The sequence below is a fragment of the Myodes glareolus genome, chromosome 12 (assembly GCF_982192425.1).
Source record: "Myodes glareolus chromosome 12, mMyoGla1.1, whole genome shotgun sequence".
NCBI lineage: Eukaryota > Metazoa > Chordata > Mammalia > Rodentia > Cricetidae > Myodes > Myodes glareolus.
Genome location: NC_142037.1, coordinates 26,566,971 through 26,711,149, shown reverse-complemented (window position 1 = coordinate 26,711,149; position 144,179 = coordinate 26,566,971). Strand labels below are relative to the sequence as shown.

Here is a 144,179-nt window from a genome sequence, read left to right as displayed (position 1 = left end):
GACCCCCAGACCCTGAAATTCCTGTAAACAACTTGGTTTCCTGTGCTTGCAGCTGCTCTGAGCACAAGCCAGGGAAGTGGTTTCTGGTGGGCTTGCAGTTGAGGGTTAGGGCGTGGCCATTAGTCAAGGAGACCCTATATAAGCTGCCCTGGAACACAACAAAGTTGGCATTCTTGGCATTCTTGTTTCAAGGATGACCTGTGTCTCTGTATCTGTATCTGTGTCTGTGTTTCAAATCTCCAGCCCCTTGCCTGGCTCATGAACCTGTACTGTAGCATGCAGAGCAGGTATTGCATCACAATTGCATTTATCTTTTGCCTCTGGGCTTTTATCTTTCTCTATTTCTGTATACTTTTCTTTTCTTCTTTCTCCATGGCTTGATGTGTAGCTGGGTGGGTGGCCCCTAAGACCCTCCTCCCTCTTTTCCAGATTTCTCCATTTATTCTCTCTACCGGCCAGTCCCACCTATCCGTTCTCCTGCCTCGCTATTGGCTGCCCAGCTCTTTATTAGACCATCAGGTGTTTTAGACAGGCAAAGAATCACAGTGCCACAGAGTTAAACAAATGCAACATTGTCAGAGCCTACGCTGAGGAATCAGCTGTGGGTAACTGGGAGGGGGCGCAAGGTTATAGGAAATGGCAGATTAAGAGAAAGGAAGGCAGAAACATAGGATGGACCAGGGGAACTGGCTTCTGTGGGCACCTACACTCTCATGGTGCACATAAAAACTCACATAAGCACCCCCACACATGTAACAATAAAATAAATCTCAAAAAAAGAAAAACAAATTCACAACAGTGTAGTCATGAGAAATCATCATCAGATGAACCCAAATTGAGGGACTTTCTACAAAATACCTAACAGCACTTTTCTGCTCGTTCGTTTGTTTTGGATTGGGGTGGGGTGGGATGGGTAGGGTGAGGAACAGGGTCTTACTATGTAGCCCTGGCTGACCTGTGCTGTGGAATATTATTTTAAGGTGCATTACATTTGTTTGTGCTGTGGAACATTTGTTTAATGATGCAAAGATGTATTGCATTCTTCTAGGTTGTGTGGGAGCCCACGTGTGACTCAGTTTCCATCTGGAGTCATTTCTGACTTAAAGAAGGCATTTGAGTTCAAGCTTGCCTGCTCTGCTTTTTCCAGTAACCTTGAGGGCTGGGAGTAACATCTGTGTTAGCCCATAGAAAGAACATTTTGCCCAGATGAAAGAGCACATTTTCTACTAAGATTTGGACTAGAGTATGCCAGCCGGAGGCACTCCTCATTAGAGATTAGAAACTGCTTAGCTGAATGAGATAAGTGTACTTGCTTGAGCTTCCTCCCAAAGACAGTGCAGAGGGGGTAACTGACTGTACTGCTCTTTGCTCTGCCTTTTGACTGTATTTAGTACATATGCTGTCTGCGAAATAAACTCATGGCTGTTTGGGTTTTCAAGAGAAGATTTTTCTTTGCTGCCCTGGCTATCCTGGAACTCACAGAGATCCACCTGCCCCTGCCTCCAGAGTGCTGGGATTAAAGGTGTGCGCCATCACTACCCAACTGCACATGGTCATTTTATCAGTCAAGTCCACATTAAATATTAAAACCGAAAATTTGATTTTGCAAAAGAAGGGTTTAACATAGGTATTAGGGAATTTTAACCAAAGAGCACTGAGTATCACAGAGAAAATCCCTGTTGGAAGCAGCTATCATGTTCTGGGTCTGGACACAAAGGGAAGAAGCAGGAGTTTACTGCAATCTAGAAGCTTGAAGGAACAGTCCTGCATGCTCTGGGAAGTGGGGTGGGGGGAAGAGGGAGAGAATGCCTGGGGCGAGGCTGGAGCCTCTGGGGGTGGGGAGTGGCCACACAATGAAGCTGGTTTCAGGCATGCCAAAACAAAACAAAAAGCGCCCAGAGACTGGTACCAAAGGCTGCAGGGATGAAAGCCGAGATAGATAGATAGATAGATAGATAGATAGATAGATAGATAGATAGATAGATAGATAGATAGATAGATAGATGGGGGCAGAGTCAAGGAGATACCATGTAGCTGCCAAAGAAGAAAGATGCCAGAACACTGGAACCTTACAGGTAGGCCACAGCCTTGTGGTGATACACAGATGAATAGAAATGGGTTAATTTAAGATATGAATTAGTCAGGAATATGCCTAAGGTATTGGCCAGGCAGTGTTGTAATCAATATAGGTTCTGTGTGATTATTCAGGTCTGGGCAGCCAGTAACGAAAGAGCAGTCTCTGTTTATACGCCACCACTGCCTGGCTAGAATATGCATTCTTTCTTACGATGATCCTTAATGTGTCTAAATTTAAAAAATTTAATTAAAAATGTTTTATTTTGTGTGTGTGGGTGGGAGAGCCATCTGGAGGTTACAAGGTAACTTTTGGGAGTCAAGTTCTTTCTTTCCACTGAGGATTGAACTCAGGACATCAGCCTTGGCAGCAAGTGCCTTTAGCCACTGAGCCATCTCATAGGACCCTGAATATGCATTTATTTTTGAGAAAGGGTCTCTTTATGTAGTCCTGGCTGTCCTGGAGCTCTCTATGTAGACAAGAACTCACAGGGATCATCCTGCCTCTGCCTCCTCAATACTGGGAATAAAGGCATGTGCCACCAAACCTGACACTCCTGAATTTTTAAAGTTATGATTTATTTTCTTTTGCAGCTCTGGGAGCTCCTGAAGTCAGTGCTTCATCTGTCCTGTGCTGCCCTCTCTGCCCAGCTGTGTGTTAGTTGCACTTTACGGAGCCCTCACTATGTGCCAGCTGTTGGATGTTTTAGAAACACAGTGAGCGTAAACATGAGCCTGCTGTTGTGTTGTGGAATTACGTTCTGATTGGACAAACAGTATCATCACATTTTCACACTTCCAGGTGATGAAGCAGGGCCGGAGACTGAGCTGAGCAATTTTTGTCTCCCCCACATTCATCCACTCTTTTGCATGTCTATATGTGTGGCACCCACATGTCATAGTGAGCATGTATGTGGAGGTTAGAGGACAATTTATGGCATCTGTTCTGTCCTCCAGCTAGGTGGGTCCCAGGGATCAAACTCAGATTGCCAGGCTTGGTGATAAGCCCCTTTACTTATTGAATCATCCCAATGGCTCTATTTCTAACTTATAAATTGTGGTTGCTACATATAGGTCTCGCTTCCCATGACTTAAGCTTATTATATTGGACACATATCCCTGCTGTTTCAGGCCACAGTTCTAACCATGCTCGTTTTCCGTGGCTTATTTGATTTCTGCATTTCCTTAGTGGTGGACACTGGCGTAGGCAGTCTTGGCAGGAAGGCCCTTGGAGCCACCCTCCTGCACATACATTAGCATGCGTCTCTTGGAGCATCTGTCCAGGAGGTAGGCTCCTTCTAGGTTTCCTTAAGACTGCCTATAGCCAGCAGACACAGGGATCTTGTTTCCTGAGTTCACGATAACCTTTGCAGGGTCACATTTCTGTATTTTGCCAATCTGATAAGTATGGATTAGTATCTTGTCTTAATTTGTGCTCTGCTAACTAATGAGCACAGAGTTCTCTTAGGGACTCAGATCAATCTGTGTGCTCTCACCTTTCTCAGTGAACAGAGGTATTGGCTGCTGTTAACTTTCTTCTCCTCTCTTTTCTCCGTCCCCTCCTTTATCCTCTCCCCCATTTCTATCCCCTTTATTCCTGCTCCTCCTTCTGTTCTCTCCTGCTCTATAGAAGGAAGTTTCTGTCCCTCCAGGTTTCATAGACATCCAGTCCCAATCCCTCCAGGTTTCATAGACATCCAGTCCCAAATAAACACACACAGGCTTATATTAATTATAAACTGATTGGCCTATTGCTCAGGCTTATTACTAACTAGCTCTTACAACTTAAATTAGCCCATAACTTTTGATCTTTGTTTAGCCATGTGGCTTGGTACCTTTTCTCAGTAAGGCATTGTCATTTTGTTTCCTCTGTATCTGGGTAGCGACCGACTCTCTGCCTTTCCTCTTCCCAGAATTCTCCCAGTCTGGTTGCCCTACCTATACTTCCTGCCTGGCTACTGGCCAATCAGCATTTTATTAAATCAATATGAGTGACAAATCTTATAGTGTATAAGAGCATTCATTATCCCACAGCACCCCTCCCTCTCTCTCCTTTCTGATATAATATCTCACTCTTGCCCAGGTTTGCCTCAAAACCTGAACTCAGGTGATCCTATCCTTGGACTCCCAGATAGTTGGGATTACAGCACAACCAACCATGCCCAGTTTCTTCCCTTGTTTCTCTGCTGAGTTGTTAGGTATTCTAGAGGGCATTGACTCAATGGTGTTCCAGAAATCTGAATTTATTTGGGGGCACTCTTCCAAGATAGCTGTGCATGAATTCCTGGTTACGTGTTACTTTATTTTTACAATTCATGTGTGTTAGAGCTTTATCTTGAAAGATTAATTTGTGGTGCAAGCTTTAATTCCACAGATCCACATTTTCAAAGGTTTGCTCATCATCTTGGTGCTGTGGGATGCAGTGAAGCCTTTAGAAGGGCCTAGAGAGGGAGGCTTTGGGTCATCGGGAATATGTCCTTTAGGGGAATGAGACCTTTGTTGCTTGCTTCCTCTTTCTGGCCAAGAGTGTCTTTCTCCTACCATGTACTTCCCATCACTGCCACCTTGGACCCCAACAGAAGCCTGTAAGCATTGGGTCCATACCTGATCATGGACTGGAAATTCTAAACCCATGAGCCAAAAGACCTTTCTCTTTTTACAAATTGATTACTTCAGGTATTTATTACTGGGGTAAGTATCTGAGTAATAAGTTGACATTATAAATATCTATTAAAGATGGCAGTGGGAGCCAGCAAAATGGCTCAGGATGAAAGGCAATTGCTGATAAGACTGAAGATGTGAGTTTGATCCCTAGGACCCACATGGTGGAAGACAGTCTTCAAGTTATCTTCTGACCTCCACATGCATCCCACGTCACATGTGTGTGTGCCACCTCTCCCAATAAATGTATTTTTTTGAAAATTACTGGTGGTTGTGGGAAAAATTAGGAAGATAAAGATGAGAATTCCAATTCCAATCCTTTGTTTTTCCTTGCTATTTCCAAATACTGAATCTATTAATTAATCTTGTTTATATAAAAAAGAACAGCTGTATTAAGATATAATGCACATGCTTGATTGTTCACTCATTTCAAGTACACATTTAGTGGATTTTGCTATATTACACTGCAAATCTAAAAATTGTGATAAAATATATAACACACAAAAATGGAAACTTTCATCATTTACAAATGTGTGACTCAGCGATATCAGTCTTACTGTTGTGCACCCATTACTAATAGGTGTTCACAAAATTTTTCATAAACTCTAACATTCTTTAACTACAAGTGACCACCAACTGCCCACTTCACTCCTAGTTCTGGATACACGACCACTGTACATGAATCCTTTCTGCTGGCTTTCATTTTGTGTAAATAATCTTTTCAGGATCCATCCATGGTGTACCATGTATCAGAACCTATATATGGTGGAGTGCAGTGATATGGGATTCCTCTCTGTATGCTGTGAATACCATTGGTGAATAAAGAAACTGCGTTGGCCTGTTGATAGGGCAGAACTTAGGTAGGCAGGGAAAACTAAACTGAATGCTGGGAGAGGGAAGGCAGAGTAGGGAGAAGTCAGGTAGCCCTGCCAAAGACAGATGCCAGAACTTTACCTGGTGAGCGACAGCCTTGTGGCTATACACAGATAAATGGAAATGGGTTAAATTAATATGGAAGAGCTAGCCAATAAGAAGCTAGAGCCAAACAGTGTTTTAATTAATATAGTTTCTGTGTGATTATTTCTGGGCTGAGTAGCTGGGACCCAACAAGCGGCCTCCTGACTACAGTGGAACAATGTTGTACTCTATGCATACCATACACTTGTGTTTCTACTTATCTTTTGATGGACACTAGAGTGTTTACATATATTGCCTAAATGTTTAATGATACAATGATTATTTGTAGATGTTTATTTGAATTCCTAGGAGTGCTTTTTTTTTTTAAGTTGAGAAAATGCTATCATAAGATTGGTCAATAGGCAATTCTGTAGGGGCATTTTCTGATTATCAATGTGGGAAGGCCCAGTCCTTTGGGAGTAGTGCCACCCTTGGGCAGGTGGGATAAGAAAGCAGACTGAGGAAGTCAGGAGGGGCAGTCGAGTAGGCAGCACTCCTCCATGGCCACTGGATCAGTTCCTGCCTCCAGGTCCCTGCCCTGATCTCCCTCATGATGGACTGTAGGAGAGGTGAGCTAAAAGAAATGCTTTCCTCCCCAAGTTGATCTCAGTCATGCTGTTTGTCAAAGCAACAGAAAACAAACTAGAACAAAAATTGGGACCAGGATCATGGTGGGTTGCTCTGTAGACCTGACCATGTTGTTTTCAGGAGGACTGTGAAAGGGATTTGGCATTTTGGGCTGGAAAACAATTCAGCGCTCACAGCTCACTGAGCTGCCATGAGCTTGGAAGATGACAGGTGTGTGTGGACATGGGATTCTCCTAGCGCACTGTTGAAAAACAGCCCTTCTTTAACTTAATGTTCTGGGTGCCTTGCTGAAAAGCACCTCATCATGTCTGTGGGCCGTGTCTACTGTATCATGTCTGTGGGACGTGTCTACTGTATGTCTGTGGGCCGTGTCTACTGTATCATGTCTGTGAGACGTGTCTACTGTATGTCTGTGGGACGTGTCTACTGTATCATGTCTGTGGGACGTGTCTACTGTATCATGTCTATGGGACGTATCTACTGTATCATGTCTGTGAGACGTGTCTACTGTATGTCTGTGGGCCGTGTCTACTGTATCATGTCTGTGGGCCGTGTCTACTGTATCATGTCTGTGAGACGTGTCTACTGTATCATGTCTGTGAGACGTGTCTACTGTATCATGTCTGTGGGACGTGTCTACTGTATCATGTCTGTGAGACGTGTCTACTGTATCATGTCTGTGGGACGTGTCTACTGTATCATGTCTGGGAGACGTCTCTACTGTATCATGTCTGTGAGACGTGTCTACTGTATCATGTCTGTGGGACGTGTCTACTGTATCATGTCTGTGGGACGTCTCTACTGTATCATGTCTGTGAGACGTGTCTACTGTATGTCTGTGAGACGCGTCTACTGTATCATGTCTGTGAGACGTGTCTACTGTATCATGTCTGTGAGACATGTCTACTGTAGTCCATTGGTCTTGCAAGTGTGTACAATCTTCTGTACTGCGACACATCATTGTCATCATGTCCTTTAGTCCCACAATGCAGGAGGCAGAGGCAGGTGAGTCTCTGAATTTAGGAACATCCTGGACTGCATATCAAGATCTAAGACAGGGGCTGGAGAGGTGGCTCAGAGGTTAAGAGCACCGGCTGCTCTGCCAGAGGTCCTGAGTTCAATTCCCAGCAATCACATGGTGGCTCACAACCTCTCTAACGAGATCTGGTGCTCTTTTCTGGCCAGCAGGCAGAACACTGTATACATAATAAATAAATAAATCTTAAAAAAAAAGATCTAAGACAGGCAGGGTAACATAGCAAGACTCTGTCTCAAAACAATCCAAGTGCCAACTACAACAAGCCCACACAAACCTCCTAACATTTTATGATTTTCGTGTTGCGGTAACACCGGATAAAGGACAGGGGCTGGAGGGATGGCCAAAGGGTTAAAGCACTTGTGCTCTTGCAAAGGACCTGGGTTTTGGTTCCCAGCACCCACATTGTGGCTTACAACATCCATAGGTACATACAAGGTACACACAGTGTAAGTACAATGCTTATACACACAGAATAAGGAAATCTTAAGAAAAAAACAACAGACCAAAGTAATAGTATCATTCAAGTCTAGCTTGGTGAACTAATGAGTTTATTGGGGTTACTTCAGGAACATGGGTGAGGGGCTACTTATAGGAGTAGGGGCTTCCACATACATATACATGCCCACCTGTATACACATACATAAACATGTACATACATCTCCCCATAACATTATTTCATATTTATTTTATTGCCAATTATTTTATAGTGCTATCTTGCATGTTTCCCACAGCCCAATATATCTTCCCTTATGAGACCTTGATCTTATGATCATTGTGTGTGTGTTGTTAGGAAAGTGTGGTATTCAGCTGTGTCCTGTGCAGACTGAGCCCCCAAACCTATGTGTTAGGGAGAGGGTACTGTATTTCTATCTCAAAAGTATGGAAAATTTAGAAGAAGAAAGCCTATTTTTCCTGTATCAATGTCAATACTTTATCCTGCTTCCAGACAGGCCACTGTCACTCTCAGGTTATTTTCAAGGCAGAGAACACACAGTGAGGGAACAGTCACACAGGACAGGACACAGCGAGGGGAACAGTCACACGGGACAGGACACAGCGAGGGAACAGCCACACAGGACAGGACACAGCGAGGAAACAGTCACACAGGACAGGACACAGAGAGGGAACAGCCACACAGGACAGGACACAGCGAGGGAACAGTCACACAGGACAGGACACAGAGAGGGAACAGTCACACAGGACAGGACACAGAGAGGGAACAGTCACACAGGACAGGATACGGTGAGGGAACAGTCACACAGGACAGGATACAGCGAGGGGAACAGTCACATGGGACAGGATACGGCGAGGGAAGCCTGGAGTGAGACTTTAACTGCATTTCTTCGATAGCAAACCAGACAGCTTCTGGCATCGATACCTGTCTTGCGAATTAAGCCCCTGTCCCTGGTGGCGCTTGCTTAGTCTTTTAGAAAGCACTTCGCGTTCTCATGTCCAAGGGCTCAGCGACAGCCTCGGCCTCCAGCTTACCAAAGCATCACTCTGCATACAGGCCTCTGACAATGTAGTGTGTGTTTTTGTCAAGGAACACTTTCTCTTCATTTTATTATATTCTTTAATGAAAATTTACCAAGAAATTACTGAGTCAGAGCTGGGTAGATGGCTTATTAGGTAAAGGCACTTGATGCCAAAGCTCATGACCCAAGTTCAATCTCTGGGACTCCCACGGTAGGAGAGAGCTGGCTCCCACAGGCTGGACTCTGACTTCCACATGCGCACTGTGGCACACATTTTACCACCCCCCCCCCCCAATCCCTGAACCAGAAAATGAGTACATGGCATTTTACATTACAAAGCAACTCAATGACGATTTAGAGAAAGTTAATTCTTTGAAAAAAATGTCACAAATTCTGGCACTTCAAACAATGTAATTGCTATGCATCTTTTCCTTAAAAAGCTTGTTTCCAGGCTTCCTTGACTCCCTTAATGCTCTCCTTCTTGACGCACTTCCAGTACTCCTGCACACTCTGCTGCTGCGACACCTGTCACCGAGAGAGAGGTCAGGCACTGGAATCATGTCTCGTGGCCCTGCTCATTGCCTTCCCATACTCTCTAAAGAAAGCTGAGGGTGGGTTATGTTGCCAAATGCATGTAATGAAACCCATATTTGTTAATTTTCCCCAGATAATATGTGCTGTGGGAATCGGGATCTCTTTTCTAATTGTAAATGAATAATCTTATGTTAGGAACACAAGCATCAGTTCTCGAGCATCCCTTTTATCTGGCTCTCTTCCTAACTATCTACTTACTGTCTGTGCAGACGCTTAAAGTCAAGTTATTCTGATGCGAATTTATTTCATGAGAGTACTTCTAGTAGATCCTAATGCAAACAAAATTCTGGGCTTTCTCTGTCCCCTAGTCAGAGTGCATGTGACTAACTAGCTGCAGCCACGACATGTACTGAGGGTTCTGTGTGCTTCAAAGTTAGCTCCCTATATAGGTATTGTTGATAAATTGATCATTTTCTTCATTATACAGATGAGGTATCTGAGGAACAAACTAAGTGGTTCTTCAAGATTCATCAGTTAGCTGGGTGGCTGTGGTGCACGCCTTTAATCCCAGCACTCAGGAGGCAGAGGCAGGTGGATCTCTGTGAGGTCGAGGGCAGCCTGGTCTACAAGAGCGAGTTCCAGGTCAGTCTTCAAGCTACACAGAGAAACCCTGTCTTAAAAAAACAAAAACGAAAAAGATTCATCAGTTAATACATGACAGGGCAGAATTCGAATCTAATGAGTCCAAGGTCAGTTCCAAGGTCAGATCTAAAGTCAGACTCAAGGTTAGATACTAGGCTATGATTTCTGAAATTAGATTCAGATGTATGTGCACATTCAATATACAAGTGTGCATGTATGTCCAAGTATGTGTGCATGTGTGTTTATAAGTATGTACAATGACAGAGGTCTGAGGACAGCCTTGGGTGTCAATCACTGGCCTGAAGCTCAGAAAGGAGGGTAGTCTGGCTAGCTGGCAAAACCCACAGACCCACCTATCTCTGCTCTCCAGAAGTGAGATTCTAAGCACATGTCACTGTGCCTGGCATTTACCTGGTTCTGGGGACCAAACTCAGGGTCTTACTAATGGAACCATTTCCCCAGACTCAGATTATTCTTAAAGCAAGGAAAATGGTAAATATCATTCTTGTAAAAGACAGTTCAGGGTTTGGTTGTAGTTTAGTTTCTGTGTAAATGATAAAGATTCCATTTAACATATTTCAATTGCTCCAAATTTTAGGTTTAAAACCATTGTTACTAACATGTAAAAACACAGATTAAAAAAAATAATAAACAAACTAAAAATCTGTTACCCATAAACCTCGATGCATCCTGTTTTTCAGTACTCCAAGAAACTCCCCATGGCTGAGGCACTCATCGCCGTCCAGGTCGAAGATCTTGAAGACGGTGTCCAGGACATTGTTTGAGAGCTCCTGTCCAGTTGCCACCTTCACAGCTCTCTTAAACTCCACTACAAGGCAAAGCAAGAAACCGCGATCAACCAGGTAAATTAGTCTAAGTGGATTTAATCCATAACTTCCCATTATTTGAGAAGAGTATTCAAATCACGAGTGTGCTCAAATCACGAGAGTATTCAAATCATGCATTTGGTTGAGAAATGTCATGAGGGTAAAGCAGGGTATTTCAAGTTAATCAAGGTTCCCAGTAACATATTCAATTCCATGTCCTTCCCTTTCTTGAGAATAAGAAAGTAAAAGCAGATAAAGTGACTCTTGAGTAAGCCTGCAGGGCTATGCAGGGAGAATAACAAGATCATTATCTTACTGCTAGTCACCCCCTTATGGGTATCATCCACTCGACAGTGAGACTACGTACAGACAATGAAAATGAAATGATCCGTATCTTACCCAGCCTCACGGGGCGATGAGCTAAGCTAAACATTTGCAGGGCGATAGCAAAGTCTTCCAAATGCGTTGTAAAATGGCAAAATGACTTGAACTCATCCAAAGTAATGCTCTAATAAAATAAAAGGTTTTTTAATTATAATTTTACATATACATTGAAATATTTTTTTCTTTCTTTTTTAGTTTTTCGAGACAGGGTTTCTGTGTAACAGCCCTAGCTGTCCTGGAACTAGATCTTGTAGACCTCAAACTCACAGAGATCTGCCTTTAAAGGCGTGCGCCACCACCGCCACGCTATACATTGAAATCTTATTCATGTTAAGTCTTCTATCCTAAAGCTTATGAACATAGATCTTTCTAAGCAAGTTGATAAAATGTTAAAGACAGAACAGAGTGAAATATGGAGGTAGAGGCAGGTGAATCTCTGTGAGGTTGAGGCCAGCCAAGGTCTATGGAGTAGAACCGAGATTTGAACCTTGATCTATCTGATTTCAATATCTACGTACTTAAGAACAAACAAAACCTAAGTTTAAAAGCTACCTTTACCAGTAAAAAGAACTTGGAAAGGGGGCTGGAGATGGCTCAGCAGTTAAGAGCACTGGCTGCTCTTCTAGAGGTCCTGAGTTCAATTCCCAGCAACCACATGGTGACTCACAGTCTTCTATAGTGGGATCTGATGCCCTCTTCTGGCATAAAGTCATATATACAGGTAGAGTACTCATAAAATTAATAAGTCTTAAATTTAAAAAAAAAGAAATTAGAAAATTCTCTTCCTTCAACTGATGCTGCCTGAATTGATCTGAAACTTAGTATACCTATTGCCTTGATCTCCAGAGTAGCTGGGTTACAGGTACATGCCAGCTGAAGCAGTGGAAGTTCTGACAGAAAATTCTTATTTCTGCAGGGCCTCTCAGGACCTGCCCTCTGTCCAGATGTGGTCTGCTCAGGTCCCACTACTTTCAGCCTTTGTGGGGCAATCAAAGTTGTAAAATTGCAACAAATTAAAAAAAATATATTATTTTTCTTATGTGTATGGGTGTTGTCTGTGGACCACTTGCATGCCTGTGCCCATGGCAGGCAGAACAGGCGTTAGATGCCCTGGATGAAGTTCCAGACAGTTGTGAGCCGCCATGTGGGTGCTGCAATCAAACTGGGTCTTCTGCAAGAGCAGCAGTGTTCTTAACGTGGGCCATCCCTCCAGTCCCAACAAAAGAACTATAAAGAATATATGACCAAGGTGAAAAAATGTCAGCAGTGTGAAGGGTAACAAGCCTTCCTTCCTCCTCCCATCCCTCTTCTGACCTCACTGCAAAGGCATGGACAGCACCTGTATGCTTCCAGAAATACACAGCTCATATAAAAGCTGCAGGGGAGGACATTTCTTTTAGCTTAATAATTAATGGACACCAACATAGAAACAACGACTTAGGTCTACATGAAATTATCTGCAGCTTTTGCGGCAACAGTGTGAATCTATGTGACACAACACACTTTTTTTTAAAAAAAAAAAGATAAAACCAGCATCTTACTTTGAGCAAAGTCACATTGATAGCTGTCAGATTAAACTTTTACTTTCTTGAACAAGAATCTAGAAAAATTGCACTAGGGTTTATTACTTGAGTAATGTCAAAGCCATTATGAGCATCCTATGCGTTCATGTGTTGCAATCTCCTTTAAATAAATTTTACCTTTTGTGTGCCATAATACAGTTTAAAACGGGTAGAATATATACATTGGATGAAAAAGATATATACAAGGGATAAAGAAATATACAATCAGGCTAGTGGGAGAAAACCACCATTGTTAATAGCTTGCTTTAGGGTCTGCATTTCTCCCATAAACTCCCAAGTGTAGAGGGGAGAATGGGCATAGATGTCTATCTCTGCGATGAGCGCCTGTCACCCTCAACATTTGCTGAATGTACCGGATGCACAGATTTTTGATGCTGTTTCTTTCTGGGTCAAAGCAGAATTTTGTCTAAAACTGAATGCATTTTGGGTTGTGGGTTGAACTAATCAACAGAGATATTTTACTGATATATTTTGCATTTTATTTTACTCAATTTTATTGTATTGTGTACTATGATAATATTCAATGATTTTTTGTGTTAGCGTGTTCATGTGTTTTAGTGTGTGTGTTAGTGCATGTATATGGATGTATGCATGGCTATGTGTGTATGGGTGCATATGTAGGTGTGTGCAGGTGTTAGTGTGTGTGTATGGGTGCATGTGTGTATGCTGGTGTATGTGTGTTTCAATGCTTGCGAAGGCTACAGATTAAAGTCTGTTGTCTTCCTCTATCACTTTTCCACCTTATTTTTTGAGACAGGGTCTGCCATTGCCGATCCAGTGGATCTGTCTGACCAGTGAGCTCCAGGGATCCTTCTGCTTCCGCCTCCATAGCACTGGTGTTCCAGGCATGTGCCGCCATGTCTGTTTTTCATAGATTTGCTGGCAAACAAACTCAGGTCCTCGTGTTTATAGAACAAGCACTTAACTGGCTGAGTGCTCACCGCCCCTTGACTGATTTGCAACAGGGTTATTAGAGAATGCTTTACTTGTAGATGAGTCTGTAGGGAGCGAAGAGGCGAGCACAACAGCTGTGCTGTTCTTTTCCACCTTCTGAGACAGGTGGGAAGAGGGTAGGAGACTGGGGGGCTGACCAGGGAGACGGAGCAAGGGGCAAAGAAGTGTGCTGGGCTGCCGCAGCACTGGAGAACCGGAGACCAAGAGGGCACGAGAAGGGGATTCACAGAAGTGAGAGAAAAGCCGAGGTGACGCCTCATTCTGAACAGCGCTGGCTACAGTATGTGTCTGTTCACTGCTACCAGCCATGAAAGGGAAGAACACACCTCTCTTTTCACACCGCAGCTTCTTTGCAATGCAAACCCATCTATCTTCATGGGCTACACGCCTTTCCCCGGGTCTCTCTTTTATCTACTCCTAACTTCCCACGTGGGGTAAAATCTCTTCATGGACAGAAGCATTCAGTGCAATGCATCTGAATGGCGTTCATGTTTCCCACATAGCTTGTAAAAAGGATTACGCTTAGTGTTTGAGACACAACAGCATATGGTGTATATGTGTATACAGACTTAGCAAATCTTAGCAGAAATGCAGGGAGCTGAGGATGTTGCAGGCCCCCTGCTTTCCATATCAGGATTTTTTTTTTCTGGTGTTCTGATCTGCTGCTTTCTAGTACCTGTTTAGAAACCGTGTTCCAGAGAGTTCTCCAGGGAGGCCCAGGGAGGAGGTAAGCAAGGACTACAGTAACCAGATACTCTAATTTTACGAAGAAACAAGTTCAGGGAAGTATGTTCATGACGCTTTATCTGAGACACGGAACTGTCTGCTTCCTACCGCACTGCTGTCACAATACAGCCGTCGGTCGTGCAGATTTATGCTGGACCTCTGCAGAAGAGGCCTGTATAGACCAGAGCTGAGTCTCCACATCTCAGGACAGGATCAGTGCACAGTAAGTCTGGCTGAGATGAGTCAGTGCTGGTCCCAGCAGAGCTGCACTCAGGGACACAGTGTATGACCTTGTTTTGTGTTAAACTGGGCTGCTTGTTTAGTGTTAAGAACAAAATTGCTGGGTGGTGGTGGCGCACACCTTTAATCCCAGCGCCCAGGAGGCAGAGTCAGGTGATCTCTGTGAATTCGAGGCCATCCTGGTCTACAGAGTGACAGCCAGAAGCACACAAAGAAACCTTGTCTCAAAAAACCAAAACAAAAAGCTCAAAGTGATGCTTGGGGCATTTTTCTTATTTGCCAGTATCAAGTAACCAAAAATAACTATTACATTTTATAGCCAGACATTATTTTTTAAAAACAGGCTAGAATATTTAAGAATAGTAACTTTATGTTTTATAGGTTAAATTTTCAGTGATAAATACCTTAAAGAACCATAGAGAGTATTAGGTCTAGAGCAGTGGTTCTCAGCTTTCCTAACGCTGTGACCCTTAATACCTTCATGTTGTGGTGACCCCAACCATAACATTATTTCATTGCTACTTCATAACTGTGATTTTGTTACTGCTATGAATCACAATGTAAGTATTCTGGAGACAGAGGTTTGCCAAAGGGGTCAGAAGCTGACAACTGCCGCCGTACAGTTCTAGGAAATGAGGATATTCAGTTTCTTCCCTTCTTCCCCTCTCTCTTTTCTTTTCTCGGCTTTTTGAGACACGGTTTCTCTGTGTAGCCCTGACTATCCTGGAATTCATTTTGTAGATGAGGCTGGTCTCGAACTCACAGAGATCTGCCTGCCTATGCCTCCTGAGTCCTGGGATTAAAGGTGTGTCTCATCACTGCCTGGACAGTTTCTTCATTTCTTACATATAACATTTCCCCCAAATTTTATGTTTACCTTCGAAATTCTTTATAATGAAGCTTTTTTTCTCCCTTTTTCCCAAAGAAACGCACTTGAAGGGTTGTGTTAATCCCAGGCTCTTTCACTGCTGGTTCCTATAAAGAAGCACAGAAAGAAACCTGTGAGTGGGAGCTTGGGGAAATGTCCGCGAGTGTGTCCTGTAGGTCGTGAAGGCAATGAGGGCAGTCACTCCTGCCTACGACCTTGGCTAACAGGACTCCCCCCAACTTTCACTAACCTCCTCTGTGATGAAACTCTACAGAAACTAAGAACAGAAGGGACACGCCCTAAGAGGACAAACCTACAGTTGAAACTGGGGAAGTTGAAAGTCTAGAGGGTCCAGGGTGGGACTCCTCACTCACATTCAGTACAGCTGGGTTACAGGTGCGTGCTGCCACGCTGCACTAGTGGGCCGAGTTCCTCCTAGCGCTCCTTGAAGCGCTCTGACACTGCCACCCAGAGGCTCTCTGGAGCCCACACCAAACTGGCCTGGAGTCCAGTGCCCACTGATCCTTCCAGCTCCACCCTACTCTGCTGTCCTCACTGCCAACTTCTCCCTGCACAGAGTGGCAGTCCAGACCGGGCCACTGCTGAACTACAGCCAGCAGCACAGACTTACTTTTCTCCAGAACCTTCTGTCTAAAACAGGGGCTGTGTAACTCAAACAACTAGAGGCCTGCAGCTCCTGGGCACTCTTGGCAAAGGCCTCATCTGCCCCGGGCCCACAGACACCATTATCTGTGTCTATTCCACTCAGTTGGCTATGACTAGAAGTTTTTAATTTTAGATTCAGATTTCCACAGTCCTAAGGTTCTACATATCTAGTGAAGCATAGGGTGTCTGCCTCAGGATTACAGAACGAGGGGACAAATCAGCTGAATAGCCAAATGACCCAAAATTTAAGCTCAGAAGAGGGATAGCTTCTATGTTTGACATTTACCAAACATCAGACCAAATGTCAAAGCTTTAGTAAAATTCATGGTAGCTAAAACATTTTTACTAATTCTTTAAGAATTTCATACAATGTATTTTGATTATATTTACCAACTTTTCCCCTTAATTTTGATTTGGTAATTTTGTTTTTCTAATTAGATTTAGATTTAAGTCTTGCTCTGAGCATAGAATTAAATGAAGTTAGGTTTCACACCACATCTGCTTTAAAGTCCCTGGTTAGGAGACTCTGGTTTCCCTTTACAAGTCCACTGTAACGTTTATTCTTTTGAGACAGGTTTGCAGTAGCAAGGAGGACCGTGCTCTCCTGGATGGGGCTGCATATCTGCCTGACAGAACCCAGGACGCTGAGGATGCCCTGTAAACACCACCACTGAGAGCACTGTCAGTCTCCCTGCCCGGTTCCCCTCTTGAAAGATCTATTTATGTATGTGGTTGTTCTGTCTACATGGATGTCTGTGCACCAGAAGAGGCACTGGATCCCGTAGGCCTAGATTTATAGATAGCTGTGAGCTGCCATGTGGGTGCTAGAAATTGAACTCAGGATCTCTGGAAGCTCAGTCAATACTTTTTTAAAAAATAATTTATTTATTCTCATTTTATGTACATTGCTGTTTTGCCTACATGTATCTCTGTGTGAGGGTATCAGATCTTGGAGTTACAGACAGTTATTAGCTATCATGAGGATACTGGGAATTGAATCTGGATCCTCTGGAAGAACAGTCAGTTCTCTTAACCACTGAGCCATCTCTCCAGCCCCCTCAGTCAATACTCTTAACTACTGAGCCCTCCTCTTGCTTTTTCTTGAGGTAAAGATCTTGCCATAGCCCAACTTGGCCTTGAAGCTGTAATTCTACCTCAGAGCCCCAGATTCTGAGGTTTAAGGAGTACAGCACTGTTTTAACAATTTAAACATACTTTGCTCTAAGCAAACAAATATTTCTAAGTTTTCATTTTTGTTTCAGGGAATGTCTCATTCATGTATTAATACACACCTGCCATTGTGTATGTGTGGTGTGCATGTGTATCGTTCATTCACATGTGTGGGCACAGGTGTCTTTGCTGGTGCACACATGTGAAGGCTCAAGGCTGATGCAGTTCCTTTGGATTGCTCGCCCTTGCAGTGAGGCAGGGTCTCTAACTGGCCCTACCCTGCCCTGCCAGAGCCCTGTATCTGCAAGGTTGCCGTCACTGTGGCCCTTCCACCCACACAGAGTGTATGTGAGTTGAGCTCTCCTGCTTCCACGCAATGCTTTAGACACTGAGCCATTTCTCCAGCTCTTAATTACTGTTGTTTTTAACAGTGTTTGTGTGTGTGTAGGCCAGAAGACAACCCTAGGTGTCACCCTCTTTGTTGTTTTTAACAGTGTTTGTATGTGTGTAGGCCAGAAGACAACCCTAGGTGTCACCCTCATTGTTGTTTTTAACAGTGTTTGTATGTGTGTAGGCCAGAAGACAACCCTAGGTGTCACCCTCAGGAATATGAACACTTTTTTGGGAATCAGGTCTCTCACTGGCCCAGAGCTTACCGACTAGGTTAGGTTAGGTTAGGTAGCTTGTCAAGGAACCCCAAGGATACTCTTGCCCACTTTCCCAGCATTGGAATTACAAACATACACTACCAAATCTAGCTTTTACGTGGGCTCTGGGGATTGAGTTTATGTCCTTGGGCTTTCAATGCAAATGCTTTACCAACTGGGCAGTTCTCTAGCCTGGACTAAATAAAAATAATTTTCTTCCTAAAATGACAACTGGGCATCAGGTATCCTCCCCTGCTGTGATGTCAGTGGAGGGAAGGTTGTATTTGGTTTTTGAGAGGGTATCTTTGTGTAGCTCGGGCTGCCCTTGAACTCACAGAGATCTGTCTGCCTCTGCCTTCCGAGTGCTGGGATACAGATGTGCTCTGGCAGAGGCTGTGATTTTTAAAAACTTACACATTTTGAAATAGATATGTTCTAAAGTAGAGTGATTCAAGTTTAAGAAAATCTTGCAAGATGGACTTAGAATCACCAGATGACAGTCAGCTGAAATGTACTGCTGCACACCACCGCTGGTACACACCACCGCTGGTACACACCACCGCTTGTACACACCACTGTTGGTACACACCACTGTTGGTATATACCACTGTTGGTACACACCACCGCTGGTACACACCACCGCTGGTACACACCACTGTTGGTACACACCACTGTTGGTACACACCACCGTTGGTACACACCACTGTTGGTACACACCACTGTTGGTATACACCATTGGTGGGAATGGAAATAGTGACCCACACGAATACTGGTTAATACTGGTCAGCCTGTTAACCTACTCAACAGTCACACGCTCTGATCCAGCAACTCAATTTGTGGTCAGTCATCCCTAAGATATAGTCACATGATTATAAAATACCATAATCCTAGGATTGTTCCTTGCAGCCTTATGAACTATGAAAGACAGATATGTTAAATACTTCCCAAGAAGGGGAACGACAGCATAAATATTGTAGCCATACAACAATGTACCCTGAAGCCACAATGAGATGAGATAATGAGCTATGGAGACAGCTTAGTGTGTAGAGCACTTACCACACAGTGTGAGGACCAAAGTTCAGGTTTTACCAACACCATGTGTTTGGAAGCATTTCCTTACATACCTGGGATTCGGTCTCATTCGTCTTCACTGTCTTGAAGTCATCTTGCTTACTTATGATCTTCTGCAACTGAAAAGATTACAGACACACACTTACAAGGCTGAAGTAACCTGAAGACAGATGCTTAGCTGTTACAGGGCATCTGGCTGTCTGCGGCTGGCTGTAGGCCATGCAAGACTGCAGGATTAAGCAGGCAGAAAGGCCGCCAGGGCCACAGTTCTCTGCTTAGCAGCAGCTCCTCCAGCAGACGAGCTACGGTCTGCCTTTCACTCCTTTCGGATGGTTTACACTTGGGCGTGCTTCTGACACCGCTGACACTTTACAGCCACATTTCAGATGCACATCACAAACAAGGCCACTCTTCTACAAATGCTGGCCCTTTTATTTATTTGTAACATGTTGAAATACTTAAATTTTTGTTAACCATAAAACTGTTAACAGTTTCTTAAAACTGAGTATGTGAAGTAACCTACCTATCTTCCAGAGTCATTTGTACCAGTCTTCATATGGGAAGCAAATTAAAAGAAAGGATTAAAAAGAAGTGAGATGTACACACAATCTCAAACTATGGTTTAAATCAATCAGGAAACAAATCATCAGGACTTTCTTTTAAAGAATGACTTGTTAGTAACTTATAAACTGCTAACATTAAGTCACAGATTATCAATCCACACTTGGCGCCCTTCTATGTTTAGTTAGACAAATGGTTTATGCTGGGTGCTCTAGAGTCCTCCCTCCCGTGCTCCATGCACTCCTGGCTTCAGGGAAGAAACTGAAAGCTTGACATCAGTTTCACCTTTCATGTCTGCCATTGAAAACCCCACGGTACAGCGCCAGGGCCAATCCTCACACTCTGTATCCCTCCTTTGACCAACACCTGCACTTCTTTCATTCAGAAATGAATATAATCCAATAAAGATAAGAGCAACAGACTACCATGTAAGGAGCACTCAGCCTCTGGGAGGAGCAACACTCTTTAGTGCTCCCTGTTTGGTTACTCTGGACAGTGCTTCAGAAAAAAATTACATACATTTAAATCCAGATCCTGGCCAGGCAGTGGTGGTACACGTCTTTAATCCCAGCACTTGGGAGGCAGAGGCAGGTGGATCTCTGTGAGTTTGAGGCCAGCTTGGTCTATAAGAACTACTTCCAGGACAGGCTCCAAAGCTACAGAGAAACCCTGTCTTGAAAGACAAACAAACCAACGAAAACAAAATAAGAAAAACAACAACAAAAAAGAAATTCTGAATGACTGAGGACATACTGTTGAATGGGTTTCTGAATCTCTGTTGACCAACACCTTCAGTTTCAGACTGAAAATGAATTAGGCAGAGTCAATTTTATTTCTCTTTGCTTCCAAGACAGTTTACATTCAGGAATGAGAGAATCATTACAAAACCAAGGAGGATAAACTCTATCAAAGGCTTTTCTATGTATTTAGCAGCAACTCTAGCAGGTGTATTTAGTTTGATCAACTCCTAACACTCTTAGACTAAGAGCACAGTCCTTTCCATCAGTATGAGAGTAGCTCGGAATGAAAGGACCACCTAAGGAGCCGTTTCCCCGGTGAACAGACTGGTCATTAATCTACTGTCTGGAGAAGCTGCTTAAAACCCTGGCACTCGGCCCACAAGCAGACATACCATCTATCAAGGTGAAGATTACACAGATCAGCTATTACTGGCTTTGGTCACTGTGCATACTGTTTGTCACACCTGACAGAGAGCAGCTCACGTAGATGGCGACTTTCACCAGTTTTCAGGCTGAAGAAGTAGGCACCGTGTTATCTCACAGCTTTTTCATCTACGTGTTAACAAAGCACAAAGGCTCACTAGTACAGAACTTACAAATTGAGGCAATCTGCACGTTAGGACACTTTCACAAGACATTACAGACGTGTATCTTATACTGCACCACCACACCTGGCTCTTTCAAGAACGTGAATATGTATATATGTATATGTGTGTGTGTGTGTGTTTATTAAACTAAGGACCATGGACGTTAAACAATTAAAATAATTAATAGAAATGTAGTTCTCTTCCTTGAAATACTTTCTTCAAAAATTGACAAATGTATCAATCCCCTGGCTATCAAGTTCTATTTCTACAGCCAGCACAAAGAGCCCTCTATAGTCATACAAGGTTGGCTTTAAAGTCTTAACCTTCCAACAATCAGTGATGTGTCCCAATGGTTACTTTCTTTTTCCTTTCTATGTGTGGTGCGTGTGCATGTGGAGGTCAGAGAGCAGCCTGGGGTTTTCTGCCATCAGTTGACACTGTCCTGAAGCCATCTTGAGTACTTACCATCTTCTGTAGCTGACAAGACTTCAGACGAGCTTCTATGCCACCACAGCTTTGTGATTTTTGCCTCGGGTCACCCCCAAACATTACTGAAGTGCAACTCTGAGCTTTGGAATTGTGATGGTGATACCTGCAGGGGTCTTGTTCAGTATATCCGAGAAGATTACATCTAGCTGAGTGGTGGTGGCGCACACCTTTAATCCCAGCATTTAGGAGGAAGAGGCAGGTGGATCTCTGTGAGTTCAAGCTCAGCCTGATCTACAGAGCGAGTTCCAGAACAGGCAGGGTTACACAGAGAAACCCCATCTCAACCATCCCCTCCCCAAAAAGAAAATCGCCTCTAACTCCACTACTATAAAGACATACACCTCATGACTAACAGGAATAACACCACAAAGTTTATCCAGGTCTTGGAGAATTACACATGTGCAAATTCTACATGTTGGTTAATCTGAGAGAATCAATTCTCTACCTCGAGGCCTTTTCACATAAATGCCTCTCTAAGGTAGATGAAGTAGCTGGATAGCAATGGTGTCTTCTAAGCCACTGCACAGATATTTCAGGTTCTATGTGTGCAATCTTTAACTTAAGTTGCTTTAACTTAAGTTCTTTTAAAAATGATCATATATCTCAAAAGGGGGTGCTGGTGAGGTGGCTCGGAGTATCAAAGGCAATCTTGATGACCTAATTTGAACTACAGGATCCACAGTGGAAGGAGAGAACTGACTCCTGTTAGCTGTCCTATGACACTGTCCCATGGCATGTGTGTGCTCCATGTATACACATCCATGTACACACACACACACACAATCTCAAAATAATTTCCCAAATTTACTGATAGAAAATTTTCATTTCCTATTTATTCTCCAGTCTCTATGTCTCTTTAAAAATTTTATGTGTATGAATGTTTTGTGTGCATGTTCGTATGTGTAGCATGTGTGTGCCTAGCGCCTGTGAATGTCAGAAGAGGGCACAGGATTCTTGGAACCAGAGTTACAGGTGGTTTTGAGCTGCCATTAGGTTCTGGGTCCTACACAAAAGCAAAAATAATGTTCTCAACTGCTGAGCTATCTAGCCAACCCACTTAACCTTTCTTTTGAGATGTTTCTGTAATAATTCCTGCTGATGAACAAAACTTCAGATGTCTCTACTCAGTACCTATCTATTCAACCATTTAGAAAGTTTGGTATTAAACATTTCCCCTTTCTTTCTATACCTTTCTTTCCAAGATTTGCTAGCCTTTCTCTTGGTCTTTCTGGAATCTCTAGGACTCTGCTTCTTGCTCTTGGAAATCCGACTATTGCCATCACTGGGAATGAGACTGAGGACTCTTTCTGCAAGGCTTCTGCACTCTAATAAATGCACACTGCTGATAAATCTGCTTCTCGTTACTACGGGTAAAATTGTAACAGCTGGAAAAAAGTCATAAAAACCTATGAGGAGTCTTTATTTAGACTGCTTTGCCAAGTACCTTTACATATTTGCGGCACATCGCTGTAGAGCATTTTTCTGGACAGGGACTTGCCATACAACCTGTGCTGGTGTGAACTCCGTGACCCTTCTGCCTCACCTTCTTGGGTGCTCTTTGCTGCACTAGGAATCACAGAGACTACACACGCTACATCTATAGCTAGGTAAGAAAAGTAACAAGGAATTTAAATTAGTCTATTCAACTAAAATGCCTTCATTCTAGAGCAGACATTTAACTTAACCATGTTTGTTATACAGGTATTTTTGTGTATTTACACTGCAGCAGCTGTATATGTTAAATGCTGTATATTTGCAGGCATGTGTGCATGCCTGTGTTTGAGCAGAGACCAGAGCACCATGACGGATGCCCTCTTCTATTGCTCTCTGTCATATTCCCTCAAGACAGAGTCTCTTACTCAGTCTGGAACTCGCTGGTTTTTGTTAGCCTGATTGACCAGCATGTTCCCAAGATTCACCCACCTTCATCCCCACACTGGGGTTATAGATGTGCATGGCCACATGTGGGTGCTGGTGCTCTGAATCCAGGCCCTCCTGCTGTGCAGAAAGTACTCCGAGCCACCGAACCATCTCCCTGGCCTACTGCCTTCATTTCTAAAAATTGACTCTTAAACAGAGCTACCACTCCTGGTCACTTTAGGTAAGACAGTCTCTGCACTTTAGCCCCGAGGGTCTGCCTGCCACGCGACAGTCTACTCAGATTTCATATCATCCACCCTCACTTCCTCACGTGGCTAGATGGACACATCTACTCTGGATCATTCCTGATAACGTTAAGCATTGGGGAGTCTAGTTTTTGTGGGGCTGCACTGTTTTACACTTCATTCTCTACTGAGGTCTTTTTCTGCTCTTCCTCTGTTCTAAGGCTTTGCAAGAGTTTCTTGTACAAAAAAAATTCAAAGCTACGGTATGGAGCTGGGTCAAAAATTTTACTAAGTATAATTTATGTAGAACAAAATACACCTTACATGGCCATGTAACCACCAGTGATCAAGATTTGAAGAAGTATTCAGCATTTCAGACCTCTTCTCTCTTCCTTTACCCCTTCCTGGTTACAGACAAGCGAGAGTCTGCTGTCCTTGAGTATGGACATGAAGAACTGTACATACACAGGATCCTACAGTCCATACTTGAGTACGGACATGAAGAACTGTACATACACAGGATCCTACAGTCCATACTTTTCCCTTCATTTCAACTCATCCCTCCCGCTGCTTACTTAACACTTTGTTCCTTTTGTTGCGCAGCAGAAGTCTACTGCATAGATAACACTTATGTATCTAGTCACTTTTCACAAGCATTTTGGTTGCTCCCAGAGACTGGGGTTGAGTAAAGCTGCTATGCATATTTATATTCAGTTCCTGGGTGAACATATGTTTTCTATCTTTATTTATTTATTTATTGAGACAGGGTCTCACTATGTAGCCTCCTGGCCTGGAACTTCGTACATAGACAAGACTGGCCTTCAACTTACAGAGATTCACTTGCCAGCTATTCTGTGTTTTTGAGACAGAGTCTCTCTCTGTAGCCCAGGCTGGCTTAGAATTCACTCCCTGGCCTTGGTTGGCCTAGAACTCATGGCAAGCCTTCTAAATTTTGCAAATATTGGGATTACAAGGTTGAGCCACCTCACCCACTTATATTTCTTTTCTTTGACTGTAAATCTAGGAATAAAATTCTCAAGTCATACACTAAGCATGTATTTAACTTTGAAAGCAGATGGCAGTTTTGCTTTTCAACCCAAGCATCATCTTATTTCTATGAGCAATATACACATATAATAAAGAGACTGCTATTGTTTCACACCTCCATAGCCAGGCATAGCGGCCCACACCTTTAATAGCAGTAGAGTTCAGGACAGCTAGAGTCACATAGAGACACCCTGTTTTGGGAAAACAAAACCCAAACCCCCAAAACCCAACCAACCAACCAACCAACCAAAATGCCACAAATCAGTCATTTATGCACACACACAATTTGTCATTCACATACCCTCACTGGTTGACAATGATGTGCACAATTTACTAAGTTTGTAACCATTTCCTCCTCTGCATAAACTACAGAGTGCAACCAACAGTTTGCTCTGAGGTGTTTATTTCATATCAGCACCAGCTTTTAGAAATCAGAGTGGAATTCACTGTTTGGAAGGTTAGAACTATGTCCTCAAAAAAACAATATTATTAAATACTCAGCTGTATTTACAGTTTTCCAAATATTAGCTGTACCTAGTTCCTAAAACATTTGCACTAATTTACATTTTTTGGCATATTATTCTTCACAAAGGCTTACCTTTCTATTACTTGCTTTTGATATGAGAATGATTTAAAACACATCTTTAACATGCATTCTTTAAAGCATATATGATCTATACGGTCCTTTTTACTGTATGATGCAGATGTTAAAAGCGCATCTCTTCTAGAATCTTATGCTCTAAGCACTTGTCATTTTCTCCAAGATTGTATTTCAGAAAGTTTTCAAGTTTGTTTTTAATTGATATATATGAGTGCTTTGCTTGCATGTAAGTTTGTGCTCTATGTGTGTGTCTGGTGACTGCAGAGGTCAGAAGAGGGAACTGGAACCCAGGTTCTCTGCCATTAGGAGCTAGGTCTGAACGTGCAAATGCTGTGACCCTTCAAAGGCTAACAAGGAGCACCGCTTTGATGTTTAAGGAAGTGTCAATCACCTGATAACCCCGATCCAAGCATGCACTCACCTTAACGAACTCCTTCCTTTCGATCATCTCATTGCCATCTGCATCTAGCATTTTAAAAGCGACATGGAATCCAGTGTGAGGTTCTGCAAGGACGTGAACAATGAACAATTATTTAGTTGTTGGCAAAATGCTAAGTATTTGTAGCTACAAAAACCTTCCAATTTGAAATAAATGACCAAAAAGTATGTAAGCAAAAGCCAGAGGAAAGGATCTTGTTCATATTTTCTTTCTTTCTCATTACTTTTTCTTTTTTATTCCTTACTTTCTCTTTCTTTTTTGACACAAGGTTTGTCTGTGTAGCCTTGGCTGTGCTGGAACTCACTCTGTAGACCAGGCTTGTCTTGAACTCAGAGATCCACCTGCCTCTGCCTTCAAGTGCTGGGATTAAAGCGTGCCCTACCACTACCCAGCTAGGAAAGTTCTCTTTCAAACAGTACTTGATGTTGAAGCTCTGGCCTCTCAACATCGCCCATGGAGCTGGGCTGCACACCCTGCACAACAAATTACTGTGAGAACTTAACCCTACCCCTGGCCTTCTGGTATTCTCACAGCACTCCTGCTATTTGCATATTATTGCTATTCTTTTTTACTTTTTTAGTTTTTAAAAACCTTTTACTTTGCCATTCTTGACAACTATAAAACGTATGCCCGCATACCCTTCCTCTAGTGTTAACATTTTCCAATTCCAATGCACACTTATCAAGACTAAGATATTAACATTGCTACAGCATATGAACCACGAAAAGCAGAGTTTGTAATTTTCATTCATGCTGTGTTTGCTTTAGAATCAATGTAAGGTATTTTGCATTTAGTTGCCATGTCTGCTTAGTCTCATCCACATATGAGAATTCCTTAATCTTTTCTGTTTCCACTACTGGAATACTTTGAAAGGCAAGAATCTTGTTCAGTTTTTTTAAAAAAAATATCCCTAAGAGGCCAAACATGGTGGCCCATGCCTTTAATCTTGGAGGCAGAGGCAGAAGGGTCTCTGTGAATTTAAGAGAGTTTCAGGTCAGTCTGGGTCACATTGTGAGACTCTCCACAGAACTATAGAACTAACTCCTTCCCCTCCCTCCCTCCCTCCCTCCCTCCCTCCCTCCCTCCCTCCCTTCCTCCCTCCCTCCTTCCCTCCCTCTCTCAGAAGGCTAACCATGATTTTGCTCTTTCTTTCTCAGAGAATACTTAATCATGATTTTTTTCCTTCTCTTGAACAACACTATGATTTTTCTTCTCCCTCAGAAAATACTAACCACAATTTTCCTGTTTTTCTGTTCAGCAAATACTCTGTCTCAGAAACAAAGGTGCCATAGTGTGTGGGTAGAAGAGCCCACTCTAAGTTAACATTATTTTGCAGATGGAGAGATTAAGATTTGTGTGTGTGTGCGTGCGCGCGCGCGTGCTTGTGTGAGTCCACCTGTGCACATACCTGTGGAAGCCAGAGGCTGATGGAGATTTGGGTTATTGCTCTCCACCTTATAGCTCTCACGGAATCTGGAACTTTTGCTGCTATTCTACTAGACTGGGGAGCCAGTGAGCCCTACCCCCAGCACTGGAACTACAAGTGCATTCCCTCATGCCTGTTTTTCTGAATGCTGGGGTCCGAACTCAGGTTGTCATGTCTGTACAGTAAGCACTTTAACCCACGGAGACATCTCAAGAGCTCTATTCCCAATGCTTTTAGTGATAAACACACACACACCAAATTTCAAGTCCTGCTTGTTAAGAATGAGAACTCCACATAACTGTTGTACAGAGAAGCAGTATACTTACTCGTGAGGATTGTAAGTAAGAAAAGATACTCGGTATACGAAATTAGCCCTGAAAGAGAAAACGTAAGTATAAATCAGGAGATAAATTTTAGATGAGAACCATGGAAATAACTAATATTGAAACTTCACCTCTGTAAAATTTGACATTTTATCCTACATTTTTGGTATAGTGGAAACCACTGTATAATAAAAGTTGAAATACAGCCACATTTTAAAAAAGAAAGACACCATTCTTCATCAAGTTTTACTTCCATCAAGGAGGTCATGATAGCGAACCTTATGTGCCAGTTAGATTGGGCAAGGAGTGGCCATTTTTCTGGGTGTATCTATGAGGGTTCTCCAGCTGAAATCAGTCTATGGACTAGTAGACTCAGTAGAGGAGACTGACCTCTCAACATGTGGGCATCATCTAGTCTGTCAGCAAGATGCCGAGGAAAGAATTCAGGCCTGCCTTCCCCTTCCTTACCTGCTAGCACATCTTACTGCATCCTCTACCCCTCTTCTTCCACTCCTGGCTCTCCTGGTTTTCAAGACTTAGGGCTGAGACTGAATCCCACTCCTGGCTCTTGGGTCTCTGGCTTACAGAGGTCACACAAACCTGCAAGTCTCCTTATGAGTTTGGCTTCACCGAACAATACTGACAGCTGCTGCTTAGCAAGTAACAGGAATTCACTAGCATCTCATCTGTAGGTTATGTAATTTAGACTTAGTTTTTCCTATTTGTAATACTTTACTTGATTGATGGAAATTTACAACTATAGTAGCTCAGTTTTGGTTATAGAGAAAGCCAAACTGTATTACTTAAAATGTTAACAATCCAATCTTTGTTGCAGCAACTTCATTTCCCTTTGAAAAACCATTCTTTTTCATTCTTAAACATGCAGTTTGGGTGGGACGCCTTGCTTTTCCTCCCATTTCCATGATACTGAAGGAGGCATTGTATCTGTTGCTGTGATAAAACACCATGACCAAAAGCAACTTGGGGAGGAAAGGGCTGACTTCTGTCTATAGTTCTATTAAACAGTGCACATACAAGGAAGTCAATGCAGGAAGTAGAGACAGGAACCCGGAGGCAGGAACCGAAGGAGAAGCCATGAACAAGTGCTGCTTGCTGGTTTGCTCCCTATGGTTTGCTCAGCCTGTTTTCTTACACCACTCAGGGTGGTACCACCCACAGTGATCTGGGTCTTCCCATATAAATCACCAATAAAGAAAACACCCTACAGACTTGCCTAGAGAGGCATTTTCTCAATAAAGATCACCTCTTCCTGAATGACACTACCCTGGGTCAAGCTGACGAAACAGTGGCCAGCCAAGATGGCAGGTGGCTTTGGGCCCAAGCTGGGGAACAGGCTGCTCTAGGGACTTGTTCAGGGTAATTCATGACGGAAGCTAGGCCACTATGAGCGGCTCTACGAAGAATGATGGATCACTGACTTCTTTTGTGTGGACTCGATGATGGGAGGGTTCTAATTAGGACTATGAGGACATGGGCAAAGGGAATGAAATTGAGACAAGACAGCGTCCAGAGCCTGAGAGCCTATATTTAACTGGAAGGCTTGAAAAATGGGTACTGGTCTGAGCTCCAAATCCAGGTAGCTTTAGGGCTAGTTCCGTATCTGGTCATTAAATAAACTTTCTTGTTAGCGTAGTGACGGGTTTTAGGTTGGTGCAATGAGGAGCAACAGTAAATGAAGGTCTGACTTTAACAAGAATGGCTGTTGGAGGAGTTAACCATTTGTCTTTTGGTCAGAAGCTTGGTATACTAGCAAAATGCACAACTTACAACTGAACACACTTTATCATGAAGAACTCAACAACAGATAAAATCACACAGACTCTTAGTTATATATTATTATAAATTTTATCTATAATCACAGATACAAATCTTACATATCATATCACTTCAAAGCCTCCCAGGTAAAAATATTCAAAGGCTGGGTGCTGGCTTCCTGTCCTCACCAGCTCTCTATTTCCTTGATTTTGGAGTAGCTGTGTTTTCTCAGAGTGTGGACATGTAGTCCGTCTATGGATACCTCTTTCTGAAGACTCTTCAGTGTTTACATGAAGGGAAAATAAATTCTGTGTTTGTCATGTTCTGTTCTTGGCAGAAGTGCTCTAACGTTAGTCTGAGGATCAAAGCATTTCATCCCTTGGCGGCCTTAAAAAAAGGGGAAAAATAGTGTTTTTCTGTATTTCAAAGGAATAGAGTGGGGGCTGGAGTAGCAACTTCTAGACTGTCCTGGGCTCGGTGCCAATGGAGACCTTTCTTGTCTTTAAACACAGGTAAATGTCCTTTAAGCATAGACAGTTTTTGAAAAGGAAAATTCCAGCGTCTTCTCTGAAACACTGACTTAAGTAAACACAGTAGAGAAGTGTAAAAACTGCTGCTTGTGCTCCAGACGCATTACAGACAACAGAGAGCCCTGCAGCGCCTCCTAGCGGCCTCAGAAAGTGCTTCAAGAGAGCCCCACATCTAAGGGCACCCACGGGAGAACAGCTTAGCGCCTGTTACTTTGATGGGAAACTGAATGCTGCTAAGTGGCAGTTTCAAAGCTGCATGATACACAGAGAAAAGTATTAATTAATTTATTTTTATGTGTATTGGTGTTCTGCCTGCATATGTCTGCGCACCATAAAGATGAGTTCAGACAGTTGTGAGCCGCCGCATGGTGCTGGCAATTGAACTTGAGTCCTCTGCAAGAGTAGTCGGTGTTCTCAATCACTAAGCTATGCCCAGCACAAACAGGGGAATGTTTTTAAAAATTTACCTTTAAAGGCTGGGTAGTGGTGGCACATACCTTTAATCCCAGCACTCGGGAAGTAGAAGCAGGTGGATCTCATGAGTTCGAGGCCAGCCTGGTCTACAAAGTGAGTTCCAAGACTGTTACACAGAGAAACTCTGTCTCGAAAAACAAAACAAAGCAAAAAAAGAGACAGAAACAGAGAAGGAGAGAGAGAGAGAGAGCGATTCATAAAAACTTACCTTTAAAGTTTGATAAAGGATCTTTAGGGGCCACTAGGAGCAATGAGTGAACAGTTTCTACACTTCCAGAAATATTTTAAAGTTGGAACCACACTCAAACACAGTATGTTCAGTAACAGCATTCTGAGAACTGTATTTCCCAAGGAGCCTGGGCTATCGCTCTTCCATGGGGATATTTATATCTTTCAACAATGTGTCTTGTAGTTTATAGTCAGAACATCCTTGAGGCAAGTGTGATATTGATAATCTAGCTCAGTTTAAAAATTCAGAATAAGCATAACTTATAATTTACTTTTCTTTCTAAAGCATAGTAAATTTTATCTCAAGAATATTCTACCTTTTGTTGGCTATGTTATAAATTCTGATAGATCTTATATGGAGTATGTTAAATTGTTCTTTACACAGTTTTATTAACATTGGCAGTGAAGTACAGGTGAATCTTTCCTTCTTTCTCTGAAATACAGATTTCAACAGAAAATAAAAACAAGCAAGCAAAATCCCTGCTAAATTCTTCCTCAATTTTTTTTTGTCTGCGATGACTAGACTTTGTTATTAGTTAAGGCACCTGACTCTGGGATCCCTGTGGAGATAACTGAAAATGAAGATAGCATGAGTGCCAGAGTTTATCTTGCCCTGCATCCTCTGGTCACAAGCACAGGAAAACCAAGTCTGCTGACTCAGAACACACACATTCCTACAAACTCCCAATATGAAAACTGTAGGAGACTGTTACCTCTAAAGCACATGGGTTTATTCTGGTGCATGGTTGGAGAGGGATACAATAGGGAAGAGGTTCTCAACCTTCCTCATGCTGTGGTGACCCCAACCATAAAGTTATTCTGTTTCTACTTCCTAACTGTAATTTTTCTATTTATGAATCATAATGTAAATATCTGATATGCGACCTTTGCACAACCTACGGATTGAGAACTGCTGCAATAGGGACACTACAGGGTAAAGATCACTGGGTAATTCAGTATTAGCAACGTAATGGAATCTCTGCTGCCTACTATACACTGACACTCTGAGGGATGAACAGAACTTGACACAAGCAGCTACTGATTAATATTTACTAGAGTAAATAATGTGTATACATGTATTTATTTTGTGGACCTGGGAATCAAACACAGTGCCTCACACATTAGCCAGGAGCTCTACCAGTAAACCATACCCCTAGAGCTAATTTGAAGATTCCTAAATGTTTATTTTTCAAACCACCCATTCTTTCCCCACCATGTATGCTTTCTAACTTCATTGACAGCTTTCTCTTGACTTTTAAACGTTCTTCTCTTCACCTCCCTTCCTACTTGACTTCCTTTTTTACCATCCTACTTAGGGTCCATGTACAATTAGTCAAACTTCTTCAGTAGTCAATATTAATGGCTTCCTCCAGGACTATCCTCTACTTGCCCAACATAGCCCTAACTTAATTCAACTGTAGCATTCTGATGCTCCATGAAAATGCAGGGTGAGCACACAGCTGACCAGTGGCTCTATTCTTCATGAACCACATCTCTGCTTGAAGCTCCTCACAGTTATTTTGCTTCTCGATCAGTTCATTCCATTTTCTTACCATGGACTCTTCCCCCCTACTCCTTTCTCCACTATTCTGCTTTGTCCAGGCTGCTCCTCAAGCCCTGCTACCCACACAGTACATAGATGGGAGCCACCTGTCACGCTTCCCTCCCGGCGCAACAGAAAAGCCAGCAGCCAGTGGCAAGATGGCCTTTCCCTCTGGCTTTCAAACAATCCCTCTTCTTCTATGTTCTAGGATTTGCTGTGCTTAAACTCTGCTCCCTTTTCTCTCACCAATAAGAAATATGCTCACATCTCTCCATCATAACTAACATGCCCTCAACTATCTGTCCCCCCCCCCCAGCTTCCTCCTCCTAACTCCTCTGCTCATGCCCAGGCCTATCAACTAGGTTTCATTTAATTTTCACAATGACAACCATTTCTCAAAAATGGCTTCATATCGCACCCTTCACTGACCTATGTCACTCTAAGCATCAAGTACTCAGGACAAAAATGGTGGGCTAGCAGCTGGTTTATGTGAACGGTAGAGAAGAGCCAGGATCAAACAGAGCAGACTGGATTCCAGAGGGAGAGGGACCAGCACTAGAAACCACAAAGGAGTGGGAGGATGACTTGGGGAAACCACAGGCGACTCAGCCGCAAGCTCAGGCAGTCTAGCCCCAGGGCGCGGGGTGGGGAGCAGGAGCCCATCCAGAAGGAAATGCTGGTGGTTGTGGTGAAGGGACTGCAATACTGCTCACAGCATAAGCCCACAGTTCTCAGAAACTTCAACCCAGTTCAGGCTCCGGTGAGAAGGCGTGCTCCACAGTGGGAGCAGTTCCATGGTGGCACTCCTCACCACCATTTTGACCAGGAACCTTGGGGCCTGAACACAAGGATAATTACAAACCAAGGACTCTGTAGCTGTAGGCTGGGGCTGGCCAGTGAAGTATAAAGGAGGAAGTTCTGCTCTTGGTGGCTAGGGGCAGATCTCATTAACTGAGAATAACGCTGGAGTCTGACAGCCCTAAGCTTGACATCAGTGGGTAGGTCAACCTCAAGGATTCTGTTGTAAAGACTATGGATTCTGAACCTCTAGGGAACTACCTGTCCACAGCTGTAGCCCTCCAGCAGGGTGTTCAATATGTAGTGGGTTTGAAGGTGAAGAAAATAGGTCTGTCTGTAAAGATCTCAGGCCGTGTTTTCTTTCCTTATGCTCAACACACTTGGGAGGTGCCCTCCAGTATGAGGCTCTTCAGAATAACAACGAAATCTCAGGAGGATGGGAAAATCTCTGCAGAGCTAACTGTGGCCAGCAGAGGGCCCCTATACTTCAAAGGAAGCGACCCAAGTGAAGACTGCCCTGGCTGACTTCTAACCCTTGTCTAGATCAGGCTCATACCAGCATGAATCATAGCTAGACACAAATCTACAAGATCACATGACAGTGCCCCTGACACACCCACTGCAGACACCAGTCCTATAGTACTCAGAAAGAGCGTCTCTGACGCTTTATCTTTTGTTATTGCCATTTTCCTTTCCTTTATATTTTTCTTTTTATTACTATTTTGTCTTTTTCCAGTATTTTAAAAATTTTATGTGTATGAGTGTTTTGTCTATGTGTATTTATGTGTATGAATGTATGTGTACAACTTGCATTCCTGAGGCCCTCAGAAGTCAGCAAAGGGTACTGGATCCCCTGGAACTGGAGCTATGGATGGGTGCTGGGAACTGAACCCTGGTTATCTGCAAGAACAAATTAACTACGAAGATTCTTTATTGAATTTCAAGCATCATAGGTCAAATAAGACAGTTACACAGTACTCTAGCCAACATTCTTCTAAGTACTTCTCTGAAGTAGGTCACATCAGAGGCCATAAAGCAAGTCTGAACAAATAAGAAAGAAGTGAAAGAATTCATTGTATCTCTTCAGATCAAAGTGCAATAAGAGTAGAAATCAACAGCACAAGAACCTATAGAAACTATACAAGCATTTCTGTACTGTACGATGTACTCTTAGGTAACAAGTCACTGGGGTCACTGAAGAAACAAGGGAAGAAAATGACGACTTTCTTAAAAGTGGAAGCACAACTCATCAGAACCTTTGGGGCACAGGTAAGACATCTGTAGAGTTTCTAACTATGACTGCTATGTTAGGAAACCACAGTAGGGCTGGGAATGGCTCAAGTCAATAATGCACCTCCTTTGCAAGTATGAGGACCTGGGTTTGATCACCAGCAACCACATAAAATCCCAAGATTTGTCACTTGTATTGGTTTAGTAAATCACTGATTGGTCAGTAGCCAGGCAGGAAGCATAGGTGGGGTGACCAGAATAGAAGAATTCTGAGAAGAGGAAAGGCTCAGTCTGCAGTTGTCACCCAGATGCAGGGGAAGCAAGATGAAAATGCCTCAATAATGACAGGTACCAAGCCACGTGGCTACCAAAGACAAGAATTATAGGTTAATTAGCCTGAGCTAATTGGCCAAGCAGTGTTGTAATTAATACAGTTTCTGTGTGATTATTTCCAGGCTGGGTGACCAGTAACGAACGAATGCCCTCCTTCCACCCCCAACAATGCTGTAAACACAGCACTGAGGAGGTGGTAACAAGAGGCCTCCTGGGTTGGCTGGCTGTCTAGACTAATTGGTGAGCTCCAGGCCAATGAGAAATCCTGTCTCACAGAGGTGGACAGTATTCTTGAGGAGGGCACCAGAGGTTACCTTCAGGTCTCCATGTGCAACTTCACTGAAAAATTTGAGTTACTTAAAGGTGCATCTAAAAGTGTTAGAAAAACAAGAACAAGACAAAGCCCAAAGCAGTAGATAGTAAGAAATATGAGGATAGAAATGAGCTGGACACTAAAAGAACAATACAAAAACTTAATGAAATGAAGTAGGTTTTTAGAAAATAAACAAGATAGAAAAACTATTGGTCAAAAAATTAAAAGAGAGGGAGGAGAGGATCAATCAAATTAAATATGAAACTAGCACATTACAACAGATACCAACAAAATCCAAAGGATCATTTGAAGGACTACCTTGAAAAATCTACATTCCAAAAACACTAGAAGACATGAATTCACAGAAACAGGTTCCCTACCAAAGTTAAATCAAGAAGATAGAATTAATTTAGACAGATCTATAGCAAGCAATGAGACAGAGGCAGTAAGGGCCTCACAACAGCACACCAAGACCAGATTCTTTCCCTTATTCTACCAAACATACCAGGAATAGGCAACACCAACACTCTTCAAACTACTCCATGAAGCAGAAAGATAGGAAAACTGCAAAACTCATTGTGAGAAGCTGGTATTAGCCCTGATATCAAAACCACATAAGTGCACAGCAGCAACAGAAGACAAAAAGTCACAATAATTTGCATATTAAATTTAAGAATGCAATAAGGAGCATAAACATTATGGCCATGTTGGTTGTATCCAGGAAGGCAAGGATGTTCAATGTGTGTAAATTAAGAGATGTGCTGCAGACTCAGGGACTGAAGTTACAACATTTCAGTCAGTGTGGGAAAATCTTTTGACAAACTCTGGCATCAAGATATAGCCTTCCAAGGCTAGGACTTCAGTGTGCATCTGCATGCCTGGCCTACCTCTCCTCTTTACCATGTTCTCTCAGCCCCTGGAAGCATTCTCATGGTTTTCCTCTGCTCATTTTGTCTGGCCTTTTTATTTCTTTGTACAGGACTCCTTAATGTCCACACAGGCCTCATCTCCTTTCTCTCCACTTTCCCTCAATCCTTCTCTAGGACTTACTCACCGATGTGAAATAATGTATTTTTATTGCTTAAAAAAACTTGAGAAAGTTATCTCTCAACCATTTATTATGCCATGAAACACTGGTTAAATCACATGGCACGCTCTGCTCCTGCCGTCCCCGCTGCAGTGCAAAGGGCAGTGCAAAGGGCTCGAAGATGGCTGTCTGGCAGAGCTATGTGGATAACCTGATGGGCGATGGCTGCTTCCAGGAGGCCGCCATTGTCGGCTACTGCGACGCCAAATACGTCTGGACAGCCACGGCTGGGGGCGTCTTCCAGAGTATCACACCAGCAGAAATAGATATGACTGTAGGAAAAGGCCGGGAAGGTTTCTTTACCAACAGCTTGACTCTTGGTGCAAAGAAGTGTTCAGTGATCAGAGATAGCCTATACGTTGATGGTGACTGCACAGTGAATATCCGGACAAAGAGTCAAGGTGGGGAGCCAACATTCAATGATGCTGTTAGCAGAGCTGGTAGAGCACTGGTTATAGTCATGGGAAAGGAAGGTGTCCATGGAGCCTCACTTAACAACAAAGTGTATGAACTCTCTTTATACCTTAGGAGGTCTGATGTGTAAGCAGCCTCTCCCTTCTATCTACCAAATGTCTTCATCACCACCCCAATTACAATGACAGCACTACCAGACTGTATGTAGATGGTAGCTCATTTTTCTTTATCTATTTTCTAATGTCATGATTCCCAAAGGGTCTTTGGATGTTAACCACTGTGTGTAACCAACCTTTATCTGGCATTATAATTGCAGCACAATAATGATATGCATGATATCTTGAAATTGGGGAAAGGGGGCATGCCAAATTGGGCATCACTTTGTCTTAGGAATTAATTAATGGGATACTGATTACTAAAATAAGTTAATATCAAGCAGGTTGTGTGGGTTGTACAATCTCTAATTCAATCAATGTCTTTTCAGTACTTTGAGCATTTACTTGGCTCATTTAGTCTTCCTTTTGTAGCGCATGGTTGGGAGGAAAAAGTGCATATGTCTTTACATCACTCTTTTCTCATTCCCTCCCTTCAAACATGAGGTATTTGGTTTTTCCATTCTCTTGTATAGTGCCTGGTTTATTTAACTTCCTTTGTCGATGAGCTATCGAGAGCTGTGGTGATTTGCTTTTAATACTATGATTGCACTTGACACAGACTCTGTAGTGTCTATAGGATATGAAAGTGTAACTGTCAAGAGCAAAGGCACTTCCTCCCATGACCTTACTACAATAACCATACCGATCAGATTCCTAGGGACATTCTGTCATTGCAGTAGCTCAGACTTCTTGTCTTTGCACACCAATTTTACTCTTCTTGAGTAAAATTGTAAAAGGCTGCCCTTATGGATTTTAGGTTCCCAACATAACGATCTGGAGTGTCTCCAGTTTATTTTTCATAGGACCAATTTTTATTTGCAACTTAGGTTTTTATACGAAGTTGCATCATTGTGGACTTGGCTGTCTTGTGATGTATTTTTTCATATGTATCCTGTGCCATACTATTGTTAAAATAAACTGTTGCTATTGCGAGATGGGTTTTCTTTCGAATGGCACTACTTTAGGGACATTCTAGTATTTGCTTCTATTGTTTGGGCATTGTGCATAATGTACACATTTAAAAACAAATCTTGTTGCTGATTTGTCCATTTCTTTCCTGGCACTTTGTTACATCTGGGATACAGTTTAACTCATCTGATTTAATATGCATTTAAAAAGTGCCATAACTATTAAACACCTTGCTTACAGACAGATGAAATAAATTTATTCCAACCAAAAAAAAATCACATGGCACAAATATCCCAGTTTAATTATCTAACACTACTTAGTTAAATATATACATAGAAATTTAACAATGATTGAAAATTACCTTTATCACCCAGGTCTCTAAAAAAAGTTGATCCACAGCGTGCTGTTTTGATTCCTGATAGTACATCCTCGATATCCTTAGGACAAACACACAAGTGAAAATCTTTCAGTTTAAGGTATACAAGTTCATTTTCCAGGTCCCCCCAAACACACACACAAAGCCCCAGCATGTCTTACCTTCCTCGCCAGCTTCTTGACTAGTGTTTTACCTACAACAAAGGAGAACCATGACTTAGCACTCACATTTCTCTAAACTCAGACTGCAGTAGGGAAGAAAATCATTTCTAAAACGAACAACTCAATCTAGGTAAGAAATAAAGCTGGCGACTTTAGTCAGTATCTCTATTGTAAAATCAGGAGCCAAAGAATTCTGAATGTGAATACAATGATACTGTAGTTTTCTGCAAGGCCCATTCTCAGTCTCTCTCACACACGTGAATCTTACAGTCTTTATTCTGAGGGCACTGTGCATCGATCTGTGCCACATGGGTCCTTTGTTTTTTAAAGTCAGTGTTTTGGTTTCACTGATTCAAAGAGGTCACTTCAATAGGGTAGTTTTGGAAAGCTGCCCTGTTCCGATCTAGAGCCATCTCTTAAGTATACCACTGTCCAGCCCAGTTAGAGGGGCGACCAAGAATGTCCCAGTCGCTCTTCACAGTGTCTTATTACACAATAGAAACCTGAAGCTCTTTCAGGCTTTCAAGCTTCTTAAAAACTTTACTATTCTTATTATTTTGTGAATGTTGGTGTGTGCATGTCACACTACATGCGGGGTGATCGGAGGATAACTTTCAAGAGCCCCTTCCCATCACCTTGCTTAGGAGGCAGGTCTCACATGTTTCTGCTCTGGTGTGCACTCTAGCCTAGCTGGCCTGTGGGTTTCTTCTGGGTGGCTCTTGGTCTCCACCTCAAATCTCACTGCAGAAGTGCTGGGATTACAGATGTATGCCACTGTGCTATATCTGGCTCCTTACGTGGGCTCTCCAAATTCATTGAAATAAAAAATGTTGTCTGTCTCAAACCTAGTGATGAACATTACTGTACAGGCGTAGAAACATCTACAATCTTACCTGGGAGGTTTCATGTTACTATCCTGGTTTTTCGCTGAGCATTATGTGCCTGTGAGTGAAAGTCCATCATAGCATGTAAGTTACTATATAACCTGCAACTCTAAGTGTCTGTAAAGTGTGTATAAAATTACTAATATAATGATGATTACTTTCTCTAGAAAATGGTGCAATACATATATTTTAACTTTTTGATTGCTTTTTACACATATAACTATATAAACATATAACTATATGTTATATAGTCTTCACTGTCCTGGAACTTGCTTTGTAGTACAGGTACACCTGAGATAAGCCATTCTTTTGTCTTATTTCATGAGTTTGTGTGGCAACATACCCAGGACTATTTTAATTCTTAATATAACAGCTTAATTATGCATATAATTATGGAGGCAGTTTTATCACTTTTAATTAAAATTCAAAATATTAACTTAAAAGAAATTGATCATAATTCAAATTTATCATAATGTTTTTCTTTTTATTTCTTGAAGGGTAGTCTTGCTATATAGCTCAGGCTGGCCTCAGACTGGTGACCCTCTTGCCTTGGTGTGTGCCATCATGGCTGGCCTCAGACTGGTGACCTTCCTGCCTTGGTGTGTGACACCACGCTTGGTCTCCTAACATTTTTTTCTTAAAGCTTATACTACAAATTTCATTACCATGTATATTTATTTTTAGTTCTCCCAGTTTGAAAAAAGATTGCACTCTGTTTGGAAGCCTGTGAGGTGGCAATAACTGGCAGTGGGAAGCTGAGGGAATCGAGGATCTGAGGTGGCTTCTAATATGTGATAGTTAGAAGCCTCTTTTGAAGTTTAAAAAAAGTCATGTGCTTTAAAAAAAATCTATTTGAAACTTAATGAGTTAGGTAACGTCTGTTAGCTTAGAGCTGGACGTCAGACTGTCAAATGGCCAACCCATTAACATTCGGTGTCAGAGAAATAGCACTGAACAGTGCAACAGTAAAGTCATGAATGATAATATACTACCAGAATTAAGGCAAGAAGTAAACTATAGAAACTCCCGAAGAAGGGAGACCTCATATCTGCTTAACTGTGTAGGTGAGTGCTTTGCATGAAGGTGTGAAATTAATTTTCATAGAATTCCACTCCCACTCCCAGGTCCTAGGCTTTTGAATGTAGTACTATCCTCAACATACATATAAATAAACAAGATGATTTAGCTCATAATACTGCCAGTATCTCAATCAGATACTGGACAACCTGACCCAAGTGAAGACAGTAATGGAACTATGGACTCGTCTTCACAGAACTGATTCATCAGTAGCATATGATTATAAAGGCATTTGGTTGTTGTAAATAAAAATTAAAATAGAAACATTGGTCATTTCATAGTAATTACAAAATCTGTTCATCTGTATATAGGATGGTCGTGGAACAGAGGAGTGGGTGTTATAAGCACTAGGCTCATCTGTGGCCTGATGTGCCAGGAAGGGGTCTATGTCTACCACATCACTCAGCAGTCACAGGAGCACAGAGGCAAGATCTGGTACCAGCCTCTGCTTTATAAACACGATAGAATTAATGTGGGAACTGAATGAAATGCTTCAACTGTCAAAGAGAAGGGGCTGGAATGCTGTGGGCACTAAGGAAGTCTTCTGGGTTAACACCTCTATACTGTCATATTCCAAAACAGTAAAAACTGATACTGAGAAATGAGCTTTCCTTGCAGTTTCCCACTGACATAAACACGAAAGTAAAACAGACATCACGTGTGTCTGATGGCTTTTTCTGCAGCCTGAGAGGCATCAGTGGGTGCAACAACAAAGCACAATGCGAGCAGGAGAAATGTCTGCAGAACTTAGGAGAACAGGGTGGGAACATTCCCGCATCTCGGGGGAGGTACAGTCTGCCCCAAAGATTACAAAGGACGCCTGTTTTTAAAGCAGGCCATGCAGCCAATCCTCAGTTGGGGATGGGATGGTGATGCATCAGGGGATAAGGAAGTTTTGAGTTATTTGTCACCTTACAGAGTGACAACCAAGAATATCCTTGTTGGGCACCATCTCAAGGGTGTGTGCATGTGCTTGTGTATTTTCAAAAAAGCCAGAGTGAAAATGTCATCTACCGAGCGATGATGAAACTGGCTACTCTTGTACCATCCTCAAATGCCCTGAGAATTCTGATTTCTGTTTGGCTGGAGTAAGGGGTACAAGACTCCATAGAGCGCTGGCTTCACAGCTGAGTACATTTTTGAACAGTGGCTTTAGCATCCTCCTGTGCTTTGAGAACTGGAATTTCCATGTTCAACACCGCATTCGGTACAGAAGCAGCTTAGGTGTCCACGCTAGCTAAAAGGAAAAGGAAGCATGCTCCAGATATACAATGACACTTTACTCAGCCGTAAAGAAGTTGTGTCACTTGCAGGAAAATGGGAGGACCTGGAGATCATCATATTAGATGAATTAGAGCAGGCTCAGAAGACAAACACATTTTCTTTCACAAGCAGAATCTTAATAAAAAGACATAAAAGAAAGGAAGAGGACGGCGTGGGGGAAGAAGAGCAAAGGAAGGGGGGCGAACATGATCAAGTTTCTTAACAGGCAGACATGGACATGCCATCTGTGACTCACTGCTCCGTGCACTAAACATGTTACTCAGAAAGGGTGTGATGTTCTCTGTCCATTTTTATTACTCTAGGGTAAAATTTTGCTCTTGAAATCTAAAAAAATAGTGAGTTGTAGAATATTATTTTCAGGTGTGTTACTTTTGTTTACGCTGCATTTGATTAACTGTGAAGCTGTGATTCTTTGCCTGCCTAAAACACCTGATGGTCCTAATAAGGGGATGACGGGCCAATAGCGAGGCAGAAGCAAGGATAGGCGGGGCAGCGGGCAGAGAGTATAAAAGGAGAAACGAGAGAAGGTGGAACAACAGAAAGAGAACAAGGAGAGGAGGATATCAGGGCCCACCTGCCCAGCTATGCAGCAAGCCGTAGAGAAAGTAGAGAAAGGCATACAGAAGAAGAGAAAGGTGAAAGCCTAGAGGCAAAAGATAATTTAAGAAAAACTGACAAAAAAACAAGCCACGCTAGAGCCAGGCATTCATAACTAAGAATGAGCCTCCAGGTGGGATTTATTTGGGAGCTGGGTGGTGGGCCCCCCAAAAGCCAAAAGAGAAAAACATATTACAACATAGTACTTCTTGATAAATGTAATGAAATAAAACATTTATTATTGAAAGTTGATGAGAAAATTCCCAGTTAGGCAGGAAACAGAAATTATCAGATTCTTTGTCTTAGCAGACAAATTAATAATACTCTTAAGAAGTCTTAGTGTTTGTATTTCATGATTACAAGTTCAGAAAATTATTTTAGAATCAGTTAAGCAAAGACATAAAAAACTATACTCACTACAAAATATTCATATTAGTAAAATAACCGTAGGAAATGTAAATGCTCCCATATAATTAAATTATAGCATACTAATGGAACAGTCAACATTTTTTCAAGCAGCAATGACAGAGGGAAACTGCTCTGGCATTAAACAGAAGAGGCTGGTTATGACGTACACAGCAGACAACGCAAGGTCTTACATCTGTAAGGAAAAGGGTGTATTTTAAAGGGTAAACCTTACGGCATGTGAATCCTGTCTCTGTAAAAAAATTTACAGGCCAAAAAAGACGCGTGCTAATAATGCTGGTAACTACTAGGTGGCAGGCATCTGATTCTGGCTGACTGCATTTTCTACTCTACAGATTGAACAGCTTCCGTTTTTAAAATGGACAGACTTTTTTCTCACGCTCTCTAATTCACCAACCCCACAACACTCTGAAGCAGATACTACTACTCTGTGGATCTAGAAACAAGTCAGGAGGCTTTGGCGCTAACCCAGCAACAGTGAGACCGCTTCCATCCACGCGACTCCATGTACTACCCTGTGGCCTAGCACAGTGACACATTCTGTAGTAAGTCACCTCACATATGTTCAATACTTCTCACTTAACCGATGGGAGGAAGCACCTCAAGGGTGCTTGATTAAAAACGCACGAGCACAGAGAGACTGGAACAGAAACAAGGGAGTGATGGGTCACTTCTGTGCCTCTTGCTCAGATTTCTTGAGCAACTGATAGCTGGCCCCACACGAAACTTTAATAAGGCTACTGGCAAACACACTGTCTTTTTAATTCATTATCTCTTACTACTAAGGCTACCTCTGCAAGCCTCTGACATTCTTCCCTTTCTTACAGCTTGAAACTGCTTTCTCACTCATGAGAGCAGAAACAGGGATGATAACTACCTTTCCTGATGCTGTGAGGGCCTTTCCAAGGGCTGGTTAATTCCAGCTTCCACCATGCTCCTCACCCTTGTCCTCTCAGGGCCTTTGTCCTAGAAGAACCCTCTCCTCTATCTCGACCATCCTCTCAGTCCAATGGTAAAACTCTTCCCAACAGGTGTGGTGGCGCACACCTTTAATCCCAATGCTCAGGAGGCAGAAGCAGACAGCTCTCTGTGAGTTCGAGGCCAGCCTGGTCTACAGAGTGAGCTCCAGGACAGCCAGAGCTATTATATCGAGAAACCCTGTTTTGAAAAACAAAACTAAATAAACAACCCCCCCCCCCAAACTCTTGTGTTGGTCACATTTCTACTAGCTGAAGGGGAGAAGCACCCCTCCTGCAAACAGGGAGGGAGGTAGGCAAGGTGGGGAGAGGTAAGTGGCTCTAGCTAACGCGGCCCGAGAGCACTCTAAATGGTTCCTTGACTTTCAGCCTCTACTTGCTCACTTAGAAACAGGTGAAATCTGTGGATGTGATCAACAGTGAGGCTGAGAAATTGAGGAATTTGGGCAAGCTGATGAAGAAAGCTAGAGAAAGCGAACTGGCATACAACACAAATGACTTGGAGGATCTAGGTGAGGTTGAATTTAGTGGCTCCAATCTGTGTGTGACTTCCCAGCAGTTTCAATAAAAGGGATATTATCAAGTAGTTATCAGAGTGACAAAGTCACAAACCCTGTGGCTGCAGGACAGAGGAGAAGGGGGCCTTGGAATGACAGAACAGTGGATGTGAGACATTTTTATGAGGGCAGAGAATAGACACCCTGGGTAGCAGGGAAGTTGAGGATAATTAATTAGTTGTTGCTAAAGATGCAAATTTTGAAATTTGACTGTAAAATTAGGACAATTAGTAGCATGGGCTGTGAACGGTGTAAAAAATGTCCCTGGAAGGGAGTGCAGCAAGACAGAATTTAAAAGGGGAGATGGTGTTCTGGCCAGAGAGCCTGTGCTGCATGCAGAGCACACAGCAGAGACCCAAGCCTGCAGGGACCAGGAAAGGAGCTGCCAGTGTCTATCTGGGGAGCTATGCAGAATGCTTACATAAGCCTCATCAATTGTATTAATTAAGCACACCAGTAACAAAAGGCCAAAAAGATAATACCAGGTAAATGAGTTTAAAATCTAATAAATCTTAGATTGCTTTGCATCATTTCATTTACCCAGAGACCACGGGTCAGTGGTTTGGCTCAGTTTATCTTTGTTTTGCTGTTCAACGTGATCTGTAGGAATGTAACCAAGATTATCTTATCCACGATGAAAAATGAAGATGAAACATCATATGCATAAAGGATGTATTATTTGGCTTGCAAAATTACTGAAGTCTTGATTTGGCTCGGTGCCTTCTGATGGTTTAACCGCATTCCAAAGAATAATAAAAGTAGAAATGTCACAGTCTTTAATCATAGTTTACTGTAGTTCTTTGAACATATTTTAGGGGCTATTTTGATGTCTTTTTCTGTTAAATCTGTTATCTGATTGCTCCACAAGCAATTTCTCTTGCACGCTTCTGTTCAGTCACAGGTCTTGTTTCTTTGTATTTCGGCTTCTGCTGTTGGGTCTGGGACAATTCAGATGACACATGTGGGAATCTGGCTCCTTCTCCATGGCTCACTTACTGCTTGTGAATGTGCATAGTGTCTGGTCAGACAGTCTTTAGTAAAGACTATGTCTCACCCTGCCCTCTAACAGTGCTAAAACCTGAGGGAACGCCCCAGTGAGGCATGGGACGGTTTGGGAGTTGTTGAGTTCCTTCGGAGCAGCTCACTAGGGTGCTGAATCCAGACAATCTGGCCCTGCTGACTTGATGAGAACCCTAGACACACACTGCTCTAGAGATCATCTTTTGAATTTAGGTTCCCATGAAGGAATAATCCCCACTGTGGGTGGTTAATATTTGTTATGACCTCTGGAAAGCTCCCCCACCCCAGTTTTGTCTCCTTCCCAAGTGTTGTTAGGCAGAGCAGTCAGCATGTAGGTTGGCCTGAATCTATCTCTGACAGCTCAACTACCTCTTACCACAACCTACACCAACTTGTTTATTGTTTTTTTGGAAACAGGATTTTGCTTCCTGTGGATCTTAGCTGGCCTCACACTAGCAATCTTCCAGCCTCAACTTCCAGTGTGTTCCAATTACAGGCATGTCTAGTCTAGTGTGTCTAGCTGACCCACCTGTGCCTGTTTCTGAGAGTGCCTGAAAATCTCCATTTTATGTTAAAAATGAGGAGACCAGAAGTTTTTTACTTAACCTATTGCTATCACTCAGGCCAGAGTTCCGTAGCCAGACAGAAGGACAAGGGTGCTGTTCTTTCTCCAGCAAGTGAACCCTGGGTCTTCATCTCTTCTGGATCCCCTCTGCCTTTCAAGCCATAACAAGAGCAGCCAGATCTCCAGTGTTCCTGGTGGAAGAGAATGAAAGGCAGAGACTCCAGTCCACTCTACAAATAAGCAAATAAGGACTGACTGGGTGGGAGAGGGTGCTCCCACCCTTCAGCCGCCCCACAGCATTCCGGCTCCAGGGGCAGGGCAGGAGCAAAGTTCTAAAGTAAAGCCTAGAGCACCGCTCCTCCCAATAGCCCTCAGAGCTGTGTTCCTGCGTCGTAGGCTAGAACCAGTTTCCGTCTCATTGAGTTGCAACAGGCAGGGAGAATGCCAGTCTTAGTTAAAGCACTCTAGACTTGAACACTTTCTCATCAATCTTAGCAGCTTAACTTGAATAGGCATTTCTAAATTTCCTATAACACCTCAGACACATTTCCAGAGACTGTAACTGTGATTCCTCATTTTTCTACCAGTTTCAGTGAGCAGTGGATTTATGTGTTCTTTATGCTGCTATAACAGATACTAAGTTTACTCACTCTTATGAACAGAATTCCCCATTGTGAGCACACCCTGCTTTATCCACTCTCTCACCGGTGGACATGTGGATGGTTTCTAGCTTTCCTGCTAACCCAAGGCTGCTGCTATAGACACTCTTTTGGATACCTATGACACACCAGCAAGTGTTCCTACTGGCTATAGAGTATATACACCTAGGAATGTGAATGTTGGTAGAAAATTCTATAATGTTTAATTTTGCAAGGCAGTTACAAGTTGTTTTCCAAAGCAGATGGAGCTTTCCATTTCCAACCAAGAGTGTATAAAAGTTCTTGGAGCTCTCCACCTCTGATTTACAGCCTCCTCAAACTTTGTTGTGATACCTGCCAATATAAGAGGTGTAGAATTTTATCCCACTACAGTTACAAACAAGGGAAGAATTTATGTTCATTTTCTTGTTTTCTCTTCTGTGAATATCTATTTCTTCCACTTTTTAATAGCTGTACAGAAAAAGATCAAGAGAAAAAGATCAAGAGAGGAGAGCACTCTTCCCTGCTTAGTCGTCTTGAGCAGTTCTAGGGATGGGAGCTAGGGCCTCACACATCCCAGGTAAGTAAGTTCCTTTAGCCCTTAGGAGGGCTCTTCGGTGGGATCTAATGAGTCGATAAAGAAATCTGTTTTATTAAGTTGACATGTATGAGGAAAGCCTCACAAGAAAGTGGAGCTTGAAGAAACAACCAAAGCCAAGATGCTTTGATATTTAGACAACAATCAATTTAGGAAAGACAGACAGGACAAATGGATCTCTCCACTAAGCTATATCCTAGGGATGTCGTTAAGAGATACGGGGCGGGGCAGCGGTAGAAGCTAATGGAAGCTAAAGGTTACTTCAAAGAACTTGTTAATTGGGGCTGTGATGAATTACCGCAGTCACCAGTCTGGTGATCAAGGCTGTTTTTCTGGCTTTGCTTTGTGAAGGATGTCCCTCTCAAAAGAATCTTTATGGCTTGTTGCATGTAGGGAAAGACAGGCCAAATGGCCCTTTCTGTAGTGACAGTTTCTTCAGTGATGTCACTCTAAAGTAATTACCATGTCACTTGGCATACTCTGAGATGACCTGACCTTCACTCTTCCGTGTGCATACTTTTTTAAAATTGTAGCTTCATATGTACATGTTAACTCTTGTTCATTCTGTGTGTTATAAATAAATCCTGCCAGTTTTGGGTTTGTTGTTTCAATTTCTTTAAGGCAACTTTTGATGAATAAAGTTCTATTTTAATAAGGGTGAATCTTGTTCTTTTGGTTGGCACTTTGTCTTATTTAAGAAATGTTTATCTCAGGGAGACACACACAGATACACACACTGCCAAAAGGAGAAATGATGTACACGTGAACCACCGGAGACTCATACACCTATTAGTAATTGACAGACGGCTCAGCAGGGTGCAGCTGAGCAGAACAGCACCCTCAGCGAAATCTATTGATTCTCATAAGATTTTCATCTTTTATGAGAGCAAACTCTGTTTGGCTATAACAGTCTAGAATGAGTTTCTATTTCATAGAACTAGAATTGTCAGTGAGGGGTAGTTTTTTGTTTTTTTTTTTAAAGGTGTGTGTGTGTGTGTGTGTGTGTGTGTGTGTGAGTGTTCTGCCTACAATGTATATCACGTGTGTACTTGGTGCCTGTGGAGGTCAGAAGAGGGTACTGGATCCTCTGAAATAGGAATTACAGAGAGTTGTGAGTCACCATGTGGATGCTGAGAAATTGAACCTGGGTCTTCTAAAAGCACAACAAAAGCTTTTAGCTGCTGAGCCATTTCCTCAAGTTCATGTCCCTACACCTAGGCCGGGCAGCTGAAAACAGTATGACCCTTGCTCCAGGAACCCCAGACTTCCAGTCTTTGGGGAATCTGCACTCAGGAGCACAAACCCATACCTAATTAAAAATAAATCTTAAAACTATTATTATTATTAGTGTATGTGTGCGCCAGCAAATGCCATGGCATACATGTGGGGCTCAAGGGACAACTCTGTGGAGTTGGTTTTTTCCTTCTACTCCACATGGCTTTGAAGGACTGAAGAACTGAGCGCTCTTACCATTCAAGCCACATGAACTGCTCCTCTTCAGGAGTTTTAATCCCTCAAGTAGGTCTATACTCAGATTCTAGCGGCTAATTAATTATTCTTAAACTATTTCTGACATAAAGTCCTGGCAGATTTTGGGTGACTTCTTATCTGAGCAAACCCTGACTGACCCCGTGGATCTACCTGTCTCTAGTTTTAGGTCAGAGTACCCAGGGACCTTAAGTCTGGGACCCTTGATGGACTTGGGTTGCTGCTTTTATAGTTTTTAACCTTTTTTTTTCTGTTGTGAGGACAGGAGTGATAATGTCCAAGTTCTGTTCATGTCAGAGGTTAAATTATTATTTATTTACTTGTTTGGTTGAGATAGGGTCTCAACTATGTAGTCCTAGCTGTCCTGGAACTCACTCTGTAGACCAGCCTGGCCTTGAACTCATGGAGATTCGCTTGCCTCTGCCTCCTGAGAGCTGGGATTAAAGACATGCACCACCACATGTGACCCAAACTATCTGTTAAGTCTTTGCTTAGTATCTTACTATATCAATGTAGGTCAACATTTTAAAAGTTTTGACACATACTGCTAAATTTCATTCCATGGGGCTTTATTAAAATAACCTAAGCACACTTTTATTACTTTATTTTCTAATCTCCAAACCTTCATTGTTTCCTCAAGATGAAGTCCACATAGCCCTGCCAAGTAAACATTCCTTGAGTGGGTGAGCTGTCGCTGAGATCTTTTGTACAATTTAGCCCTTATTTATTCTTCAATGTGATCTCCAAGAAATGCCCAAGCTCTCCGTCTCCAGTGACTGGGGGACTTCCTGTGCCCAGGATTCCTGATGGTGTTCACCTGCTTTTGCCCTGCTCAGCCCTTCCCTGTGCACTCCACCCTGCTGACTGCCCCACACCGCTGTCCTCACACTTCTCCTGTCCATTAGCTTACTTACTGAGAAGCCAGTATTTTGTTACATTGTGTCAGCACGAGAAGGTTCACAGCACTGTGGCACACACAGTCTGTTGGGGTGAGCCAGGAACCAGGTACACCTGGGGTTTCTGCCATCTTGGGATAATTGTGAGCTTACCGTTTATAAAGTCATTGTCCTTTGTTATTTTAATTTTCGGTTATGTTTTTTTTTCAGAATTTTTCTACTTACAGCATAATAACATAATAAGTGATATATGGCTTTCCTTAATAATTAGTCTAGTTTTTTTCCCTCTCAATTTAAAACCTCAATTCCACCAAAAACTAATAATATCCAAATTATTAAATAATCTTTTTAGTGGCAGCTTAAAAACACACTTTTTTTTCATTTAAAAAACCCAAACAAAACAACTACTTCTAAGATAGATACACATTAAAGTTTACAACTGTCATATCATAACAATAACATACACAAAACAGAATGGTGATAATTCAAATTCAAAAAAGCTGTCACTAATCTTGAAAACAGGGTTTTCAATACTCATGTTTAAGTTTACAAAAAAAAAAAAAAAAAAAGAAGTCACTCACGCTCCACCTGCTCAAACATGACTGAGAAGAGGAAGTCCCGGGGCGTCATGTAATACTCTCCCTCATGCTCCAGGGAGGAAAACAGCATGAACCGCTGTTTACGCAGAGAAAGTTTCTCTACTGATCCCACGTCATTTTTCTAAAAGAAAAAGAAATAATAATTTAAAAAGTTTTTCAGTATCATTGCCAAACTCAGCTACCTCTAGAATTACCTTTAAAGAGTAAATGAGATCTCACAGCCCCCAAAGTTTATATTACTCATTTAACAAATATCAACTAAGTCCCTACATTTTTAGGCACTGAGTTAAAATACCAATTAAGACTAATTGGAGGGAAGTTGCTTTCAATGGGAACATGACATTCACCAATGTGTAAAGTCACTGCCATGGCGGGAAGTGACACAGAGCACAAATGGGAGACAGTGGCTGCAGGCAGGTCTCTTAGACAACACTGACAGAGGCCACAGGAGGAACCAGTGAGCACTGTTCTCTGCAGGAGCAGAAGGCCACTGTCACCATGGCGAGGAAGAGAGTGGAGAAGACAGATGTTCTGCTCTGCTCTGCTCACACAACTGTGACTAGCACCGTGCAGAAAGGACAAGCACAGCCACACGCTGCTGGTGCTGGCGTCTCTCAGGTCTTAGGGCTGAGCCTTCCCAACAGCGGGAGGGCAGTGCTGAAACATCCTACGCTTGCTGCTCCACTCAAGGCATTCAGCCTCGAGTTGCCATGTTATCTTCCTACACACGGATGGGCCTTGTGCTGGGCAGACTGCGACACGCAGTTGACAACACTGGCGCCCATGTGGAGCCTTCACATGATATTGTGCTGCTTTCACCTCACACTGCTTTCCTACAGTATCCTTTTCACTGGGCTATGCATCCTCCAGGACACACCACCTACTTTTCATATCCAGCACCAATGCTGGGATTTATCCTGACACACAGGCGATAGACAGTGACTGCTGACTCAAACCTGGTGCAGGAATTCCTTCTGTTTCTGTGTTGCTTTCATTGGATAATGAATAAAGAAACTGCCTTGGCCTAGTTGATAGGACAAAATTTAGGTAGGCGGAGTAGACAGAACTGAGCGCTGGGAAGAAGGGCAGACAGAGAGATGCCATGGATCTCCTGCCTGAGACGGACGCTGGTTAGAATCTTGCCAGTAAGCCACAGTTATGTGGCAACACACAGATTAATAGATATGGGTTAAATTAAGACATAAGAATTAGCCAATAAGAAACTAGAGCTAATGGGCCAGGCAATGTTTAAATGAATACAGTTTCTGTGTGATTCTTTCGGGTGTAAGATAGCCAGGCGGCCGGGACGACACAAGCAGCCTGCTCTTCCTGTTACACAAACCAAAATGGAAAAAAAAAAAATGAATTCTGGCTGCTTAAATCTCTTCACATTCAAGGCCACCAGAGGCTTCTTTTGGCTGATGTGAATCCCTAACCAATTCTCTTCCCTGAAGTAGACAACAGGCTTGCTAAACATCCAGTTTTGCGCCTTCTGCATTCTATTTAGTGCCGACAGCACCTACAACATAAACAATGGACATCAATGCTACAGTCTGTATGCTTTCTGTTCTTTGTCCATACACTGTTACTATAAAAGAACTCAAAAGGTGAGGAGGGAATGCAGTACCTTGCACAAGCTGGGACAAACACTACCCTGACCTATAACCCCAGCCCAGGGGCAAGTTTTAATTACATGCATCATACTCATCCTAGCAACCAGAAAATGGAATCATGGTAATATTTTCTGAATATTATATATAAAACACACACACACACACATATAGCAAGACACCAGCATTTATATATATACACACATCATTTTGCTTATCAGAGAAAAAGCAGTGGTAAGCCAGACAAACATTATTTTCTGAGGAAGTTCTATGTGCTTTGACAGTGAATTTATGTGTATGGCCAGGAACGGGAGAGTGGGCTGTAGCAAAACCAGGAACCTACCCGCATTTGCAAATCCTAGGGATTAGAACAGAAAGAGGCTAAACATGAGACTGTGTTGTGACTATATAGAAGAATTTTTAAAGGCATATAACTAACATTAACTTATAGTCTATTAAGAAAATAGCAAAACTAATAATCACGTCAGAGAAAGTACACTCTCAAACCCTGAGACACTATTGGTGCTTTTCTAATTTCTGTATCAAAGTTGTTAAAATTTCCTTTTTTTGATATTTCTTTCTGTTTAAATTCTTTTCACACCTCAACCAATTATATAGTCCACTACTTTATTCAGCCCTCTGTCTACTGGTCTCCTAACAGAGGGGCAGTTTACATCTGGTTTTCAGGCTGTCCTCTTCCTTGTAGCAATCTTACTTTTCCTGGTCTTAACTAATATGTAGGAAGTGAATACATAAACCGGCTGCTCTCTCATAGCAAATTGTGTAAAAGATATCGTATTTTCTCTAGAAGGTTTAGTTCTAAAAGTTTCTCTATCTCGTGGTTATCATTTTTTTATTAAAATACTTACTTACTTAAAAACAATGTGAATGTGTGCATATGCCACATGTGTGGGTGTTTACAGAGGCCAGAAGATGGTGTCAGATCCCCTCAAGACACGGGCAACTGCGAGATGCTTGATATGGATACCGGAATCCAACTCCAGGCCTCTCCAAGAGCATCAAGTGCTCCAAAGCATGCATGGTTACCATTTTCCATGCGTCTCTATGAAGAGCATCAAGCACTCCAAAGCACCGCTATCATTTCCCATGAGTCTCTATGAAGATCATCAAGTGCTCCAAACCATGGTTATCATTTTCCATGCGTCTCTATGAAGATCATCAAGTGCTCCAAAGCATGGTTATCATTTCCCATGAGTCTCTATGAAGATCATCAAGTGCTCCAAACCATGGTTACCATTTTCCATGTCCCTAAGAAGAGCATCAAGCACTCCAAAGTACGGTTATCATTTTCCATGCGTCTCTAAGAAGAGCATCAAGTACTCTAAAGCACAGTTATCATTTTCCATGTGTCTTTATGAAGAGCATCAAGAGCTACACAATCATTGTCTCCAGGACCCTTTCACTCAAATGTAGTCACATTTCTGAAGAGCCAACCCTTTAGGAAGTGCCATTTTATGGAGCTGGATAGCTGGCTGGATTGCTTGCATCCACTTACATTTTGGCGAAATTACTTCCTAATGAACAATAATAGATAAAGGTAACAAGAATCTTTTTACTAGTTAATTTCTGAACTTGAAGTATGCATAGAACTGTAGGTCATGCCCACAAATAACTTCCAAATGTGACCTACAACCATGACTCTCTCCACCAGCAGATGGTTGAAACTCTTCAATACCCTCTACCAACACCCTTACAATTTAATTTGGTATGGTAGCTTTCTGAATTCGTTACTTCCGTTACAAACCCCTTCTCCTAGCACAAAGGCTTCCAATTCCCATTATCAGCATCGATCCTCTGTGTATCCTCTCCACTGCCTCTCTCACTGAGACTAAGAACTTTGCTATCAGCAGTCAACAGTGCCCTTTATTTCTTTTATGACGTATACAGAGGTTGCTCCCACCTCACATCTTACTACTAATATTCCCTTTATCATAGCTTTACCTTCTCTGAGCTCAACACTTAATTGAGCATCTACTAATTTCAGAAAAACACTAGGAGTCAGAATGCAAATGAACCAAGGGGATAATTGTGTAGCAGAAAATGTCAGCAGCAATGAAGTAGATAATTAAGTGAGCAAGATGTACAAGGCAGGTTGGGAGCATCTTTATAAGCATGTTCGCTCTAATTCTCAAAATACCCAGTTGAACCAGTTTTTTCTTTTAATCATCCCTGCTTTATAAAGAAAGGGATGCAGGACTGTTAAGGTCAGCCAGCTTGCCCAGATTAACACAGTAGGTAACTGACGGCACAGCCCATATGGCACCGACTTCAGTCTCCAACACGTTCCCATAGCAGCTCCTGTGAGAGAAGATGCAGTGCAGTAAGGGCTCATCTAAGATGAAGATATAAGCTAGAGTCTAGAGGCTAACAAAGGAAAGGACTAGAACTAGCCATTCTCTAAGTCCTGGGCTAAATGTTGCCCATTTCCTAACTAGCATGCATTACTTCCCTGGTTATATCAAATTTAAGTTGAGTAGAATGTCCTGAATAGATTTGTTTGCTATGACAAAATTTAAGCAGAGGGGGGGAAAAGGACTTTTGTCAGTAGTCAAATTTTAAAAGAAAATTTTGAAGGCTCACAAGTGCAGTTAGTGTGTATTGTACATTTATGGTTATTTTATAGAATTGGGATTGACTTGCCAATGCCAGTTTTATTGTGTTAGTCTTTTATCTTGCTTTACTTCATATTCATAACTATTCCGATAAAATCTCAAACCTACTAGATGGTTTCAATGATCAATGGAGCCAACATTCAGTCAGCCATGATATTACTAAGAGGAGAAAGATGCATTATTGTGTGGTTTTCTAAGGACGTGCTATTATAACAACCGAATTCTTTCTGCCTCGCTTTTAAGTAGCCCACCTAGACTGGGAGTGACGGTTTTGCTCACTCTAATGCGTAGCAGCACACTGAGCTGCTGTTTTGTGTACGATAGAGGCACAGTTGTTATTTACCACCCAGATTTTTTTTAAGGTTTATTTATTTATTAAGTATACAGTGGTCTGCCTGCGTATGTCCCTGCAGGCCAGAAGTAGGCAGCATATTTCATTACAGATGGCTGTGAGCCACCATGTGGTTGCTGGGAATTGAACTCAGGACTTTGGAAGAGCAGCCAGTGCTTTTAACCTCTGAGCCATGTCTCTAGTCACCCTGCCCCGATTTTTTTTTTAAGAATATTCTTTTTTTTTTTAAATTTTAGGTGCACTGGTGTTTTGCCTGCATGTATGTCTGTGTAAACATGTTGGATTCTCTGGGACTGGAGTTCCAGACAGCTGTGAGCTGTATGTGGGTGCTGGAAACTGAACCCGGATCCTCTGGAGAGCAGCTAGTGCTCTCCACTGCTAAGTCATCTCTCCAATCCTGAGATTTCTTTATTTTGAAAAACTTGCTCTTTTCCAGTTTCATATGTGCCTGCTATGGTGGCTCCCATTCCCACTAGTGCCCTTCCACTCCCATCAATCCCTTTCCTTACAAACCTGCCTTTCTCACATTCAGTTCTTTTCTTTTCTTTTTGGTCTTGCTACACAGCGTTTATCCAGGGCCATCTGGGTGACCAGAAGTTTTAAATTATCCATTTTACCCTGGTAAGCTCACCTGTGGGCCCATAATTGAAGATAATGCCCTTCCTCAAAACTTACTAACAGCCAAAAGCTCACCTGTGTGAACCTTCTCCACCCATGACTGATTACAGGCTCAGTCTTGTACAGACTTAGCACAGATAACTCCTGCTGTTTTTTTTTATTTATGTGTTATTATTATTATTATTATTATTATTGAGACATGATTTCTCTGTGTAGTACTGGCTATCCTGAACTCACTGTGTAGACCAGGCGTGTCTCCAACTCAGAGATCCACCTGCCTCTGTCTCTGAGTGCTGGGGTTAAGACTGTGTGCCATCACCACCTGGCTTAACCTCTGCCTTTGTGGGATCTATCTATAATAGCAGTGTCATGCACAGAAGACAGCATTTTGCAACCCTTCTTATATTCTTTCTGAAATTTCTTATTTTCTGAGACATGGAGATGGTGGCATAAATGTTCTGTTTGTTGTAGGAGATGTTTGTTCGTTTCCTGGCCACCCAGACTCCCATAATAATCACACAGAAACCATATTATTTAAATCACTGCTTGGTCCATTAGTTCTAGATTTGCTAATTCTTACATCTTAATTTTACCCATTTCCATTAATCTGTGAATCACCACAAGGTTGTGGTCTACCAGCAAAGTTTCAGTGCTTCTGTCTCTGGCGGCAGCTCCATGACTTCTCCTTGACTCCACCTCCTTTCTCCCAGCATTCAGTTTAGTTTTCCCTGTCTAGCTAAGTTCTGCCCTGCTATATGTCCAAAGCAGTTTCTTTATTCATGAATGGCAATACAATACAGAGGGAGAATCCCACATCACTGTTGAAGCCTTAATGTTGGGTCCTCACTTATTTGTACAGTCCTTTGCAAAGAGAAGCATCTCTGTTTAAGGCTGAGTGTAGTATTTGTCTATGGGCATAAATAAAAATATTTTAAAGGCAGTTTGATGCCATAACAACTTATGTAAACAACTGTGGTTAAGTATTCTAGGAACTTGTAGCCATTTTGATTGTGTTCATAGTATCAGGAATAAGGTCCCCCTTGTGAAGCAGGCCTCAGATCCAGCAGAAGCAAATGGTTACCACCGTACTATTTGTGCCATTAATACCTGTGGGCATGTATTGCCTTGTGAGTTGGTACTGTAGCTTGTAGGGCTCATAGACCATTGACGGATGCATTTTAGCCCCCAGTAGCATGCATAGCTCCTCCTGACAATGTGAAAGCTTGCCAGCAGAAGTTTCTAGCCCAGTTTTAGTTTAATTTCCTATCTTCCTGGAGGAAGTATGTAACTGGGAGTGGGTTTTGAGGTTTCAGAAGCCAAAGCCAGACCCAGAGTCTCCCTTTTCCTGTTGCTTGTGGATCCAGATGTAGAACTCTCAGCTACTTCTCCAGCACCATGTCTACCTGCATGCTGCCATGCTTCCCAACATGATGACAAACCTAAAACTTTGCACTGTAAGCAATCTTCAATCAAATGCTTTTCCTTTTAAGAGTAGCCATGGTTAGGATGTCTCTTCACAGCAACAGAACACTAAGATGGACACACTATTGCTAGTATTGAAAACAATTATCTCAGGACTGGAGAGATGGCTCAGAGGTTAAGGAAGCTGACTGTTCTTCCAGAGGTCCTGAATTCAATTCCCAGCAACCTCATGGTGGCTTACAACCACCTACAATGAGAGCTGGTGCCCTCTTCTGGCAAGTAGTAATACATAGAAGCAGAACACTGTATTGTATACATAATAAATAAAATCTTTAAAAAAAAGAAAACAATTATCTCTTGTCATTTCCCAAAACACACAGCTGGGTAGAATTTTCCTACTACACCACCTGGAGTCCCACGGAGGAGGAGGAAGAGGAAGAGAAGGAGGAGGAACAGGAGAAGGAGGATTCATTCAGCATTCATTCAGCATCCATTCAGCAGGGCTTCTCCTTGGCTACTGGCTTTCTCTATTTATCCCATCCCAGTTTACTCCCAAGCACCCCTTACCATCTGCAGGGTCCTAGGATCCCCCAACTCAGCCTGCTTTGGGGCCGAGGGTCTGGAGACAGTGGTGAGGGCTACTGCTGCAGGAGTTTCTTTGTCCCACTGAGCCTGCACCTAGCAAGCCCGCCCTTTTGTCTGCAAGGTCCCTGGCCAGCAAGTGGCCCTAATCCTGTACCAAAAGATCCATCCAGAGGGGTGAGAGTATGTCCAATTGGCTGGCCGGATGCCCCGGGAAGGAAGCACAGGAAGATTGAACACCCTAATCCTGGAGAAGTAGAAAAAACAGACTTTAAATGTAACATTATGAAAGTGTTAGAAAACCATTAAACAGGATGTGAAAAACTCCTTTAAAGAAATGGATAAGAAGAATAATAAAAAATTAGAAGAAATGAATAAATCCCTCAAAGATACCCAAGAAAACCAAGAAAAAGCAATCAAATAGGTAATGGAAAGAGTTCAAGACTTGAAAACTGAAATGGAGGCAAGGAAGAAAACACAAACCAGGGGATGGCTGGATTTGGAAAATCTGGGTAAGCGAAAGGAACTACAGAGACAAGTATAACCAACAGAATACAAGAGATAGAAGAAAGAATCTCAGGTGATGAAGATACTATAGAGGAAATAAATTCATTGATCAAAGGAAACAGCAAATTCAACAAATTCTTAACACAAAACATCCAGGAAATCTGAAACACCATGAAAAGACCAAACCTAAGCATAATAGGGGTAGAAGAAAGAGAAGAATAACAACTCAAAGGCCCAGAAAATATTTTTAAAAAATTATAGAAGGAAACTTTCCCAACCTAAAGAAGGATATTCCTATGAAGGTACAAGAAGCATACAGGCTGTAGCAGAAGATCCATCAGAGGGGTGAGTGTGCTCCTGACCCACGACAGAAGCCCGGCAATGGAGCAGACATTCCCCGACCCCTTTAACTCCCTAGGCATTCTGCAGGGGCTGCTCCACCCTGACATGCCCTCTCTCCTCCTATCCCATCCCAGCTTTCACCCAGGAACCCCTTCCCTTCTTCCTCCCTTCCTCTGGGCCATAAAATCCCCCAGCTCAACCTGTTTGGGTGCTAGGACAGGGTGGTGAGTGCAACGGGGCAGGCAGGAGATCCTTTATTTCAATAGACTGCAGGCAGCAAGGTAGGCCTTTTGTCAGCGAGGTCCCTGGCCAATAAAGGAACCTGACCCTGTAACAGAAGATCCATTGGAGAGCATTTGAAGGAAGAGATGGGCAGGCGACAAGGCAAGAATTCCTCCAACAATCTGAAAAACAACATGAAAACACCAGAACCCAGTGATCTTACAACACAAGGACTTGAACACCCTATTCCGGAAGAAGTGGAAAACAGTGTCATTATGAAAGTGATAGAGGCCCTTAAACAGGATATGAATAAATCCCTTAAAGAAATGGAAGAGAAGTATAACAAAAAGGTTGAAGAAATGAGTAAATCCATATATGAAACACTGTGAAGCCAAGAAAAAACAATCAAACAGGTAATGGAAACAGTTCAAGAATTGAAAGCTAAAATGGAGGCAATGAAGAAAACACAAACCGAGGGCCGGCTGGATATGGAAAATCTAGGTAAATGAACAGAGACTACAGAAACAAGCATAACCAATAGAATACAAGAGATAAAAGAATGAATCTCAGATTCTGAAGACACCATAGAGAAAATAAACGCTCTGATCAAAGAAAACAGCAAATCGAACAAATTCTCACCACAGAACATTAAGAAAATCTGGGACACAATAAAAAGACCAAACCTAAGAATAACTGGGGTAGAAGAAGATGAAGAATTGCAGATCAAAGGCCCAGAAAATATATTCAACAAAATTATAGAAGAAAACTTCCCAACCTAAAGAACGATATTCCTAAGGAGGTTCAAGAAGCATACAGAACACCGAATAGACTGGATCAAAAAAAAAATCCCCTCGCCAAACAATAATCAAAACACAAAACATACAGATTAAAGAAAGAATATTAAGAGCTGCAAAGGAAAAAGGTCAAGTAAATTATAGAGGTAAACCTATCAGAATTACACCGGACTTCTCTATGGAAACTATGAAAGCCAGAAGGTCCTGGATAGAGGTACTGCAGAAACTAAGAGACCATGGATGCAAGCCCAGACTATTATACCCAGCCAAGCTATCATTCACTATCAATGGAGTGTGAGGGACCAAAAGACCCCCAAGCCAGAGGAGCTGGCCAACTTTTCACACCTCCTTCATATTTTCACACCTTTGTTACATAACCAGTCTGCTGCAGAAAAGTGCAGACAGCTGTGGCATAGTTTTCACAGCAATGTGACCGCAAGATGTGCCATATAGATTATAGAAGCCAGACAGTTACTTCCTCTTTGACCTGGGCACCTGGGGCTTGGTAGTTTTCCATTCCCCTCTGCCCTCACCCCCTCCCTGCAAGAACTGCCTTATAAAAATGAAACTGTGCCTGCAATAAACGGAGCCTTGACGCATCTCAGACTGACTTTGTCTTTCTTTACGCGCTTGGCTTCCTTTCCCTTTCGCCCCCCATTATTTTCAGGTGATGCCCCCTCGAGACCCATAAATAACCTGGCCTGCTGGACGGGTCAAGTGGCGCCCAACGTGGGGCTCGAGGGACGGTGGTCGCCGGACAGCCCCCATTTAGAAAGAAAGGCTCCAGAGCATCAACGGTAGAGACGTCCTGCATCACCCGTGCAACGTCTTGAGGTAAGTTCGGCTGTCCGAGTTAAAAATGGGGAAGTCGGCTTCTAAAGAGGCCCTCTTTATGAGAGAGATAAAGAGCAGTCTTCGGGGAAAGGGGAATAAGGGTAAAGAAAAAGGACCTTTTGAACTTCTTCTGTTACTTGGAAGAGAAGTGCCCTTGGTTGATTGTACATGGGCCAGACATTCATCCCCTGACATGGAAAAAGGTAGGTAAAGAAATTAATGATCGTTTAAGGAATGGTGAAGAGGTCCCTGAATAATTTTTCAGTTTTTATGGTATAATTAGAGATATTCTTAAGGATTCAGGAGAGGAAGGGCAAGCATCCCATCTCTTGGCCCTTTATGAGGATTTTATTTCTGGTGGACAGGAGTCAGAATCAGCGACTCTCCTTGGAGAAGTGCCTCCGTCTTTTTCATCTAAGAGAGAGGAACTCGGTTCCTCAGCTTCCTCTCTGGTGGATGAGAAGGTTGGAGATAAGAAACTTCATCCACCGCTGATTGACAAACGTTCTGCACCCCCCATTTTCCCTCCACCCTCCCTGTATCCAGTAATTCCTGAGGAAAAGAACAATGATTGGTTGGATTCTGGCGATGAGATTGATCTCGAGGGTGAGACAATTACTTATGAGAGGGGAAGACATAATCCATCCATTGTAGCTCCCATCAGGACTCATGAGAGAAGGAATACTCCTCAGAGACTTAGATGGTCCCAGTCTCCTCCTTATGTGCCCCTCCATAATTGTCAGATCCAGCCATCAGCCTCTTCCTTTGCTATGGCCTTGCCTTCTCAGACTCCTGGTGTCGATAGCCTACTGGCCACTAAACGGTCCCTTGCCAGTCAAATAACCCAGTTGAGAGGCGTTATTTCCCTGCAGAAAGAACTTAAGGATTTGACTACTCAGATTCAGACCTTGCAGGTTGATCTACTGACACCATCATTACCACCCTCTACATCACAGGAATCTCCAGACAAGCCTCCCCAGACTAGAGCTGCCAAAGCCCGTCCCCCCAAGACTCGTTCTGCTCCTATTAAACATCGTCTCACCTTCCCGGTGATGACTAGATCTCGGGGAACAGCCCCTGACACCCAAGCAGAATCTTCCACCTCAGACAATGAGGATGGACAGGATGGGGAAGAGTCTCAGTCTGAAGGGGAGGAGGAAGCACGGAAGACATTCCAACAGGTGGTTCTCGCATTGTTAAGACCCTCAAACTGAAACATTTGAAAGAGCTGCATTTTGCAGTCAAAAACTATGGCCCTGCAGCTCCGTTTACACTGTCTATTCTGGAAGGGTTGGGGCAAGGAGGAAATCTTATCCCCATCGAATGGACAAAGGTTGCTCAGTCAGTCCTCTCCCGTGCCCAATATCTAACCTGGAAAGCTGAGCTGGTTGAAAAACTGGAAGCCCAGGCTGATGTTAATAAACAAAATGCAGCTACAGTCTCATGGACTTTGGATAAATTGACAGGTCGAGGGAAGTATGCAGCTGAAAGTAAACAACAAGCGCTGCCCTTAGGGCTGCTTAACCAGCTCACACAAGCTGCTTTGGCCGCCTGGCGAGCCATTCCTCCCTCTAACTCTGTAGGTACTTCCCTTGCTAAGATCGTTCAAGGAACCAGTGAGCCGTATGCACAATTTGTGGCCAGACTTTTGGAAGCTGCAGAAAGAATTTTGGGAGAAAACGGCACTGATGATGTGATTGTAAAACAGCTTGCATTTGAGAATGCTAACTCGGCTTGTAAGGCTGCGTTGAGGGGAAAAATGAAAGCGATTGATCTTCATGGCATGATTAGGCTTTGCAATGATGTTGACTCCTTTGAGCATAAACTTTCAAAGTCCATCAGTTTGGCCGTGGGCGCAGCGCTCAACCCTGCGGCCGCAAGACAGGTTTCTCCCAAATCCTGTTTTAAGTGCGGGAAGCCTGGACATTTTGCTAGAAATTGCGTTGAGGGAACTAACAGCGCAGACCCTCCGCAAGCATTCAATTTGCCTAAGCCGACTGTACCTGGGCTATGCCCACGTTGTAAACGGGGGAATCATTGGGCGAAGGAATGTCGCTCTAAGTACGATGCCACAGGACAGCTTCTTCCTGCGATTCAGGGGAACGGACAGGGAGCTCCCTTGCGGAGTTTTTATCCCCCTTCACAGCAGGTTCCTGCGGTTCAGGGAAACGGGCAAGGGGCCCCCCTGCGGGGCCCCTACCATCCCCCACAGCAGACCCCACAAATGCAGGCCGGATACCACAATCCATTCATCAACCCTCCTCCACCTCAAGCCTCTGCAGAGCGACAGCAGGGAGTGCAGGATTGGACCTCTGTTCCTCCTCCACCCGGATTTTAACACCAGAGGAAGGAACAGTCATATTGGATACCGGGATCCATGGTCCTCCACCCCCAGGCATGTTTTTTCTAATTATAGGGCGGGCCTCAAGCTCCCTGCAGGGACTTTTAGTAACGCCCACCATAGTAGACAATGATTATCAAGGTGAAATTAAAATCCTGGTGTCAGCCCCTGATGGACCCCTTCTGATATCTGAGGGACAGCGTATAGCACAGGCCCTTCCTCTTCCCCTCTGTGGGAACTTTCCTTTTGCCTCACAGACTCGAGGCCAGTCTCAGCCAGGATCTTCAGATGTGTATTGGGTCCAAAAATTAACAGAAACCAGACCCACCTTACAATTGTGGCTTGATGAGAAACCTTTCCTCGGTTTGCTGGATTCCGGGGCAGACGTTACTGTCTTATCTAAAGCCCATTGGCCACAGAATTGGCCCTTACAGGCCACAGCCACTCATTTACAGGGTATAGGACAAAGCCAAGATACCCTTCAGAGCTCTAAAGTCTTGCAATGGAGAGATAAGGAAGGCAATACAGGGAATGTCACACCCTTTGTGGTGGGAGGACTGCCCATTAATTTATGGGGAAGGGACATATTAACCCAGATGGGGTTCATTATGATGAGCCCTAATGAGACTGTTACAAAAATGATGCTAAAAACAGGATATCTACCAGGAAAGGGACTAGGAAAGGAGGAACAGGGTATAAAAGAGCCCATTACCCCAAAACAAAAGATGGATAGGCGAGGACTCGGGGAGGACTGGGAATCCACTGCCACTGTTCATTCTTTTTCCTGAGGGCCACCGCTCCCCCTGCACTCCATGCTGAGAAAATAACCTGGAAATCCGATGATCCAGTATGGATAGATCAATGGCCCCTTTCTCTAGAAAAGGTTCAGGCAGCCCTACTGTTGGTGCAGGAACAGCTAGATCAAGGACACCTTGAATCATCCACCTCCCCATGGAACACTCCCATATTTGTGATTAAAAAAAAGTCAGAAAAATGGAGGCTCCTCCAGGACCTCAGGGAGGTTAATAAAACCATGGTACCTGTGGGAGTCCTACAACCGGGGATGCCCACACCAGTGGCCATTCCTCGGGGCTATGTTAAAGTCATTATTGATATTAAAGTTTCCTTTTTTTCCATCCTGCTGCCACTTTTATGATTTAATTATTGAGAGAGGCCCTTTCTTCCACACCTGTGGGGCCTAACCCTGTCCTCCCAGAACAAAGGAGATATGGTGTGCGACGCCCTAAGCCTGCTCAGAGTTCACATTTAACCAGTCCTAAGCCTACTCAGATTTCACGCTTTACCACCCCCTTGCCTCAGTCCTCCTTTTTGCCCAGTCTCCCGCCTTCCAGACCTTCCCATTATAAAGGGATGGCTATAATGGGCAAATATTCTGTGTATACCTCAAAGCCCCTTGATTGCCTCTCCCCCTCCTATCCTGGAGTGGCCTTGTCTGAAATTTCCGGAAAAGGACTTTGTGTAGGGAATGTTCCTTTAATTCACCGAGCCCTATGCAGTACCATTGATAAAATACCTGGTAAATCCTATTACCTAGTTGTTCCTCCAGGAGCATATTGGGTATGTGGCACCGGTTTAACCCCTTGTGTTTTGACTGCTGTGCTAAATTATGATTATTGTGTTTTAGTAAAACTTAGGAACCCCATACAGACAACCATTTCTTCCGATTTAGCCCCTAAAACAATTGATAGATTGTTTAATTTAATTTGAGGATCTTATTCAGCACTTAATATGTCTAATTCTAATTTAACAAAAGATTGCTGGTTGTGCCTGTCTGCAGAGCCCCCCTATTATGAAGGAATTGCTATTATTGCCAATGTATCCAATCAGACTTTGCCCCCGCCAAGATGTGGAGCTACTCCAAATCGACTTACCTTGTCTAAAGTTACAGGATCAGGATATTGTTTGGGTAAAGTTCCTCAGGATTTCTCTGCATATTGCAGCAAAACCATTTTTCCCCATAAAGGACAATATTATCTTGTGCCCCCTGAAGGGACTTATTGGGCTTGTAATACTGGCCTGACACCTTGTATATTTGCCAATAGCTTTAAGATTTCAGGAGAGTTTTGTGTTTTGATACAGCTTTGGCCCACTGTAAAATATTATTCAGATGATGTTTTCTTGGCACAATTGTCTCATAGAATAAAAAGAGAACCCCTGACCATGACAATTGCAGCTCTAATAGGATTTGGTGGCATTGTTGCGGGAATAGGGACTGGGACGAGTGCCCTGTTGCAAACTAGTCGGCTACAGGAGTTGCAAAGAGCAATGACAACAGACCTCAGAGCCATTCAAAAATCTATTGCGGCTCTAGAGAGCTCTCTTACCTCGCTCTCTGAGGTAGTCCTGCAAAACAGGCGTGGGCTAGACCTTGTGTTTTTAAAGGAGGGCGGCCTATGTGCAGCCCTGCGAGAAGACTGCTGTTTTTACGCTGATCAGACTGGCGTTGTTAGGGAATCTATGGAAATTTTGAAAGACAGGTTGGATCAACGTGAAAAGGAGTTCGAACGGCTTGATGGCCAAAAGTCCTGGTTTTCCTCCTGGCTGCAGGGTTCTCCCTGGCTGTCAACCTTGCTCCCCACTATTATAGCTCCCCTGGTTGTTTTTGCTATCCTTCTTTCTTTTGGGCCTTGGGCCTTTAATCGCTTAACCCGTTTTATTAAGTCTTTAATAGATTCTGCCTTAAAGCCTGCTGAGGTTCATTATCACCAAGTGGTGGTTGAAGAAGAAACTTCCTGTGCTGAGATGCCAACTGCTTCTGCGATTGAAATGCTGCCCGTGATTGCTGATCGACTGCCAGAAAATTCCCTTCCCCCTCCTCAATCCTTCCCCCATTCCCCTCTTAGATTTACAACACCCCCTAACCCAGGTCCAAGGTGGAAATTTTGGAAAAATTTTTAAAATTCGATCATGTCAGATCTATCCCCATGGTGCCTTAAAATTTTGCATACCCCGTGAGTAGAAGGCTGGAAAGTCAGTGACGGAAGAATTGTCTAAGCCTAGGCCCACCTAAGACAGGGGGTCCCAATGGGGAGGATAACCCAAAGACGGGTAAAGGTCTAGCATCACTCTTCTAACAGGCTCAGTCTCTCTCATGTTGAGACTTTGACGACAGCCACTGAACAGCAGAGCCCCTATGTCTTGAGGCCTTGCACGCTGAGGGCTTGCTCCCATTGCACCAGCTTAGGCTCAGACCAATTTTGGGTCTGCTTCGGCACTAAACTATCGTCAGTCTCGGGTCAAGTACTAGCACCTAGATCCTAAATTCCAATTGGCCTTTTATAATTAAAGAGAGGGGGAGATGTGAGGGACCAAAAGACCCCCAAGCCAGAGGAGCTGGCCAACTTTTCACACCTCCTTCATATTTTCACACCTTTGTTACATAACCAGTCTGCTGCAGAAAAGTGCAGACAGCTGTGGCATAGTTTTCACAGCAATGTGACCGCAAGATGTGCCATATAGATTATAGAAGCCAGACAGTTACTTCCTCTTTGACCTGGGCACCTGGGGCTTGGTAGTTTTCCATTCCCCTCTGCCCTCACCCCCTCCCTGCAAGAACTGCCTTATAAAAATGAAACTGTGCCTGCAATAAACGGAGCCTTGACGCATCTCAGACTGACTTTGTCTTTCTTTACGCGCTTGGCTTCCTTTCCCTTTCGCCCCCCATTATTTTCAGGTGATGCCCCCTCGAGACCCATAAATAACCTGGCCTGCTGGACGGGTCAATGGAGAAAATAAAATATTCCAGGATAAAAACAAATTTAAACAATAGGTGGCCACAAATCCAGCTTTACAGAAAGTAATAGAAGGAAAATCACAACCCAATGAATCCAACATTGCCAACACTGTCTAAAATAACTTAGACATCTAGCGACCATTCACAAGGACAACACAAAGAAGGGAAACACACAAACTCTACTACACAAAAAAAATAAAAAAAAAACGGAGTCAACAACCACTGGTCATTAATATCACTTAATATCAATGGACTCAATTCATCTATAAAAAGGCACAGGTTAAGAGAATGGATACGAAAACAGGATCCAACATTGTGCTGTTTACAAGAAACACACATCAACCACAAAGGCAGACATCTACTCAGAGTAAAGGGTTGGGAAAAGGTTTTTCAATCAAATGGACCTAAGAAACAAGCGGGTGTGGCCAATTCTAATTTCTAACAAAATTGACTTCAAACTAAAATCAATCAGAAGAGATGGAGATGGACATTTTATACTCATAACAGGAACAACTCATCAAGAGGAAGTCTCAATCCTGAATACCTATGTCTCTAATATAAAAGCACACACTTATGTAAAAGAAACACTTCTAGAACTCAAGGTACTCATCAAACCACACACACTAATAGTAGGAGACTTCAACACACCTCTCTCACCAATGGACAAGTCAATCAGACAGAAATCTAACAGAGAAAGAAGAGAATTAATGGAGGTAATGAATCAAATGGACTTAACAGACATCTATAGAACATTCCACCCAAATAGGAAAGAATATACCTTCTTCTCTGCAGCTCATGGAACCTTCTCAAAAATTGACCACATACTCGGTAACAAAGCAAACTTCCACAGGTACAAAAAAATATTAGAAACCACCTGTGTCTTGTCGGATAACCATGGATTAAAGTTAGAATTCAACAACAATGCTACCCCCAGAAAGCCTACAAACTTATGGAAGTTGAACAGTCAACTACTAAATCACCCCTGGGTCAAGGAAGAAATAAGGAAAGAAATTAAAGTCTTCCTTGAATTTAATGAAAATAAAGACACAACATACTCATACCTCTGGGACACTATGAAAGCAGTGCTAAGAGGAAAGTTCATAGCACTAAGTGCACAATGAAAGAAAACTTAGAAAGCACACATTGGAGACGTAACAGCACACCTGAAAGCTCTAGAAAAAAAAAGAAGCAGACTCACCCAGGAGGAGTAGAAGACTGGAAATAATCAAACTGAGGGCTGAAATCAACAAAATAGAAACACAAAAAACAATCCAAAGAATCAATGAAACAAAAAGCGGGTTCCTGGAGAAAATCAACAAGATTGACAAACCCCTCTCTAAACTAATCAAAAGGCAAAGAGAGAATACACAAATTAATAAGATCAGAAATGAAAAGGGGGACATAACCACAGACACAGAGGAAATTCAGAGAATTATTAGTCTTACTCAAAAGCCTGTATGCCACAAAATTGGAAAATGTAAAAGAAATGGACATATTTTTAGGTAAGTACCATATACCAAAGTTGAAACAAGATCAGGTGAACACTTTAAATAGACCTGTTAGACGCGAAGAATTAGAAGGTGTTATCAAAAACCTCCCTATCAAAAAAAGCCCAGGACCAGATGGTATCAATGCAGAATTCTACCAGAACTTCCAGGAAGAGCTAATACCTATGCTCCTTAAGGTATTTCACAATACAGAAACAGAAGAGTCATTGTCAAATTCTTTTTATGAAGCTACAGTTACCCTGATACCAAAACCACACAAAGACATAACCAAGAAGGAGAATTACAGGCCAATCTCACTCATGAATATCGATGCAAAAATTCTCAATAAAATACTTGCAAACCGAATCCAAGAACACATTAGAAAAATTATCCATTATGATCAAGTAGGCTTCATCCCAGAGATGCAGGGCTGGTTCAACATACGAAAATCTATCAATGTAATCCATCATATAAATAAACTGAAAGAAAAAAAAACATATGATTATTTCATTAGATGCTGAAAAAACATTTGACAAAATTCAACACCCCTTTATGATAAAGGTGTTGGAGAGATTTGGGATACAAGGTTCATTCCTAAATATAATAAAAGCTATTAACAGCAAGCCGACAGCTACCATCAAATTAAATGGAGAGAAAATCAAAGCCATTCCACTAAAATCAGGAACACGACAAGGCTGTCCACTCTCTCCATACCTCTTCAATATAGTGCTTGAAGTTCTAGCAATAGCAATAAGACAACATAAGGGGATCAAGGAGATTCGAATTGGAAAGGAAGAAGTTAAACTTTCATTATTTGCAGATGATATGATAGTGTACATAAACGACCCCAAAAACTCTACGAGAGAACTCCTAAAGCTGATAAACACTTTTAGGACTGTGGCAGGATACAAGATCAACTATAAAAAATCAGTGGCCCTTCTATAGACAAAGGATAAAGAAGCAGAGAGGGAAATCAGAGAAGCATCACCTTTCACGATGGCCACAAATAGCATAAAATATCTTGGGGTAACTATAACCAAGAAAGTGAAAGACCTATTTGCCAAGAACTTTAAGTCTTTGAAGAAAGAAATTGAAGAGGATACCAGAAAATGGAAGGATCTCCCTTGCTCTTGGATCGGGAGGATCAACATAGTAAAAATGGCAATTCTACCCAAAGCAATCTATAGATTCAATGTAATCCCCATCAAAATACCATCAAAATTCTTTACAGACCTTCATAGAACAATAATCAAGTTTATATGGCAAAAAAAACCCACCCAGGATAGCCAAAACAATCTTATACAATAAAGGAACTTCTGGAGGCATTACCATCCCTGACTTCAAACTCTATTACAGAGCTACATATTGAAAACAGCTTGGTATTGGCATAAGAACAGAGAAGTCGACCTATGGAATCGAATAGAAGACCCAGATATTAACCCACAAACTTATGAACACCTGATTTTCGACAAGGGAGCTAAAAGTATGAAATGGAAGAAAGAAAGCATCTTTAACAAATGGTGCTGGCATAACTGGATGTCAACCTGTAGAAGAATGAAAATAGATCCATATCTATCACACCATGCACAAAACTCAAGTCCAAATGATTGAAGACCTCAATATTAATCTGACCACATTGAACCTGATAGAAGAGAAAGTGGGAAGTAGTCTACAAGACATGGGCACTGGAGACCACTTCCTAGGTAGAAGCCTATTAGCACAGGCAATAAGAGCAACAATGAATAAATGGGATCTACTGAAACTGAGAAGCTTCTGTAAAGCAAAGGACACTGTCATTAAGACAAAAAGGCAACCTACTGATTGGGAGAAGATCTTCAACAACCCCTCATCAGACAAAGATCTGATCTCCAAAACATACAAAGAACTCAAGAAACTAGACATTAAAACTCTAATTAACCCAATTAAAACATAGGGTACTGAACTGAACAGAGAATTCTCAACAGAACTTCAAATGGCCAAAAGACACTTGAGGTCATGCTCAACCTCCTTAGCAATCAGGGAAATGCAAATCAAAACAACTTTGAGATACCATCTTACACCTGTCAGAATAGCTAAAATCAAAAACACCAATGATAGCCTATGCTGGAGAGGATGTGGAGAGAGGGGAACACTCATCCATTGTTGGTGGGAATGCAAACTTGTGCAACCACTTTGGAAATCAGTGTGGCGGTTTCTCGGGAAACTGGGAGTCAACCTACCTCAGGACCCAGCAATTCCATTCTTGGGAATATACCCAAGAGATACCCTATCATACTACAAAAGCATTTGTTCAACTATGTTCAAAGCAGCACTATCTGTAATAGCCAGAACCTGGAAACAACCTTGGTGCCCTTCAATAGAAAAATGGTTAAAGAAGGTGTGGAACATATACATATTGGAGTTTTACTCAGTGGTAAAAAACAATGACATCTTGAATTTTGCATGCAAATGGATGGAAATAGAACACACTTTACTGAGTGAGATAACCCAGACCCAAAAAGAGGAATATGGTATGTACTCACTCATAAGTGGATTCCAGCCATAATTAAAGGACATTGAACCTGTAATTCGTGATCCTAGAGAAGCTAAATAAGAAGGTGAACCCAAAGAAAATCATATAGTTATCCTCTCTCTATATATACTATATCTATCTATCTATCTATCTATCTATATATATATATATATATATCCTCTATATATATACATATATAATATATATACATGTATATATATATACCTGAAAATATGTATATATTTAGTATGCGTATTAGAGTACTATTCAGCAGTAAAAAAAACAATGACATCTTGAATTTTGCATGCTAATGGGTGGAAATAGAAAACACTATTCTGAGGAAGATAACCCAGACCCAAAAAGATCAATATGGTATGTACTCACTCATTTGTGGACTCTAGCCATAAACCAAGGTCATTAAACCTCTAGTTCTCAAGCCCAGAGAAGCCAAATAACAAGGTGAACCCAACGAAAATCATATATAGATCCTCCCGGAAATTGGAAGCAAACAAGATTGCAGGGCAAAAGTTGTAAGCATAGTGTTGGGGGAAGGGATGGGGTTAAGGTTGTGGGAAGGGGAGAGGGGGAGAGGGAAGGGAGAAGGGAAGGATTGGCAAGAGCTTGGGGGAGTGGGAGGGAGGAGATGGAGGAAGGGCGGATATAGGAGCAGGGAAGAAGATACCTACATTAAGGGATCCATTTTAGGGTTGGCAAGAGACTTGGCTCTAGAGGAGATCCCAGGTGTCCACAGATGAATGTCCCCAGCTAGGTCCTTGAACAGCAGAGGAGAGGGTTGCCTGAACTGGCCTTGCCCTACTATCACACTGATGATTATCTCGAATATCACCATAGAATCTTCGTCCTGCCACGGAGGGAGGTACAGACAGAGACCTTCATTAGAGCAACGGACTGACCTCCCAAGGTCCAGTTGAAAGGCAGGAGGGAGAAGACAAGCAAGGAAGTCAGGACCCGAGGGGTTGACCCACCAACTGAGGCAGTGTACCTGATCTAATGGGAGTTCACCAAATCCAGCTGGACCGGGTCTGAATGAGCATGTGATCAAACTGGACTCTATGAATGAGGCTGACAGTGGGGGCTGACTGAGAAGCCATTGATAATGGCACTGGGACTTGTTTCTACTGCATGTACTGGCTTTTTGGGATCCTAGTCTATTTGGATGCACATTTTCCTGGGCCTGGATGGAGGGGGGAGGGTCTTGGACTTCCCACAGGGCAGGGTTCCCTGCCCTCTCTTAAGACTGGATGGGGAGGGAGGAGGATGAGTGGGGGAGTGGGAGGGAAATAGGAAGAGGGGAGGAAATGGAAATTTTTGAATGGAAAAATAAAAAAAGAAATCAAAATATCATTTGCAGTATTTTTCAAAGAAAACTTAACAGATGCCTAAGAGATGCAACTGAAATTAACATGAAATGACGTGAACATTGTGTTCCAATATGAATGAGAGGATACTTAAGCTAGATCCACTTCGGGAATTAAAACAGAATCATCATCACATCATAACTCCAGTCTACGAAATGCAGGGGAATTGAATGCACTCAAAACTTTAGAAGGCACGTGTTTAATGCAGTCTGTAAATCCCCAAGAAATGAAAGTGTACAAAATGACACCAATTTATCTCAGGTCATCTCAGCTCATGGGAACGCCTCTACAGACAATGCCCTTTCAAAAGCTGGAGCACTTCTCCAGACCCAGAAAACGGAATGGTTTAAAAACATGAATGAGCGACTTCTGGAAATAAATGGGGGTGATAAGGGAGCAACGGTAGTAAGCTAAAAAAGATACAACACTTTGGCAATGAACTCGCAAAATAGCTTCAGTACGGAGTAGAAAAGCAAAGACCGAACACTAAAATCCAATTTTCATTGTGAATTCCTGAATTCACAGTAGAGTCTAGAAACTTAATGTGACCCAATCTTTCAGAGGCAAGATGGGGTGGGAACGGGGGTAGACAGTTTCTCAACTAGAAGAAAACAGGGTTTTCTACATTGTCTCGTATATCCCTCGAGTTGGGAATGCACTAGGGCCCCAGCTGAGGATCTGAATGCAGTTTTCTGAGCATTGGCCACACCACATCCACAGAGAAAGTGTGGGAAAATGCCCTAAGACTGCCAGGGCATGCAGTGCTTACCTGACTGATCCACTGTACCAGAGTGCTCTTTCCTGCGATGTCCCTGCCGAGAACCTGTCCTTCAGAGGAAAGTCCCAGCAGGAGTCACTGAAGCAGGAGACCGGGGATCCACGGAGGCTGAGATAGGTGGCCACGCCAAACCCTGGCTACGGATGCTCTCGCCTGACCCGGGAGGGCAACCGAGGCTGAGAGGCCGATGCGCGCAACTGCTCCTCATGCCCAGACTTCCCTCAACTAAGTTGAGTCCTCACTGGTCGGCTCCAAGGGCTCACCCGCGGCCAAGTCCGAGCACCTCCGCGCCTAGGTGGAGAAGGACGATAGGCGGCAGCTCCTTGGCGGCGGCTGGGGAGAAGAGGGGACTCTATCACTGGTGGAGCTCAGAAGCTTAACAGGGGCCTACTTCACCCCCTGCAGCAACCTCGCCCACCCACGCATGCGCAGCCCGTGGACCTTGAGTAGACAGCTTCGCCCCCCCCCCCCCCCCCAGCAAGCAAACTCCCCTTCTGGGGGCGGGGCTTCTGAGGAGCTGTTGACAGTTGATCTCTTCTGGGGAAAGAGAGTCAGTTTAAGAATTGGAACCCTTTTGGTCAACCATGTCTCAGTGGAGGCCCAACTCCAGTCCCTATACTGGCAACACAAATTGAACCCACTGAATTATAATATATATTTTTTTAAAAAAAAAGTTGAAAAGGATGGCGTGGGTGAATATGTCCAGAATATGCATATGTTATATGCATATATGAAAGTTTCAAAGAATTATATAAACACTTTCTCCTCTCAGTGCTGGGACTACAGGATTGAACCTGTGCAAATCTTCTGTTTGCTGCCACAGTCTACATGAGTTCATATGTACATCAGTCCTCTCGTGCCCAGAAGTCACTGTTTCCTTGGAGTCATGCATCACCTCTGGCTCTTAGAGGTTTTCTGCCTCCTCTCCTCATACCTCCCTGAGCCTTGTGGGGAGGGATTCATCAAAACATCCCATTTAGGACAGAATGCTCCAATGTCTGTCACTTTCTACACGTTGTGCACTTGGGGGTTTCCCATCTACTAGAAGAAGCTTCTCTGGTGTGGATTAGGCAAGGCGCTGATCTATGGGTATAGCCAGCTGCCATCAAGAGATGTTTTATTGCTATGTTCCTTTATCAGAATAATAGTAGTAGGCATCGCAAAGACTGCGACCTACCAGTTTGGGGTTCTAAGCCACTTTGTCTGAGCTTTATCTCATGGAATCACAAAGTGGCTGGTTGCTCCCGTAACATTTGTGCCTCTATTAAACTAGAATGTCTTACTGTTGTAAGTCACAGGTTTGTAGTTTGGTAATATTGCCGATTACCTTGATCTTTTGGTATCAAGCAGAATAGCTTCTACTACCATGAGGGCTACTCAATAAAGGCAAAATTTCTAATTAGGCACTAACTCAGCTATTTCATATTTAATGATAGAAGCGAATGTTATTTTCAGCAATAGAGCCTTACTATCAGTTTATGGAAAGTAATCACTGGCATTTGAAATAACCTAATATATTTGGGGGGTTTCCATGGGGCCTCTTTGGCCAAAAGTCAGTAAGGTATCACCCATTCCTGGCACTGGAGGTTTTACTTGGTGGCATAAAATGTCTAGTTGTCTCCACTGTTATTTGGTAACTCCATTTAGATCCCTTTTAAACATATGTGTGTTTTAGGAATCTTCTACAGTAGTCGGTTTCCACATTGGTTTCTCAGACGTCCTTTAGAATCAGTTGTCCTCCCCACAGCCCTCCTTTACCCTCTTCACTCATCTCCTCCCATTTTGCTGTGATCCAGCTGCCCTCACTCCCCCTGACCGGCAGGGGAACTTCCTTGTGGTCTGTAATTGACAAGGATGTTTGTGTTCTTTCTGGCCGGTGGGACTCCACAGAAGGGGTAGAGGTATAAAAGGTTGCTGGGCAAAATAAAGGTTGCTGTTCTTCCACCTGAAAAGAAGCCTCTGTGTCTCAATCCCGGCACCCCCAGCCAGTCTTGGCTATCCAGGCTGCACTGGCTGCAGCACCATTTTAATTCTCCTAGTATCCTTGTCTTTCCACAACAACATATTCTATCATTTATTCCTTCGGGGAGTCTCTCCTTCCCCCACTCCCTTACTGGGTATCCAACTTCTGTGGTAATTTGGAAAATAACACATACATAGAAAGCTTAAAAGCTAACATCTACATATGAGAGAAGGCATACAGTATCTTTTAGGATCTATGTTACCTCGGTTGAGATGATGCTTTCTAACTCTATTCATTTACCTGAGAATTTTATGATTTTTAATAGCTGAATAATATTCCATTGTCTAAATGTATCACTTTTTCATTATCCATTCATCAGTTGGTGGACATCTAGGCTGTTACCAGTTTCTAGCTATGATGAATAGAGCAGCAGTGAACATAACTCAGCAAGTATTTTCATTTTTGGGATATATACGCAAGAATGGCTTAGCTAGATCTTGAAGTAGATTGGTTTCTAGCTTCCTTGGAAACCAGAGTGCCTAGAGGAGGTTTATTCCCACCAGCAATAAAGAAGTGTCACCCTTCTCTACATCATTGACAGCCCTTGCTTTATTTTATTGATATTGGCCATTCTGGCTGGTATAAGATGAAATCTCAAAGTACTTTTAATTTGCATTTCCCTGGTGGCTAAAGATGTTGAACATGTCTTTAAAGGCTTCTCAGCCATTTTTGTTTCGTTTTCTTGAGGGTTCTGTGCTTAGTTCTCTATCCCAAGATTGAATTGAGTTTTTTTGTTTTCTTGATGTTCAGATTTTAATGTATATATTTTAGCTATTAATCATCCATCAGATGACTAATTGATAGAGAGATTTCCCCACTCTATAGGCTGCTGCTTTGCCCAAATGATAATGTCCTTTACCATATAGAAGTTTCTCAGCTTCATGAGGTTCCATTTATTAATCATTGGTCTTAACGCCTCTGCTATCAGTGTTCTGTTCAGAAAGTCTTCCTCTGTGCCAATGAGTTCAAGACTATTTCTCCACTTTCTCTTCTGTCAGATTTAGGATATCAGATCTTGTATTTATGTCCTTGATCTATGCAGTCATCCAGTTGTACTGGCACCATTTGTTGAAGATGCTGTCTTTTCTCCAGTGTATACTATATATTCAACACAATCGCCATCAAAATTCTAATACGAAATTGAAATAAAAATCTCCAACTTTGTATGAAAACACACAAAAAAATCAGAATATATACATTATTGATTTGTTCTTTTTATTAATAATTGCTATTGGTAGAGTAGCCATTTTGCAACATTAATCCTACTGATCAACGAGCATGGGAGATTATTGCATCTTCTGATTTCCTCTTTAATTTTGCCCTTAATTGCTAGTTTTTATTATACAAGTCTTTCACTTTCTTGGTTAGAGTTATCCCAAATTTTCTGTCTTTGTCTTCGATGATTTTGAAAAGGCTTTGTAATTCTTCAATCTTATTTTCTTCAGGTTTCAAGAACCATCTCTGTTTATTGTTGATTTTTTTTGTAATTATTTTTGTTGTTTCTAGTTCAGTGATTTAAGCCCTCAGTTTACTTCTTTCCATCTATTCTTTTGGGGTCTTTCAAATATGGAAATAAAGCAGGATGAAAGACTGATAATTTTATTGGATACAAAAGCCAACCACTTCGCCATGCACATCACAGACACCAAGCCTGGAGAATTTTCTACTTCTATGTTGCAAGGGCACACTGCTCCCCAGGCACCTACAGCCTCTCCTCAAACCTGTCACAGGGCCTGGAGCCCCATTAACATCCTGAATCACATGTTCCGGTACAACATATGTCAGTTGTTGGTTGGTTAGTGCCAACTATAGTGTAGACATTAAAAACGCAAAATAATAAAGTTAGCTTCAAGTCACTCAATACAATTTAGGATGATTTATTCTTGTAGTGAGGGGCTGCGGGCAGGCCTGCTTTTCATCCTGCCCAGCTCCCACACGGCTAGCTTAGCCCCAGAAATAATAACACATAAGTTGTATTCATTTAAATACTGCCTGGCCCATTATCTCTAGAGAGTTAGTTACTGGCTAACTCTCACATCTTGATTAACCCATTTCTAATAATCTGTATAGCACCACGAGGTGGTGGCTTACTGGGAAAGATTCAGCATGTCTGACCTGGTGGCTGGCTCCATGGCGTCTGCCTCATAGCCCTCTTCCCAGCATTCTGTTCTGTTTTCTCTGCCTACCTAATTTTCTGTCCTATCAAGGGGCCAAGACAGTCTCTTTATTGACCAGTGAAAATAACACAATAGACAGATAACCCTCCTCCATCATATTCTGTTTTTAGAAATTGAAATACAATTTTGTCATCCCCTTTCTGTGGTTTCAGCACATGGTGATTGTCACAGAGAACCAGAATACACTGTGCTGCAGAGAAAAACAGATTGTAACACATTCACCCACAGATGGGACATCTACATTACAGACTTTCTTCCCAAGGACAGAGGTGACCGAGGAAGGAGGGGTGAAAAGAATGTCAGAGACATATATGGGAATGACTACAAGGAGATAGTGTTTTCTGGACACACCAGGGCAGCTGCACACATGAACTCACAGAGGTTGAGCGCACAGATAAGACTTGCAAGGATCAGGGCAGACAGAGTTCCAGCAAGAAGGCCTGGTTACTGTCACAGAGGGGCTGTCTGTGAAGCTGAACTGTACCTATCAGACTACTGATTCAGCCCTTTTCCTTTTCTGGTATGTGCAATATATCAAAGCCCCTCAGCTACTGCTGAGGAGCTCCACAGATAACAAGAGGACAGAGCACCAAGTTTTCCACACCACTCTCGAGAAGAGCAACAGCGCCTTCCCCAGGCAGAGGTCCTCAGTGCAGCTGTGGGACTCTGCCCTGTACTTCTGTGCTCTGGGTGACACAGGGAGGGAGACTGCAGGGGAAGCTGCACACAACCCAAGGGTGCAGGAGGGCTGACGGGAGTGGCCCTGTGAGGGAGAGCTGTGTGCCTTCCCTAAGTGGGGTTTACTCAGCCTCCTAAAATACAGCAACAAATTTCAGATCCAAGTCCTAGAAAACTTGGAATTTGTGGATACTCTGACAGGATAGGATGGAAGTCATTGCCAGAGACAACCCAGGCTTTGAACAGAACAACAATGCTGTTCTCTCCCTAAGTGGAGGACCTCTCACAGAAAGCATCTCCAGGAAAATTCTGACAGGATTTATCTCTACCAAGATATCTTACAAAATTTAGTGATTGATATTCCCCAGCAATCTTCTGTTATGTCTCTGAAAATTTATGTCCACGTGACAAATGTAGACTCCAGTCTTTAAACATCTGTTTCACTCTCAGTCCAGAAGATATTTAGTTTCTTCCTTTCTTTGGTCCATGTTACAAATGGCTCAACCTAACTTCTGGCCTCAGTTATTTTTCTATTGCTGTAAAGAGACATCATGACCAAGATGACTTATAAAAGAGATCATTTAAGTGGGTTGCTTTTCTTTCTATGTATGTGAAAAAGTCTTGACATTTTATTCATGGGTCACATGAATTAATGTTGTAAAAATGGCTATTCTACCAAAAGCAGTGTGTAGATATGATGCAATCACAATAAGAAGTCCTGGTAATCTGGTTTCCCTTTCCTACTCCAACAGTATTCGTTCTTAAGGTCTTTCATTGAGCTATTTGATCAATTTTAACTAATATTCTTTAGGGTAGCAAAGAGATAACTTATTCTACTACTTATTTTTCCCAGCACCATTTACTGAATGCTGCAGCCAGCGCAGCCTGGATAGCCGAGACTGGCGGGGGCGGGGCGGTGGGGATTGAGACACAGAGGCTTCTTTTCAGGTGGAAGAACAGCGACCTTCAGTTTGCTCAGCAACTTTTTATACCTCTACCCCTTCTGTGGAGACCCACCGGCCAGAAAGAACACAAACATCCTTGTCAATTACAGACCACAAGGAAGTTCCCCTGCCGGTCAGGGGGAGTGAGGGCAGCTGGATCACAACAACTGAAGGTGTCTTTCACCATTGCATTGCTGTAGCTATATTGCTTTATGCGTCCTCAAGAGTAATTCCATTGGTCTGTGTGTCTCTTTCATTAATGTAAAATGTTGTTTTGCTCCCATGATGCTGTCCTATAAATAGATATTAGAAATTGTGATATCTCCTACCTTACTATTTCTACTTAGCTTTGACTATTCTGAGTATTTTGCAATTTCATATATTTTTAATGCTTTTATATCCTTGTAAATTATATAAAGTACTGGCATTTTAATATTGACATTATTAAATCTTTAGATTGTTTTCAGTAGAATATCCATTACACAAAATTAAAAGCAAACAAAATTCTTGTCAAGGAAGCTGTTGTGTGGCCCTGTAATCACACAGTATACCATTTTGTCCATACATGTGGTCTGATAAGACTTCTATGCCCCTGGTTTCTCTACACTATAGATAATGGACGTTCATTTATACCCTTCTTGAATATCCTGTTCATGTCTTGTGTCATTGATATCCTCAGCTTTAGATCTGCAGATCTGGGTCCTTCACATGCTCCAACAGTTCTTAGATGAAGAGGATGATAAGGTGGGATAACTCATAGCCCTGGTCTGTGCTTAGGTGGTAGCAGATTGGCTAGCTCACCACCTTTTCTCATCTCACCACCCAGGCCAGCTCTCCAGCACTGCCCCAGCTAGTTCTTCCAATGCAGCAGGCAGAATGGAGAGAAGTCGATTCTCCTTCTCCCATGCCCTCACATCTCACTTATCTTCACTCAGACCACAAGGGGAGAGCTCTAATGTTTTGTCCTGGGGAGGTACTGGAATTACAACCCCAATTTCTGCCATGGGTGAGATCTCTTTTCCCATGGCCCAGAGGCCAACTCTCCCACAGCTACAGGTGCATATGCTCAGGTCAGGCAGACATCTTTCCCTCACCTTTGCTGACACAAGGTGGACGAAGTAGGGTGGACTCAGTTCTTCTGCTCTCACCCCCTCGGGGCCAGCTCACCTTCACCACCACTCTACAATACTCTATTGTGCTACTCAGTTCAGGTGAAGGACCCACTCTCCCGAGGGCCACAGTCGGTGAGGGGCAGCTCCCGGTAACTCTTTGTTAACCTCTCCTGCTTCAGTGGTAACAGGAGACATTGATATCAACATGGCCAAGGCTGTGGCAGCACACTGGATCCAGACATAGCTTTTGGCAGCAGTCTAGGCCTGGATGTCACCAGGGCCCTGGTTGACAGTGCAGGTCAATCAGATTGGTATGGACCCAGGAGCACCATGTCCCCAGGATGTGGTCCTACTCCAGAAATCTGCCCTGATTTGATGACAACTGGAGCATGAGACATCAACGCAGACTCTGACTGAAGCAGAGACATGGACCCAGACGGATGTGAGATTCCCCTCTGCATGCTGTGAATATGTTTTATTACCATTGACTAATAAAGAATCTGCTTTGGCCTATGGCAGGGCAGAATAAAGCCAAGTTGGAAATCCAAACAGAGATATAGAGAGAGAGTAGGCAGAGTCAAGGAGAAACCATATAGCTGCTGAAGTGGACCGAACCTTGGTAAGCCACAGACTCACGGCAATATACAGATCAATAGAAAAGAGCTAAGAGAAATGTGCCTGAGCTATTGGCTGAACAATGTTGCAATCAATATAGTTTCTGTGTGATTGTTCGGGTCTGGACAGCCAGGAATGAAAGAGCGGCCACCGTTTATGCCAGCCAAGGCCCTCAGTATCAGTTTCTGCCCAGATGTCACTCTGGGCCTGAATATCAGCACAACACTCTAAGACACACATGCCCCCAATGTGAGCACATCCCTTTAACACCAACATGGCCACAGGTGGTGGCCCAGTCTTCAGGTGATTGCAAGGACCTCGCTGGTAAGAGGAATCACCGATACCAAAACAGACCCCCACATCTGTGTCAGAGCCATGGACTGGATATGGCCCTTGGTAGCAGCCCAAGCAAGGACATTATCATGGTCCCTGGTGGCAAGCGGGCCATGAATTTCTTTAATATTCCCTTAGTAAATGTTTTCATTTCCAGAGAGGCTTTACAGAAATACTATTGTGTTTCTCATTAATTTGGCATACATGATTATTTCATGAAATGTGTAAACAGAATGTTATATTTTAGGGATGGATAAATATATGACTACAAGGATACAGCATGAATACTTTTTTCCATCATGCAATGCACCATCCACATTCACATGCCGATGTAGCCCTGGCTGACTGTGAATTCACTATGCAGCCCAAGTTGGGCACTCAAGAGTTATGGTCTTGCAGGAGGTTCTGGGGCCACTGGAGTGAGACACCACACCCGACCAAAGAAATTGGTTCTAAGAGAGAAGAGTTGGAAATCACTTTTGTATTAATAAAAATAATCATTTTTATTCAACAAGGGCTTAAATGAAGCAGTCAATATAAATAGTGAATATCCTTTAAAAATACCAAAACACAAAAAAATCCAAAGAACAAACAAATATCAGAACCTCAAACCGTAACAAAGAAAATCAACAAAAGCAAAGCAAACAAAATTCAACCAAAAACGAAAGAAAAATTTAAACAAGCATCCTTCTCTTTCTGCAGATTTAGCCACACAGACCTACATTGTCACTGGACATGTTTGGAAACATGGTAAGAAGGCTGTCACCAATTGTAAAAAGCATTTTCAAAGCTAGAATAGCCAGGTTTCCTTGAAGATTTGTGAGTCAAGGCCTCACCATCAGTAAATTTGAGACCTGTTTCAAGAGCATTCTTTGTGGCCCTTTTGGGCAGTTTTTGATGGATATACTTGGAGATGGATCACGTGGAGGTCAGCTGGTATTTGCCTCATTGGTAAGTTCACAGATATAAGGGGGTGTCTTTTGAGGAGGAGGCCTTGATCCGTGGGTGTAGAATGTCATAGGTTCAAGGCATCTTAGACTTCTTGGGCCTCCTCAGATTTCTCAAGATCTGCTATGTGAGAAGAAAAAGAAATCAGACCAATAAGCAGCCTGGCTGGGCCACCAGCTAGAAAACAATCAGGATCCATTCATACTGGAAGCCAAGGTCGAGAACTCCCAGTCCCCCCAATGCCAACTTTGCTGGGGATGGGATGGAATGGTGGCTCACTTGCCTGTGAGACTTAGACCTGCTGTGGCAGCTCTGTCTGCAGCAGGCTCTCATTCTGGGCTGTGACCTGTTCCGACTCAGACTGGAGATTTTCTGACCTAGAGGAGGAAGGCGGTTAGGGGGAAAACCTGGTGAGGACCTGCTCTGTCATCTAGTGATCTGAATCCGTTCTATTCAGCTGGACAATCCAACATGACTTTTCAGCAGAGGACATTCCCTGCATTTCCCAAGGGAGAAGGGTCAGAGTACATCTGGGCCTGGATTTTTTTCTGTTTTAAGAATCTTCTAGAAGATGAACTGAGAACTACACTGTGCTGAGCAAGAAAATACAGCACATTTCTCCAGTGGTATAGATTTTGGAAAAAAATAACAGTGTAGCAATGTCAGCGTAACGGTTCAAGACAGATGTGCATGGCCTTGGTTAGATACCAGGTGAGTTGAGCAACCGGGTAAACTCAGTGTAGACCCTCCAAAGGTTATGTTCTGGAAGGAAAGTAAAGTGGCAGGAGCACACCCTATCCTCCACCACTAACCCTCCTCCTGCTAGGTTTAGAACTACCAGAGGGAGAATTATGTGGAGAAACAAACAGATACTGAAAAGATACCAGAGAGCTCGGAAGGGAATAAGGCGTAAACAGTGCCCAGAAAAACTAAAAAAAACAGTGTTTCCTGGTGAAGTTCTTGTTGACTGGACCAGCACAATACCCTAAGGTGTTCTTTCCTTGACTGAGGCTGAGAGACATCCAGAAAGTGAGAATCCCAAAAAGGACAGAGATCTAGGTACAGGAGACCTAGATGGTTCTAACTGCTCCTCCCAGCTGGGCTCCTACCTCATCTTGGGGACACTGATTTGATGCTGCAGCTTTTCCCTTTGCTGGGTCACCATCTCCTTCTGCTTCAGCAGGTTCTTCAGTCCTTCATCCAGGCTTTTTTGCTCCTGTTCATTAGGAGATTGAATTCTCATAGGAGGGCTGCTCACTCATGTACGTACATGAATTCATGAACACAAAGAAATACATGTATGTACACATAGAAGCACACTGTAATACAGTAATGTGTTTGATTTACCAGTTAGTGATAATATAAAGAAAATCACCAGGGTTACTGTTGAGAAGAAGGTTAACCTTTGCTGAATGAGAGAAACACATGGGCATGAGAGATAGGCAGCTCAGTCATTGAAATGTCCACCCTGTCAATCTAATTCACAGACAGGTGGAGCTCTGGAGTCCTGGCTCCTTAGCCAACTGTGCTTAGGAAGTTTCCCAGGCTGTGGAGTATAGGAATGTTGTAACAATTAGAGGAAACAAAACAAGACAGAAGATCCACCTTGGAGAGTAGAAGAGATCCCAAGAGTGCTGGCCAGCCAGATTAAGTAAGTAAAACAGAAATTTTCATGATCCCTGAGAGGTCTGGGCTCAAGGGAATAAGGGAAAGAACAGCAGAGGACAACAACAGAGGTCATAATCTGTTATATGTACATGTTATATGTATATGTTATTATATGTACAACACCCACCATTCTACACATCTACACATGCATGTATACATCACAAAAGGGCCACATAAAACATGAGTGAACAGGAAAAAATGAAGATATCACACTGAATGAACAGTTGAATTCAGATCATGCACACCAGGCTTCTCTACTGAGACCCAAAGCACTGCTGTCCATTCCTTGGGGATTAAAAATCCCTAGGGGCACACACAGCTTGCTTAAACTGTGCTGAGGTGGTTAGAGAAAGTTCTCTTGCAGCCTCCCCTCTGTCACCCCAGTCCTCAGCCTCTAAACGTCCTCCTGCATCTATGGGCATCCAGTCAGCTCCAGACTGGAAGCTCCAGCACAGGGAACTGTTCCCCCCCCACAGAAAACAGGGTTGACAAGCTGCTACTCAGGCTTCTGTCTGTGTGAACCAAGAGCTGAGCAAAGGGAAGAGAAGACATTGGGGTACAGAAGAAAAGAGAATACCACATTCATCCCCCCCCCAAATATGACAGTGAGAACCACCCACTTGCATTGGCGCTGGGCTCTAGTCCTTGCAAGCTGTATTCTACCTGTGATCTCATGTGACCCTGCCAAGGAAATGAGCTACCGGCTGCTGAACTCATCAATGAAAGCTCTGTTCTATTCCAAGTAACTCCCTCTGACCATAATGACATGTAGGTGTGTGATATGTAACTGATCCATCTCCCTCAGTGGACTCCAGCATCCAGCAAAGCAGGAGGTTTGCCTTCCAATCTCCAGTGTCTTGCAAGAGAATAACTCTCCAGAGAGACTTGTGAATGATCACAGAAATCAACAATTGGGTGGTAGTAGGTGGTCATCTGGATGGGTGGGTGGATGGCTACATGGCTGGTTGGCTGTTTATGGTTGGACTAGTGGACAGTGTGACTCCGCTGCCTCAGCCTACCTGCTGCTGCTCAGCACAGGGGTCACGGACCTCCTTCAAGAGCCTCTTCACCTCCTCGCAGGTCTCTTGCAATGCAATCTGCTCCTCCCTCAGCTTTCTCTTCTCGGCTCTCAATACATGTGTGCTGTTCTTCAGCTCAGGCAATTCTTGTGCCATCTGACTGTGAAGGCAACTGAACCACCACCCAAAAATGATGAGCCCCATCCACCCTCCATTTGCCATCCCAACCTCCAAGCACCACCAGCCCAGAAATGTTGCACACCCCAGACAACCCAAGACTAGAGCTCACAGGACCTAAGATCACTCAGAGGCAGGCCAAATCCAGAGAAAAAACAAATTCCAGAAAGATTCAAACTTTCTGGAAACCCTAACACCAAAACTGTTACTGTGTGCCTGAGAGCAGGGTGCAGCCCACACCTTTTCTTAACTCTTCATGGTATGGGGAAAGCATCAGCAGGTAGAGAGCAAACACTCTCTGAAGGAGGGCAGAAGTCCCAACATTCTGTCTACAGGTCCCATGGAAACTAGATCTGCGAAACCACTTCCAGAACCCCAGAGACCCGGGGCTTCATGACACCCCCTTCATGGTGCAAATCATTTTCCTATCCAGGGGGGCTCCTATCTAGGACATCACTGGGAGAGGCTCACTGTCTTTCACACTCAGCAAAACTGAGTCCCAGAGGCACAAGTTCAAGTGCTCCAAGTCAGGTTTCTTGGTAAGAGGCAGTCGGGCTAGAACCAGAACCCTCCCTTTGGGTCAAAGACAAAGAGGGCAGAATCAGTCTCTCCAAAGCTATATCAGGTCCTTACCTGTAGGTTTTGTTCTCCTTTCTTAGCCGCTTGCACTTCTTCAAGGCATCGCTGATCTCCATGGGCCATTTCTGCAGGTCCGACATCACCTGCTTATGCTTCTTTTCCCGCATCTCGAGAGAATTCATCCTGTGGTAGGGCATGGCCCTGGGAGAAAAGAACCCCATGAACACGGAACTCAAGAATCGTAAGAAATCAGGCTGTGCCCTGGACTACCCATGCTCAGTGGATGCCACGGCCTAGCACCTATACACTGGGGCCTCCTTCAAGAGCCTCTTCACCTCCTCGCAGATCTCTTGCAACGCAATCTTATTTAACTTACTATCCTGTCCCCAGGCCAGAAGAGGAAAGGTGTCCAAAGGGAATTATCCAGGGCTACATGAGCACCCTCAGCAGGCTTGGAGCTTTAGATTAGCTCTCTAAGAATTTTCCATGAATCTGTGCCACATATCTGGGCCTGCCAGAACCTATAATGGCATTTCTCCTGAGTTCAGAACATGGATTCTCATTCCTAGGTTCTTATTGCTACACAGAATGCCAGAGCACAGGATCAGTATTTCCAGGGAGGAGACCCAATTTCAGGATGGCTTTATAAACTCCACAGGGGGTTCCAATGCTGCACCAAGTAGAGCACAGTGGCCAAGAGCTGTGCTGTTCAAAGTGTGGCTCCCTGGCATCAGCACTGGCATCCCCTAGAAACTGTGAGGATGGCAAAACCTCAGTCTCTGCCAAAGACCTCAGGCTCCCAGAAGAACACACTCCCCACATATTCCTCTACCCCCAACCCACCCACACCTACAATCAGGTTGCCCATGAAGTGCAGGGAGGTGGCACGGACTCAAATTATAAAGAACAAGACCAGAGAGGAGCAGTGATGAACTCTGGGCCTTCCAGCAACACACTGATATAGATGGACGGGACCAGGCCCCTCAGCTGCTGTCCAGCACTTTCAGCACACGGTCATCTGCTGGTCAAGCACAAAGACTCACCACAAACTCACGGGACCTAGCATGTCTCACAAACCAAAACCTGCCAAGGCCCCTTTTAAGCCATGTTGAAAGTTGACACACTGCTGTCCCTATCCCTGGAGTGTGACTCAGGTCACAGGCTCTGTTTTTCATTTGGAGGAAGCAGAATAACCCGTGTCCTCATCTCATAGCTACCCAGGTTGCAAATTCTGACTCTCTGAAGCATTCAGGAAAATTAGTTTAGGCACAGGACCCCCGGAGATTCAGCCTCCTATTCCTCAGGAAATCTTGGCTTGACACTGTGGGATCAAGATGGTCAACAGAGAACTGGGCATAAACGGCTACCTGTTGTTCAAATTCTTGTAGTAATAATTGGTCATGAATCCACACAGCTCAATTTGCTCATATTTCATACTCTGTATCTGAATGATGAGATCCTCCACCTCTTTCACCTCCTGCTCCTGCTCAGTGAAGGTGGAGAGTTGGGATGGTGCCTCCCCAGCAGTCCCTGCAGGTAGATAAAGATAAGTGAGCTTGTGTAATTGAATGGAATAGGGACAGGAGTCCAAGCTGAGTCCCAAAAAGAAACCCAAGGAATAGGAAATTCTAGGAACAAAGTGAGGTCCCTAAAGAACAGGGAAGCTATCCTCAATGAGCTTTGTCTCTGTCTTCATACACCAGGGCTAGGCATGTGCCTTGCTCCCTAATGCAGTCCCTGTCCCTGAAAGGTACAAGTTAACCCAGTCGTACGGATTTGGAGGACGGTGTCACCTCATATCTGATATGATACAAGTAACTCCTGTTGTCCCTAGTGCTTAACAGCACTAAGTCCTGATCACATGTGCCAGGACCAAAACATCTGAATGTCTGAGACATTGTGCATGGCCAGGGGAGTTCCCCTCTCTTCTTATTTATACCAGATTTCCATGGAAACTGAAGGAATCCACTAGGATGAAGTGCAGCAACACCCTTCCCTGAGAGGAACACCTAATTAGTCCCTCCTTGGCTCCCGCTGGCCTCCCTTTCCACCCAGAATGAGATTAAGACTCTCTCAGGAAAAAAAATAGCTGCACAATTGGCAATTCATGGCCCTCCCAAACTAACTATCAGTAACTGTTGACTCTAGGCATTCTTTTGGGGAACCCAGAGAAGTAGGCGAAGCCCAGTGCTTCCAAGAAGTTCCCAGATGCCAAGCCCTTCACCTCCTCCAAGAACCTTCTAATTTCCTGCCCAGGACTTACTGAGCCCACTTCACACTTTTGAATTTACTGGCCTCCTGAAAATGAAGAACTAGCACCATGTTCAGCCTGGATTGAAAGCTCACCAGAAGTCTTGACTCTGGCTTCAGAAGTGTACTAGGTGGACCCCAGAACAAATGAGTGATGTGGATGAACTATGTCCATTCACATGTTATTCACACTGACAACTATGTTAGACAGGATTAGGTGTCTCAGTAATACCCAATTCTAGAAGTCAAAGGACAGAACCTCATCTCAGTCAAATCTGACACACTGAAGGATGTTCAGGAAGTAACTGACAGATGAGACTTTGCCCAAGTAGAATCTGAAATATCAGATTGAGTCTCCCCCTTTGTGTCAGTTCTCCCTTCCTTCTATAGGGAGATGCCTGTCATTCAGAAGTCACCTGGTTACCTCTGTCTCCCTGTACAAGGTGACCCAGGGAAAGCTTTCTAAGGCTTATTCAGAGCTACAGAGAACGCCCCTTGACTTCGTAGACCTCAGCCATGTGCTTTCAGAAGCCTGGAGGCAAAAGCGGGCAGATCTCTGTGAGTTTGAGGCCAGCCTGATTTACAGAATGAGTTCCAGGACAGCCCAAGATACACAGAGAAACCCTGTCTCAACAAAACAAAACAAAAAATCGCAGTCTCTTCCCAGTCTCTCCCACAACTGTCTCTAATAGCTCTCAGGCTGAACTGGAGACCAGGGAATAACTGGGAAGTCAGAAACCTTAGAAGTCAATGGAAGAGACTATTTTTAATCTGTTGAGATTTGCTTCGTGATCAAGTATGAAATCGATTATAGAAAAAAAAAAAAACAATACAGAAACAGCTGACCCAAGGTTGTGGGAGCTCACTGGCTCTTGATTGACAGCTAGGAAACCAGCATCAGAACAAACAAGGCCCTCTGAACGTGGGTGACAGTCCTATGGTTTGGTCAGTTTTGTGGGTTCACTGGCAGTGGGACCAGGATTTGGACCAGGATTTATTTACCCTTAGTGTGTGAACTGGCTTTTTGGAACCCATTCCCTATGGAGGGATACGTTGCTCAGCCTAGATACAGGGAGGATGGCCTTGGTCCTGCCTCAAGGGATATGACACACTTTGTTGACTCCCTGTGGGAGACACCTCATTCTCTATGAGGAATGAATGGGGAGTGAGGTGGTGGGGAGTGGGGTGGTGGGGAGTTTGGGGGAGCAGGAGGAAGGGAGGGAGAGGGAATTGGGATTGGTATGTAAAATAAAAAAGATTGTCTTAAAAATAAAAGAAAAAAAGTAAAATGAATAAAAAAACAAAGAAGGCTATTACTTTTATAATTACTGTGACAAGATATCTGACAGAGATTATTTAAGAAAGGAAGGAAGGCTCATGGCTACAGGGAACTACTGTTTGCCTTCCCTGCTCTAACTGACTTTCCCTGCAGCAGTTGAAGTAGGGAAGCAAACAGGGAGGCTTTGTCTGTGACAATGGTCTATTGCTTCTCACATGCTGGTAGACAGGGAAGCAGACAACTCAGAACTGGTTCCAGAAGTAGTGATAACCATTAAGACCCACCACAGAAAACCTTCTGCTACCCAGACCATATCCCAAAGGTTAAACAATCTCCTAAATAGTAACAAAGTATTCAAACACATGATATCCCTTCTCTCTCTGTCACTCTCTTTCTCTTCTTGTTGTTCTTGTTGTTGTTGTTCTGGTGGTGTGTGTGAATGGTAAAAAAATTTCAGTCAAAGTGTAAATCAGAGAGCCAGTGTGATGGCTAAATGGGTGAAGGCACTTTCCAGCATGACTGACAACTTGAATTTGATACCTGAGCCTGAAATGAGAAAACTGACTCCTATATATATTATCCTATGACCTCCACACTTCTGCTTGGTGCACATATTCCTTGCCTCCCCCATCCTTCAAATAAAGAGAGACCAGGGTGTCCCTGAACTGAAAGAAAACAGTCAGACTCTGCTTCATGAGTGCAGGTATTAAAGGTGTGCACCAACATGCCCAGCCTCCTATTGCTGTTTGTCCTGCCTCTGTGTTCTCCGGATTTCAATGTGTCAAACTGGCAGACTGATGAGGCCTAGGGCTGGAAGTTAGCAAACATCCTGAGACTGACACTCATTTCCACTTATGATATACTCTTAACTATTTGTGTATAAACATATTCATTCTGGGGATAGGAAAGATGGCTCAGTAGTTTATGACACTTGTTCCTCTTGCAGAGACCTGGACTTGATTACAGCACCCACACATTGGAACACCAATTCCAGGGGATTGAATGTTGTCTTGGGTGTCTGTGGGCAGCACACACACACAAGGTGAACGGAGAGAATGCATGCAAAATATTTATGCACATAAAATAAATCAGTTTAAAACATCATATGTATGTTAGGTTCACTCATGTTAACAGTTATGGCTCCAGGAGTCTTTATTATTTATTCTCTGTATTCTATGAGTCCTCCACAACTGTGATAAAAGTTACTCACTTTCTGATTTTTGTTTCCATGGTCTAATTTGTTATCACTTACCCCTTAGAACAGGGATTCTCAACCTGTGAACCCATTTGGGGATCACAGGACCTTTTTACAGAGGTCATCTAAGGCCTTCTGAAAACACAGATACCGACATTACGATTTGTCACATTAGAAAAATTACAGTTATGAAAGAGCAGCAAAAATTGTATTATGGTCAGGATCAATGCATGAAGAACTGTGTCAAATGGTCACAGCATTAGAAATATTGAGAACTACTGCCTTAGAAGGTGACAGGCTAGCATGGGTATTCCCAGGAATGAGAGTTGAAGGAGGTGAAAGATATGTTCAAGGATTTGTTTGTCTTCTCTGACATGATTTGCAACTTGGAAATACAAAGTCATCATTCTCCTCACAAGCAAATATGTTACTTTTCAAATCAACAGGAATTACCATCAAACATGAATTTCTTTGAGAGAACTCAGGCAGTGCTTCTCCTGAAGAACTTAAGTCCATCACTGATATACTTAGCTCTTCTTGCTCCCTCTTTTTCCTTGCGGCGATCTTCTTGGAATACAACATTTGTTTCTGTATCATCTGCAATAAAAAGACAGAAGATCAACTTTCCTGGTTTGATTGGGAAATGAACTCTTGATTTGGGGTGCACAATTTCAAAACTATTTTGTTCCTTATCAGGACAGGGTGTTGAAACATGAAAAGTAGAAAATATTACTTAAAAGTGAAATATCTTCTACTATGCTTAGCTATTTACAAATTACTAAGATATCATCTTAATTAAAAAATATTTTTGCAAGCTAGATTGAAAAAATCATGAACTGAGAAATTTGGCCTTTCCCTGTGACTGAGACTAAACTGAACTCACTATGTTTTAAAAGTTGTGAATCTTATATAAGATGATTATTAATTTTAATAGCCCCCTTTCATCAGTACTTCTCTTCTATGTTTGGGAGGCAAAATGCATATTGTTTTCCACTTATAAACAAACTCTCACTTACTAGTGTCCTCCATACCATAGTATCTGTGAAACTGCTTTATAGAAACCCATTTTTTCTGCTGAGTCCCATTCAAAAGTCATTAATATCAACTTCTGATTCACACAACTCTAAGGCTCCAGGTTACAAACAGGATCCCTAATCTCCAGCAGCTCACGGTGATGAGGTGAACTGATGTGTTACTATGAACACACTGACGTCTAATTATAACCCTAAAATATTTTAAATGTGTGAACGTGATACAAAGAATCAGAGTGTATATTATTGTCAAATACAGAGCAAATATCCAGAAAGCAAAGTGTTACTATATGGTAATTGAATCTTAACATCTACAACTGCTGGCTAATTGGGGAAAAATACTTACTGTGTACCTGGAGGAAGAGTTTTTAATATCCTCCTAGTGGAATCAAATAGAAAACACACTGTAATCTCTTTATAATGTAAACTTGGTTGAACAGATTACAAATAGCTTAATTTTCACAATTTCTTGCTAGTGTTAATACAGAAGCAAAGAGACAAACAGAGGAGATGCTCTTCTATGTGATCCTGAAATAAGAATATCCAAGGGAAGAGAAAACCTACTGCAATTATGCTGAGAGAAAAGGTACCTGGGTGATGCCTGGACCACTTCAATAACTGAACCCTTTAAAATGTATTCAGATGCATTACCACAGTTGTTTTCAAAATCAGTCTAATGTGTATTTATTTCTGCAAACCATCCTTGGTCAAGCATCAGGCACCTTCTATTATATGAAAACTGCTTGCAATTTTCCACTTTCTGTGTTTCCAGTTCATTCTCTTATTGGGTCATTGCTATCTGCAAGGACTTACTGCTCACTGGAATTTATAGAAAGGATGGCTCACTGATACCAAACACTTTTCTCTGACCAAACTGCCATATAAAACTGTGATAGGTAGACTACTGCTGCATTTTAACAAAATTCATAAGAAAACAAATTTCACAAAGAATTTTACCTTAATATCAGAGGTATTGGCCTTGTCCTCTGTTGTAGATTCTGGAACCTGAGGCTTTCCAGAGAGCCTGTAGAATAAAAACATGCAGTGAGGGGTGAGTTTGGTCCTTAGAGCATCTCTGTTGAAAGATTTATTATCTGTGTACTAAGTGACATTTTTGCATTTATGTAATTCAACATTGACCCCCGTTTTAAAAAGTTTTTGTTTTCAGTTTCAACTTGTCTCAATCTATGTAGCATTCAGTGAAGACTCACTCATAGTTCTATTTTAAAATAAAAATTTAAAAAGCCAGTGGTTTGGGAGATGGCTCAGTCAGTAAGAAAGTTTGGTGCCAACACAGATCAACCTGAGTTTGAATCCTCAGCATCCACATAAAAAACTGGGCATGGACACATGCATGTAACCCCAGTATTGTGGATGGAAGAGACGGGCTACCATTTGGGCTTGTTGGCTGCCAGACCAGCTCCAGGGTCAGTCAGAGATCTTATGTCAAGTGTATAAGTTAGAGAATGATACAAGATACCAATGTCCTCCTCTTTCCTTCATGTCTGCACAGAGAAATATGCAAAGCATGCAACAGGCACACGCACACATGCAACACACACACACACACACACACACACACACACACACACGAACACATAAGAGGGGGTAATGGCGGGTTTTGCACACACTTGTTCTGATGGTTGCAGTAACTGATTGTTATGAGCACTTAATGCTGCCTTTTCATTTGTTCCCCTAAACCTAAAGCACCATGACCTGTTTTCTGTAATAAAAAAAAAAATTAGGCATTTCATTTCATCTCACTCTCCCAAGGAGTTGCTTGCTTTGGGAAAACATGAAAAGTACTCTATGTCTAAGCATTAAGTTGCCACCAATCTCTAATGTCACCATATTTTGGTGCCTTGAAGCTATGTTTTGAGAGTGTGTCCACATGCATATGTTGAAACTCTTTATAGTCAAGGGTATTTCTGAGTCATTTTATAGGACACTGGAGAACAACATTGTCCCCTCAGCTCTGCTTCATCTGAACTACAGCTAAAAGTTCCAGATTTCAGGGTTTCTGATTGGCAAACTCTGGACCAAACACTTGTTTTTCTAACTTACACCTACCTTGGGATTCACCACAGAGGTAGAACTCATTAAGAGGGAAATAAACCTGCTGAACAGAAGCATGTCTATAAGGCCATTCTGAGATGATCCTCTCAGCAAAGTCTGGGAGAGTTTTGAACCTTGCCATTTTGCCTACACTCTTCCCAGCAACTTGCCTTAAACATACTAGTAAACAGGATTAATTGCCTGAAAACTAATATTTTTACATACATGTACATGGTATGTTATGTGCAGTGTATTTGTAAGTATGTGTGATTTCAGATACATGCATGCCAGTGTGTAGGTGTGGTGATTGGAGTGCAGACTTGGGTGTTGACCCTCACCCTCGGCCATAGTTATATGACTGAATCTCATTCATGAATGCAAGCCCCAGGCTAGCAATCCAGGTAAGGCATCCAGAAAAATGTGAGGGATGCTCTGTCACCGCCTGCAATCTCACCATAAGCTCCCCAGGATTCTAGAAACGCACAAGACCAACAGGCCTCATGTGGACCTTGGGCTTCCTTCTCCCATTCTCCCATATGCACAGCCAGCACTTTACCCGCTGAATCACCTCCACAGACAAGGAGTCTTAACAGCATTTCATGCTGTATCTGAGGCATAATTAAGCTTTGATTAGCAAATAATCAAGAAGCTAAAATTGTCTTACACAGAGGAAAACATGGTGCCAGCTTCTGAACTTTATAGTCTCTACATACTCATTGTATTTAAAATCCAGACATTCTTACCCGAGTGAGAGCTGGTCTTTATTTCCTCCATTATCTACAGAGCAGAAACACAAAATATATTATAAGCAACTGTAGAAAAAAGAGCATTGAATGCTGAGGCTAATACTTCGTTACTACATATACTTTGAATCTTCGTAGCCTTTAAAGTGAATACTGATTTACAGACAAAAAATACAAGGATAACTCTTAATTTACACCTCATATAAGGTTCAAATACAGAGACAATTTTCTCAAAAGTCAACACTAATAATAAATTGGTGTACAAAACACCTATGATCATGAGCATTAGCATTATCAAACAGAGAAACTGACATCTTAACCAGAATCAATATCACAAGCTGAAGTGTTAACATGGTAGCACAGTGTTGCTGCTGTTGCTTTTGTCTCTGGAATAGTGGTGTTAGGAGAATTGTAAGTGAGCACACTCACCTTGCATGGACGTGAAAAGAGCCTCTCTAAGATTAAGTTGAACTTATTTCATTGAAAATAAAAATTCCAGACACAAGGAAGCTAAGTCTATGAGGACCGCTCTTTGCAGCATAGCAAAACTTAAAAAACAGAGGTAGACCAAGGGCAAAGAATTTCCAGATGCCAGGGTGGTAAGGCTACAGAGAGAGAGGGCACTGTGTGCACACTCCTCAAGTGCTTCTGAAGAAGCTGCAGAAGCCCCTCAGTTCTAGCTTCTGGTCCCTCACCCACAGGCAGTGCAAAGAAGTTCAGCACCTGCTATCACCTCCCATGGTAAGAGCTATTGGAAAGCCCCCTGCAGTAGTTATGCACCCTGAACTGTATCTCTAGGGCGAGAAGCATGGAAGAAATGTGGGGACAGGGCAGCAATTCCATGGGAGTAGTACCTAACAGGAAACATTTGTCTACACATACACAGCTTCAAGTGAGTAGTTTTCACTGCATGCTAACAGCCCGCCCACTACAAAGGAAAAAAGCAAATTTTTACTTATTTCATTCACAGTATGGAAACTGCAGTATAACCTCCTCGGCATTGCCAATGGCTGAGGCAAAGCATTTGTCCCATCAACAAATGAACTGTCAATGAGTCTTAGCACGTGGGAGACCCCCATCAAACAACCCTCTTCACCATAAAGGAAATCCAGTGTGGAAATAATGTAAAGGACAGTCATCCACATTACAATAATACTGACTCTTTCAGACCCTCTACACTCCATGTACTCCTATTCGCTTGATGCTATGCTCTCAATAGACAAGGTAGGTGTGAAAGACACTGTGGTGGCAGCTGCTGAAAGCCCAGACTCTGTAGTGTTCCTCCCACTCTTAGAATCTTTTCCAGACTCAATGGACCAGTCAGTGCTGTCCACTGCAGAATGATGCTCTTTTCTCAGCCTTCCTCCTACTGTGGCAAATTGTTCTGGAAGTTATGTCTATCAGCATATAAACCAAGTATACCCTACACTAATAAACCAAAGGAAAAAGGTGCTGGCGGCATAGCCAACAGGGCGAGCGCTTGTCTAGAATGCTTATAATGGCAATGTTCAATACACAGCACTGCCTACAGGACTCAAAGTCCATTTTTTTAAAAAAGTTGAGCAAGCCTATTATTTTTTATGCCAAGAAATAGTCAGAGTAAATAGCAGATAATTAAAGATAAACATAAAACCGTATGTGAATTGTCTAATATGTCTAAATAGAAAAATTATAGAAAGGAACAAACCTCATAAAAATGTAGTTAAATTTAGTTCTCAACATCCTTAATGAAAGTAATTGAATACTGTACTTCTGTTTTTACATGATCACGTTTGATTGACACTGATATATAGGTAGCCTAAATGCAATGTATTTATTACAAAAATGAAAGAAAAATTCATTTTATAACAAGCAAAATTGCTGTCACATAACTCTAGCGGGCCCATACTGTGGACTAGTTAGAGGTTCTTTTATTTATACAAAGATACTTTGTGCATCAGAGGCTCACGTTAAATAAACAAACATGGTTCAGATAATATAGTTTGATACTGAAATTTCTCAGAAAACCATTTCTTAAATAATTTTGAACGTGAAGAACATTAGGAGGCAAATTTTAAAATGAAATTACGTTTATATCTTATTTACTTTGTTCCTGTTTTGAATGAATTAAGTTGCTATTGAAATTAGGGAAGTAGCAGCAAAGTATTCATGATTACTCTTACCTCCACTGATCTGGATAGACTTCTTTTTTTTTTTTTTGACCACGCCATAGTAGAAACGGGATTCTAATATAATATTCAAGTCTAGCATTTTCTATTTACAACAAATAAATATTGCCGCACCCCAATCAGTAGTCTCCTACGGCCCGGGCTGTAGTGATGCTACATGGCACGTTCAGTGATATGGGATTCGATACCATCTGGGTGGTCCATGACAGGGCTTCTCTCTCTGATCCAAGGGAGGGCTGGGGCTTGTGGGCGAGACCCCCTCGCTTTGTAGGCCCTGAAGGTGTAATCTTTGGTGCAGCCTGAGAAAGGCTAAAGTGTGGGAGGAAAGGCCAGGACTTCCATGAAGGTTCCAGGCCAGTGCCTGTGGGCACAAGGAGAGAACGCAGTGGTCATTCCTGCTGGGTGTGTGGGTGCCTTGGGGCATCCGGGGGCATGGGTGGCAGTGATTTGCAACTGGGGAGGTGTCAGGAAAGTGTGGAGGGTAGTGTCCAGGGCAGGCAAGGTACCATGCCCAGTTGGCAGCACTCCTTAGCAAAAGTCAGCTAGTCCTCTGGTTCTAGAGAGCAGAAGGCACCTAAGGCGGCAAGTGATCCCCGGAGGCCAGGTCAGCCTGTCAGTGGCAGGTGTCAATCCCGGCAGCAGGAGACGTTTAGGGTGAAATTGGAGTCTGGGGGTAGCCTGAGCTAGCAGGTAGGCAGAGGTACTTGTGTGGCCTGGGCCACTCTAGTCTATAAGTGCTTAGTCCTCAGCCAGCCAGCCCCTGGGAGACGTCCTTAGAAGATGCCTTTGGCAATCTTGAGTCCTTTCTGCTTCATGCGAGGGAGGGTGGAGCTAGCTCCACGCTTGACCTTATTAGCCCCCTTGGTGAAGGTCCGCTTCTTAAGGATAAAGTCATAGTTGGCAGTAGAGTTCATGGCATAGAACACGTTGGCGTTTTCTGGAATCTTCAGCTTGTGGTCTTCTGAGATGATCTGCACTAGCTCATAGTCCTCTGTCTCTTCCTCATCCAGGTTGTGTTTGTCCATGGCTTTTCGGATGACAGTCGGGGCCTTATCCTGGTTGGTCACCAGGATGCTCTTGTATATGTTGCCGTTGTCCACATCCAGGCTGACCCGGATGATGCAGCAGTCGCCCACCTGCTGGTTATAGAGTGGCAGTGAGGAGCTGTTGCTGCAGACCCCTGAGACGGAGCGCTTGTGGGTGCGTGTGGTAGACACGGGTGTGGTGGGGGCTGATGAAGAGGAAGTGCTGCTGGAGGCTGAGGTGATGCCAGTGGTCTCTGGGGACGACTGGGAGGCTGACTTCCAGAACTTCTTTTCCTGGCCATCAGGAGACTCTGGGACAAAGCTCATGTTGATTTCCTCCACGTCAGAGCTGGAAGAACCAGCTGAGTGCACGCTGAGGGCATCAGTGATGCCCCTGCTGCCGAGGTAGGGGCCGCACCGGAGCTGGTCACAGGACTTGGAGTGGGCACTGCTACTGGTACTAAGCTCGGTGCTGGGAGCCTGGTGGTCGCTCCAGCGCTTGACAATGGCTGTGTTTTTCTTGTTCCTGAGGGTGTTGCTGGCTGACTCGGATGGAGGCTCCAGCTCACACGAAAGGTTGTAGCTCTCAGCCTCACTGAGCCGTTCCATGGCTCGGAACCAGGCTCCGAAGAGCTCCTCAGGAGTAATGCTGTAATTGTTGCAGGCGGACTGCAGCAGCTTGATCTGGGCGATCACTTCGAACTCCTTCCTTCTCTTTTGAAAGTTGATGAGTCTCCCATACAGATAGTCCTTCATGGCAGTGTCCAGCATCACCAGGTCAGTGAGGAATGTGCCCAGGTAGGGGACAGTGCCCCGGATGGCTCTCCTAGGGTTCATTTCCAGCGTGGTAAACTTGGAGGTTCCCTCCTTGGTGAGCAGCTCTCTGCTCAGGGCGAAGTTGTTCTCATCAGAGAAAATCTCTGCCAGCTTCTGGAACTCTTGAAAACTGTCCCTGGGGACCTCTTCCCATGTCTTCTTTAGGCGGTGGATGGCATTGCTCTGTAGAGCAGAGAGGATGGCGTAGAGGGAGGAGAAGTTCTTGAGCACTCTGCATTCCCTGGCCACCTCGATCCAGTATTCCACCACCCGGGCCCTGTCTGGGGCCTTCATGCTCTGGTCGCCGAGGCAGGTAGTAATGACACAGTTGGCCACGTTGTTGAATTGGGCGACAGTGGCACGGACGGTAGGTGCGAGGTGCTCCTTGCCCTTCTTGTCCCGCTGTGACCAGACGGAGCCCAGGCAGTGGTAGGGCACCACTTTCCTGAACAGTTGAGCGTCCATCAGTGTAAACTGCTCGGCCACCAGATCTGGAGGGAACAGCAGGAGGTGCGGCTTCTCATCTAGTCCATTCTCTGTGGCTCCAGGCAAAGACCCGGAAGGCTGTAGTGCAGGAGCAGGCACCGCAGCTGGCTCCAGCTCCAGGGCCTGTGAGAGAGCCGGCTGCCGCTCCAGAGCAGGTGCGAGGGACAGCTCAGGCTCTAGCGGTGGCACTACAGCTGGCTCCAGTTCAGAAGCTGGTGCCACCACCAGTCTGGATGCCAGTGCTGGTCCTAGGGATGGATCTGGCTCAGAAGCTGGTGCCACCACCAGTCTGGATGCCAGTGCTGGTCCTAGGGATGGATCTGGCTCAGAAGCTGGTGCCACCACCAGTCTGGATGCCAGTGCTGGTCCTAGGGATGGATCTGGCTCAGAAGCTGGTGCCACCACCAGTCTGGATGCCAGTGCTGGTCCTAGGGATGGATCTGGCTCAGAAGCTGGTGCCACCACCAGTCTGGATGCCAGTGCTGGTCCTAGGGATGGATCTGGCTCAGAAGCTGGTGCCACCACCAGTCTGGATGCCAGTGCTGGTCCTAGGGATGGATCTGGCTCAGAAGCTGGTGCCACCACCAGTCTGGATGCCAGTGCTGGTCCTGGGGATGGATCTGGCTCAGAAGCTGGTGCCACCACCAGTCTGGATGCCAGTGCTGGTCCTGGGGATGGATCTGGCTCAGAAGCTGGTGCCACCACCAGTCTGGATGCCAGTGCTGGTCCTGGGGATGGATCTGGCTCAGAAGCTGGTGCCACCACCAGTCTGGATGCCAGTGCTGGTCCTAGGGATGGATCTGGCTCAGAAGCTGGTGCCACCACCAGTCTGGATGCCAGTGCTGGTCCTAGGGATGGATCTGGCTCAGAAGCTGGTACTGGCTCTGGCTCTGGCGCTGGCTCTGGCGCCAAATCCTGGCTGGATGCCAGAAGCAGTGTTGGAGCTGGCTCAAGCAGTGAAGTTGGCTTCAGAGACAGCACTGGAGCTGGGGACAGGGCCTCAGGCTCAGCCTCGCTGGGCTCCAGGTCCTCCAGCTGGGCCAGAAGAAGGTGAGCACGGCGCTCCAGCTCTGAGCCCGGCATGTTGAGCTGCACATAAGCCACCAGCTGCTTGAGGCAGGGAAAGTCCGGAGGTTGACAGAAATCCTCTGGGTATTGGTCCAGCCAGGTGCCCAGAATGGCGGAGATGGCATTTTTGAGTTGGTCCTGCGGTCCACCATCCTCACTGGAGTACGGGAGGATGCAACCATATCTAGAGGAGGCCGTGAGGGCGTCACATCTACCGTACCTCTTAAACAGCAGGTCCAGCACCTGCTGAGTGGTGGTGAAGGCTCTGTAGGTGCACAGAAAGACGTTGACATAGGAAAGGTCACTGCCCTGGAAGGCAGGCACCAGGTGCTCCACCAGCTTCTCCAGAGTGCCAGCCTTCACCGTGCGTACCTTGCAGGTCTCGTAGAGGTTCAGGGCCCACTTATTCTTACACCCTAGCCAGCGCTGGCCTTTAGTGGCTCCCTGGTGTAGCTGAACCTTGCGCAGGGAGATGGAGTAGATGACCCCGTTGATCAGCTCCTCCCCAATCTCCTGCGTAGAGCTCTGGCAATCTACCATCATCCTCAGCCTCGGCAGCTCATCGTCAGCCCCAGGGCGCGGCCCAGGGCTCGCAGAGGCCGCTCGCCTGGGCCTGTGCACAGCGCAGCGGGGCTTCCAGCTGCGGAGCTCATGGCGCGGCCTCCGGTCCCCGCCAGGCCCGGGGCTCCGCGGTCCTCGCCAATGCTGCTCCCATTGTTTGCACCGCGCCTCTCCTCGCCAGGGTCCTGGCCGTTGAGGCCTCGCTGCTCGGTTTGGCTGGAGCTCCTGAATAGACTTCTTAAGTATTGATTTCAGCTCTCCAGCAGGTGGTCGTATGCTGTTGTGGCATATTTTTAAAAAAGTAATATTTTAATATTCATATAAAAACATTTACCAAATGCTTTATTTGTTTGATTTCCTAACATACATTAGAGATTTACAGTCAAGCATTAACTTGTCCTTCAATCAGTTAATTAAGTTTGGTGACACTTTCTTTTAAACTTTTTCCCATGTGAGAAAAAGGAAAGAATTTAGTCCACAAAAATTAGTCCACCGAAAGCATAGGAACACATGAAAGAGAGAGAGAGAGAGAGAGAGAGAGAGAGAGAGAGAGAGAGAGAGAGAATAACAAAGACACTAGTTTCTCTCCAGCATTTTTTTAATACTGTAATAACTGATAGTCACTCTTGTGCTCAATGTAATTAGTACCCTGACTTCACTTGTCAAATCATCCTTTGCTCTTAAAGCATCACAGAACCCCTCTCTGTCATGGTACTTTGTGGGCTCTCAATGCATGTGATGTTATCTCCCATAAGGTTTGTTTGTGAACCATAAAATAGGTTCCTGCTTCTGCTAGCACTCTTACAAGATACCATGGCCTAGGAGACGCTCAAGCTGTCCCTTAGTAGTCCATTCATGAGTGAATCTTGAAACCACAATCGGCCTATTTCTATGCCAAATGAGCATTGCTATTAACTTAATGAGATAAAAACATAAATAGCAATAAAACTCGGTGGATAATTTCAGGTTATTAGCTTGAGACAGTTTAGAATTCCAAGTAGAAAGGAACATGGTTTTAGCAAGGTATTTCTTGGAACAGTTGTAACTACTGTAAATTATGAAACTGCACTTTGGACATTAACTGTGATGCCTTTTGGATCTTTTAACATGGAGTAAATAAGCAATTTATTAATGTGCATCCAATGTACATGGCCCCACAAATGATAACACAATTGTCCTCTATTATGGAAGTAATCAATTAAGATGAGCACAGGACTAGCTTGACATAACACCTTTAATTTTCTGCCAAATCAGTGTCTGAGAGAGCAGATCACTGAAGGAAAGGGCCTTCTACTCCATGTTCATGTCCTACTGCTGGGGAAGACAGAGCCCACTTTCACAGACACAGACAGAATAGTCATGCTATGGTTTGGCTCTCTACATTTAGATAATCTACTGAGATCCAGAGACTTCATTACTGTAGAAAACAGCTCACATAAATGGACAAGTGATGGATGAAGCACTGTGGTAGGAGGAAGGCATGGGATCCTCCACCACCTATGAAAGGGTGCTACGCAGGACCAAAGGGCCTCTGTGGAGATGGTGTCAAAGGAAGAAAGTAATTTGTTGGCTTCTTGTAATACTGTGTGATAACACAGAGAGATCCCAAATTCTGTCAGCTCTCAGAAAGATAAGTGCGATGAAGGTCTAGTACACTAGCTGATTTCAGAAAAATTTTGAAAAGGCAAGGAGTGTCAGATGGACATAGTGAGTGTGGTTATCATGAGTAAGCTCATTTTCCAAAACACAGAATTGGTACTTGGGAAATGATGGTTGAGTATACACCTCATGTCCATGATTTAAAAACAACAATATTTCAGGCTAAAAAACATTGATAATACTATGGGGATTGGAAAACAAAGCAAAAATTGAGTGTATAAATCAGTATCTATCTGAGAATACAACCAATAATTGGCTTGTTATCTTTGAATTTCCTTAGTATTATTGTATTCTTAGACCTTACCTGCAAAAAGGCTTCTGATCCGTGTTATAATGGACTTCTAAAAAATCAAAATAAATTTATTACAATGCTAGAGAAATATAACATATAAAATGAATAGATACATAGTATTCATTTTTGAGACTAATCTAGACTATTCTAGAGTAAATACTCTCTTGTAGGAAATTTATTCATGTAGAATTAATCCATTTTGTTTATTTCAAATCAAACAAGACTTAAACTTGTCAAGCATAATACCTAAAAACAAACAATCACCCTGTGATTCCGAAGACAGCCAAAACTATGTAACAATAAAACTGTGTCTCACAAACAAAAAACAGATTCAAAATGGAAAAAAAATTCATGGGCCTATACACATTTTTGTTCTTCAAGGAAACGAAGAACCTTGTTGTGCCTTTTAGTTAAAATTGTTCATTTTATCATGAAAATTCCTACCACTGGGACTATATGTATGGCTTCTGTCTTTTGTATCAGGATGAAACCTCGCAGAAAGAAAGAAGAGGAACAAAGATCTTTACATAACAGCTCAAGGGAGGGCAGACAACAGGCTTCCTCTCCTCATCCCCTTTGAGGGAAGAATATCCTTAGTTCCATCTGTGTTACCAGACTTATATGCAGCTTAAAGGATGCTCATGGTAGCAGGCATCATCTTCCCCTGAAATGAATTACTGGAAAGATCCCTCCCTTGGTAGTAATAACCCCGAGCTCTACCTCAGATGAGAGACCAGCAGAGAAGCAGCTGTGAGACTGGGGCAGAAATTCCATGGGCTACCTTCTGACATAGAATCAATGCAATGTTTACATATGTAAACAATAAACGCACTCAATCCTTCCCTGGACACTTGCAGTTTGCTTTTAGAAATGAAACATTGGAGGCAGGCAGTGGTGGCTCACACCTTTAATCCCAGTGCTTGGAAACAGAGGCAGGACGCTCTATGGGAGTTCAAGGCAAGCTTGGTGTAGAGAATACATTAAAGGGCAGGCTCCAAATCTACACACAGAAAAACCCTGTCTCAAAAAACTAAAATAAACATAAACAAACCAAACAAGACATGAAATGTTCATTCATTTTTGTCTTGTTTAAAGTCAAGGAAACTTAGTGTGCCTTTTTAGAATTCCCCGTGTCTCCGGACGGCCATTGGAGCCACCAACTAGTGGACTGGGATTGCGGTTCAGTAGGAAAGCCTATGCTTATCATGCAGGAGGCCTCAGTCAGTTCTCACCACCACAAATGCCATGAACAACTAACTTCATAACAAAGTGACACAAAGCTGTCCCCATTACAATCATATTGACTCTCTTCATCGTACTCTTGTGGGAAGAGGGTTTTGAATTCACTACCTAGGGTGGTTGCCACTGGCAAGTTAGGTATAAAAGACACTGTGATGACAGTTGCTGAAAGTAAATACTATGTGGTGTTCCCTCCACTGCCACAAAGGCTCTCCAGACTCAATGGAAAAGCAGCTAATTCTTTGAAATACAGAATGATGTCATTTTCTTCACTTTGCCTTTTGTTTCAATTTTTATTCTTGAATCATGTTTTGCAGCATGGAAATGATATAATTGTTACCCTGTTCTATTTAACAAAAACAGAAGGCAGAGATAATGGGTAGGGTGCTTGCCTAAAATGCTCCCAAAGCCTTATGTCCAACCTCTAGCACTTCAGAAAAGAGAGAGAGAGAGAGAGAGAGAGAGAGAGAGAGAGAGAGAGAGAGAGAGAAAGAACAGAGGGAGGGAGGGAGGGAAGGGAGGAAGGGATGGATTTAGGGATGGGTGGAGGGAACAAGGGGAGGCAGGGACTGAGAAATAGGAAGAAGATAAAGAAAAGGAAAACATATAAGGATTGATAAGTCTTCCTAAAATCAATATATTCACTGTGAAAAAACAGTTCCACCCTAAAATAGGAGATTTCTAAAGAAAACAATTATACAGTATGCCAAAACTATACAAACTGAGACCTTTCTCAGACATTTAAGAACCCTGATGATTTAATTATATCATAAGGTAGGAAATTAGTTAATGAAAATAATTGATTATTGAGGTTTTTTGAGACATAATTACATTTTTGTGGCAGTGAGATGTGTAGTGATATGCAGTACAACACACAGGCATTTGTCATAAAACTCAAGGAGAATCTGTATTTCTGACAACCCTATTTACTGCAATGTGACTATGGAGGACATGTGCTGTGTAAAGATGTTTTCTCATTTATCCAAAGGCAGTACAGATGTCAGCATTAAAATTAAATAAGCAATGTTTTGATAAAAATACTTCACACTTGAAAGTGCTTGATTTATACTTGTTTTCCTTAATTCCTTTTTGGGTTCTAAAATCTTTACTCTTCCTTATTTTCTTCAGAGAAGGTAGGAGCAGATGGAGTCATTCTTACCTGTTTTGAAGGTGACACGTTTTTTCTTTCTCTGCTCTGGCTCTCTTGTCATTGTTCCTTCACTGTGATATATGTTGAAAGTGTTCATCATTTAACTATTCATACCAAAACACTTAGCATGTTTTCTAAATTCTTTATTTTTTGAGTCCCTAATACATCTTACATTAGATATTTACAAAAACATTTTTTGAAACAGGATCTCATTATGTATTCCAGCTAACTTTTAACACACTATATGTTTCATGTATGTCTTGAAATCAAAGAGATCTAAGCCTCCTGCCTCCCACATTCTGGGATGAAAGGCATGGGCAAAGAGGCTCAGCCAAATAATTCTAAATTCATTCTTCAACAGTTGATGAAGATTAATGATTGCTCTCCTTCCACCTTTCCTCATGGAGAAGAACATACAAAATTTAGCACTTGATAAAAACAACACACACACACACACACACACACACACACACACACACATTTCCAAGCACAGAAGACAGGGGAATGGCAGTTTTCCCACACACTTTGTTCTGATGGTTGCAGGAACTGATTGTTTTGTGCTCTAAGTACTTAGTGCTCCTATTTCATTTCTATCCCTAAACCTAAAGCACCTTGGCCTATTTTCTGTCAAGAAACTTTTTAGGCATTTCATTTAGTCACACACTTTTTCCCAAGAAGCTGCTTTGGGAGAACATGAAACAAACTCTATGTCTAAACATCAAGCTGCCAACCATATCAGAATTCAGCATATTTTGGTGATTTGAAGCTGCTTTATTGGTAGTCTGTGCACAAATACATGATGAAATTTTTTTTTTCCTTTTTTTGGTTTTTTGAGACCGACTTTTTCTGTAGTTTTGAAGCCTATCCTGGAACTGGCTCTTGTAAACCAGGCTGGCCTTGAACTCACAGATCCACATGCCTCTGCTTTCCTGAGTGCTGGGATTAAAAGCATGCACCAAACCACCAGGATCTATGATGATCCTCTTTATATTCAATGGCCATTCCTTCCTGCACAAGGCTTGAGTATTTACAGGGCACTGCAGAGCAATACAGACCCTCAGCTCTACTCCATACAGCTAAGAGCTCCAAATTTCAGGGCTTCTGGTTGCTAAGCTCTGGACCAACCAGTTTGTTTTTCTAGCTTCACCTACCTTGGGATTCACCACAGTTGGGGAGCTCACTGAGGGAGCTATTAACCTGCTGGACAGAAGCATGTCTACAAGGCCATTCTGAGGTGATCTTTAGCAAAGCCTTGGAGAGTCTTGAACCTTGCCATATTACTCACACTCTTCCCACAGATAACTCAGCCAAACAAATTAGTGAAAAGGATTAATGACTTGAAAATGGATCCTTTTACATACATGTGCAAAATACGTTATGTGCTGTGTATTTCTATGTATGTGTGATTGAAGGTACATACATGCCAGTGTGTAGGTGTGGTGATTGGAATATAGACTCAGGAGTTGAACCTAACCTTAAGCATTAGTTTTCTGACTGGGTCTTTCATTCATGAATGCAAACCTCAGGCAAGCAATCCAGAAATGTCAGGGCATGCTCTGTCTTCACCTGCAATCTCATGAAAGCTCACCAGGATTCTAGAAGCACACAAGACCATCAGGCCTCATGTGGACCCTGGGCATCCATCTCCCATTCTCCCATATGCACAGCCAGCACTTTACAGCTGAATCACCTCCACAGACAGGGGTCTTAACAGCATTTCATGCTGTATCAGAGGAATCATCAGGTATTTAAAACTATAAGCTCCACAGATAAATATTCAGCTTTGATTAGCAACTAATCAAGAAGCTGAAATTGTCTTACACAGAAAAACATGGTGGTAGCTTCTGAACTTTATATTCTTTACATACTCAGTGTATGGTGAAATCCAGACATTCATACCTGAGTGAGATCTGGTTTTTAAGTCTTCGACTAGCTATAAAGTAGAAAAACAAAATATGTTATTATCAATTGTAAAATATAAGAGCATTAAATGCCAAGCCCAATATTTTTTAATACATATACTTTGTTCCCAAATGTGGATAAAATTTAAAGTGACTATTGACTTACAGACAACAAATATATGGATAACTCTTAATTGAGACTTCTTTGTATGTTTCAAATACAGACAAATTTATGAAAAGTTACTACTTATAATAAATTGGTGTACAAAACACCTAAGATCTTGAACACAATAAGGCATCTTAACCAGAATCAATTTCACAAGCTGAAGTGTTAAAGTGGTAGCACAGTGCTGCTGCTGCTGCTTTTGTCTCTGGACTAATGGTGTTAGGAGAATTGTAACTGAGCGTACTCATCTTGTATGGAAGTTAAAGGAGTTTCTCTAAGGTTTGAGTTGAACTTATTCCATTGAAGATGAAAATTCCAGACACAAGGAAGCTAAGTCTACGGTGACTGCCCTTTGCAGCATAGCAAAATGAAAATCAACAAGCAGCAAGCAGACCAAGGACAAAGGCCCCTGCAAAAAATTTCAAACTGATAGGTTGGCAAAGCTCCAGAGAGGGAGCAAGGTATGCACTCTCCTCAAGTGCTTCTGAGGAAGCTGCAGTAGCCCCTCAGTTCTAGCTTCTGGTCCCTCGCTCATGGGCAGTGCAAAGAAGTTCAGCACCAGTACCTATCACCTACCGTGGTAAGAGCTATTGGAAAGCCTCCTGCAGTAATTAAGCACCCTAAACTCTATCTCTGGGGTGAGAAGCATGGAAGAAATGTGGGAACCAAGCAGCAACTGCATGGTAGTAGTCCCTTCCAGGAAACATTGGAGTTCCCACAGACAAGGCATCAAGCTCCCCCTGCATGCTAAAAGCCCGCCCTCTGAAAAGGAATAAAGCAAATTCTTGTTTATTTTATGCACAGTATATAAACTGTAATATAACTTCCTTGGCATTGCCTATGGCTGAAGCAGAGTGTTGGTCCCACCAACAAATGGGTTGCAATGAGGCTTAGCATGTGGGAGACCTCCATCAACCCTCTTCACCACAAAGAAAATCCAAGGTGGTGCCTGTTCACCTGCAAGCTCCGTGGAACCCTGAAACACAGCTTGTTCCAATACTGAGGGGACCTAAGAGCCTGCGAGCTCTGTGGAACTCTGAAACACAGCTTGATCCAATACTGAGGAGATCTAAGAGACAGCCACAGCAAGGATTGTACCAACATGCCAAGACACTGCTGGCCCCATTTGAAGGAAGAGATGGGGATAAAAGAGATGGGTAGGTGCCTATGCAAGAATTCCTCCAACATCCTAAAAAACATGGTATCACCAGAATCCAGTGGACACAGAAAAGGTAGACTTGATCATCCTAACCCAGAAGTAGAAGAAAATGACTTTGAATGTAACTTTATGAAAATGATGTATACCTTTACAGAGGAAGTGAAAAACTCCCTTAAAGAAATTGAAGAGAAGACAAAGTTGGAAGAAATTAATAAATCCCACAAAGAAACCCAAAACTACCCATGAAAAAAGCAAACAAGTGAAAGAAACAGTTTAAGACTTGAAGACTGAAATAGAGGTAATAAAGAAAACACAGGATTCGGGCCACGGCAGCGGCCCCGGCGAGGGGGAGCTAGGACTTTCCCCGACCCCATAGACTCCCAGGTCAGCCTGCCCTGCTGGCTCCACCCTGCTAGCTTCCCGCCAGCCATCCCTGCTTCCATCCAGAGGGCCTTCCGAGTGATCCTGCATCTGACGAAGGATGGCGATACAGTCGGAAACCCACATTGCAGCACGGGACTGAGCCCCCCGAGGTCCAAATGAGGAGCAGAAGGAGGAAGAACATGAAAAACGAAGTCAGTACTGCGAGGGATGCCATCACCCACTGATACAAGGGAACGGATCTGATGAGAGTTTACCAAGGCCAGTTGGACTGGGACTGAAAGAGGACGTGATCTAACCAGACTCTCCGAATTTGGCCGGATTCTCTGACTGTGGCTGACCCGAAGTCTTTCTGAAAAGCCATTGACTATGACACTGGGACCTGTTTCCTCTACATATAATGGATTTTGGGGATCCAGTCTGTTTGGACACTCACCTTCCTGGACCTGGAGGGAGGGGGAAGGAACTGGAACTTCCCACAGGGCAGGAAACCCTGACTGCCCTGGGGGACGAAGAGGGAGGAGGAGGGGGAGTAGGGGGAGTGGGAGGGTGTTGGGAGGGGGGGTGGAAATGGAAACTTTTATAATTTAATAAAATTTACTAAAAAAAAATAAAAAAATTAAAAAAAAAAAAAAAAAAGAAAACACAAACCAAGGGAATTCTGGATATGGAAAATCTGGATAAATGAACAGGAACTACAGAGACAAATATAACCAATAGAATACAAGAGATAGAAGAAAGAATCTCAGGCACTGGACTTACTATAAAGAAAATAGACTCTGGTCAAAGAAAACATTAAATCCAACAAATTCTTAACACAAAACATTCAGGAAATCTGGGCCACCATGAAAAGGCCAAAACTAAGAATAATAGGGGTAGAAGAAGAAGAACAACTTCATCTCAAAGGCACAAAAACATATTCAACAAAATTATAGAAGGAAACTTTTCCAACCTAAAGAAGGATATCTCTATGAAGTTCAAGAAGATTGCAGAACACCAAATAGACTGGATCAAAGAAATAACATTTCCTAGCCCTATAATAATCAAAGCAAAAACATAAGAATAATGAAAGAATATTGAAACATGCAAAGGAAAATGGTCAAGTAACATATAAAGGTAAACCTATCAGAATTACGCCTGACTTCTCAATGGAAACCATGAAAGCCAGAAGGTCCCGGATAGATGTGCTGCAGACACTAAGAAACCATGGATGCAAGCCCAGACTACTACACTCCGCAAAGCTTTCACTCACCAACTATGGTGACTCAGGAAGGTCAGTAGGGCCACCAACTAGTGGACTGGGATTGCGGCTCAGTAGGAAAGCCTATGCTTATTATGCAGGAGGCCTCAGTCAGTTCTCACCACCACAAATGCCATGAACAACTAACTTCATAACAAAGTGACACAAAGCTGTCTCCATTACAATCATATTGACTCTCTTCATCGTACTCTTGTGGGAAGAGGGTTTTGAATTCACTACCTAGGGTGGTTGCCACTGGCAAGTTAGGTATAAAAGACACTGTGATGACAGTTGCTGAAAGTAAATACTATGTGGTGTTCCCTCCACTGCCACAAAGGTTCTCCAGACTCAATGGAGAGGCAGCTAATTCTTTGAAATACAGAATGATGTTATTTTCTTCACTCTGCTTTTTGTTCCAATTTTTATTTCTGAATCATGCTTTAAAGCATGGAAATGATACACACACCTACCGCGTTCTATTTAAGAAAAACTAAAGAGAAAAGTACTGAAGGCAGAGATAACGGGTAGGGTGCTTGTGTAGAATGCTCCCAAAGCCTTGTGTTCAATGTCTAGCACTTCATAAAACAAAAACTTAAAAGGAAAGAAGAGAAGGAAGGAAGGAAGGAAGGAAGGAATGAAGGAAGGAAAGAAGGAAAGAAGGAAAGAAGGAAAGAAGGAAGGAAAGAAGAGATAATGGAAGGAAGCGAAAAGGAAAACAATGTTAGAATTGATAAATCTTCATAAAAACAATACATTCACTACAGAACAAAGCTTTCACCCTAAAATGGGAGATTTCTAAAGAAAACAGTTATACAGTAGGAGGACAAAACTGTCCAAATTGAGAAATTGCACAGACATTAAAGAGGTCAGAAGATTTTAATTATATTGTAAGGTAGACAAATCATTTAATGAAAGTTATTGATTACTGAGGTTTGTTTGAGACATAATTACATTACATAAGTGACACTTATCTGTGTATTGGTATGCAGTACAACATACAAGGCTTTTGTCATAAAAGTAAAGAAGAATATGTATTTCTAATTATCCTATTTGCGGCAATGTGACTATATAGGACAGGTGCCGCGTGAAGTTGATTTCTCCTTTATTCAAAGGCAGTACAGATATCAGCATTAATGTAAAATAAGCAGTGTTTTGACAATATATTTTCACAATTGAAAATTCTTTGAAATAGTTTCTTAATTAATTCTGACTTTTCAGAATATTTGAAAACCAGAGAACTGCATTAATACTTGATTTCCTTAACTCCGTTAGGGAACCTAAAATCTTTACTCTTCCTTATTTTCTTTAGGGAAGGCAGGAGCAGTTGGAGTCATTCTTACCTTTGCTGATGTTAGCACACTGTTTCTTGGTTTGTTCAGATTCTGCTGCAGCTGTTTCTCCACTGTGACATATGTTTAAAAGTGATCATCATTTAACTATTCATATAAAAACACTTAGCATGTTTTCTAAATTTTTTATTTTTGAGTCCCTAATATAGCTTACATTAGATACTTACAAATAATTTTTTGAAACAGGATCTCATTAAGCGTCCAGCTGACTTTAAATTCACTATATGCATCATGTTAGTCTTGAAATCAAAGAGATCTCTGTGCCTACTGCCTTCCAAGTTCTGGGATTAAAAGCATAGGCAACAAGGCCCGGCCTAATAACTCTAAATTCATTCTTCAACAGTTGGTGATGATTAATAACTGCTGTCCTTCCACCTTTCCTCATGGAGAAGAAACGGTGAAAATTTAGCTCTTGATTAAAACACACACACACTCACACACTCACACTCTCACACACACACACACACACACACACACACACACACACACACATGAATGATAGCAGTGCTTTTTCCATACGGTTTGCTTTGAATGATCCAGTAACCTTGTATTATATGCTCGTGGAGTCAGTGCTCCTGTTCCATTCATCTGCCTGCATGTCCCTATGGCCCCACAGTCCTAACTCTGTCAGAACTCTTTGGAGGCATTCTGTTGAGTACTATGCTCTCAATGGTCAGTATATGAAAAAGTATTTTTTTTTTTTTGCTTCTAAGCATCCTTCTGCTTAGAAGCTGTAACAGTTGTGGTACCTTCAAATTGTTTTAACAGTTCACTCATGTGTGAAAGCTGAAACCACCGCCTGGCTGTTTCTTTATTTAGTGACTTTTTGTGTAATCCTGAGTCTTTGGAACTCACGACCAGCTTCAAAACTCAAGGAAAGCAACATTCTTTTGTCAGCTATATTCTTCCCAGGTCACAGCTAAGACTGCTGGACTTCGGGGCCTATTGCCAGTATACTCTGGACCAGCAGCTTTATTCTCCTAGTTTCTGCTTTCGCCGTTCCTTTTACATGCTTTGGCTGTCATCACGGTCTTGGAGCTTGTCATGGGACTTTTCACGTGCGATGTGAACCTTGTCCAAAATAGCACCACTGCTGAAGTGATCTCCAGCAAACTGTAGGAAAACCTTCAACCTTGACCACTATTTTCAATGTCTTTTGAGCAGATAATGATCCCCAGTCTTATTAGATCAACAATCTAAACGTAACTTTTTCATCTTCATATTTGATATGCGTTCCTGTTCACATGTGTGTATGCATTTGTGTTTGTTGATCCTAGTGCATGTTTTTTAGGTCAGAGGACATCTTTGACTGCCAGTCCTTACCTTCTAACTCAGTTTTGAGGCAGAGTTTCTTGTTGTTAACAGCTGTAAAAGCAAGACTATCTAAAGTATAACTTTCCGGACAGCCTCCTGTCTTCATCTCCCATGGAACTCGAGGTTCCCTGAGGTTAAAGATGCACACAAGCACATGAGGCCCTTTCTGTGTTCTGAGGAGTTGAACTCTGAAATCTTGGGTTTGTATGATAAGTACTTTATTCCTGAGACATGTTACTAGTCATGAATTCCTAAAACTGTGCTATTCCATGTCAAAGTCACAAGCATACTTTTTCCATTTGCTTCAAAAGTACCAGCTTTATAAATTTCTGTTTATCTTGTATTAAAGGAAGAATAAATGACCTCAAATGGTTCTTATTAGAGAAAAACACAGGCCCTCTAACTGGATTAGAGGTTTAATTGAAAGTGCTCTGCACTCAGAAGCCTTAGTTCCATAATTAATAGCAATACACTTATAACCACTTCTTTAATTTAGGCTCAAAGTCTTCTTTTAAAAATTGAGTGTTCTAGAGTCAGATATATGGCTCAGTGGGTATACATAACTGTCACAGTAGCCCAGAATTTGAATACCTGGAATTCAACAAAAAGTCAGACACTGTGTAATGTGTCTATAATCCCAGCACTTTTATAGTATAAAGGAGGTGGAGGTAGTAAGATACCAAAGAGGCTTCCCAGCCTGCTCACCTGGAGTAAGTGGCCAAGTGCCAAATAAAAATAGAAAACATGCCTCAAATAAGATGGAAGGCAAATCCATCACACAGTGTTGTACTGTATTTTGGATGGGACACAAAAACAAGTACATGAAGATGAAGGATGATAAAACATGTTTAGAATATATGGTATGCAAAAGTGTATTTTCAATAAAAAATACACAACACAAGGCTTTATTTTTTAATTCATCTGACTTTAAACTTACACGTATGAACAAAAAAGGTAATCGTTTGATTTTTAATGCTGAACTCTTCTTAAATACCAAGTGTCCTATTTAGAGCTGTTATTTCTATGATAAAACACCATGACCAAAATGAACTTGGGACCAAAGAATTCATTTGGCTTATATGTCCACATCATAGTCCATCATTAAAGGAAGTCAGGGCAGGAACTCAAACAGGGAAGGAAGCTGGAGGCAGGAGCTTACAGTGGCCACAGATGGGAGCTGCTTACCGGCTTGCTCATTCTGCTTTCTTATACAACTCAGGACCATGAGCCCTGGAACAGCACTTCCCATGATGTGTTGGGTCCACATCCATCAATCACTAATTAAGAAAATGCCTTTCAACCAGATAGTATGGAGGTATTTTCTCAATGGAGTCTTTGTTCTTTGTACTTATTTTGGACAAATGTCCCTATCCAGATTATCTGTTTCAAGAGTTTGGGTGCACAGATTCATATCTGACCAACACAGAGTCAAGATATTTCAGACAGGACACAGGAAAGAATAATAGTATCTGGTAATATCATCTAATTGATGGATAACCGAATCTATTTGCTTATTCAAAATTCACTTAAAGCAGAGTGAGTGATCAAAGAAATATTTGAAAAAAATATTTAAATTGAACATATATAAGAATAAAATATATAAGGAACAGAATAAGAAGTAATAAAATTATACATTTCAGTGTTAAAAATAAAGTTGACACTTTTCAAAGTAAACAACACTAATGTGAAGTTGCCTTAATTAGAAAATTGCCAATCAAATCAGATTAGAAATGACAACTTGTTTTTAAATGGGAATCTGAGCCCTGGTACACACTGTTCCTTTGTTTATGTTGGAACAGTCTCTTTTCCAGCTCACACTCCCTGTGAGCTAGTCTTTCTCAATAGGTGCTTATGAGTTGAAGCCATATTCCCTCTACCATTTTAGTGTTCATTACTTAAGCAATGACACCCTCAAAAATGGCACTAAGATTGTAAAAAAGAAATGGTACCTATTTGGCGGAAGCTCCTCATCTGCATCCGCACCATTCTGAATCAGGAACTCCGCCATTTCAGGCTGATTTTCAAATAATGCAAGCTTGTAAGGTGTTAATCCATACTGCAAAGGAAAATTTTCATTTTATAAACTGACATGCTTATCAACTGAAAAATGTATCACAGATTTTGTAAAGAAAATGAGTCACAAAAGGATAGATTTTCCTTCAGCCCTTGCTGCAGATTAACACACACAGGGCTTCCTTTTCCTTTGAAACATTTTTCCCTGTTCAACAATGCCCATGAACACCACTATTTCCAGAACTTCCCACAAACGCCTGCTGGTTCCAAGTTTCTTAGTTCCATGGAGATGGGCCTCCATTGCCCCAATCCTAAAACGTGGAGGTAGATTTGGTGTGCATCTGTTGAATGAGTGAACTCAAGTGGCATCTCTGGAGCAGTTTTTCAATCTGTATTTCAAAACTATTTTCCCTAAACTAAAAATTTTCTCCCAAACCAAACATCATTTCCTGTTGTAGTGGTCCAAAAAATGCTGGAGGAAGACCTCAGACTCAAATGGTATGTAAACTCAAAGAGTGCTTATTCTTCAGAAATAGCCAGCATGCAACAGTCCATCACCCATATAAAATGTTAATGAGGACCAGGGACAAAGACATGCAGGCCCTTTGAAAGAGGACATGGGGAATTCTAAGTATCTTTTTAATAATTGGGCAGTCAGGGAATAGTTACATGGGGGGCATGTTGATTGGACAGAACTAGTAACAGTTTCATCCACTGTGGAAATCTTGTGTCACATATGGTCAGTAGCAGCCAGATCCTGAAACTCTGGTCTCCCAGCCTTATAAGGCCAGGTTTGGAACTGTTTAGCCAATTGGCTAAACTTGACTGGGGAACTTCCTGGATTCAGGTTTAGATCATTAATTGCAATGGAGTTGCTCCTTGTCTAAGACAGAGTCACATTTTGGCCCCTTCATTATGTACATATAAAATCTGAAAAAGTTAAGTGAAAAAGTCTTCTCAGTATGTTTTCTTCAATGATCAAATTTCCACATTTACCTGTGTGCCTGTGACCTTCCCACTCTAGCCTCGCCTCATCTCTGAGGGACAAGTCATATCAGTAGCTTCTTAATTGCAACAGATTTGTATTTTCTACAAACATTTATCTTAAAATTACTTTTTTCTATTGTTTGTGTGTGGGCTCAAGTCCTTTACTTGTTCAATTTTAAAGTAAAGCCCAAGTCTGAAACAAAAGGTGCTGTGCTGAGTTCCTTTAAGTTACCTACAAAACTATGAAAAACAGATTAGGAAAAAATGCTTTACTCTGAACAGATTCAGTGAGACTGCTTGAGCTTCAGAATGTGGAAAGTGATCTGAGTGTCATTGCTGGAAGTACATTAGGAATGAAGTTGAATGATTCTTACCCCTGTTTTTGCTGTAATATCTGCATTATACTCTAACAGCTTGCGGACAACTGTGGTTTTGCCCCTGCAAATGGCATGGTGTAGGGCAGCATGTCCATTGTCATCGACAATGTGGGGATCAGCACCGTGCCTGAGTAGGATACAGATACACTCGATGTTGTCCCTCTCGGTGGCCTGTGGGTATTGTATAAAGAAAGAGATACTGAAATCAAGAACCTGAATAAGCATTCCAACAATTCCATTGAATAGTTACCCTTGGATCAGACCAATTATTTAGGTTATGCATATTATCCCTCTCTTTTTGAGAGAGGGTCCTCAAGTACCCAGACGTTCCTAAATTCATAACCTCCCCACCAAAGTTTTCCAAGTGGTAGAGTTTCAGAGGTGTGCCACCACACCTAGATATTAAAGCATTTCACTAGCACTGTTTGGCCATTGCTGTAGTGGGGGAGGTTGCTTGTTCATTTCCTTGTTTTGATACCATGGAACAGGTTGAAGACACCTTGAAAGAAGGAACCTCACTTGAAGAACTGCCTTGACCAGACTGGACTCTGGAAAGCCTGTATAGTATTTTCTTGATTGAGGTTGATATGAGCGGGCACAGCTTCCTAGGGGTGGTGGCATGACTGGGAAGGTTGTCCTGAGTAGTATAAGAAATCTGAGCAAGCCATGGAAAAGCATCATTCCCCCATGGCCTCTGCTTCATTTCCTGCCTCAGGTCCTGATTGAACTCCTGACCTGGTTTCCCTTCATGACTGACTGTGATGTGGAATTGTAAGCCAAATAAACCTTTCCTGTCTTGAGATGGTTTGGGCCAGTGTTTCATCACAGCAACAAAAACCAAACAAGGATAATTTCTAATCCATTTTATACCAAAAGTGTTTCCCGATAGCTACCTTAATTAATGGAGTGCGGCCTTCATCGTCCTTCATATTAATATTGGTACAGTCGTTGGATGATAGCAACTCTACCACGTTTGGATGATTATGGGCAGAGGCGTAATGTAGTGGACTCCTACAAATTGAGAGGACATTTTAAGAAATTACAGATTATTATGTAAAGGCACACTCAAGTGTAAATAGTAGACACCAATGTGCATTTCCTTCTGATGTAAGAGAAGAAACTAAAATTTTATTATTTACTTATTTCTCTACTCAGGTGTTCATCTTCTGTGCTAGGCATATAGTGCATGGCTGTACCATTCAAGGCGAGTGCTATATCACAAGCTTCATCCTTCCTCAGAGTAACCTCTCTGGATAACAGGAGAATGCCCAATAGATTGAACTCTGATTGGATTTGAATCCAACTCTAATCTCTGAGTGTTACAAGTTACAACGAAGACTTCCTATGATCTCCACAAATCAATCTCTCCATCTGGAGAATGGAGATTCAACACTGCAGCTCTCTTACACAGTGCTGCTGTGATGCTTCAACTCACATCTTCAAGAGCACGTACAAATGCTTCCAGCACCTGACAGCTCAGTGTTTGCTGGATACAATTATGATTGGTCTTCCTAATGGTAACAAACACAATATTTCAATGAAGAGAAATAACAGAATTATACCTACTGCAGATGTGAAATTCTTTACTCAAATAACTTTACAATATTTTAAAACTATATTCCCTAAGCAGGCCTTGAACTTGGTAATCCTCCCAGTAGGTAGGAATGCAGGCAGTTCCACTGCACCCACCTTACTCTTTATTTCACACTTTAGCATCGCTGATGTCTGACACTCAGAATTCATGATATTTTATGACTATGATTGGCAATGTTTTTTACTTTGGTACCATACAAAATAAAAGGTCACCATGCAGTCCACTGTGCCTTACATCCAATGAAATTATGACACAATCCACAGGCCCATGACACTTCTAAAGGTCACATGTATCTATGAAAATTTCAGCTCTTAAGACTATGAAATGTAAACATACTTAGAATAGCAATAACAACAAACAAAAATCTAAATTTTCAGTCATCAATACTTTAATGTTTTTCATTTCTCAATGCCCAGAATTAATGTTTCTATATTTGCTGCCAACAGGGACACAGCATAGTCTTCAGACAATAGACAGAATGTCCATGTTAATATAGACACCAGGTGGTAGCAAATGACTTTGCCTTATACCTTCATGAATTAGCACCAAAACTGAACAAATCTATCCAGAAGGAGATAACCTATGGTATCATAGCTCCCTTGCTTTGATTTTCAAAAAGCTTTAAGACCAAAAATACTAGGGATTCAAATGAGCATCGTTCATTGTTTTCCGTATTCAAATTTATAGAACGTCAGGAAAGCTGACTGGACAAATGTAATATTTTAAGAATGAGAGGGTCTTGAGAGCTAGTAGATTTGTGTGATGTACAGTAGATATCTAAGTTACATGCAGGGAATAAGTGGACTGGCAGAATGGATAAATACAGCTGGAAAATTCAGTGTTTTTAAAGAATACAGTTATTAAGCCAAAATACTTTGAAACAATAATTTACTGTTCTATTATTTGTATGAAGCTCTAATTTGGAAGACTGAATAACGATAGACTAAATAACTTCTTATGGAGAATCTACGGTTGAGGGTCATTGTTTCCTGACTATAATCTACTGAGAAATAAGAAACAAGGACAAGGAAAGAGGGCTGCAGTGATTGTTACAACGCAGCTGGGAAATCACTCGCTCTGCAAGCCTGAGACCTCGACTTCAGAAACCCAAACACCTTGAGAAACTGGTGCTGGAGATGTGGATACAGGAGGATATCCAAAGCGTGCTTGCCAGCAAGTCTAGGTCAATCAGTATACTCCAAGACAACCAGTCCAACACAGTGGGGATTTGGGTGAGAGAATCTGTCTAAAAAGCTGAGGTGGAGGAACCACAGGGTGGTTCATCAGGTGAGGCCACCTACTGGCAGAACCAATGGCCTACATTCAATGCCCAGAATCCACAAGGTGGCAGAACACAGCTGTCAATAGTTCTCTTCTGACCTTCACACACTTAGTGGGCATGTGTGAGGCACAAGTGAACACACACATGTGATTTTTTTAATGAGATGAAAAGAATTTTTCAAAGAGAATGTTAACCACTAGCCTTCACGTATGTACCAAAACACATACAACATGTATATAAGGGGCCGGGGAATAAAGTTATAGTTCAATTGAAATTTTCCTTCTGAGATTCCTCAGCAAGCATGAAACAGACATAAGATTTCTTGGTGATTCTTTGTGGGTTTCTTTGGCTTTGAGTTGGCTTTATATGTGAAAATTTATCTTATGATACAATTTTCTGTGTTGCATTAAAAACATATACATAACGGCTGGAGAGATGGCTTGGCATTTACAAGCGCTAGTTTTTCCTGTAGAGGACCTGGGTTTGATTCCTAGCACCCACAAAGCAGATCACAACTGTCCACGGTTCCAGTTCCTGGAGATCCAACACCCTCTTCCTATGCTTGTGCAGTACACTGAAAATACATGCAGGCAAAACACTCAAACCTAAAAATTGTAAGTGTACACATAAAAAGATGTAGGTGGTTTTCTAAGCTAAATTCCTTTAAAGCCCCCAATAAAGTGCTCGAAAAGAGACAATGTAAAGGGATTTGTAAATTAACTGAAGTTCTTTGTATTGCTTCTCTTGAAGAAAGCCTAGGAGCTGCCCTTCCAAGGTGTGCAGGTTTCAGGTGCCTAGGAGCCTAAAGTAGGTACAAAACCCAGAGGTCTCCATGAAAGAAGAGCCTTAAGCATGACACCTGCCCTCCCTCAGGCTGCAGATCTGGAAGGTATGTTTCTCCCTGGTAGACCCTGACTGTCCCCAACAGTTTCTGCCCCTCCTGCCCCTCGGCCCTCCCCAGGCCCCATTACCTGCCCCTGCGGTCGCATTCATTGACATGATGTTCACTGGCATTGATGTATCTCTCCACTAGAGCGAGATCACCCACACTGGCCGCCCTTTGGAATCGCCCCACTGGATCATAACCAATTAAAAATAAGGGAAATCTCTGCCTTCTCTGACCCAAGCAGGCAGGCCACAGGCGGGTGTACCAGCGAGGCGAAGCTCTAACTGTAAGAGCATCATATTCAAAATCCTCCCACATGTTGAGCCTCAAGGCTCCACAGGCCCTCCCGGCCCTCCCGGCCCTCCCTGCCCTCCCTGCCTTCCTGGCCCTCCCGACCCAACTGACCCTCCCTCCCTTCCCGGCCCTCCCAGCCCTCCTGGCCCTACTGTCCCTCCCTGCCTTCCCCTTTAGCCACCCACACCCTCCCAAACCCAAATGTTCAAAATAATGGTTAAATCTGTTAAATCTCCCCACTGAACCAAATAAGCGTCCTGCTTGGGCAGATCCTTGGTTCAGTGTGAGCTTGGTTCATTCTTAGCAACACAATTCCATGGGCATAGTGATGCGCTGTGAGCTCACAATGGTACTCAGCAGCTGAGCACCATGTGTGTGTTCTATGCCTGCCCCTGTCAGACTCCAGTGACAAAAGCATACAGTGCTCAGTACATGTAGACAAATATTGTTATGTTTTCTCTTTTAAGGATGTTTTGGTTCTGATATGGGAATCTCAATTCTGAATACCCACAGTGGTAAGGAACCTAGTAAGGGACCAGAAGGGAGGAGAGTATCTCTTAAGGAAAGGAAAAAGTCTATAGTGTTATGTAGCTATAGAGAAAAACTAGAATTGGATGAAAGAAAAACTAGAATTTAATGAAAGGGAGATGGGACAGAAAGGTAAAGGAGGAGAAATGGAGAGGGACAACAAATACTGAAGGTCCTTTGAAAAACTATATGGACAGCGACTACCCTTAGAAGCTTCCTGTACATATGTGAAAGGAACCCACAAGGAGACAAAAAACAACAGGGGAGAGAAAACTTCAACTAGATATCATGTGCCACCAAATTAAACCTCCAGTGCCAGGAACAGGTTACAGCCTCTTGAGTCATTAACCAAAGGGACCCATGGAAACCACCAAATAGCACAGGCTATTGCCAAGGCTCTTGGTTGCTCACACAACCTGCTGTTAAGGTCTTGTTTCTGGAGGTAACACTTCTGTCACTGAATATGGAGAAGTTGAGCTGATGTCTAACTACATTATTTACCTACTAACCACAGTTCACTGTACTGGAAGGTACTCTGCACGCTCCAGGAGGAGAAAAATAGTCCTCAACACCTCTCAGCACAAACCCTTCGACCTACAATCACACCCAAATGTAAGGAAGCTCACAGATACCTGTAAATTTATATCTAGAGAATCCAAAACCCTCTTGTCTCTTTGCAGGCACCAGACATGCACAGAGTGAACACACACATATGCAGACAAAAACATACATAGACATGAAATGTGATCTACAGATATTGAGAAGTAATACATTTATGTAGTAAGTTCACTCTTTTCAAGTATATAACTCAGTAGTTTTTTTAACTATGTTCTTAAAATTATGCAATCATAATTCTATTTACTTGCAAAATAATTTTGACATTCGAGAAAAAACCCTTTATTCATTAGTAGTTACTCTTCATTTCTCCAGACCCCCACCACCTATTAGTTACCAATCTAACTTTCCTGTTTCAAGTGTCTCATTCTGAGTATTTAAGAGAAATCAAATAATCTGATAAAGAAGTGTCCTATTCTTCAGTCCTTTGGCTACTTTCAACTGAGCTTAATGTTTGTGATATTTATTCATGTTATACGATGTATCAATTCTCTACTTCTTTCCATGACTAGAAACTAGACCACTGTATTAACACACCACCCTTTGTTTACCTACACATCAAGCAGTAGGTAATAGGGGTTTCTCTCTTTTTTCTTGTATAAATGCTCAGGTGCTAGTGGCTTCATCATTTTAATCTACATTCCAACAGTAATGTAGCAGGTTCCTGTTCTCTGGTATCTTTACACTCCCAACATGTGCCCCAGCACCTGTGCATGCTAGACAAGTGCTTTACCTGTGACTTATAGCCAAAGCATGCAACATCTACTTTTCAATTGCTAGACCCTATTTTGCTGTCCAGCTTCAACCTCATATGTGATACACACACACACACACACACACACACACACACACACACACACACACACACTCCTCTATCAAGTGCTGGGATTGCAGAGCTGTGCCACCAGGATTGATTTATCTTTTGTATTCTCACCATCTTAATGACATCAAGTATCTTCTCATTGAAATTTGATTTGCAACACTTGATGGCTGATGGTGTTGAACATCTTCCAGCGTGCCAGTGGGACATTTGGAAATCTTTCCAGGTCACATGGCATGTGGGTGAGGTTCAAACTGCGGCTGGTAAGGCACAGACAAATATGCCATGCCATGTAGATGGAGATTGAGTGCAAAAATTTTATTAAAAGAGGAGGTGTAGTGGGGAGGAAGGGATGGGAGGAAGGGACAGAGAAAGACAGAGAGGGAGGAGGGAGGAGGAAAAGAGGCTGAGATCTGCTTGCCTCAGTGGGGGAAAAAGAGTGAAGGGGAAAAGGAGGGAGGAAGGGAGGGAAGGAGGGAGGGAGGAAGGAGGGAGGGAGGAAGGGAGGGAAGGAGAGAGGGAGGGAAAGCACTAGAGAGACTGAGAGTAAGCAGAGGGTCTCTTAAGGGGACAAGATACCATTTGCTATGCAGCCATGCAGATGGTGTGAGGTGCTGTGACAGGGTGTGTCTGAATACTAACACAATTTCTCTTCAGATCCATTTATTGCCCTCTGTGTCACTGGGCTGTCATTGTAGTGTTGAGTTATAAGAAATCTATCAATTCTGAAGAAAATTCCCTATAGACCTATATATGATTACACACAACACATGAGAATAAATCAAAGAGCAGGGGATATATAATGATTTCTTCTGGACCCAAAGAAATAAGAAAGGCATGGACTTGATCATCAGGTCCTTGTGCATTATACAATTACTGACTGTACTGAAAAAATATTTAGTTACTTTAAAATGTTGTTGCTTTTTTCATTGTTAGAGAGGGAACCTGGAGCCTTACATGTATGAGGCAAGCTCACAGAACACCCAAGCAGCATGCATAGCCCTGTGTTTTCCTTACTAGCTAGCACTGTACAAACATTTGCTTATTTAGGGAGGGAGAGGAATATAAGAAACACTTCTATTTTTATTTTTTAATGGAAAAAAAACATAGGAAAATGGCCATTGAAATGGCTCAGCACCTAAGACCATTTTCCATACAAGCCTGATAACCTGAATTCCATTCCTGGAATTTGTGATACGAGAATTAAACCAACTCTCAGATGGTGTCCTCTGACCTCTACATATCTACCTTGTCTTTCACACACACACACACACACACACACACACACACACACACACACACACACAGAGAGAGAGAGAGGGGGGGGGAGGGCAAGGAGGATCACTGCTTATTGGCTATGAGAAGTTAATGGAGAGTAGGTGAGGGATCAGCATAAAAGTTTTACAGAGGAGAAAAATGCAGGTAAACCATTACTCAACTGTTTTTTCTCTCTAAAAATATTTAGTGATATGAGTAATATTTAAGGGGGTAGCACTTGGGCAGAAGGACTGGTTGTCACTTTTAAAATCCACCAAGAAACTACTGATGCCATAAGGAGCTTTAAATGCATGATTTCTAATTAGTGCATTTTAATAGAAAACTCTTAAATATGCAAACACTTCAGTAAATTTTTGTCATCGTTCAGAAAATGCTTTTCTTTAAAATTTCTATGTTTTTCATTCTTCCTGACATAGATTGTATATGTCAGCATACCGATCCTGAAGGAGGAGCTTAAAAGGAACAAGGATGTACTCAAGCAGAACCTAGACAGAAAAGCAAGAGTAATATGCTCAATCTCAAAGGCTTTAGAATTAAGTTAGCATAGGTCAGTAACATAGATTGAGAGCACCACTCACAGTTGAGAATAAAATGCTGTATGTACCCCTACATTACAAAACGAGAAGAACGCAATATGCTTATGGTTGCACCCAGACTTTGTTATCATCTAGCTAAATGCCAGATAGTTTCCCTTTGTTATCTAGTCAACAACCATGTACTAGGACAAGCAGTAGACTCATGACAAGAGTCACTATTCAGCAACCATATGATGTTCACACTGGTCACATTCTATGCACATGTAGTACAGGGAACTACTGGAGCACACAGAAGGCTTATGTGTCAGACTTGGGCCAGCACTATAGGCTCTAAGGTAGAGAACAGTCAAGACAAAGTAAGCCAGAAAGACAGAGAGAGGCAGTACCTGCAAACAGCCAGAGGTGAGAAAGCACACATCTGGTGGGAAGCTACAGAGAAAGGATAGGTGAGGATGAATAACTGGACAAATTAATTGATAAGGATGGGTCAGTGCAGGCTGAGAAAACACACTTTTCCTGAGGGAAGAGCAAAGAGGTGACATGGGTTCAAGTGCTTTTTGATTTTTGGGCGAAGGGTGACAAGCTACTACCTCAACAATGCAACTTTTACCTTTGCTGAGATCCTGGGCTTCTAGCTCCATTGTTTCACATCTGGATCCTTTGCTCTCCTTGGACAGAGATTCTTCTGACAGTGCTGTGCTGGTTTTATTTGACAACTTTAAAGCATATGCAGACTCCATTCATTGTGGTCTCTCCAAATGTGGTCTCCTTCTCATAGTGCTGTCTTCCAGGAGAGATTTGATGTTGCATGTAGCTGTAGCTTTGTTGTGCCATCTATCTCTGGAAAATGTCATTTGAATATTACTGAAGATTACACTGAATATGTATAACTATGCATATGTATACATACATGTATATGTATGCATATACATATATATTGCTGTATTAGCCTGTTACCTGCCTAATCTCTAAAAGAAAAAATGGTTTAGTTTCAGGATACTGTGGCCACACAGAAACATGTATGCTTTTAGTGGATTTTCCTTGCTCAAGTTCCAAGTCTCTGTATTGCACCTCCTGGAGAATGCATGACATTTTATACTCTAGAGTCTGTTCACCAAAACCCAGTGAGTGCACAGGGCATCCTGTAGTTGGACAGTTGACACAGTAAAGTCTGAGTAGATTCTGCCATACATCTCGTGTCAGTGTAAGTCAAATATCACATCTGTCTTGTGAAGTGACTGGTATTTCATACTGATTTAGTTGCAGAAAATACAGTAATTAAATACCTGAATTGACACTTGTATATTGAGTTTTGAAAACTCTGAGTAAAGAGAAACCCTGTGTAATACACAGGGTACTGCCTGTATTGCTAATATCACACTTGTTCTGATTGCTCTAAAGCGGCTATATTGACCTCTACCCTCTTTTGTTATTTCTATCCTATGACTCTGGCTGCAGTCTGTTCTTGTTTCCAGAATCTGGAGCTGCAGAATTATTTTTGGCTAGAGTATTTTCCCCTTTCTGATGGGGATACTTCTGCAGAATTGCTAGTGAAGACAACACTTGATGCATTCTTTTCAGCCTAGAAAAAGCAAGATCACTTTAAATGTATTTTGGACATTTTTAACTCTGCAATTTTTATTTCTAAATGGGTAATTCATTATTAACTCAGATCCTATTGGTTCCTTAGTATTATTTCACATATTCTGTACTATTTTCCTTTTCTTTTTCCCTGGAAAGTTGATTGTAAAATATTTCTTCTATGTAGTGTCCTTTCTGGAAGACACTCTTTCACTGGAGTAATGCATCACCCCTGGCTTTACAATCCTTGTGCTCCTTTAATATGGAGATAACTCAGGCTTAAGGGGAAGGCTTTGAAGAAGTCATCCCACTTAAATCTGGGCACACATTTACTCTGTACATTTACACTTTTGGGTCTCTGTGTTAGTTTCCATCTCCTTCAGGAAGATGCTTCTCTAAGGAGGGCTGACTGAAGCACAGATCAATGGGTATGACAGCCATTTTATTGGCTTGCTACTTGGCAGAATAATAGTATTGGGTCTTCCATTAGGCTCATGACTTATCTGTTCATGGGATCTTGGCTATGTTAGCAGTTTCAGGCATGGGTTCCTTTTCATGAAGTCTCCTTAAATACAATCAGACTGGTTTGTTACTTCAATAACATTCGTGCCACTGTTGTACCAGAATATCTTACAGGCAAGTCATTATTTTCAGTCGCAGTACTTACAGTTTGTTGATATTAGTGTTTACCTTTCTCTTCTGATGCACATGCAGATACTGTGCATATCATGAACACAGTGAGTACTGCTGAAGTTTCTAGTTAGGCACCAGCTCAACTTTTTGCCCCATACTTTCTGGTTTTTGTTTTATTTTTCTGTTTTAATTTTATGTGCAATGGTGTTTGGCCATGGGTGTTGTGTTCTGGAAAGTAAAGTTACAGACAGTTGTGAGCAGTCATGTGGGTGCTGTGCATTGAACCTCGGTCCTGTGGAAGAACAGTCAGAGCTCTTGACGGCTGAGCCATCTATCCAGCCCCTAATTTTTGTTTTTTTATATAGATAATATTTTAATTGCCTTTACATTCTAGGTATTATCTCTTTCTCTGATATGGAGCTGGTGAGATTTTATGCATGCTGGTACCTTCCTTTCAACTCAAGTAATGGTGTTCTTTGCTGTACATAAACTTTAATTTCAAAAGGTCTGATTTATTAAGTTTTTGTTTTCAAAGTCTATGGGATCCTGTTCAGAAATTCCTTTCCTTTATCAAAGTGGTCATGCCTATTCCCTATATTCTCCTCTGTCAAATTCATGGTATTAGGTTTTAGGTTCTGGCCCTTGATGCTTATCGAGATGACTTCTGCACTGGGTCTACATAAAGGAATGAGATTCATTCTTCTCATTACACCTATTTGAATTGATCTGCATCATTTGTAAAATTGCTGTCAATTTCCTGAGTTGTACTGTGTTCTTTTTAGTTAAATGACATATAGATATATGAGTACAAATTTATGTATTGATTCTTACTAATATTTCATTAGGGAATGAATATTTTTGAATGACAATGTCACACTCTTTAAATTCCTATACCTTTGTAGTATAACTGAAAGTCTGTGATGGTAATACCTCAGGTAATAATATTGCTGTTCATGATTGCTTTGACTAATCTGTGTCTTTTGTATTAAAATATGAAATTTAAGATTGATTTCTAAATCCTGTGAAGAATTGTTGGGATTGAATAGAGTGTCTAGATTAATTTTTTAGAATGGCCGTCTCCACCATATTATTCCTGCCTATCCACAAACATGAAGGACTTTCTAGGTTATTGTATCTTTTTCTATTTCCTTTCATGAAGTTTAGAGTTTTCATTGTACAAGTCATTCAATTCCTTGGTTATACTTAATCTAAGATATTTGTGAGAATCTGTAAGTTCTATTGTTTGACTATTTTCTTAGTATTTTGGTACTTGTATTCATGAAGGTGACTCTGCTTTGCTCATTAATTTTTATTCTAATACAACACTGAGTATATTTATCAGCAGCTGGTACAAGTAATGGGAGCCATTATAAGGATAACAAGAAACCTGGCTCCACCTGGAGGGGGGAAGACCCTGGACTTCCCATGGGGCAGGGAACCCTGACTGCTCTTAGGACTAGAGAGGAAGGGAGATGTGGGGAGGGGGAGGGAAAAGGGAGGCGGAGATTTTTAATATATTTTAATGAATAAATAAATAAATAACTCAAGAAACTAGACAATGCAATCTCCATCAAAATCCCATCAAAATTTTTCACAGACCTTGAGAGAACAATAATCAACATTCTATGCAAAAACAAAAAACCCAGGATAGCCAAAACAATATTATACAATAAAGGAACTTCTGGAGGCATTACCATCCCTGATGTCAAACTTTATTACAGAGCTAATTGAAAACAGCTTGGTATTGGCATAAGAACAGAGAAGTCGACCTATGGAATCGAATAGAAGACCCAGATATTAACCCACAAACCTATGAACATATGATTTTCGACAAGGGAGCTAAAGGTATACAATGGAAGAAGGATAGCATCTTTATTTAATAAATGGTGCTGGCATAACTGGATGTCAACCTGTAGAAGAATGAAAATAGATCCATATCTATCACCATGCACAAAACTCAAGTCCAAATGAATTAAAGACCTCAACATTAATCTGACCACATTGAACCTGACAGAAGAGAAAGTGGGAAGTAGTCTACAAGACATGGGTATAGGAGACCACTTCCTAGGTAGAACCCCAGTAGCACAGACAATAAGAGAATCAATGAATAAATGGGACCTCCTGAAACTGAGAAGCTTCTGTAAAGCAAAGGACACTGTCATTAAGACAAAAAGGATACCTTCCGATTGGGAGAAGATCTTCACCAACCCCTCATCAGACAAAGGTCTGAACTCCAAAATATACAAAGAACTCAAGAAACTAGACACTGAAATTCTAATTAATCCAATTAAAAAATGGGGTACTGAACTGAACAGAGAATTCTCAACAGAAGAACTTCGAATGGCCAAAAGACACTTAAGGTCATGCTCAACCTCCCTAGCGATCAGGGAAATACAAATCAAAACAACTTTGAGATACCATATTACACCTGTCAGAATAGCTAAACTCAAAAACACCAATGATAGTCTATGCTGGAGAGGATGTGGAGAAGGGGAACACTCATCCATTGTTGGTGGGAATGCAAACTTGTGCAGCCACTGTCGAAATCAGTGTGGCAGTTTCTCAGGAAACTGGGAGTCAATCTCCCTCAGGACCCAGCAATTCCACTCTTTGGAATATACCCAAGAGATGCCCAATCATACCACAAAAGCATTTGTTCAACTATGTTCATAGCAGCACTATTTGTAATAGCCAGAACCTGGAACAACTTAGGTGCCCCTCAATAGAAGAATGGTTAAAAAAAGGTGCGGAATATATACGTATTAGAGTACTACTCAATGGTAAAAAATAATGACATCTTGAATTTTGCATGTAAATGGATGGAAATAGAAAACTCTTTACTGAGTGAGGTAACCCAGACCCAAAAAGAGGAATATGGTATGTACTCACTCATAAGTGGATTCTAGACATAATTAAAGGTCTTTGAGACTATAATTCATGATCCTAGAGAAGCTAAATAAGAAGGTGAACCTGAAGAAAATCATATAGATATCCTCCAGGATATTGGAAGTAGACAAGATTGCCAGGCAAACTTGGGTGCACGGGGGGGTGGGGGATAGAAATGAGGGGAGATGGTTAGAGAAAATGGAGTCGGAGATGATTGGGGATACCTTGGGGCAATGGGATGGGGGGAGGGAGGAAGGATGGATATGGGAGCAGGGAAGTATACATCTCAACTAAGGGAGACATTTTAGGGTTTGCAAGAGACTTGATTCTAGAGGAGTTCCCAGGTCCAAGGGGAGGTCCCCAGATTGTTCCCTGGGTAGCAGAGGAGAGGGTGCCTGAACTGGCCTTGTCCCATAACCATACTGATGAAAATTTTGCATATCACCATAGAACTTTCATCAGGTGATGGATGGAGATAGAGACAGAGACCAACTTTGGAATACAGGACTTAACTCCCTAGGTCCAAATGAGAAGCAGGAGGGAGAACGTGAGCAAGGAAGTCAGGACAAGAGGGAATCTTCATCCGACGATGGATGGAGATTGAGATATAGACCCACATTGGAGCACTGGACTGAGCCTCCAAGGTCCAAATGAGGAGCAGAAGGAGGGAGAACATGAACAAGAAAGTCAGGACTGAGAGGGGTGTGTTCACCCACTGATACAAGGGGACTGATCTAATGAGAGCTCACCAAGGCCAGCTGGACTGGGACTGAACAAACATGTGATCAAACTGGATTCTCTGTATGTGGCTGACATGGGGGCTGACTGAGAAGTCATTGACAATGGCACTGGGTCTTGTTTTGTCTGCATGTACTGGCGTTTTGGGATCCTAGTCTGTTTGGATGCTCACCTTCCTAGACCTGGAGGGAAGGGAGAGGAACTTGAACTTCCCAGAGGGCAGGAAACCCAGACTGCTCTTAGGACTGGAGAGGGAGGAGGAGAGGAAGTGGGAGGAGTGGGAGGGTATTGGGAGGAGGGGAGGAAGTGGAGATTTTTATAAATTAATAATAACAATAATAATAAAGTGAAAAAAATTTAAAAAAGAAACTAGACATTAAAACTCTAATTAACCCAATTAAAAAATGGGGGTACCGAACTGAACAGAGAATTCTCAACAGAAGTTCAAATGGCCAAAAAGATACTGAAGGTCATGCTAAACCTCCTCAGTTATCAGGGAAATGCAAATCAAAATAACTTTGAGATACCATATTACACCTGTCAGAATAGCTAAAATCAAAAACACCAATGATAGCCTAAGCTGGAGAGGATGTGGAGTGAGGGGAACACTCATCCATTGTTGGTGGGAATGCAAACTTGTGCAACCACTTTGGAAATCAGTGTGGCGGTTTTTCAGGAAAGTGGGAGTCAACGTATCTCAGAACCCAGCAATTTGACTCTTGGGAATATACCTAAGAGATGCCCAATCATACTACAAAAGCATTTGTTCAACTATGTTCATAGCAGCAGTATTTTAATAGCCATAATCTGGAACAACTTAGGTGCCCGTCAATAGAAGAATGGATAAAGAAGGTGTGGAATATATACACTTTAACATTTTACTCAGCAGTAAAAACCAATGACATCTTGGATTTTGCATGAAAATGGATGGAAATAGAAAACACTTTACTGAGTGAGATAAGTTAGACCCAAGAAGATGAATATGGCATGCACTCATTCATAGGTGGATCCTAGCATAAACAAAGGACATTGAGCCTATAGTTCCTGGTCCTAGAAAAGCTAAATAAGAAAGTGAACCCAAAGAAAAACATATAGTTATCCTCCTGGATATTGGAAGTAGACAAGATTGCCAGGAAAAAGGTGAAAGCAGGGGGCCTTGGGGTGGGATAGGGGTAAAGGGAGATGAGGAGAGAGAAGGGAGAAGGAGAGAATTGGGGAGAGCTGGGGGAATGGGATGGTTGGAATGGAGGAAGGGTGGATATGGGAGCAGGGAAGTAGATATCTTAAGAATTCCATTTTAGGGTTGGCAAGAGACTTGACTCTAAAGGGATTCCAAGGTGTCTAAGCAGTTGTTCCCAGCTTATTCCTTGGGCAGCAGAGGAGAGGGTGCCTGAACTGGCCTTATCCCATAGTCACACTGATGAATATCTTGCATATCACCATAAAACCTTCATCTGGCAATGGATGAAGATAGAGACGGAGACCCACATTGGAGCACTGGACTGAGCTCCCAAAGTCCAAATGAAGAGCAGAAGGAGGGAGAACAGAAGTAAAAAAGTCAGGACCACGAGGAGTGGGTCCACCCACAGAGACGGTGGGACTGATCTAATAAGAGCTCACCAAGGCCAGGTGGACGGGACTGATGATCATTTGATTAAACCACACTCTCTGAATGTAGCTCACAATGAGGGCTGACGGAGAAGCCAAGGACAAAGGCACTGAGTTTTATTTCTACTGCATAGAATGGCTTTATGGGAGTCTATTCTGTTTGGATGCTCACCTTCCTAGACCTGGATGGAGGATGGAGTGGGGGGGAGATTATTGGACTTCCCTCAGGGCAGAAAACCCTGACTGCTCTTAAGACTTAGAGGGAGGGGGAGGGGAGTGGAGGGAGTAGGAGAGAAATGGGAGGAGGGGAGGAGGTGGAAATTTTTAATAAAGAAAAAAAGAAATCTGGTAAAAGTACAATGATGACAGATCTAAGGGCTGTCAACAAGATAATTCAACCTGTGGGCACTCTACAGTCTGGAATTCCTCTGCTTTCTCTGGTACCCAAAGGATGGCCTCTTAAAGTTATTGATTTGAAGCATTGCTTCTTCACTTATACCTTTACAAGAAAAGGATAGAGAAAAAGTTGCTTTCACAGTGCCTACTTAAAATAATTCTCAGCCTACTAGGAGATACCAGGGGATTGTCCTGCCACAGGGAATGCTCAGTAGCCCCAGCCTGTGTGAGTCAGCCATTGGAAATAATACACAAGCAATTCCCTAAGTCTATAATTTACCATTACATGGATGACATTTTGTTATCTGATTCAAACATAGATACTTTAGAAGGAATGTTTGAGGAAGTTAAGATAGTTTTGCGTAAATGGGGATTACAAATTGCTCCTGGAAAGATTCAAAGAGGAGATTCTGTTAATTACTTAGTTTGCAGAATAGGTTTACAGAAAATTAGAACACAAAAGGCACAAATTAGGAGAGACTGGTTATGGACTCTTAATGACTTTCAAAGATTGTTAGGAGACATTTCAGTCTACAACCGACTGTTGGGATAACACCTCATCTAATAATTCATTTCAACAAAACCCTAGATGGTGACAAAGATTTGAATAGTCCCAGAAAATTATCAACTGAAACAGAAAAGGAACTGACAATGGATGAGGAAAAATTACAGGAGGCACATGGATATAGGGTGAATCCAAATCTTAGTTTATTCTAGTTATATTGCCTTCCAGAATATCTCCTATGGGAATTTTAATGCAGAGGGACCATATTATTTTTTGAATGGAACTTTTGATCACACAAACCAAATAAAAATTAACAACTTATGTAGAAAAGGTCTCTGAATTAATTATAAAAGGCAAACTGAGACTTCATCAACTAGCAGGTATAGACTCAACAGAAATTATAGTGCCTTTCACTACTGATGAAATAAAAGGGTATGGGAAGACAATGAATCAAGGAAAAGGGCTTGTGCTAATTTTCTGAGAGAAATTAATAGCAATGATCCCAAAAGCGATAGACTTAACCTTATAAAGAGAACTTGTTGTATTCTTCCTTGAATTGTATGTGATGCTCCAATAACTGGAGCCCGTACATTTTATACTGACGCTAATAAATCAGGGAAGGCAGGTTACAAATCAGATGAAATGAGTAGGTGGAACAATACCTTATAATTCTGTCCAGAAGGCAGAATAATATGTCATTCTTATGGTGTTATGGGATTTTTAAAGAGCCTCTTAATATAGTTACTGATTCACAATATGCAGAAAGAGTTATCTTGCATATTAAAACTGCTGAATTTATACCAGATGAAACAGAACTGACTTCATTGTTTGTCCAGGTACAAGACATGATCAGGAATAGACTTTGTCTGATGTACATAACACACATCTGATCCCATATGGATCTGCCAGGTCCTCTAGCACAAGAGAAATCAGAAATTGATCAATTATTGATTGGAAGCATGTTACAGGCCTCAGAATTTCATAAAAAACATCACGTCAATAGCAAAGGTTTAAAGAAAGAGTTTTCCATTACATGGCAACAAGCTAAGGAGATTATAAAGAGATGCTGTACTTGCTCTTTATGTAACCAAACACTGCTACCTGCAGGTACTAACCCAAAGGGTACTCAAAGGAATGAAATCTGGCAGATGGAGGTGTTCCACTTTGCAGAATTTGGGAAATTAAAATATGTACATCACACCATTGACACTTATTCAGGCTTTCAGTGGGCAACTGCTTTAAGCTCAAAAAAGACTGATTCAGTAATTGTACATTTATTAGAAGTTATGGCCATCATGGGTACACCCACACAAATAAAAACAGATAACAGTCCAGTTTATGTCTCTAGGAAAATGATTTTTTTGCTTGTTGTAATATTAGGCATGTTACAGGTATACCTCACTATCCTACAGGTCAAATCGAACTATAAAGGACATGTTAACCAAACAGAAAGGGGTGGAAAATGCCTCCAGAAATAGATTACATAATGCCTCATTAACCTTGAATTTTCTTAACTGCAAGGAGAAAGGGACAAAAGCAGCAAAAAGACATTGGATAATGGGAAAATCTGCTGAACTAAATCAACTGGTTTATTTCAAGGATGTGTTGACCTCTCAACGGAAGCCAGAAGATGTGCTATGTTGGGGAAAGGGTTTTGCTTTTGTTTCAACAGGAGAAGAAAAATTGTGGATACCATCAAAATTAATAAAGGTGCAGTTTGAAGAGGAGAAACCTCTTGGAAAGGAGAAAAGACAGATCATTCACAATGGTGATAATCATACAGGTGGTAAGGAAAACATATAGGATGGGGGCAGGGCTCTGTTCTTATCTCTGCAGGAAAGCACTCATCTTCAAAAAATTCTGAAAATTTTCTTGCCTCTAAAAATAATCTGTCAATTATTCTAGGCCTTAGCCAAAGTTGGTTGCTTCAACGTTGCATACATGACTTTGGGTGATTGCCCAGGTAGTCAGTAGTCTCTGTGATTTGCTGCATGCTTTGGAAATTGTTTGATTGCACTTCCTAATTACTCAGGTAACATTATATCCCTTCTTGGGTCTTCAATGGGGTTGAAGACCACGTAAATGTAGTAACTTTATTTTCATGACTTAGCCAAAGTTACTTATTATACAAGACTCAAGCTAGTAAGGATAGGATATTTGTTCTTATTGTAAGTAATTTTCTAGTAGTTCTGGAACTGTCTTACTTAAACAGAAGAGGGAAGTGCTGCGGGAGCTCCTTCTGATCCTTCAGCAAATAGCCTTTGAGATACCAGCCCACTGGAGCTTGGTCTCTTTCTCTTTAAAAAGCAGCAGAAGCCCTCCTCTCTCTCTCGCTCTGGACTCCTGTTCCAGCGACTAAACTCCTTTCCTAGTTGTCATGTAGTAAGGTGTTCTGTAAGTTTTTCCCCCTCAAATAACCCTTTTAATAACCCTTAGTTAATGGTCTGAAATCTCTGCTATGACTCAGACTAGATTATTAAGTAGGAGAAAATTAAGAAAATGCCATTTGCACATCATTGATGTTCTGAGAGGTCAGTCCGATAGATGCAGCCCTAAACCACAAATCTCAGATTATGCTATAGCCTTGTTATATGGAATAGTTTCACCTTCATCTTAGGCAAGACTTTTGCCTTCAGGAAACCTGTGCCTTAGGTGTATAAAAAAATCAGGTCAGAAATTGCTGGTGTGACTGAAGTGTAGTTAGTAAAAGCCTACAATCCTAACACTGGGAAAGCTGAGGAAGAGGAACTTGGATTTCAAGAGCTAGCCTAGGCTAGAGAATAATACCACATCAGCATGAAAGAAAAACATGCCTCAGTGGTTGCTCCAAGCATCCATAACCAAACTGAACTTCTTAGCAATGTAAACTCAGAGGTTAGGAAATCAACTCGGAGAAGTCTGAAGAATGTAGTGTTCTAGAAAACATTGTTTCAATATTTTTGATATCTTGATTTTGCCTGCATAGCTGGATAGACCATTGCTTCTTGTAGACGTTGAGAGAATTAGACCACTTGGGCCATTATGGAAGTGAACCTGGTCATATCCCTATTTCTTTTCACCTCACCATCCAGGGAGCAAGGAGGATTAAATTCAATCCATGTAGGCCGGAAAAGGATGGAGAACAGGTCCATCTTTGAGAGAAGGAGCTGTGTCCATGACCATTTATTCTTAGCACCAGGCGGACCCCAATGAGCACATTCAGCACAAAAGGTGCATTGTATTCCAGAACAACCACTTTCGTTGCTCTTCTGTGCTGTATGAATGCCAGATGCCAAAGATCCTGGGAATGGGAAATAACTGTTGGAGGTCTGGGGAGTTATTGAAGAATTCATCCAGAACCTCTGCCTACCTCCTCATAGTCCTTTTCTTATTATCAGGGTATTTACCCTTCCTAAAGCTGGCTGTTGTCAGCCTGAAAAAATGCCCACAGTGCCAGGTCCCTTCCAGTTTGCAGCTCATGTCTGCCTCAACACAGGAGAGCTAGTGCTGTGTGTTCTTTGGCTCTGGGTGGTGGGATTGACAGCTAACATCTCAAAGGAGTGTGGATGACATAATAAACTCACCTGGACCTGCTGTGCATCATCCAGGCCATCTAAAATATGTTCTAGTGATGCTACAACAGGTCACAGAGAATGGCCTGCCTTTGGTACAAAACTGTCCCTTGGAGACACTCAGATCTAAACAAGAGAAGGACTTATACAGGCAACATAGAAGACCTTTTAGAGGTGATTAGGCCTAATGCACTTTCCCCTGTTCATTCACAAGTCTACAGTAATTCATACTTTTTTCTTCACAGTATCTCCTGCTCCATCATTAGGAACATACACCTTCACCTTCACAGATATTATCAGTTCCCCTCTTCATCAAACACACTTATTTCGCATACCTCCTTGCCCCCAAATTACTTCATTTCCTGTCACCTGTGGGTTTAAGCTAAACCTCTAATCTATTATGATTCACCTGCTGGGAATCAGGGTTGCATGGCGAGTCATTTGTAGGGTTCTGGGGATCTTTTCCCAACAAATATCAGAAAGTTGGAATTGCGCTAAAAAGTCAAGCTTATGATAGATATATCTATGTCATCTTATGGCATGCCTAAATCTCATCATCTGCATGTACACTGGGAGTAAGCTCAAGACATGCTCCCTGCAGGCAATGCTTGCTATACTGTCTCATTCTACTGTCACATGATGCACAGGTGATTCCCATATATATTTCCTTTATATTCAACAAGATCTCATCATAAACCAGGGGCTGGAAGTTGACCTCCTTCACTGGATATAGGGTGCCTTGCTGCCTCTCAATGGTTGTGGATTGTCGCATTTTGTAAGCATAAGCATGTCTTTCAGCTGATATTCATGTGATCCATGAACACCTGACACAGTTCTTGAGCACCAGAACTTGATCTGAATTATCCCAGTCAAATGACAGCTAGTGCCTACTAGTAATAAAGTCTTGACTTAGAGGATAAACATTGACTTAGGCATAGAGCACTCTTTGAGACTCTAAGAGATGTTTTGAATGACTGCCCTCTGCTGACATAACACACACAGACTTGTTTAGCAGACCTGGGAATAATAATAAGGTTTACAGCGGGCTGTAAATTTTGGGAATATAGAATTTTTTAAGTCAACATTTGCCTGTGTGGCTATTCAAAACATAACAAATCTATGGAGATTATCTGCTGTCCATTTGTAATCTTAGCACTTGTAATGAGAAGCAGGATGACCTGCTAAGCCAGTATGAGGACAGCTGGGCAGATATTGTACCCTGTATCAACAAGCAAAACACACCTGGCAATCTTGTCTACTTCCAATATCCAGGAGGATAACTATATGATTTTCTTTGGGTTCACCTTCTTATTTAGCTTCTCTAAGATCACGAATTGTAGGCTCAATGTCCTTTAATTATGGCTAGAATCCACTTATGAGTGAGTACAAACCATATTCCTCTTTTTGGGTCTGGGTTACCTCACTCAGTAAAGCGTTTTCTATTTCTATCCATTTGCATGCAAAAGTCAAGATGTCATTGTATTTTACCGCTGAGTAAAACTCCAATGTGTATATATTCCACACCTTCTTTAACCATTCTTTTTTTTTGTATGCAAAAGATAAGAGCCTTCATTGCAAACTCGAGCTTGAATCCCCCATCTGTTCTGACTCAGTGGTTGCATCAGAGAGCCCTGAGCTCAGCTATGGAAGGGGTTTTTAAGGAATAAAGGATGGGGGAGGGGAATTCCAGATCCAGATGGGGGTTGCAGGAGTGAGCAACAGAAGTCCTGTCAGACAGGGATTGGTACTGGCGCTGCTGCACGGAAATTGGTAACCTATATACAAATTATGTAAGCTAGTCTCAATGTTCTGGAGCATGTAGTACTTGCTTGTCTCAATTCTAATTGGTCCCCCACAGGGTACAGTTTGTGTTTTTTCCTGATTGTTGTAAGGATGGGGTCTAGTCTTTGGTATTGTTAGCCTGCAGTCTATTATGGCTGCACTGATGTTAAGTTAGGCCTCTTTAAGTATTTGCGCAAATTTTAACCATTCTTCTATTGAGGGGCACCTAGGTTGTTTCCAGGCTCTGGCTATTACAAATAGTGCTGCTATGAACATAGTTGAACAAATGCTTTTGAGATATTTCATTGTGTGGTCTGCTAAGCTAAACCAGCATATATGTTTTAAAGGTATCATGACTTCCAAATTTGGGTCTAAGGATATGATGCTTTGGAAAAGAGGTTCTTCTTTTGTTTTCACAGAGGATGAGACCCTGTGCATTGCTTCAAGATCAATATGGTATGGTAGACCACACCCTCCTGAAAGGTTGCTGTGAACACCCTCAAAAAATTACTTCACTCAACTGCCGACTGAGATGAACCTAGCAGACAGGTTACACCATAAAAGACCTGATTAACAGCGCCCCAATATAACATGAAGCAGATTGGAGAGAAATAACTATGTCCATATTCCCAAATATTGTTTAGAACTGTTTGTTTACATTTAAAGGAGGATAGGATATAGATATGAATAATTTGCTTTGGTATACATCTTGGTTTTTTGATAGAAACTTAAAATCAATTTTGTTGTATTTATATGTATTTCTGATCTTGATTAAGGTATTGTGATTGTGAATTCATTTAAAAATGGAATGTATAATTAGGAAATATAGGTTGTTAATGGATAATCATCAATAATAGTCATGTTAGTAAGATTTTCTAGATATATAGAGAGATATTTCAGTTAGATAGACATTTTTCATATCTTTCAAAGACAACAGAATATGGCATTTAAAATGTTTTAATAACTTAGGGTTTTTCATGACAATGAGTCAAGTCTGCTCCTGGTAGCACCAAGCTACTTCCTGAGGAAGATGGGCATCAAAGAGGTTCCTTATGGGGTTTGCTAGCCATTTGAGCAAAAAACTGCTCTTGCCCGGACTGCTGCATAAACTGGACATAAAGAACCCACAGAGAGAGGACAGGTGACCTTGCCTAAAGGTGAGACAGTCCTTAGGGTTCCTGCTTCATGAAAGAGTCTGCAAGACATTCTGGAGGATACAAAAGAAAGTGACTGAACTGTCTTTGAAATTTCCTGCTTCATGGAAAAGTCTGCTGGATACTATGGGCCTGAAGACTGAAGATGCATGCCCCAATGGTACAGAAAAACTTTGGGTGACTGCCCAGGCAGCGAGATGTCTCTGTCATTTCTAGAGTTTTGGAAATTTCTTACTTCTTGTTTACTTAGTTAATATTATATCCTTCAGGAGTGGTTGATGGAGTTGGAGGATAGTTATAGTTATTGTTTTCCTTCGTTATGATAAAAGATAAAATAGATCTAAATATTGTAGTTGTAATTCTTACTTGAAAACTGTTCTGTTATATGTAATTTTACTATGTTAAAGTGAAAGCCTTTCTTTTTTGTTTAAACAGAAAATGAAGGAATGGTGTAGGAGGTTCTTCTGTCTATGTGTTGCTTTCACTGGTTGAATAAAGAAACTGCCTTGGTCTTTTCATAGAGCAGCACTTAGATAGGCAGGCAAGAGAACTGAATGCTGGGAGAAAGAAGGCAGGCAGGGAGAGCCGCCATGGAGCCTCCAGGTCAGACATGCTGAATCATTCCCAGTGAGCCACCTTGTGGTGAACATAGATTATTAGAAATGGGTTGAATCAAGATGTGAGAGACAGCCAATAAGAGGCTAGAAGTAATGGGACAGGCAGTAACCCAATTAATACAATTTCAGTGTGGTTATTTCTGGGGTTAAGCTAGCCGGGTGGCAGGACGGAGCCAGATCCTCCTACAACAGAGTGGCTGCCCAAAGTGGGCAACTAATGTCACATAAAACATGAGAGGTCTTTAAAGGAATTCTAGACACACAGAAAAAAAACAGACTTTAATATAGCTTTTTGCTATTTGCTGGTGACGTGCTGAAGAGAGATTTTCCTGACTCAGATTTAGAAAATAAAAAACTGTGCAGTTTTAAAATGCCAGATTTATGGGCTATCTCCTAGTGCGTTATTTCGGGGGATCGACTAGCCAGGCAGGGGACACTGCCTGCGTACCTCTTACTACAGGGAATGAAACCAATTATAACACAGGTGAGGAGACAAGGCGTTTCAACTGTCTAGCTAACACCTTCCACCACCTTAGGTGGCCTGGACAATCAACATTGATCTTTGGACTGATATAATTCTTTTTATTCTGAAAGGAAAAGGATCACATAGTAGCTAGGCCTAGAATTTTTGCAGTCCTAAACATGTCATATTTTAAACAGCACTGTATAATGGTCTTTCTACTTGAATGAATAGGACATTCTCCTACAATTCAGAAAAATCATTTTGTAAATAGCAACAGAATATTAATACCATGTCCAAGACTATATGAGCAATACAATTGTTAATAACGATGAGTTACTGATCAACTACATCATTTTAATAATAGCCATAATAAAGCCTTGCCATCTAGGAAGCTGAACAAGGTCATGAGGATAGCTGAGTTCTCATGTCCAGGAAACGATTGAACATGAACACATGCAGGATAGAGCCTCTCATGCTAGAGCAGCATTTCCTGACGTGTGCCTGAGAACCCTGGCCCTGCCAGGGCTCTGGGACCAAGCAGAAACTTGTGATTTCCTTGGGACTAGAGCTGGGAACCTACATCCTGGCTCTCTTTGGGAATCTGTAACAGCATACTCTGAGAAGGTTATGATCTTACCTGCAACTGAGGCATCTGCCTGTGTGATCCTGGAAAGTTCTTAACATATTCTATTTTGAGAACACTTTGCACAAGAAATGGGTAAATGTTGCAGAAAACAAAGTTCAAAGGTGGAATTCTCTTCTCCACAAGGGATGTTCCTAAATAAAAGTGTGGTTTCAGCCAGGTGTGGTGGTACACACATTTAAATCCCATTACTTCAGAGCTGAAGCAGGCAGATCACTGCCAGTTCAAGAAACTCCTGCTTAGAACATAGAGAGTCCAGAAGGGGGAAGGGAGACTCAACTCAGGGGACACACTGAGTATCAAATGTATTGTTTTCTGGACACAATTTCTTGTTGACTGAACCAGCACAATTCTCTTAGGTATTTTTCCCTGGTTCTAGTTGGAAACCATACATGTGAGCAGAACACCACAAAAGACAGAGATCCTAGGTAAAAGGGACCCACTGGGCTCTACTTCCTCTCCAACCCTGGGTTCCTACCTCAGCTGGGAGACTTCAAAGTGATGCCGTAGCTTTTCTGCCAAGTCCTTTTCCTGCATGGGCATTTCCTTCTGCCTCCACAGAAACTGAAGACTTTCCTCCTATCTCTTGAGCTCCAGTTCATTAGAAGACTGTGTTGTTAGTGGAGGGTCACAGACCATCATACATCTCTAGGCGCATACAAAGGATCCAAATAGCTTGCTGGTCAGCTAGGTAGACAAAACAGTAAAAGCAACCAGGAGAATGAGAAACCCTGATTCAATTTAGAGACTGATCTGAAACACAGTAGTCTCCTTTAGCAAATTGCACACATGCATGACACATCAGATCGCCTAAATACTACAACTACTACTACTACAACTACTACTACAACAACTACTACAACTACTACTACAACTACTACTACTACAACTACTACTACTACAACTACTACTACTACTACGACTACTACTACAACTACTACTACTACTACAACTACTACTACTACAACTACTACTACAACTACTACTACTACAACAACTACTACAACTACTGCTACTACTACAACTACTACTACTACTACCACAACCAACAACAACATCACACACACACAGGCAAACACACACATACAAAGAGAGAGAGAGAGAAAGAGAGATGGAGGAAGAAAGGAAGAAAAAAATAAGCCATTAGAAAAAATATTATGACAGAAGAGGACATCTAATGTGGGATTCCCCTCTGTATGCTTTTAATATGTTTTATTGCCATTAGTTAATAAACAAGTTGTTTTCCATCAATAGCTTAACAGTGTAAAGCCAGGCTTGAAGAGCTATATACAGAGAGTAGGTGGAGTCAAAAAAAGACATTTAGATGTCCCCAGAAGACAGACACACCAGTACCTTGCCAATAAGCCACACTGCCATGGCGATTCTGAGATTAATAGAAATGGGTTAATTTAAGATTTAGCCAAAAGTACACTTAAGCTATAGACCAAATAGTATTGCAAATAATATAGTTTCTGTGTGATTATTTCAAGTCTGCGCAGTCTGAAAATGAAATAGCAGCCTCCAACAACAGATTGGTGTGCCAATGTAGGGTTGCTTACATCCTTGTAAAACCTGAGAAAGCTTGAAAATGAATTCTAGACACAAAGGAAAAGAAATAAGAATGGCTTCTTGGTAGCTGGCATTTATTTTTTGGATGGGCTGAGTTTGTTGGAGGTGAGCAGGAGCACCGTGGTTCCTTTAAAATAGCTTTTCTTGATTCGGCAGTAGCAAAAAAGAAGTGTGGTTTCAAAATGGAGGATTCCTGGTGTGTGCTGTCAGCATGAACTCTGTCCCTTTCAGGAGGCCAAGCACGTGAACAGGGTTTATGAGCAGCGAGCTGCAAGTTATTTGGTGGCAACATGGGCCAACCGGTTACCAGAGCTGAGCAGTGAGCAGGCTCCCACCTGAGAGTCTCAGATGCAGGGAACAGACCTCTGCCGTCTGGATTAGGTGGGGCCAAAATGCAAAGCAACCTTAGGCCTAACCACAAAACTTTGCATTTTAAGAAGCAGTCCTCATCAGAAAAGGATTACAGATACATAATAAAGACAAATTCAAATGAAAACGAACTCTAAATGGGTCACAGTGTTGGATAACTACACAGAGATATTTCATTGTACCGACTGCTAAGGTAAACCAACACACAAATTTAAAAGGTATCTTGACTTCAAAATTTGGGTATAAAGATTTGTTGTCTTGGAAAAGAGATTCTTTTATTTCCACAGAGGATCAGAACTTGTGGATTCCTTCCAGACTAATGTGGTTTGATGGACCAAGATCCCCCAAAAAGTTACTGTGAACACCCCTACCCCAAATTATTTCACACAACAAAAAGCAGGAAGTAGTGGAGAGAAATACATCCTAATTCCCTAAATGATTGTTTATAAATGTGTTTACATTTAAAAGGGGCTGTGCTATAGAGATGAGTACTTTGCATTAGTATAGATCTTTGTTCAATGATACAAATTTTAGGTCAGTTAGGTTATTTGCATATTTATACTCTTGATTAAAGTGTGTGTTTTTGAAGTTCATTTAAAAGTGTAGTGTACAATTAAGAAATATATTCTAGTAACAGTCATCTACAATGATCAAGATTGTCATCATGTTAGTTAGGTTTTCTAGATATATGGCACCATAGAAGCTTCATCTGGCGATGGATGGAGATAGAGACAGAGACCCACATTAGAGCAATGGACTGAACTCCCAAGGTGCAAATGAGGAGCAGAAGGAGGGAGAACATGAGCAAGGAAGTCAGGACCACAAGGGGTGCGCCCACCCACTGAGGCGGTGGAGCTGATCTAATGGGAGCTCACCAAGGCCAGCTGGCCTGGGACTTAAAAAGCATGGGATCAAACCGGACTCCCTGAACGTGGCAGACAATGAGGGCTGACTGAGAAGCCAAGGACAATGGCACTGGGTTTTGATCCTACTGCACGGACTGGCTTTGTGGGAGCCTAGTCTGTTTGGTTGTGCACCTTCCTGGACCTGGATGGAGAGGGGAGGATCTTGGACTTTCCACAGGGCAGGGAACCCTGACTGCTCTTGGACTGGAGAGTGAGAGGGAGAGGATGGGGGAGGGGGAGGGAAATGGGAGGTAGGGAGGAGGCAGAAATTTTTTAATAATAAAGAAGTCTCATAACAAGAGCAAAAAAACTAAAAAAATAAAAATGTAGTGTATAATTAAGAAATATAGGCTAATAACAGTCATCTACAATGATCAAGATTGTCGTCATGTTAGTTAGGTTTTCTAGATATATAGAGATATATTTCAGTTAGATAGATAATCTTCAAACCTTTCGAAGACTAACAGAATATGACATTTAAAATGTTTAAAAAACTTAAAACTTTTCATGACACACTTGCTCCTGGCAGCACCAATTTACTTTAAGAGGATGATGGACATCAAAGAGTCTCCTCATGGAGTCTGTTAATCATTTGGGCAAGAAACTGCTCTTGCCAGAACTGCGTGACTGGACTTGCAGAACCCATAGAAAAATGACTACTGAAGTTGTCTAAAGAAGGTGAGACAGTCTTTCAGGGTTCCTGTGTCATGAACGAGTCTGCCAGGCATTCTGCAGGAAACAGAAGAATGTGACTGACAAACTACCAATATACGTGGAACTGTCTTTGAAATTTCCTGCTTCATGGAAAAGTCTGCCGGATACTATGTGCCTGTGGACTGGAAATGGGAAGCCTCATAGTTACAGAAGAAATATGGGTGACTGTCCAGGCAGCGAGATGTCTCTGTCAATTCTGGAATTATAGAAATTCCTTACAATGCACTTCCTGTTTACTTAAATAATATATCCTTCTGGAATCTTTGATGTCTTTGAAGGAGTTAAAGAATAGGTAGTTACAATTATAGTGTTATTTAGTTAAGATAAAAGATAAAGTAGATGTAAATATTGTAACTATAATTCTTGCTTGATAACTGTTTTGTTGTATGCAATCTTGTTTTGTTAAAGTTAAAACCTTGCTTTTTAATTATACAGAAATGGGGATGTAATGTGGGACTCCCCTCTGTATGCTGTTAATCTGTTTTATGGCCATTGGTTAATAAAGAAGCTGCTTTCACTCCATGGCTTAACAGAGTAAAGCCCGGCTGAAAGAGATAGAGAGAGAGAGAGAGAGTAGGCAGAGTCAGAGAAAAGTTATGGAGCCTCCCCACCCCCGCACAGGAGACAGATGCACCGACATCACTTGCCAGTAAGCCACAGCCATGTGGCGATACACAGATTAATAGAAATGGGATAATTTAAGATATAAAAGTTTGCCAGAAATATACTTAAGCTATTGACCAAACAGTATTGCAAATAATATAGTTTCTGTGTGGTTATTTTGAGCCAGGGAAGTTGGGAAATGAACAAGCAGCCTCCGTCAACACATATCAGTTCAGACTAACCACACCAGACCTCTCAGAAAAGTCTCACAAATCATACATAATTCCCTGGAAAGAAATACTATTGTGAAAAATATGATATGTTGAGCTAGGTAGAAAATTCTTCTGCTGAAGGCCCAAGTCTCACACCATCCACCACCAGTTTGTCAAAAGCCCACAGCGGATCATCCAATAACCCCAGACTATATATAGCTGGATGGGGGAACTGTCCAGCATCACTCACAGAAAAAAGGCTGACAAACTGCTACTCTGGCTTCTATTACTGTAAACCAAGAGTTGGGCAATGGGAAGAGAAAATATTGGGATGCAGGAAGAAAGGAGAGGGCCGCATGTCAAACACATCCATGATGGTGAGAAGCACTCATTTGGCACATGCATGGGGATCTCCTCCTTGCAAACTGCTTCCCACCTGTGATCTCACAAGACTCCTGCTGAGCGAATGAGCCCCAGAACCAGGAACTCACTTACTCAAAGCTCTGTGCACAGAATGCTAACTAAAATAATGACATGTAGGTGTATGCTATGTTATTGACCCTTCTCCTTCACTGGAGTGCAACTTCAAACAGAGACTCAGGAAGGCTAACGTCCCAGAAGTACTTGTGCGAGGACACTGAAATGAACACCCCAGGTAGCATGAGGTGGGTGACTGGATGGGAACATGGATAAGTAAGGTGATGGGTGAAAGCACAGGTGGGTAGATGGGCAGAGAGGCAGTCAAATGGGCAAACTGTGACCGACTTTACCCTGCCCCTACCTTTTGTTGCTGGGTCTTGAGGCCACTAGTCTCTTCCTCTCGGTCCTTACAGATCACATTCAAGACCTCCACGTGTGCTTCAGGAGCCAGTCATCCAGTCATCCAGCAGTTTCTTTTTCTCCTGCCTTAGCATGTACAACTTCTTCTCCAGTTGAATCTGCTCCATTAGGAGCCAGCTGTGCAGACTGTTGGAGACACTCTGCATAGTAAGATCCTGCCAGCAATTTTCCTGCCACCCCCGCCCCCAGGAACCCCTGCCTCCAGCTAGCAATCTCTTTCACATGTAGGAATACTAGGTCCAAGAGACACAGTCCAAGACTGCATGCTGAGGCTGCTTGCTAAGAAGCAGAAAGGCTAGAACCAGATTGGGGATGCTCCATTCAGAGAAAAGTGAAGGCAGAGATGGCCATTTCACAACTTTTTGGGTCCAGGTCAAGATGGGCACTTACTGATAGAAAACTGTCTCCTTGGTCAGCTCACCGAACTTCTCTGAGGTCTCAGTGTAATCAACCTCCAAAGTCTTAGTTCTGACACGACCTGTGCATGCTCCAACTTCAGCTTTTCATAGAAAGGATTTGGCTTGTGGTAGGGCCTAGAAACAGGAGGAAAGAACCTTGTGAACAGAGGCCTTTGGGATCATGGGAACTCATGCTTTATCCTGGTCTACCACAGCCCAGTGAATGCCACATTCTGCATCCTATGCACAGGGACCTCCTGGTGATTTTAAACTTGTTATCCTGGCACCAGATCAGCTGGCTTCACAGATGGAGGATGCTATGGAGGCATGTGTTCACTGAGTATGCTTAGAGATTCAGTGGAGCTCTCAATGTTACCAGGGTTTATGCTACAAGCCTTGCCACACCAAATATTGCAATGACATTTCTCCCACTTCAGAACAGCGATTTTAGGTCCCATGTGACTATTACACAGGATAGT

At 42.4% G+C, this 144,179-nt stretch overlaps 3 protein-coding genes and 1 pseudogene across 5 annotated transcripts; 1 reads left to right on the top strand and 3 right to left on the bottom strand.

The window, feature by feature from the left end:
* Positions 1–7,849: 7,849 nt before the first annotated feature.
* LOC148120230 (calcium uptake protein 2, mitochondrial-like) lies at positions 7,850–51,315 on the bottom strand. The gene is made up of 13 exons (XM_087911856.1): positions 51,310–51,315; positions 50,747–50,875; positions 49,339–49,477; positions 37,751–37,782; positions 37,575–37,650; positions 27,427–27,474; positions 25,657–25,739; positions 19,159–19,224; positions 15,561–15,658; positions 14,552–14,615; positions 11,196–11,304; positions 10,641–10,798; positions 7,850–9,318 (listed from the first exon to the last, which is right to left on the bottom strand). Exons 1-13 carry the CDS (start codon positions 51,313–51,315, stop codon positions 9,226–9,228), a joined length of 1,101 nt encoding a protein of 366 aa, XP_087767982.1. The 3' UTR covers positions 7,850–9,225.
* LOC148120231 (profilin-2 pseudogene) lies at positions 35,804–36,279 on the top strand (annotated as a pseudogene).
* A 28,596-nt stretch (positions 51,316–79,911) lies between the features above and the next one.
* Positions 79,912–84,017, bottom strand: LOC148120229 (disks large homolog 5-like). Its single transcript, XM_087912165.1, has 5 exons — positions 83,851–84,017; positions 83,041–83,212; positions 81,463–81,569; positions 80,637–80,730; positions 79,912–80,473 (listed from the first exon to the last, which is right to left on the bottom strand). The coding sequence occupies exons 1-4, from the start codon at positions 84,015–84,017 to the stop codon at positions 80,646–80,648; spliced, it is 531 nt and encodes a 176-aa protein (XP_087768291.1). The 3' UTR covers positions 79,912–80,473; positions 80,637–80,645.
* Positions 84,018–88,978: 4,961 nt separating this feature from the next.
* LOC148120228 (ral guanine nucleotide dissociation stimulator-like) lies at positions 88,979–143,408 on the bottom strand. Of its 3 annotated transcripts, XM_087912163.1 has the most exons (14): positions 143,244–143,408; positions 138,569–138,777; positions 122,144–122,373; positions 114,594–114,711; positions 113,698–113,871; positions 112,273–112,379; positions 109,001–109,062; positions 104,713–104,746; positions 102,823–102,884; positions 100,437–100,473; positions 94,512–98,750; positions 92,350–92,383; positions 90,509–90,575; positions 89,898–89,930 (listed from the first exon to the last, which is right to left on the bottom strand). In XM_087912163.1, the coding sequence occupies exons 4-11, from the start codon at positions 114,627–114,629 to the stop codon at positions 95,291–95,293; spliced, it is 3,972 nt and encodes a 1,323-aa protein (XP_087768289.1). In that variant the 5' UTR covers positions 114,630–114,711; positions 122,144–122,373; positions 138,569–138,777; positions 143,244–143,408; the 3' UTR covers positions 89,898–89,930; positions 90,509–90,575; positions 92,350–92,383; positions 94,512–95,290. The 3 variants fall into 3 exon arrangements, with proteins under 3 accessions (XP_087768288.1, XP_087768289.1, XP_087768287.1); XM_087912162.1 differs by lacking the exons at positions 89,898–89,930; positions 122,144–122,373; positions 138,569–138,777; positions 143,244–143,408 and adding exons at positions 88,979–89,117; positions 117,548–117,787; XM_087912161.1 differs by lacking the exons at positions 122,144–122,373; positions 138,569–138,777; positions 143,244–143,408 and adding an exon at positions 117,548–117,787.
* Positions 143,409–144,179: the final 771 nt, after the last annotated feature.

Excerpts from the sequence above, each read along its gene's own strand:
- LOC148120230 (XM_087911856.1), bottom strand. Across the intron at positions 37,783-49,338 it reads CATGTTTGAGCAGGTGGAGC|GTAAAACACTAGTCAAGAAG; the intron begins GTGAGTGACTTC and ends CCTTTGTTGTAG. Across the intron at positions 10,799-11,195 it reads TCATCGCCCCGTGAGGCTGG|TGGAGTTTAAGAGAGCTGTG; the intron begins GTAAGATACGGA and ends TTTGCCTTGTAG.
- LOC148120229 (XM_087912165.1), bottom strand. The coding sequence starts at position 84,017 with ATGGGGTTCTTTTCTCCCAGGGCCATGCCCTACCACAGGATGAATTCT. Across the intron at positions 83,213-83,850 it reads AAGGAGAACAAAACCTACAG|TTGCCTTCACAGTCAGATGG; the intron begins GTAAGGACCTGA and ends GTGGTGGTTCAG. Across the intron at positions 81,570-83,040 it reads CCTGTGCTGAGCAGCAGCAG|GAGCAAAAAAGCCTGGATGA; the intron begins GTAGGCTGAGGC and ends CCTAATGAACAG.
- LOC148120228 (XM_087912162.1), bottom strand. The coding sequence starts at position 117,780 with ATGTGGGAGGATTTTGAATATGATGCTCTTACAGTTAGAGCTTCGCCT. Across the intron at positions 102,885-104,712 it reads AAAAACCAGATCTCACTCAG|TGAAGGAACAATGACAAGAG; the intron begins GTATGAATGTCT and ends CATATATCACAG. Across the intron at positions 98,751-100,436 it reads GATCAGAAGCCTTTTTGCAG|CATACGACCACCTGCTGGAG; the intron begins GTAAGGTCTAAG and ends ATGCCACAACAG.